Genomic DNA, 141,677 nt, shown 5'->3' with positions numbered 1-141,677 from the left:
CCACCTCCCCCATCCCATTCCAGCTGTAAACCTATTATTTAATTTTATCATGTGTTCCTTACAAGTCTGGGTGTATTCCTTGCCCTCCCCCCGCCCCGTTGGAATACGAGTCCTTAAAGTCAGGAAGTATTATTAGCATTATAAGTATTTGCATCCCCGGCACAAAAGGAACAACACTTAATATGTCCTAAATGTTTTTTTTTTTTTTAAATAAATAAGTGTGTAGTAAAGTTTTTAACTTTGTCCAAAAAGAGGTGTGACCTTTGGCCCCAGCTGCTGGGAGGTCATCTCGGAGTCCTTGGAAGGTCATGCTTGGTGGAGGCAACTTTCCGCGGGGGCCTTGGGCCAGCGGGGTAGAAACACTGTGATGAGGGGTGGGGGCCTGGGGCCACACACGTCAGCTGGCCCCCCAGAGGGGCCGGAGCCTGAGATGGGCCACGCGGACAGCCGCGCCCGTGTCACGAATCTCAGTAAGGACCCTGGACGTCAAGGCTGGGGGGGTCCCCTAGTTGACCATGCCCGGCGGGTGTTGGCACACGTGGGGACCGGGAAAGCCGCCCCATCCTGACCGCGGGGAGAACAAAGGAAGCTTCATACTGACTCCTTTCCCGGAATCTCACCCTCCCTCAACGCATCCCAATCTGTGACCTTCCTCTGGAACAAAACAGAACAATGTCCAGGGAGTTCTCGGGTCCTTCCAGAGATTTATCAAAACCGGGGTGGTCTTGGAGACCCCTGACTTAAAGTTGGGGCCTGACAGGAGGTGGTCTTGTGGGGACCGCCCTGGCGCTCCAAACCCCACCGCTGGCTAACTCCGCAGCAAGCAATGGGAAAGTCTGATTCGGAGCGCTCATGCAGGCTTTACGAAGTCTGCCACCTGGTGAGACAAAAAGGAAACAAAAAAGGAAAAGCAGAGAGGAAAAATCGCGTGAAGTATGTGTGTGGGTTTCAAGCCACGATTCAGTTTTCATTTAAATTTAGGAACAGGTGCGTGAATAAAGCATTCATCGCAAAAACGGGTGAGAACAGAGAAGCTTCCTAAGCAGGAGGAGCATTGAAGAAAGAATAATCGTTGAAGGAAGAAAGAGTTCCTGAGGTTACTGCGATTTCAAGAGATAAATCCCTCAGGGAGAAGCTCAGATATCATAACTTGAAAAGCCAGGAAGAAAAGAACAATTCAGTTTTTTAGAAATAAGGAAGATAAATGTATACTGAGAGGAAGAAGCAGAGGTTTAGATTCGGTTATTTTTAGTTCCTGTATCTAAAAAGGAAAATGGGTAGTTATTAATGTTTGTGTTGCCTATTGAGCTAGACTATCTCTGATTTAGCAAGTTGGGGGTCGAAGCTGAAATCTGCAATTAAGGGGTAGCTTTTAGCGTCTGTCAAAGTTTGTCAAAGTTTTCAGTGTGTGGAGAGAAACACATTCAAGTAGCTTCCATCCCCGAAGACTTAGCCGCCGGCTTTCCTGGGTGTCGCCGTGCGCCGATGGCATCCGTAGAGGGGAGGCACGTGGCCTGTGGGCACCACTGCCCCGGAACGTGTTGGACCACACCCTCCCGTGCTCCCGAGGAGCCACTCCCAGTGAGAAGGCATCGCAGTGGCCATGCCAGTTCTGACTGCGGGGGGGACTCTCCAAATGCACCTGCTTGGGAAACAGGCGGGCGAACCCGCATGAAGCAGAGGGGGGGGGACGCGTGGGCCGGTGGGCCGGCCGGAAAGGAAAACCCTGAGACAATGAAAGCAGCGCCCGACACCTCACAAACAGGCCGCCCATCTCAGCGATGATCATCACGGAGATGTTTCCGGAGGTTTGCAGTCGGGTCTCAGAAGCCAAGGCATCGGGGCAGCCTGGAACGGATGTGTGGGGCAGGAGCGCAGCGCTGGTTGGGAGCGAAAGGCGTTGTGTTGAAAGTCAGCGTCACGTACAGGTGAGCAAGACAAGTGCAGGTGGGTCCAGCGGGCGAGACGCCCCAGGTGCGAAGTGTGCTGCCTGGAACGGCGTCTCAGACACTCGTCACGACCCTGCGCGTAGGGGCCGTCACCGTCACTCCTCAGCGAAGGGGCCCCGTGTTGGTTTGCTTCCCCTGAGCCACACCGCTGCCGACCGGAGAAACCAGAGTTGGAACTGAATATATTCGACTCCAGAGCTCAAACCAGGCTAAACAGAAACGAGGTGAGTGAGGGTCGGCAGTGGGTCAGGACCCAGATCGTGAGGGTCAAAGGAGGGTCGGGACCCAGGTGAGTGAGGGTCGACGGTGGGAGGGTCAACAGTGTGCAGGCCCCCGCTGAATTAGGGTCGAGAATGACCCAGAACAAGTGAAACGTGGTCCACAATGGGGAGGGAGAATTGGACTCATGCGACAGTTGTGGATCGACGCCCGCTTTGCGCAGACACTCTTATCGCTGGCACACAGTGCCTGTCCCCGGGCTCATGCCCCTGACATTCTGGGGGGAATCTGTGCGTCTTGACCAGCCATCGGTGTTATGCGGCTCTCGGGGCCAGTGGAGGCCCATGGGCCCGGACCCTGATCCGGATAGAGCGGGAGGGGAGGGGGGCCCCTCGGCAGAAAATCAAATCCGGAAAGTAAGGGGACAAGCATCAGGGGCCAGCCGTGAAGTGGCCGGGCCTCCGCAGAGCCTCCTCTGTGACGGCCGTGACCCGATCGGACCGCCCGTGTGGGAAACGGAGCGCCGTGCAGAAGGGTCTCGGGAAATGTCCCTTCCGTGGAGGAGGAGAGCTTCCCCGCCAGCGTCCCTCTGACGGCCGAGACGAGAAGCCTGACGGAGCGAGGGCCTTCCGGCTCCTTCCGCGGCCCCCGCCGTTGGAGACCTGTGCTCGCCCAGCTCTTGAGGGCCTCGTGGCTTCAGTGGCGCGCAGATGACGCGAAGCGAAACACAGCTTCTCCTTTTTAGGGCAAAACCAAGCAGAACAAAACCGAAAGGGTGTTTTCCCCTCCCCTCCCCGGTCCCCTTTCCCCAGACACGTTCGAGTTTGCTTTTGACTTCATCCTGTTCAGTGTTTCTTCCTACTGCGAAAATGCAGAACTCCCGTCCCCGCGCGGCAGGGGGAAGCCCGCGTCTCTCCCTCTGCAGGAAGGCGCGTCGCCCGCAGCCCGGGCTCTCGGCCCTTGGCCACCTCACAGGGGACCCCGGCGGCGCGAGCGGGGGGACATGCCGGCCGCCAACTGCTCGCGGCACAGCGACGCGGTGGAGGGGACCGTGGCCGTGCTGCTGGCGCTGGAGTGCGGGCTGGGCCCGCTGGGCAACGTGGTGGCCCTTCGCGTTCCGCCTCAAGGCGTGCCAGCCCGACGCCGTGTACCTGCTCAACCTGGTGGCCGCCGGCCTCCTGCTCGCCGTCCGCCTGCCCCTCCACGCCGTCTTCTACCTACGTCACAAGACGTGGCCCCTGGGACACGCGTCCTGCCGCGGCCTCCTGTTCCTACAGGTGCTGAGCCGCGGGGCGGGCGTCGCCTTCCTCACGGCCGTGGCTGTGGACTGCTACTTCCGAATGGTCCACCCCCGGCTCAGGGCCAACCTGCTGTCCCCGCGGGCGGCCTGGGGGGTCTCGGGCTGCGTCTGGCTCCTGCTGCTCGGCCTCAGCCACCGGAGCCTGCTCGTGTCGGAGGCCGAGTGCCCCGGCCTGGAGCCCCGGGGGCAGCTCTCCCTCAGCGCCCTCCGGCAGGAAGCCCTGTTCTCGGCGCAGTTCGTTCTCCCCTTGGCCTCATCCTGTTCTGCAACGCCAGGATCGTCAGGACCCTCCGGGGGCGACTCCGAGACCCGGACCGGCAGCCCCAGCTGCAGAGGGCCCGGGCGCTGGTGACCGTGGTCGTCGTCCTCTTCACGGCCTGCTTCCTGCCCAGCTTCCTGGCCCGGGTCCCGGTGGCCGTCTCCCGAGGGGCGGACGGCTGCAGGGTCCTGGGAGCGAAGGTGCACGTGTCCGACATGAGCAACGGCCTCACGTACCTGCAGAGCGTGCTGAACCCAGCGGTGTACCTGCTCCTCCAACCCCGCGTTCAGACGCTCCTCCCGCAGGGTCTTCAACACCCTCAGAGGCCGAGGGAGGGAGGGCGAGGCCCCGGGTGACACCAACGACTCCTACTGCTGAGGCCGGCCGGCCACCCGCCCCCGCGGGCTGAGCCGTGACAACCGGCTCCCGGGGCTCCGGAGCGAGGAAATGCCCGGGCTGCGCTACAAAGGTGGGGACCCCGACTCCGGCGCACCTGCAGCGAACGTCTCCTATCCGCGGCCTACCATGTTTCCCGCGGCTATTGTGCGCGATCGGACCTCGGATCGGCGAGCCAGAGGCTCTTTGCGCCCACGACGACGCAGACGGCACGGCCGGCCTGGAAACACACAGCCGCGGGCGGCCCCCACCGGGGGAAGCCGCCCTCGTGGGTTCCCGCGCTGCCCGCTTTCGGTGAGTCACCTGCTGTCTGTCTGCTTCAGCCCCCGAACGCACCAAGTCTGCTTTCTTCCCACTTGCACGGACTCGTAACAGACTCGGGAAAGTGGGGACGTGGGGCTGCTCGGCCAGGCTCTGGGTGTGCACCTTCCCGTGCTCTGTGCTGGGCCCTGCCTGGCGCAGAAGGTTCTCCATTTCATAAAATTCTGCCTCGTCTGCGCAGACGGAGCCTTATGTCCAAGATCACGCGGCTCCCTAGTTTATCCTAAGAAACACGTTCCTACTAAGCGAGTCGAAATTGCCTCTGGAACTTTCTTCTCAAGTCGGAATGTCTACATGCTTCTGAAATTCACTTTGCTTCCCTGCTCTGGGAAGTCACTGTACGTAATGCCTCGTGGGAGAAACGCACAGGGGGAGACCCCAAACCGCGGTCCCCAGCCGACACTGGGGGGTGGAGGGGGTGCCACCCCAGCCCAGCCCTGGCTCCTGCAACAGCTGCATCGTCCCATGTCATACTTCTAAATTATGCCCCAAGCCTGGAGCTGATGATGGTGACAAGCTCCTCCCTAACTGCCTTGTCTCTCACTCTCTGTCCAAAGCTGGTAGTGTGGTCCCCAAAACAGACTCCCCAGGATGCTGAGACACAGGCTCGGCTTCGCAACCAGGCCCACACCTGTCACCCTGCCTGGAGCCACACCTGCACTGCCCATGCAGACAGATGGCCCACGCTTGTCCCCGGGCCACCCCATGGCCTCTGTCATACTTAAGGTGGACACGGGTGACGTCAGGCAGTAGAAAATGGCAGATCGTCCCGGGTCTGTCCTACCAGGGAGGCTCCTTCTCGGAACCGAATTTAACATGTGAGTGTGTTCGTCTCACTGTGCCCAGCTCGTGACGTATGTCAAGACCTGTCTCACAGAGTCCCCGGGGGGGTCACCGTCTCTCAGCGATACTCCCTACTTTCGTGGGTTTTGTGTCCTCCCCGGGGAGGGGATTTCAGGGGCCTGGAACGCAGGTGTGACCCGCTGTGCCCGGCTTCCTGCGCGGACAGTCCTACGTGCTGCTTTTTAAAAATCTAACACTAACCGTAAACATTTCCCGCGTCGTGATAAGCTCTCCACAGGCAGTTCTTCACTCGATTACGCAATAATCCGACCAGATGTCTCTTCACCACGTCCCTGAGCCTGGACGCGATGATCTGCAGTCCTGTCACAGGCAAATCACCCTGTGACATCACGCAGCCCCCATAGACCTCACTGCAGCCGTGCCCTTGGGGGCCCAAACCCCCCAGCACGGCCACGTCCGTCTCCGGGCTCAGCCGGCCACACCTCCCACCAATCCCTGCTCATTGTTAGCCCGGCACGACGCCCGCGTGGCAGGTGGGGGGCCCAGAAAACCCTGATGCCTCGGCCAACCCCAGTGTTCTGACTCAGTCTGTCTGCGGAGTCCCGGGCGCTGGTGTTTTTGAAGCCTCCTCGTTAGTTCTGTTAACGCACAGCCAGAGCTGACGCCAGACACGGGGTTAGTGGCCGAGGTCAGGGCCTTTGGGTCAACATCCCGCCTGTCACTTCCTAGCTCTGTGACCTGGGACATGCCACCCAACTGCCCTGTGAATAACAAACCCCGGGACCATTGCACGGTTTAAGTAAAACAATACATAAAACGTTGAGCACAGAGCCCGGCCCACGATCAGCACTCGGTGGGCGTCCCTTGGCTATTTTCAAGCCATCGGTTTATGATCTTAACTTTGTTTACGTCCCCAGCCAGACTGGGCGTCCTTTAGGGACACAGCTTTTCACCTGCGCGCCCGCAACACAGAGCCCGGAGCGGGATGGCCGGTCTTGACCTGGACGCCTCCAGCAACATTCTGCCAGGTCCAAGGTCTGTTACTGTGCGCTTTCTTTCTGGTAAATCCTCTCCAGATCCTCTGCGAGCATTCTGTCTGACTCGAGTTTTATTTTGCACATCTGTGAAAGGGGATAACTTCTCGGTACGCTGGAAGGTTCCGGATCCTGCCAACACCCACCTCTGGGGATGTTTCTCTGGCCTCCTGTCCTGTCACTCCCATCACAGAAGCCTCACGAGCTGCCCTCAGACGGTTGTCTCCTCCAAAGACATCCGAGGAGGAGCTGTCCTGTTCCAAACTCTCTTCTCCGGGTGAGGAAACGGGTCAGAGGGAACCGTGGGCAGGCAGAAGATGACGGGCCTCAGAACCACAACCACTTCGCTGCCGGCCGCAAGGTTTACTTTCTTTTCTCCTTTGACTCGCTTCTTCTAATATAGCAGGTGCACAGTCCCGTCTGTGAGTCTTGCAAATCTCAGCATTATCTGAACTGTGGCAGATCCAGGAAGGACAGACGGGAGCCCGAATTTCAACTTGAGCGATGAATCTGTTTCCCCAGGCAGATGATGCTATCAGTGTTTGTAAAGTCAGCAAATGTTGTCTTGTCTTTTTCCAAAATCCAGTCGGCCACTGACTCCTCCCCAGCTACATAGACGTCCTCCGGGTGCTGGGCCTCCTTCACGGAACATTCTGATCTCTGTCCTCTAACTTCCTGCCTGCCCTTCCTCATCTGACCCCTGAGACCTGCCTCTTCACAGAGCCCCCAACAACACGACACCTGCACCCCAACACATTCCCCACACCCCACAGGCCACCCTCCGGTGCTCACGCCCACCTTCCCCTCTGCGTCACCTCCCTGAAGCTTGGGAAATGCCCACCTATCTTTGTGTCCCCAGCACTGTGCACAAGGCCTGGCACACGGTGCCCTTGTGGAGTCAATAACAAATCGATGCACGAATTAACCTGATTTAAACGTTATCACGGGCTACCAAAAATGATTTTTTTAATACAGTTTGAAATTCTCAGGCAAGGATCCCAAGGCAAACTTACAATGTATCTTCCAGAATCTTCTAGGAAGACACTAATACAAATGAAAATATGACGATTTTTCGTATTTTTTGGAGAAAGATTTTCCTCTCTATTTTCGTGGTCACTTCTGCCAATAGCCAAGTCAATAATTTTGATTTGCTGAGGGGTCAGGAGAATGAACTGACCGCCTATCTGCCCGTGGGCTGGGTCGGGGGCTGAGAGGTGCGTCAGTGGCTCTCAGAGGCTTCTGGAACATTCCAGCGCTCGTGGAGTGCTCACGGAATCCCCAAACAACGTCCTCCTTGAAATGTCTCCTTTGAAATTGTGGTGAAATGTACATCACAGAAAATGTAGCTTCTTAACCATTTTTAGCGCATAGCCCCGTGGCGGTGAGACAATCTCACTGCTGCGCTTGTGCCCACCATCCGTCTCCAGAACTTTCCATCTTCCCAGACTGAACTCTGCCCCCATCAGACAGCAGTCCCCACTCCCCCGCCCCTGGCGCCCACCCGCCTCCTAGAAATCCGCTCTCTAGGAATGGTGCCCCCGTAGAGACCTCGTGCGAGTGGACTTGAACGGCGTTCGTGGTTTTGTGTCTGGCCTGTTGACCTGGCACGATGCGCTCCTAGATGACCTCTCTTTGGCCTTTCACTGCTTACTTATATCTTGATTTTCCTCCTATCTGGTGGCGTCCCAGTAACTGGTCGTCTGGGAGAAAAGCAGGTTTGCTAGCCCCCCGTGGCCAGCTCGCCGATTCCAGAATGTTCCACAGCTGAGTCGCCAGCACAGCACTGCTGTACCCCGCTTCTGTTCCTTTGCGAGCTGGCATCAGTCCCCGAAAACCCCGCGGGTCTACCCTCCCCTGCTGTCACCGTGCAGACAGGGAGACAGACAGAAGCGAGATGCACAGACGAAGACCGCCCACGGAGACGCCCACGGAGAAATTCAAGAATAACACAAAGGCAGAGCTGGGGAAGGGAAGCCTCCTATGTCCCAGGCCAGTGTCACCCTGTCCCCCCCGCCTGTTGTCAGCAGAGCTCTGTGTATGTCCCGTGGAAACTTCTGGAAACGTCCTGCAGTGGAAGCTCTTCGTAAAGGCTTCTGAGACGCCTTTCGAAGGGACTGAGAGCCACAAGCTCGGGCGGAAGCCAGACGCTCTTGGGACAAAATCCCAGCTCCTCCCCTCGAGGGCTGTCACTTACCGGCCAGAGCAAGGCCACTCCGCTCGCCTCCTGCCTGCAGATCGAGGTCTTTCTGATGGCACCCACGCCCTTTCCCTCCCCACGTGCTCAGCGGCAAAGGGCTCCCAGGTCCAACCTGCCTGGAGACCCCGGATTCCACACCCGCCGGGGGGCAGCCCTCTCCCCCCTTCCGTGAGGAGTGATCGAAACAGCGGCACATCTGTGGTAGGGGATTCAGACGACTTAGAATGAAATGCTATTAAGAATATTAAATGAGGGGCGCCTGGGTGGCGCAGTCGGTTGAGCGTCCGACTTCAGCCAGGTCACGATCTCGCGGTCCGTGAGTTCGAGCCCCGCGTCGGGCTCTGGGCTGATGGCTCAGAGCCTGGAGCCTGTTTCCAGTTCTGTGTATCCCTCTCTCTCTGCCCCTCCCCCGTTCATGCTCTGTCTCTCTCTGTCCCAAAAATAAAATTTAAAAAAAAAAAAAAAAAAAAAAAGAATATTAAATGAAAAGAAAACTTACAAATGCAGGAGGTATTGACGAAAACCGCCACAGGGCTTCCCTTTTGCATACATATTTTATTCGGAAAGTGTACAATAACATGGAACAATTTTTTTTAACGTTCTAATCAGGGATAGCAGCAGGGATATTGGACCCAAACTATATTCTTACTTTCTAAGTTAGACCCTCTGAACACGGCGCAGCAGGAATTGGGGAAAGAGGCTGGGTTCACGGTGTCATTAGCAGGACGGTTACCAATTTCCTTACGGTGCTTCCTTCCGTCCTTCCTTCCTTCGGGCCTTCCTTCCTTCGGGCCTTCCTTCCTTCCGTCCTTCCTTCCTTCGGGTCTTCCTTCCTTCGGGCCTTCCTTCCCGCCCCCCGGGGTCCTGGCCTCTCTCCCACCTGCTGGTGAGACGCAGGGGCGGCATTTCCGAGCCGCACAGGGTCGGACCCCAGCTGCCCGCAGGATCTCCTCCCCGAGAAGCGTTCCCGTCCCCAGGCTGCGGCCTCTGGGAACACCCCGGAATCTTCTCTCCAGTTGGCTGCTGGGAGCACAGAAGGCTTTCCGCATTGTCACTCACTGGGCGGTTTGCCTCATGGGCCACTTTGACTGGAGGGAATGGAGTCACTACTCTGTGACATTTCTTCTGCCGTCTTCCCTCTGCACCTGCAGCAGGTTCAGAGAACAGGGACCCCCAGGGCCAGGCGGCCCCCGCAGACAGGCTCAGGCGGTGGGCAGGCCGCGCGGGGGACCCGGAGGAGAAGCATCAGACCCCCAGGCCTACGGAGCCACAGGAGCAGGGGGGCCGGCGGGGTGTCCCGGTGTGTGTGCGAGTGTAGACGGTTAAATGACTGTCCATCTCAGAATTCTTTCACTGGCTGCCCAAACCAGAAGATTTACAAGCCCTGGACCCCGATTCCTGCACACATCGGCGGGGGGGCGGAGCCCTGCCCCGTGAGGTGGAGCGTGCCTGCCTGTCCCATGTCCACGGATGTGTGTCATTTCCTGGTCCCTGAGGGCGTTTAGCTTGTGGCCCCTCCTGTACAGCCCACCGTGTTCTAAGCATGCTTTTTCACTGTTCCTTAATAAATGTGATGGTTGACTTTGTGTCCATTTGGCCACACGTCGGTGGCCAATGATTCATGAGACGCTAACCCAGGCGAGGTGTGAAGGTGTTTTATGGATGCGGTTAACATCTGCAGCCAGTTGTCTATGAGTAAACAAAATTGTCCCTGCTGGTGTGGTGGGCCTCGTCCAATCAGGTGAAGGTCTGAAAAGCCAAAACTCTGAGTGTGCCTCCAGACTGGGATTAGCCACCCCGCCTGAGCTCGCAGCCTGTCCCCTGAGTTTCAGACTTGCCCGCCCCACAGGCACACGAGCCACGTCCCGTAAGTAAAGCCCTGTGTCTGTGTGCACCCCGGAGGGCTGTTTCTCTGCAACCCTCACAAACTCTCTGCCCTGCTGCCCCCCATTCCCATGTGTCAGAGCAGCGACTTCGGTGACACCTGTCACCTGTCAGTGCGATTTTCAGGTTTACTTTGTCACTCTGTTCCTGTGGCTGTCACCTGCAGCCCCCACTGATGCCTCCTTCACGTTCTTCAGACTTTCACCCAGGCTCTGTCCCTCCCTCGTCCAAGCGCCCTCCTGTCCCTGGAGCCCCTCATTCCTCCCAACACACGCGGCACCTGAGCCCCGACTCTCCTACTCAGTCTTCCTTTGCCGGCTTGAGGACAGTCCAAAGCCCCCAAAGCTCGTCATTTGGTTTTTGTGGCACATCAAAAACCTCACAGTACAGGGGGCCCTGGGTGGCTCGGTCGGTTGAGCGTCTGACTTCCGCACAGGTCGTGATCTTGCGGCTCGTGAGTTCAAGCCCCTCGTCGGGGTCTGTGCTGACAGCTCGGAGCCTGGACCCTGCTTCGGATTCTGTGTCTCCCTCTCTCTCTGACCCTCCCCCACTCATGCTCTGTCTCTCTCTGTCTTTCAAAAATAAATAAACGTAAAAGAAAAATTTTTTTTAAAAATCTCACAGTATGGCCACACCACATGGGTCAGGCCACTGCCCGTCCAGCTACCAAACACAGGTGCATTTTTTACCTCTGCACCAAAGCTCAACCTCAAAGCTCTATGATCAATAAACTTGTATGACAGGTTTTATATTTAGCCACAAGGAAACAGCCTCCCCACAGACCCACCCCATTTCACACCTGCATGAAACAGAATCGCCGATTCTGAGCAGTGTGCTCGTTTCTAGTTAAAACACGAAAAAGGCATATTTAATAATTGGTAATTACTTCTAAGCGTCAAAAACGCAGGCCGAAGAAGCCACTCTAAGCCTGAGCAGTAGCCTGAGAAGCAAACACAGTGCACGTTCTAGAGAAAATAAATACGCTCCCGGGAAGTGATTCCCTGAGGACACGAGAGCGCAGCCCAGATGCGGGACATGAGACACGGGGCTCGGGCTCCTCCCTGCCGTCAGGGAGGGACCCAGACTTTCATGACGCACTGTTTGCATTTTTGCTAGAACTCCGACGTGATCATACCTCTAGGTTTTCAGACTCCAATCGGCTGTGTAATAACAAACCTGTTAGCGTGACTAAATAACTGTGAAACCACTCCCCTGGTTTACTATTTTACCCACAACACGTTACGAGCAATTAGAGCTTTTTGTAAATTCTGAAACAAGGAGTTTCTTTGATTTCAAGCCCCAGCATGAGACCATTTCAGAGCTAGCTGCCTGGAAAAACACATCGCTTATAGCTTCTGCAATTAAAGGTGAACGCTGTGAAAATAAAGGAAAGGAAATATAAAAATGATGTAGCAAGGGGTGCCTGGATGGCTCAGTCGGTTGGGCGTCCGACTTCAGCTCAGGTCATGATCTCGCAGTTCGTGAGTTCGAGCCCCGCATCAGGCTCTGTGCTGACAGCTTGGAGCCTGGAGCCTGCTTGGGATTCTGTGTCTCCCTCTCTCTCTGCCCCTCCCCTGCTCTCTCTCTCTGTCTCTCTCTCTCTCAAAACTAAATAAACATTGGGGCACCTGGGTGGCTCAGTCGGTTGAACGTCCGACTTTGGCTCAGGTCATGATCCTGTGGTCCCTGAGTTTGAGCCCCGCGACGGGCTCTGTGCGGACAGCTCAGAGCCTGGAGCCTGCTTGGGATTCTGTGTCTCCCTCTCTCTCTGCCCCCTCCCCTGCTCCCTCTCTCTCTCTCTCTGTCTCTCTCTCTCTCTCACAAATAAATAAATTTTTTTTTAATTTTTTTAATTTAAAAATGATGTAGTAAATTCACCGGAAGCCATGGTGACTTGGGAGGTCACATCACTTGAAAACCACATTCCCAACCTGACATGTAAGGGGTCTGGGGGGCGATGGAAAGGAACAGGGTCATTAGCAGAGAGGGAGACAGAGCCTGCCAGCCTCAGTGGGGGGAGACGGCAGGGGAGACGCCCACTCCCACCCAGACCGCAGCTCAGCATGGCCCAGGGCATCCCAGGCTCCCCTCCAGGTCCTGCCCACGCCCCCTCCAGACCCCCTGGAGTGGCTGACCGTGGTGACCGTCCACAGCCTGGAGAAGCATCAGGAGCTGGAGCTGCCTGGTGAGCCGCTGGGCTGAGGGTCTCCTTCCGTGTCAGATCCTGACAGAGTCCTCAACACCCCAGGGTGGGCGCGCAGGGCGTGAGTGTCCCCGGGAGAGGGGCCGGAAGCCAAATCCGTCACCTCCCAGCAGGACCCACATCGGACCTACAGAGAGGGCTCCGAGTTTGCTTCTCCGCGACACGTGTCCTTTAATCCACATCTGCCTTCTGCTTGTTATTATTAACCATGGCTCAAAACTCAGGGGTTCGGGCGCGTGCGGGGCCCACGGGGGGCCGTGGCCAGGGGCAGCGATGGGCGCAGGCTGGGGGGGAACAGGGAGAGAGGCACTCAGATCAATGATCAACCCGCTGCAGACGCCTGGGCCATCTTTGCGGAAGGTGACCGGCCTCCCCGTGATGGCATCCCCTCGGGACTCCCCCTCTGCAGGGGGAGGACAGTGTGGAGGAGTGAGTGGGAGGACGGTGAGGCCTGCAGCGGGAAGCATCGTGTGCAGGAGGAGGTCGGCCAGGCCCAGGCCGGGCCCTGCTCGGACGGGCCAGCCCTGTAATGGTAACAGCAAAAGGCAGGTTGGCTCAAACCCGATTTCTTGTTCCCGTGGGAGCACCCGGGAGTGGACCGGCCAGCGGGACCCGGGTCACCCGGTATGACGGGCACACAGGTACCCAGCATCTCCGGCTAGAACAGAGTCACCGGGCGGAAGGCGGTAGGCGTGTCGTGTCCGTGCCACAGTGACGGAAAACCTGGAGCCCACCCGGGAGTCTGAGGGGAAGGGCAGACAGCTGATGGCCTGGCTGTAGAGGTCCCGCGCGTTTCCACAGTGGGGCCCCAGAGCCCCGGCTCCCGGCTCCTGTGGCGGCCGCTGCGTGGCCCTCTCCGGATGACTGAGGCCCGGCTCCGGCTCCGTTGAGAGGCTCTTCCCAAAGGTGAGGCCCGGCTCCTGGCTTTTTCCCCGGTGCCACCGGCGAGGGGTCTGCAGGGGGGACGACCCACCACGCCCCGGGCCATCACGGCACAGACCGGAAGCATAAGGACTCTCCCCGCGTGTTGACTCGCCCACCTGCCACACTCCTGCCCTGTCGTCCTAATAATTCGAGGAAAATGAACCAGGTCGACCCAGAATTTAGAAAGCTAAGGAAATGAGTGTTTAATTTTAGAATCTGAGAATTTGTTTCTGGTGAGGAGGAGACTATATCTCTTCTTTAAAAAAAATTCTATTCTTTATGACTTCAGGAGACCCTAAAAACTGTCCTCAAATATATACTTTAAAGGGTATATAGATACTGTATTTTCTAGATCATTAATAAAATGCATACACATTCATAAACACATATGCATAGACCATGACCTGAAAACCAAACTGTACGTACTCACATGAAAAAAAATTAAAATAATGAGCCAATCTACTGTTATGTGACTACGAAAGGCAACTCAAAAATGAATTGAGCCATGCTGCCATCGATTCAAACTTAATAGTTCCTATAACGATTTTATACCAGTTTCTGGAGGAAATACCTCCAGCTTCTGGAGGTTTCTGGAAATAGCAGTTTCTGGAGGAAATGGTAAAAGATCCCATTCGTTTTGTACGTTTGGTTTCTTTCTGTGAAACCGATTTATTCGTTGCAAATAAATGGTCTCCTACTAAAACTACCAACTCCGAAGGCATCTAGTTTATTTTTGTATCTCTCCCCTCAAAAGGTGGAACTAACAATCTGGAATCTCCTTTTTTATTACATGCCCCTTTCCCGTCAGAGCCAGTATTTTAGTTCCTGGATCCGTCATCGCCCACTCGGTTCGGTTACTTTTCCTTTTGTTTATTTTCCAAATCAGGAAGTATAGCCCCACGTGTTGTGAAAGCTTTGCATTCCGGTAACCTGCTTCCTGCGGCGGAAGCAAGCAAGGGGAGTTGGCACAGAGCCGTGAACGTTCCCTGGAGAGCCTCCTTCCCGGTCCCCACCTTGTTTCCAGCAGCATCCCAGCACAACACAAAACGAAACGATTACTCAGCAAGCACCGAGACGCGTGCTCCGCAGCAGGAGTTAGTAAGGCACGACACAAGATCAAATCCTGGGATGGCGTAACAGAATACAGAGCCCAAGCAGAAAACGCGCCACGCTGAACTCAGAAGCCTCGAAGTGCAAGCAGAGTACACGTTTTCAGGCGGTTCCTTGTTTTCCACTTCGAATATTTGTTTTTGAGCCTAACCCCCCCCCCCCCCCCCCCCCCCGCGAAGAGCCCCGGGGCGCGCCCGCCACATTGCCGGCAACCCCGGCGACCGTGCGGGGGCGCTGAGCGCTGAGCGGACCTGCGCGCGCCGCCTGCGGCCACCAGGGGGCGGCAGCGCCCCGCCGGGGAGCCGGCCGCAGCCCCGCGGGGTCTCCCGGAGCGTTTGCCCGCCGGGCGGGGCAGGGGGCCGGCCTCTGGCCCCTGCGGTGGGGGCGGGGCGGGGCCTCCCCCCGCGGCTGCACCTGCTCCTGCGTCACGTGAGCGGTACCGCTGTCCTTCCTCTCCCTGAAGTTCGGGTTGCCGGCGCCCCTTCTCCCCTCGCACACAGCAGCGGAACCGCTGTGTGTGCCCTGCCTTTACAGGTGTGTGGACGCGACTCGTGGGCCGCCGGCGGGGGACTCCTCCCCGGCTTTTTTCCCCTGCTCGTAACCCCACGGCGAAGGTAAGGCCAAGGAAGAAGCGACTCCCGCAACTTGAAGGGCATCGCGTTAAAGAAAAGGCCGCCTGCTTTCCCCTTTTCCCCTTTCCGGTGGCCGGGATGGAGACGTGACGGAGGGAGCTGGGGCGGCTCCCCTGCACCAAGAGGACCGCCCTACTGGTCATCGTGGATCGGCTCCGTGGACTCAGAAACAACAGAGAAGTCAGCCTAGGGGTCAGCTTGCCTCTAGCTCCCTTATGGATTTGCCGAAATGAAACACGAGACAAATGATTACATCAGCCAATGCAAGCCGGGGAGGAGCGTGAGACTGCGCGCTGGCCGTCGGCTGCGGTGTTGCAGGTGCGCGCACTGAGCCGAGAGATGCGAAAACAAGCCCCGGCGCGCGGTTCCGAGCTGCGCACGCTGCCGCCCCCCGCTGGTGGAAAATCTCTGAGCGCAACCACCGCACGTGCCAGGTTCCCTGTAGGGCAAGGCGCCGAGTGTCGGGCTCCATCACAGGAGCTGGACTCGCTGGGGTATGACAGTCCACAGAGTTCACAGTAGACCTGGGACATCGTGGGACATCGTGGCTCTTCCCAGCGTTGCGAGGGGAGGAGGTGAGGGCTCCCGGAACGGGGCCACGACAGCAGAGGCCACCCGAGCTCGGCCGCGGGAGCGCCCTGCGTGCGCACCGGGGCGGGCGCAACCGGGCCCCCCAGGCACCCCCTTCCGCGGCCACGCTGCGTCCCCCGCCCCCACAAGAGGGCGCTGTCCACCCCAGCACAGAGGAGCTGGAGGGCGGCCTGGGGAGGCTGGGACCCACCCGCCTCTGGAATCCCGGGGCGGAGGCTCTCCGCGCGCTCGCAGAGTGTTGCGGGTGGGTGCGGGCGCTCAGTTACCGCACTGGTTAGGCGGTGGGCGTGGCCTGACCCCAGGCAGCCGCCCCTTCCCACCTTCGTTCCGCGGGGACGTGCGTCTGAAAACCCGAAAAAGGAGCGGGTATTTGCAACACAGCTTGTCAGGAAGGAGGAGACTCCCCGGGAAAGAATTCTCGAGTGTGTGCCGTTAACCAGAGTGTGAAACGTTGCTCCGCCTTCAGAAAACGGGTTGTTGGGAGCTGACTTGTGGCCCCAAATTCACCTGGTGGAGTCCTCGCCTTCGGTTCCTCGGATGGGACCGAATTTGGAGACGGGCGGGGCCTTACAGAGGTGAGTAAGGCAAAGTGAGGGCCCGTGGGTGGGCCCTGACCCAGCGTGACCGGGTCACACACAGGGAGCAGGCGGCTGTCTACACGGCCAGGAGAAAGGCCGCCGGAGAAACCGACCCTGGTGCCCACGCCTGGGTCTCAGCCATCCAGCCTCCGGGACCGTGAGGCAGTAAAGGTCCGCCACGGCGGCTGCGGGGTCGGTGCCATTTGATTCCGGCACCTTCCCAAACTCACGCGCGATTCGCACGCACGCTGTGTTCCTTTCGACCAGGTTCTCTGTTCCTACGCCTCCGCGGTGCCTGGAATTGGCACGCGTTATCAGAAATCTGCAAAGGACTTGAAAATATTGTACTTTTCCGGCCTCCTTTTAAAACTAGCCTATCCGTCCGGAAGCAAATAACGACGCTGTCTGCAAGGTGACGCTTCCCTGCCCACGGTGTCCCCTTTGTCGAGATTTATGGGTAGCGAAGTCTCATTTGTCCGGAAATAAGGGCTCAGGATGGCCTCAACTACTCTGGAACAGGAACCAAGAGAACTTGCCTTCTGGCCAGGACAAGTAGTTGTGCTTGTATATAAATCCGCACGCGTGCGTATGTAATCAATGTAAGCACATGTGTACGACTAACTTACGAACAACACACGGGCAAATCCTAAGTCGTTGCCCCTGGGAAGACCGTTCTTGCAAGAACAGATAGGTGATTCCCCAGCCGTGGTAGAGTCGCGTCGCCAAGGCGCGGAGGGTGGCTTAGTGTGAGACACACTTAAGGTCCAGCCAGGGCCTGCCACGGGAGGGGATGTGGGGAAACCAATGAAAAGAAGACACCGGGACCGTTAAAGAACAAACCAGAGCCACCTAATACGGGAGCGGATCCGTGTAGCTCTGGGTCCCCTGAGGGTGGCAGTGCATTTCGGCACCGAACACTTACGGGTGTGCCCAAGGCAGCAAGAAACAACGATATGTAATGAAATAAAGTATGTGTCATATTTTAGAAACGTTTTTATTCATCATGGCTGAAGTTTTAAACGGGCTAATGCATAAAGAAGTAAGCTTCACTTATCTGAAAAATTACACACAAGAACTTATTCCGGCTGTGCCCAGCAGACACGGTGCTTCTGTGCCAGCCGGGGACACACGCCGAGCTGCGGAGACCCGCTCGGCGCATCGGCCGTCCTGAGAGGGGCATCTGAGTAATGTCCCCGTGCTTTGATTTCTGGCGTCGCACGCTGACAGGTTCGAAGGAGGTGGGACCTCTGAACACCACAGTCTCCCAAGTCAGAACACCGATTCTGGAAGACGAATCCTACTTCCCGTGCAAAACAGTTTTATTTTGCAAAGCCAAAACTATCTGTAAACATGCAGACGCTGGATCCTAAGCTATCACTTCGAATTTCATGGAAAGGTGCGGTTGAAGCTTGCGAGAACAGTAGAAAGTTTCAAATAACACGTGAGTCGGGATTAAACACGTCAGCGTCTTGGTAACACTACCTGCATTTTTGTAATATTCGTCCTTGTTCCACTCGCGTTCATATATTTACAAAGCACTTTCAAAACTTGCGGTCTAGGAACTTTGTCTGCAAAGTTGAGGAGCGCTGTTAAAGTCTGGTTCCATGACTGGGGCGCCTGGGCGGCTCAGTCGGTTACGCGTCCAACTCTTGGTTTCAGCTCAGGTCATGATCTCACGGTTCGCGGGATCGAGCCCCGCATCAGGCTCTGCACTGAGGGTGGAGCCTGGTTAAGATTCTCTCTCTCTCCCTCCCTCCCTCCCTCCCTGTTCGCCACCAGCGTAAAGCGCTTCCTACCCAAATCCCCCCGTGTGTGTGCCGCTTCTGACCCGCTGTGGACGCGCAGCAAAAGTTGTCTGTGTACTGTCTCAGGAAGCTTCCTTGCTCCATTCTAAAACTCACATTTAAACACCTAACACTCCCGACTGTACTCCAACCCCCAATTTCACTACGCTTTGCGTAACAAGTATTTATTAAGCCCCTCCGTGGGCTGAAAGTGTGCCGATGGCATGCGTCCTCGTGGAACTCTGTCGAACAGATTTTTGGAGGGGAACTGTCGTATCTGCAGTGACCGTTTTCCCAGGGAAATAAAGCAAACGTCTGCTCTCCCGACGGCGCGTTGCGACCCGCTCTCTCCCGTCCCCCAGGCCGCTTCTCCAGCCCGGGGAACGCGTTCCGGCGCCTGCCTGCGCTGCCTCGTGTGAGGCTCTCGTGTGACGTTCTCTGCAAACCCTGCACGTGTGTGAAGTGACCAGGAGACACCGTGCTCTAGGGGCGGTTCCGCGCCCGCTTCCGAAAACGTCCACGTCTGCCAAGAGTCCTCTCTGCTTTGGGGAACGCCAGCCGTGGGGAGCCCCGGGGGGCTCGGGGCTGCGGGGAAGAAAAGTGGGGACACGCCACGTGGGGGCCCCGGCAGCCCCATCAGGATGAGACCCCCGCGGCCGGTCCCACAGGGGGACGGGGGTCCCGGTCCAAGTGCACGTTCCCCGAGCCGCCGGGCCGCGGCCCCGGGCCGGTCACATGGTGAAGGACGACGCGTTGTCGTTGTCCGCGGTCTCACTGTTCTGCCTGGAGGTGAAGGCCTCCGAGTGCAGCCTGGAGCAGGAGAAGCCCGACACCTTCTGCTTCCTCCGCACACACCACAGGTCCTTCACGATCTTCAGGAAGTAGCTCCGAAACCTCTGGCCGATGAAGGCGTAGAGCACGGGGTTGAGACAGCAGTGCAGGAAGGCCAGGACCTCGGTGACGTTCTGGCTGTAGCCCAGCAGCCTGGCGCCCTGGCAGGAGCGGTTCATCCTGCCCAGCTGCGCGGCCGTCACCAGGAGCACCATGTTGTGGGGGATCTGGCAAGCCAGGAACGCCAGCACCACCGCGATGATCACGCGGATGGCCTTGTGCCGCTTGGAGTTCTGAGCCTGCACCAGGGTTTTGACGATGAACGTGTAGCAAAACATCATAAACACCAGCGGGATGAAGAAGCCGAAGAGGAGCTGGAGCCCCAGCATCAGCAGCTTCCACCTGATGGGGTCCGAGACCGCCTGGTACCGGGGCTCGCACACGTAGCTGCCGTGCACGTCGTACTTCTGGTTGAACGTGAACGTCCAGCCGGAGATGAGGACGGAAGCCACCCAGACCACGAGGCAGATGGCCCTGCGGTGCGCCAGCGTCCTGGACCGCAGCCTGAAGGACTTGGTGGCCTGGACGATGGCAATGTAGCGGTCCATGCTGACGCAGGTCAGGAGCAGCATCCCGCAGTTGAAGTTGATGGCATAGATGCCCTTCATCAGCTTGCACATGGCGTTGCTGAAGATCCACTCGCCGGTGGCGTGGCTGACGGCCCAGAACGGGAGGGTGAGGACAAAAAGTATGTCGGCGATGGCCATGTTCAAGAGGTACACGTCTGTCATAGACTTGGCTTTCTTGTAGAAGGCAAAGGTGACCACCACCAAAACATTGCCCAGGAGGCCAAAGACGCAGATCAGGGAGTAAGCGATGGGCACAAACAGCCCAGAGAACGTTCTGACCTCCTGCAGGGAGCACAGTAACGTGTTGTCATCAAGTGAGTAATCCGAGCTATTATTACCCGACCCGAAGTAATCCTCACTCAGACCGAAGACGTCGCTGATGTTCATCGGTTCCTGGAAGGCGAACAGAGGTAGAGTTAGCTGCCGTGTGATTTCCGAGGAGCCCCGGCTGACCGAAACGGTACCCCCGCCAAAGGAGACTAGACGCTCACCCCGTTCATCGCGCTCTTGTTTTCGGCAGAAAATACGGGCCTGGTACGGAAGGGGGTGGGCGTCCAGCCCCTCCGGCTCACCAGCGGAGACAGTAGAGAAGTGAGTCTAAGGAGGAAAGAAAGCAAGATACACTGTAGTTGAGACAGAAATGTTCCCAGGGAGCCGGAGAATCGCGTTACCAGCATTCCGTCTCACGAGGACCCAGAGCGTGCGCGGCATGCTGGCTTACGTGAAAATATCCATTCGGGGGGGGGAGCGCCTGGGGGGCTCAGGGAAGCATCAGACTCTGGGCTTCGGCTCAGGTCATGATCTCACGGTCCGCGTGTTCGAGCCCCGTATCGGCTCCGTGCTCACAGTACGGAGCCCGCTTGGGATTCTCTGTCTCCTTCTCTCTCTACCCCTCCCCCGCTCTCTCTCTCCCAAAATAAATACGTCAACTTAAAATTTTTTATTCTAGAGAGAGAGTGTGAGCAGGGTGGGTGCAGAGAGAGGCGGGGGGTGGGGGAGCGGCGGGGACAGAGGATCCGAAGTGGGTTCTGCACTGACAGCAGGGATCCCGATGCGGGGCTTGAACTCACAAACCCTGAGATCGCGACTTGAGCTGAAGTTGGATGCTCAACCAGCCGAGCCACCAAGGCGCCCCCCCCAAAATATTTGTTTCAAAATATTCATTTAGAACAGGGGTCCACAACCTCTTTCTGTAAAGGACCAGATGGTAAATATTTTCCCTCTGCAGGTCATATAGTCTCTGTCCCAACTACTCAGACCTGCCCCGGTGGCGTGAAAGCAACCATAAACAATTTCACAAATGAATGCGCTTGAGTCCATGGGGCATCATTTGTCAATCCCCGATCTATAGCGTAAAGAAGGGTGATAGCAGCAAAACCACAGATTCTGACCTACACAGAAATCTTGGTGCAAAAGTCAATTTAATTACGTTCAATAAGATCCCAGTGAACAACATCCACAGAAGTGTAGGTGCGTCTACAATACTTAGAATTTACAGTCTTTGCCTGCATCTAGTTGACAGAATCATTCGGTGTTTTTCATCCTGCTGGGGATGTGAGAATCTCCCGTAGAATTTTTTTTTAAAGTCTAAACGTGACAGTCATTCTCAACGTACACTAAGATTCCCGGGCTCGAAAGGCAGGAGGGACGTGTATATGCTTCTTAAAAGTCACGGCTGTTGCAGCCTACAACCACTAACCTGCAGGGACAGCGACATCCTAGTCGTCAGAAACCAGACCGCGGGGAGGAAGGTCAAAGCCAAGAGGGGCAGTGCCCGGGGCCCGGCTCAAGAAATTCGCCGGGATACGAGTGAGCGCGGAGCTGGAGTCTCAGAGGGAAGGGCTCTGACCACTGGCGTTTGAAACAAACTCAAACAGGAAAGGACGGAGAATTCTCTTCACATCCAACCATTCCCTGTTATTGAGTGTGACCGTCCTGATATATCATCTGTCCCTCCCCGTCCCCAATAAATTCCCTGGCCCAGGATGCTGATAATCGTGTCAAATGTGTCTTCATCCTCCTCCTCCACCCTACCCCCCCCCCTCCCCTGCCCCAGGTGCACCGGCAGGGAATCTATCACCTACACAGTCAGTACCCATACCTGACATTCTGGGAGGAAGTCGGGATAACACAAAGCTCGCCCTCGCCCTGAAGGATTTGCTGAGCCTACTTGTCATACCGCTGGGTTCTCATTGTGCTGCCTACACAGTCATGGATGGGGCGGCCCCCAGCCCGTTCCTTCCCTGATGCCTGGAGCTGTCACTTGGGGAGTCTTTGCTGCCTCCCAGCCACTGCCCTGGATGTGCCACTAGGGGGAGGCGTGGGTCACCTGTGTACATGTGCAGTCACCTCCAGCATACATTCTCGGGGCTTTAGGGCGTGCAGAAGAACCAGAAAGTAAAGCCTTTGTGTGTGAAAGAATAGGAGAGGGTGGATATAGCAATCAGATCATCAGGTGAACCATATCAATCAAACAGGACTACAAGATTAACGGTTCCAGCCTGGAGGGATTAACAGAAACCAAATGCACCCTACGGCATTCAGCAACCAGAAAACCCTGTAAAGTATGTCCAATAACAGTTTTCAGACATTGGTGTCACAGGGTTATGGTCCCTGACGAGAAGAGGGCAGGCAGAGAGTGCTATGGCCCCGAGCTCTGTGAAGCCCCAACTTACACAGAAGCAGTTTCCAAGTGCAGGGCGTGGGGGCTACCTGACCTGGGCATGGCCACCCCACCGAGGACACAGGGATCGGAGTCCTGGGAGGCCAAGGCAGCTATGCTTTGCAAGACAAAATATGGGGGAGGAGGGAGCCACACACAGAAAAATAAGGACAGCGGCAGAGACGTGTCCTTGAGAGGAAGCAAGGCAAGACTGATCCCAGAAAGGAGAGACAGAGAACTCCTCGGAATCCTCGCGGGCTAGGAATGGTTCTCTCCCGCAGGAAGAGTAGTGGCGCCTTCTAAGTCCCAGATCATGGGACAGCGTCCTCAGAACAATACCGTGTTAGGAGGAATGCCACTCAAATGAACCTACCTTAAATGCTGCTCTGATCCTGCCATAACAAAAGAAAGTCTCGGATGTGATCCATCTGATTCCAGTAACATAACTACATTCCAGAACAAAAACATGTGACAAAATCCAGCCTTCGACCATGTTCATGTCAGGCATCCAAACAAAAATCTCTAGACCACCGTAGGCTGAATGTCTGTGTCTCCCTGAAAGACGCTAAAGCCTAATCCCAAGGTGGTGGCATTTATAGGTGGGGCCTCCCCTCGTGTGGGATTAGTGTTCTCAGAAGAAGAGACATGTGACAGCCTTCTTGCTCTCTGTCTGCTCTCTGCCATGTGAAGGCGACAAGAAGACTGAACCAGGAGGGGGTCCTCCCTAGACATGGGCCTGCTAGCACCTGAATCTTGGACTTCCCAGCCTCCCCGACTGTAGCAATAAATGTATGCTGTTCAAGCCACCCTGAGGTAACCTGTCACAGCCACTAACGGGCTATAATGCGGACATTTGAGGAAACAGGAAAATATGACCCATAATCTATGTGAACAAACAGAAAAATAACAGAGATGATAGAAAAAACTGCTCTGTGGCTAGTACAAATACACTTCAAATGCTCAGAAAGGTAGAGGAAAGCATAAATACAGTGGAGAAAATGACAAAAGATACAAAAAAGACCCAAATCAATGTTCTATAGATGAAATATATAATATGTAAAAAAACAAAACAAAACAAACACTGATGAGGAGTAACATACACAGATCAGTTGTAATTCTCTGCCCTAGCAATATTTGGAACATTTGGCCATTGAAACTGGAAAAAAAATCACAATGACATCAAAAACATGAAATAAAATACTTACGACTACATCTTCGAAATCGACACGAGATTTCCATACTGAAAACTATACGACGTTGCTGACAGAAAGTAATATCTAAACGAAAGGAGAGTTGTATCGGGTTCAGGATTAGACAGCTCAATATTAGGGTGTCAGTTCTCTCCAAACTGATCTACAGATACAACACAATCCAAATCAAAATTGTGGCAGGACTCCTGAAGAAACTGACAAGCCGATTCCAAAATTTATATAGAAATCCAAGGGATTTAGAAGAGCCAAAGCAGTTTTGAAAAAGAGAACAGAATCGTAGGATTCATACTATCTGATTGCAAGACTTCCTATGAAGCTACAGGTGTCGTGCCAGCATCCTGTTGGTAACAGGACGGACACACTAATCAATGGAAGAGAAGGGAGTCCAGAAATAGACTGCATGTCAACGGACGTCCGCACATGAACGGATGACTGATTCAATAGGGAAAACGCAATCTTGGCAATAAATGGTATTGGAACAACTGGATGTTCATGCATAAGAAGTTGATGCTGGGGCACCTAGGTGGCTCAGTCAGTTGAGTGTCCGACTTCAGCTCAGGTCATGATCTCCGGGTTCGTGAGTTCGAGCCCCGCGTCGGGTTCTGTGCTGACAGCTTGGAGCCTGGAGCCTGGTTCGGATTCTGTGTCTCCTGGGGCACCTGAGTGGCTCAGTCGGTGGAGCGTCCGACTTCGACTCAGGTCATAATCTCACGGTCCGTGAGTTCGAGCCCCACGTCAGGCTCTGTGTTGACAGCTCGGAGCCTGGAGCCTGCTTCCGATTCTGTGCCTCCCTCTCTCTCTCTCTGCCCCAACCCACTCACATTCTGTCTCTGTCTCTCTCAAAAGTAAATAAACATTAAAAAAAAAAAAAGGAAGTTGATCCTTACTTTGACCTCCTGCTACAAACAAAAAGATAACTCAGAATGAATTATAGATTTAATGCGAGTGCCCAAACCATGAAACATCTGAGGAAAACAGAAGAGAAAATCTTTGTGCCCTGGGGAGTGGTAGAGATTTCTTATCTAAATTGCAAAAGGCATGAACGGAAAAAAAAAAAAAAAAACAAACACACACACAAACAACTTTTGATAAATTGATCAGAATTTAAAGCTTCTGCGTTTTGAAAAATGCTTCAGAAAATTAAACACAGACCACAGAATGGAGAAAAAATCTGTAACCTTAAATCTGATCATGGATTGTACCCAGAAGATACAAAGAACTCTTACAATTCGGTGTCAGGAGGACACAACTCAACAAGAAACAGCCAAAAAGTCTGAAGTCAGTTCACCAAAGGACATACACGGATGGCAATTACCGCACAAGGAAAGATGTTCGAGGCGATTAATCATCGGGGAAACGCAAATTCCAACTGCGCTGAGACGCCACTCCCCACCGGAAGCGTGGCTGAAAGTAAGAGCAGACAAGACAGAGGGTGCGGGTGACGATGTGCCGTCCAAGCGCTCACGCTCTGGTGGCGGGACGCAAACCCCTACGGCCACGGTGAGAAAAGAGGGTCGTGGTTCCATTCGAAGTAAAACACGCACTTACCGCATGAACCGGCAGCCGACGCTCGCGTGCGGAGCCCAAGAAAATGAAAGGCTAGCGCTTGAAAGGCTACGGCACGTTCACACTCATCGCTAGAAAGTGGAAAGAACCGAAGCTCCCATCAGCCGCTGAACAGAGCAGCGCATCGCGCTGTCCCCGGGTGATAAAGCAGCGCCCGGCAGCAAGAAGGAACGGACCACAGATACAGGCTCCAACACGGGCCAGTCGCAAAAGCCTCCCGCTGGGTGAAGAATCCAGACATGTAATACCAGCTACCACGTTATTCCATTTATGTGAAGCTTTAGGAAAAGCAAAAACAACAGCAACGGGAATCAGATCGGCGACTGTCATGGGTCAGCGTTGGCTGAGGGGGCACAGGGACCCTGTCCTGGTGATGCAAACGTTCCCCATCAGGACGGTGACGTCGGCGTGCCTTGTCACAACGTATCGCATCACATACTTCAAATCGGTGACCTCAATGGTAAGTAAACTCTGCCCTGACGAGGCTAGTGAAATACCTTCGGACAACAGGTGCCATAGGTCAGGGTCCTCACAGAGGACTGAGGGGGTTGTGGCAGGTTCGCAAGGAAGGACCTGGGGAAGAAGGGGTACAGGTGAGCGGGAGGGGGCTGGGGACAGGGCAGCGGGTGAGCCGTAGCACGGGGGCCACAGGGCTACTGCGGGGAACGGCAGGAAACGCTCAGAGGGAACAGAGCCGCGTGGTGACGGAGACGATGGACCACGTGCCAATCCGAGGGGCCCAGGGAGATGGGGTCACGTGGAGGGGGGGTGACACGGTGACATTCAGATCACATGGAGGCTGGGAGGCTGACAAGGGAGCCGCGGAAAGGCCGGGAGGGACGTCCCCACCTGCCGTGTGCTCAGCGCCCAGCCGGACCCCCACACTGTGACATAGCATGTTTCCCGAATTCAAATGTAATTGAGCCCAACAACTGTTCAGGAACCATCTGTTGAGGACGACACTGTAGGTACAGAGACCAGTCACGCACCAGCTCCAGCTCCAGGAAGCTGTCGGGTGAACAGACCGTTGGGAACCTGCGTGGGACCCTGGAAGGTCCAGAAGAACAGGTGACTGGCTCTTGGCGAAGAGAAGGCTGGGGCCAGAGACGCTCCGTGGTGAGGTCAGCCCAGCAGCCGGGGGGCGGGGCGGGGGTGGCGCTCGCACCTGCTCGGAAGGCACAGCCTGCGAATCTGGATGATGGTGAAGGTAACGCGGTTGTGGTTGAGCAGGAATCCGTGTTCTCGATAAAAAGTGTCGTCAAGTTCACGTGGATGCCAGTCACTTGCCGCGCCTGGAAATGATTCAGCCTGCGCCAGGCCACCATTTTCACCACAGAAATCATGTGAGTTGTTTTAAGGAAACCGTGTTGGTGACAGATTGGCATCTGTGCCGCCACATCACGCAGAGAAGGTGTTTTGCTCACGTATCTCGCTCACCTCCAATCTTGAGCAGCAAGATCGCCTCTTGGGAGACACAAGTTCTGCATTTCGTTGTTGTCGTTGCTCAGACCGGGGTGGTAAAGACACGGAGACGTTTTTGAAGACCTGTGTCCCTGAACCAGAGGTGACAGGTACTGTGTGTTGGCCGCCAGTGGTTGACAGGAGCGGCCGGCGTTACCACCAAATCTGATCATTCTTTGCCGAGCCCACGAACCCACAGTTGTGAGACTTCCGGACACGGGAGTCCCGCCCGACCTCGTTTTTAAAGCTCATCTCTCTCTCTCTCTCTCTCTCTCACGTCCTTACCGTCGCCACCATTCCTGCCAGGCCTTCCTTATTTCGAAGTCACTAGATCACATGTAAGTGCATGGGCCCCAACTGATTCCCAAAATGTAATCAGCTTAGCTTTGAAATGGAAGTGTTTCCTAAGTCGCTGCCTCTCAGACTGACGGGAATACAGACACGCCTACAAAAACCAGTTGGTTTTAAGAGAATCTGTGGGACAGACGGTTCTAAATTGCCCTTGGGAGGAAGTTTTGAGGCCTCGGGTGGAAATCGTGATGACGCAGTTAGAAATATTATGCCACTCAATCTGGTTTTGCAGGTAAGACTCTCCTTCCCTGGTGTGCAGCCGCCTCGAGTGAAGCGTTGAGCATTGCTTCCGGGGTGACTCACTGTCACCACCTGCCTGGGTGTCAGCCCTTCAGAGGCTTCGCACCCCGCCGGGCCCGCCGTGGCATCGCACCGAGTGAGACTCGAGAAGCACGGCGTCCTCCTCCGCTGACCGACGCCCGTGGAGTCCCAGCAGAGGACAGACCGTGTAGGAACTCTCAAAACTCATGTGCGGGGAGAGAAGGTAAACGCCTCCTGTGGGGTCAAACGTCTGGCGAGGATGCCCGGCAGGGCGCTGAAGCGTGTTAGCGAGGATGCCTGGGGGGTGGGCGCTCAGAGACACCCGGCTGGCACTCCACGCCTGGCTGTCATGGCCATGAACCTGCAGATCAGGCGTTGCAGACGTCGCAAATCTACGATTAAATCTGAAATTTGCAGGGGCGCCCTGGTGGCTCCGTCAGTTAAGCATCCGACTCTCAATCTCGGCCCAGGTCATGATGTGACCGGCCGTGAGTCCGAGCCCCGCGTCGGGCTGTGGGCTGACGGCGTGGAGCCTGCTTGGGGTTCCGTTCCTCCCTCTCTCTCTGCCTCTTTCTCTCTCTCTCAAAATAAATAAACGTGTAAAGAATCTGAAATTGATAAGTAACAAAGACGTGGGAGTACGATCTGGATGGAGGACAGTTCAGTGGCTCACCAGGTGGGTGACCGCCTGGGCAAAGACCCCAACTGGCCCCATGTTGGGCCCTGTCCTCAACCCTGTGCTGCCCGTCATTTTTATCAATGTCAGGCACAAAAAGAGAGGAGGCAGGCTCATCACGTCTGAGGTGACCAGACGCCTGAAAATATAATCATTATGTTGGGTGAATCAGTGTGAAAAAACTCTGCACAGAATCGAACAATGAGGCAAATCCAATATGGCGAAATTCCGTGGCGAAAGTAAGAGGTGTTGCAACATGGGTTCGAAGGCTGCAACTCGCAGGTGCAATCACACGGAAAGTGTGGCAGCAGGATAAATTTTAAGAGCTTTATATGATATTTCATGGAGAGACGACTAAATCCATGCAGAGGGAACACCACCAGTCAGCCTGCTGGCCAGCCACCTAACATAAGCTTCCTTTCACCCACATCGTATCCCCCTTCCTCGATCACGTATCGCTTGCACACTCACTAACACACACACACACACACACACACACACTGTACTGACAGACAAGGTGGTCAGCAGGACCCACGTCCGCGCCCAAATCCCCGGAAACTGTGCGCGCGTGCCCTCATGCGGCAAAAGGGGCTTTGCGGATGGGACAAGCGTTAGCGCCTTGAGATGGAGAGCGGGAGAGAGAGATTCAAACATGGGGGGGACTCAGTCCGTCGTCGCTTTGAACGCCAAGCAGGTGAGTGGGCTCCACGAGCCGGGCCCGGCCCCCACCGACAGCCAACGTGACAACGGGGACCTCACCCACCCCTGCACCTGCAAAGAGCTGATCCTCCCTTAGAGACTCCAAAAGGAGCACAGCCCCTGCCAACGCGCCCGTTTCAGCCTGCACGACCCGCATCAGACCCCCGACCTCCAGAACTGGGAGGTTCGAAGAGTGTGCGGGTTAGGCGGCTGACGTCGTGAGGACAGCAACAGAAAACCAAAACAGTGCTCGGTCCGTGCGTCCTGTTGAATTCAATGTGTTCGCCCCCTTGGGCCAAAGCAGAACTGCAGGGCCTGCAATGAGGTGGGTGATGGGTCTCCGCCTCCGCTCCGTCGGATTTAGAGGAATTTTGAGTAAGTGGGGGAAAAATGCCGGCGGGACTCAGCTAGAGCCAAACGGCCACGATGAAAGCAAGGAACGACTGTATCAGAACGGAAGCCGCCTCGCCTAAAAACGATCAGGGGTCAGGTGGGAAGGGAGTCACCAGCTCTCCCGCAAGGCTGTCCTGTGAACGAGGGTCCGGCCTCAGCCGCCCACCGACAAGCGGAGGTTCCGCAAACACATCGCCACCCCCAACGTCAGGAAGAGTTTGCAAAACCGGCCCCGGGCTCCCCCAGGAGATGCTTATCTGTCAAGCACAGGGGGGTGAGTCTGTACTGAAAATGACGAGGCGTGAGCAGGATGGGACCTACCGAGTCAGCGTTTCTCGCGCTAGAAGCCTCTGGAAAGGAGGCTGCAAGTGGCCCCTTCCAGCCGGGGCGCCAGGGACCGGGAGCCTTGACCAGCCGTCCTTGGAAGTACATTAATGGCATTTGCCGCAGGAGACAATCCCGGGGGTCCCTACCTAAACATGCTTTTAAGCAGACCGACCCTGTGCCCCTACATTTCTGACTGCAGAGAAACCCGAGTTTAGGGACCGGGAGCATGGTCCGCGGGAGGATGGGAACTAGGCACCCGGGACCTTCCATCTGTGTGACGAGTGGGTGTAGACTGGGGGTGTCTGAAAACCGTGTTTTCACACTCACTCTCCACCCACACCTTATGCTAGTTTGTCACCAAAGCCCGTTTGTAGTGAGCTTGTCTAGTGGTTTGGGGCTCCTCCAGGAGAGGGACGTTTCTCTGTGCCTGGTGGTCGCCTGGGTCTTCTGATTTGTTAGAACAGCTTGATTCAGGTGAGATGTGTGGGTCCCGTGAATGTCTGCTTTGACCACTCGGCGGTTGGAGTCCACACACCCTGCACGTTACCGGCACCCTTATTCCCGTGCGGGAACTGCTCCTTCCCAGGGGGGGTTCCGGCACCAACCGACGCAGTCACTGGAACGGACCAGACTTTAAAAGTGAGTCCCCAGGCGCCCGGGGGGCTCCGTCGGTTGAGCGTCCGGCTTCGGCCCAGGTCACGATCTCGCGGTCCGTGGGTTCGAGCCCCGCGTCGGGCTCTGGGCTGACGGCTCGGAGCCCGGAGCCTGCTTCCGATTCTGTGTCTCCCCCTCTCTCTGACCCTCCCCCGCTCACGCTCTGTCTCTCTCTCCTTCAAAAACAAACATTAACAAATAATAATAAAAATAAAAAAATAAAAGAGACTCCCCAGAAAGGTTCTGGGTAGAAAGAGAAAAGGAAGGAAGGGAAGAAGGCAGAGATTGCTCTGTGGTTAAATAAGTTTGGGAAATGCCACTAACCGCACCCTCCTCTGGGATCCTTACGTGGCAGTGTATTGTCGATGGCTCTCAGCCCTGCTTGAGCCATCACAATCTCCCGAACCTGCCTCACCCACAGACCCTTTGGAGCCAGTGTTCTTTGGAAAACACTTGGGAAACAGCTGACCCAGAGGAGGTATCCATCGGCTGATTCAAAGAGAGGGCCAAGCTCCGGGCACACCTGCCGTCCGCCAATAGATCGGTCCCGCCAGGGCTGACGGTGCCTGATACGGCGAGCGTGCGAGGGACGCCACCGAGGCAAGAGGGTCACCCAGCCTCAGGCACCGCGCGGCGTCCTCGGTCTCTAACCTGGGGCGTATCCCTTCACTCAGAAACCGCACGAAACAAAAACGATGCGGGCCTCACGCTGAGGCCTGACTGACTCTTCTCGCAGCGGCCCCGACTCAGAAATTAGCTTTCGCTGGAAGACGTGCCTGTGCGGGTCTCCCCTTCCTGCTTTAGAGTCACGTGACGACAGGTCAAACGTTGCGTGACTTGCGCGGTCACATTCTGAAACCGTACAGATACATCGCCCTTCTAAGCGAAAAGCAAATGTGCTAAAATCCGAGGACAACACGTAGACGTGCGGTAAGTGATCACGGCGTCTGCTTTTGGGTGTCGACACGTCAAAGGTTTTGTGACCACACGTGAAAAGAAAGCGTTACTTGCAGAAAAATGTAATGTTACCTAAGTGGAGTAACGCTTTTAAAGATAGCGTTTAAAATACTGACTTAAGGTTTTATCGCAATAAACGAGCGTGGTTTTTGTTGGAGACCACAGGCAAGAGAGTCTCGGAAAGTAACCGCTAATTGGTTGACTTGTTCACAGACGAGGAGACCGTCTGATGGTCTGTGACCTAAAAGACCCCGCCCAGGAAGCCCAGGAAAGCGGCCCATCCACTGGCTACAGTTTAGGAGAACGCAGGGGCCGGCCGGCCGGCCGCCCCCAACAGGAGCCTGCTGGCTTCGGCGGACCCCTCCCGCCGCACCTCTGCCCCGGAGCCCTGAGGGCTCTGGGGGGTGTTCGGTCACCTGACCGGGGGCAGGTGGCCACCACCGCGAGTGTCCTAGCTGGGACGGCTAACTGCCACAGCCTCGGGCCGGCCGGCCGCCCGTCGGGACCGGGAGTGGGCGGTGGCCGACACACGGCGGCAAAAGGGAAGTGGGATCCCCTAGAGAAGGGAGGAGGCACTGAAAAAGCAGAAGGGGCGGCCGACAGGCCGGCTTCCACTGCCCATTTGGCCAAGGGCAGACTCTGCCCAAGAACACCGAGTAAGGGGAAAACGTTCCTAGGATTCATCAAAATATCATCAGCAAGGAAAGCTTCACGTCTGAATGAAAACAAATTGTATCGTCGTTTTCACGGTCTGTCATAAGTGGGATTAAAGCAGAGGGCTTTACATCTGTGTTTGCTGTCGTAAATAGCGATGGCCCGCAGGGCACAGAACGAGAACCAACCACGAGCGGGTGTGTGCGTCCCGTGTGCACGTGTACCTGTGTGCCTAAGTGTATGAGTATACGTGGGCTCTGTGTGTATATTTGCACGTGTGGACGTGTTGTGCGTGTGCCTGCATATGTATGTCGTGTGCGTGCGTTTGTACAGGCGTGTCTTAGGTGGGCACGTGTGGGCGTGTGTGCATTTTTGTGCACGTGTGTTTGTGTGCACGCGTGTTGCGCGTGCCTGCGTGTATATGTTGTGTGCATGCGGGCGTGTGTACGTGTATGCGTGCATGGCTGCGTGCACGTGTGTGAGAACACTGTGGGGGTGTACTACACGTTAAGTTGTAAGTGCACACTGGCCGCTGGGGTCACTACTCTATCATCTCGTTTAACCACAGAAACCCTTTAAGGCAGACCCTATACCCATTTTATAGATGGAAGGCTGGAGGGCTGATCACCCTTACCGTCCCGTTCACTCTGTCTCCAGAGGGTTTTACTCAAGCCCCATAAGTCCCCAGAAGATCTTAAACAACCTACTTATTGTACAGCCTCTTAACTGATACCAGAATCTCTCACGCTGCAGTTGTCGGTATTCATAAACGTGTGTTTTCTCAGTCACTTGAACCGTGGGCTCACGGTGTTTTATCCTTTTTTAGATAAAGAGCAGCAGAGCTGAAACTCTAGGCCAGCTTCCTTCTGCTTTCGAATAAGTGGTTAAGAGAGAAGCCAGAAGGTTTTTTCCAATGATTTGTATATAGGTTGGTGATTTTTTTTTTTCTTTTGGTTTCCTTTGCTTCTTTGGAAGCTCGCTTTTACATTTGCTTTCTCGGTTGCAGAAATTAAACTTTTCATCCCTTCAAGAATAGTTTTAATCCGGACCTCGCGTGTACGTCCTCACGGCGCCCGTCTCCACAGTACCTAGTTTTGCTGCTACCCAGGCTTTGGAGGGAGCCAGGGACAGGCTTGAGATCTTGAAGATCTTTATGTATTCTTTTGTGGTCACGAGACACTGACTTCACAATCGTGATGGCATTTGCAGCCCTTATCAGAGCTTCTTCTGTATTTCCCTGACTCTCATAAAAGTTTCCACCCCATCGATTTCTCTTAAATAACACCTGACAAGCTCCTCCCCCCTCAATCTCCAGCCGCGCAAGACGCCCCCTCGCCGTGTTTCTTTGCACAAATCGCTTTCTGCATTGCTGCCAAAACATCTCTTAGCTCAGTTGCTAGCTCTTCAGACTCTGTGTGCTTAGCTACATAAACGGCTGCATTTCACGCGAGACTGCTGCCCCGTGGGGGTTTAGCCCCATAAAGTAGCAAAGCCCGAGTCGTCCGGGCGGTGGAGATGAGATCACCACCCGCACGCTGAGAGGAAAGGCAAGATCCCCGACAGCCCGGCCCTGTTCCTCAACCCAGAAGGACAGCGTCTTGGCGAAGGCCAGACTGAGCTTTATCCGGCGGCCCGGTCACCACGCCAGCCTTCTGGAAATCCCCGGAGGGCCACCGCTCCACGTGTGGCACCCATCAGGCGGGGGGCGTCCAGGACGTGAAGATGCTTTTCAAAGAAGGGAGGGGCTCGGCCGTGCTCACCTGAGAAGCGCTGGGATCCGACGGGAATCGTCCTGCCCGAGGCCCCCGGGGATGCTTCGCGTCAGCACCGGGATGCTGTTGACCCGATGCAGTTTGTACTGGTCGTGCAGAAAAGAAGCAGGGAGAGACCAAAAGTGGCCGAGAGCGAGTTGCTGAACTGCGACCACTTCCTACTGAGGAGTGACGCCTATGTGCCCAGATGCAGAAGGTTAACCGTGTACGTCCCGTAGGTGATCGAGCGATCACATGACCCCGGGAGCAGGCTCACGCCAGCTGCGGAGCCGAGCTGGGTGCTCCTCAGGGTGCCTTTCAGCTGCTTTTCCACGTGTGGCCACGTTTGCCCTCACACCTTCCCCCTCCTGTGCCCGTTTACTTCCCGTGGACCAGGGCGCTTTGCAAACTGCCCGGGGGGCCGTAGAAACGTTTGGGAAAGGGCGCCTGAGACTGTGTTCCGTGAGGCGGCCCCTGGAGCCCCTGTGCCCGCCTTCCCCCCAAACCTGTGCCCCCACAGGTAGACCACCGGCCCTCTCCACACCCCGGTCCCATCCCCGGTCAGGTAGCGGCCTCGGCGTGGCCCCAGAAGCATCGGCGGCCGTCCCCGTGGAGCAGTGGGAACAGTGCCGAAGCAGACGGGGCTCTCGGCGAGTTTGGGTCCAACACGCAGGTCCTCGAGCCCTGGGCCTGGGCCCTTTGTGAGCCGGCAGGTGACAGGTGGGAGCGCCCTGCGGTTCGACGTAGTAACCGAGGACTCGCCCGGGGGGATTCACGTTTAGGTGCGAGCGGCTTCAAAACAGCAACAAGAAAAGGAAATGGAGAAAGAATTCTGGGACCATACCCCAGATCTTCGTAGGGTGTGTTGCTGCAAGTCGAGGCCCAGGAAGTACCAAAGGTCTTAGAGCGACGGGACCCAGAGACCAACGCGACCCGAGGCCAGACCGGCCGGCGCTGTCGGTCCTCCCCTCGCCGAGCTCGCCGGGCGCCCCCGACCGCTGGGCGCCCACCCTGCGCGGTGTCCACGCCCGTCAGTCAGGCTTCAGGCCTCCCGCGCACCCCTGCGCTCTGTCCCCTCGGCGCTCCTCCCGGGACCCGGCTGGCCACGGCGGTCGCTCGTCCTGGCAGGACCGGCCCTTCCCTGTGTCCAGCTTCCCCCCCAAACCGCCTGCTTCTCCTCCTCCTTCCCCTCACCCTGCGGAACAAGAACGTTTTCTGGTTCATTCCGAGCCACTCACAGACCTTATGTCGCAGGGACCCGCTGGCCCTGCCTTACAATAGTCCTTTTGAATAAGGATCTCTCCTCCCTGAGTCCCGAGGTGGTGTCTGTGGCAGAGCTTAAGATTCCCACTGAGGCAGGTGCCCTGTCCCCTGCTGTTCGAGAGGCCCGCCTCCAAGTGACTTCCCTCTGTCCCTGTGACAGGCCGGGGCTGGGTGGAGAGAAAAGGGACCGCCTCCCCGCTCTTCCTCCTGCCCATCCCTCCGCCCTTCGCGCTCCTGCCCCTTGCCGGAGGTGGAAGCTGCTGGAAGGGCCGCCTGCTGGGGGCCCCAGGCCCCCTGGGGAACCGGGTCCCCGTGTGTCCTGCTCTCTGTCTCTGCTAACCTCCCCTGCAATGGCCGTGTGTGACAGGCAGATGGGAAGGTCAGCCCTTCCACCGCGATTACAGCCTGGAGCTGGTCCGCATCTAAAAGGAGGGGCGTTGGGGGCTCAGTCGGGAAGGCGTCCGGCTCTTGATTTCAGGTCAGGTCACCATCTCGCAGTTCGTGGGTTCGAGCCCCGCGTGGGGCTCTGTGCGGACAGCTCGGAGCCTGGAGCCTGCTTCCGATTCTGTGTCTCCCTCTCTCTCTGCCCCTCCCCTGCTTGTGGTTCCTCTCTCAAAATAAGTAAAATAAACATGAAAGAAAGAAAGAAAGAAAGAAAGGGAAATCTGTGCTAAGACCCCAAGTCCAGCAAAGTAGCAAGTGGAGAAAAACTGAACAGTGCGGTCACACAGGGAAGCAGCCACAGAGCAGGGGCTCAGTCACAGCGCCCTACCTGGGGGGCAGGGACACCTGTGGCCGACTCGCGGGCCACCCTTCCGAAGTGGAACGCGAGGAGGCAGAGGTGGCACAAAGCCTCCCCAGGCTCGACCCCCTCCCCTCGCTCTCCTCTCCCGCCCCCCAGGGAGACACGGATGGGCAGAGTCAGCCGCGGGCCTGGCGCCCTTCCATTCCACGGCCCCACGGCTGAGGCCGCTACCCTGGGGCCGCTGGCCCGCACGTGCCTGCTGTGTCCTGTGCCTCCACAGTCCTTCTGTATTCCAAAGCAAATCCATAGCACAGGTCTTCCTGAGGAGGCTTGGCCCACTCTGCCTTGATCTCTCCAGAGACTGCCCGCGTCGAAAACCCTGTGAGGTCTCAGCCTTACGTGATCTCCCCCACATTTAAATCGGGCCGCTCACCTGCACCGACACGGCGAGCCGCGTGAAAGCAAGAAATGCGGCCTGCAGGGATGCATTTTCTATATACGACGCTCCAGTCCGAGAAGTTTGGCGGTGAATGTGAGAAGTCCGCTCGGGACAAATTCCGGGTGTGGTTTGGTGAATGAACATCGCAGCCGTAGGAATCGCTTTAGACTCCGAGGTGAGGCTGTTTGCTCCACGCTAACTGCCGGCCGGCAGCCCTGGGGCCTGAGAGGGCCTCCCCGGACCCTCGACTACAGCACCAAAGTGAGGCCCCGGCCAGGCAGCCACGGCCGAGATCCCACACTGGCTCCCTTAAGGAAGAAGAAGTTCAAAGGGAAACCAGGGACTCGGCAAATGTCAATAATCATGAAGAAACCGCTTCTTAAATCGTAAAACGTACAGAATCGTCAAAATGTCAACGATTTCAAGCCACAGTCGTGCAGAGAATGTTTCTCAGTCCAGTCGCCTTCCTCACAGTTTGTACTGTTTCCTTAGCGGATGACAGAGGGTCTGACGGGCTTTCAGCTTGGAGGTTAGTGTCAGAAGGTGTTTGACACTCAGGTGATCGACGTCTGCTGGTGGGCGCGTGGCCGGAAAAGTCGATGCCCCTTCAACCGCTGGGAATGCCCGTGGCCCTCGCTGACTCAACTCCTGCTGAGCAGTCCCCGAGGCCCAGGGTGCGGGTCACAGCGTAGTCATCTGCAGCGTTTGTGGGGAGCACATCCGGGTCTTGTTTGGGGCGGCGGGGTGCTGGCGTGGTGAGACCCCGCTGACCTGGGCACCTGTGGGTCGGTGCTGTGTTCCCTCCCTGGGATGGCCCTGGAAGAGGCCACTTTCACTTCCTTTCCTCCCCGAATGGGAGTGCCGCTCGTGCATCCAAAGGTACAATCTAATTTCTGTCTTCTTGAACCTGCATTGCACTTGGCCAGCGGCCTGACCGCTAGCATCCAGCGCGGGTAGTGATCGGGGATTTCGGAGGCCGAGTCACAGAAAGGCAGGCCCCCCACGGCCGGGGTGCAGGCCTCCTCTGGGACCCCGGCCGAGACCGTGCGAGGAGGGGCCGGAAGCAGCCTGGCGGGGGGCTCGGCTGGGGTCCCCGACACCAGCCAGCCCCCCGGAGGCTTCGCAGGACTCAGGTACCTGCCGCCCTCTGACTGCACGTGCACCAGAGCCGCTCAGCTGAGCCAAGTCAGCCCCCGGAGCCACAAGAGTTAATAGCAAGTCACTGTTGTGAGCCACGGCTGGCCGTGGTTTGCCAGCAGATAGGTGACCGGAATGCTCTCTACCGTTCATCGTGCATTCTACACCTCTCGTGAAATCATCAAGAGGCATTAAAAATGATGAAACGTGGATGGAACTGGAGGGTGTTAGCCTGAGTGAAATAAGTGAGTCAGAGAAAGACAGACACCATATGTTTTCACTCCTCTGTGGATCGCGAGAAACTTAACAGAAGACCTTGGGGGAGGGGAAGGGGGGAGAAAAGCTACAGAGAGGGAGGGAGGCAAACCATAAGAGACTCTTAACAACTGAGAATAAACTGAGGGGGGGTGGGGGTGGGGGGGAGGGGAAAGTGGGTGAGGGGCACTGAGGATGGCCCTTGTTGGGATGAGTGCTGGGTGTGGTACGGAAGCCAATTTGACAATGAATTATATGGGAGGGAGGGAGGGAGGAGGGAGGGAGGGAGGGAGGGAGGAAGGAAGGAAGGAGGAAAACACATCCTCCCCAAGAAAGGCAGCAGTTGGCACAGGTGCCGGAAGTGGGGGCAGGATGAGGGAAGGAATGAGAAATGGAAAATGGCGGTATTCCGGGAAGGGCAGGAGCAGGTACGTCGGTGATAGGGTATCGAATCCAGCAGCGGTTTAGACCTGTGCCACACCGTTCGGGTCTATCCCTTTTCTTCCGTATACAAATAAGAAAATGCTATTCATCGAGTTATGTCAGCAAATCCCCCAGTTAGGATAAAAGTGCATTTCGTAGGGGACTCACCGGCTTTGCCGACATCTCAAATTTTAAGATTTGCAAAGACGTCAAGATGTACACGCTTCAGGTCCCCTGCCTGCTATGGCTTTGCACCTGCCGAGTTTCGACACGGTTACTCTACGCCCTAAACTCTCTGGCCTGAAAACTGCACTCGTAAAAGGCACTCCACACCGACCTAATTTGCCTGCTATAAGCTCACATTCCAGATGACCTACCGCATGCGTGGTGCCATGAACACAGATGGCTGGCACGGTCTAGTTCCTGCTTTTAACAACCTCATGTGGCGCTGTGCCGTGCGGCAGGGCTGAATGTGACTCATCACCGAGGAGACGCATCGAGAAGGGGGGAGTGGAGAGGAGGAGGGGGTGCGCGCTCTGGCCGCTGCAATGGTCCCAGGGGCCTTGGGGGAGAAGGACGGTGCTCGGCCAGGAAGCGCGAGGGGGACCCAGCCAGGTAGGAAGGGGCAGGGGGGCAAGCAGCGCCCGCGAGGGAAGCACAAACAGGGGCCAGAACAGGAGACCGGCAGCAGGCGAGTCTGGTAGGCCGTGCGGTGACAGGTCACAGAACCCACTGCAGAGGAAGAGACACCGGAATCGTGATGCAGAGAGCGGGGAGCCGGCGGACTAGGGACAAGCTGTCCAAGGACTGGCACCTGGCACTGTGGGTGCATACCTTGGCGCTGCCCTTATTCTGTTTCATTAATCCTCACACAACGCCGTGCTGGCGTTGTCCAAGTGAAACTCGGAGAAATAAAGCAACTTCCTCAAATTCATACGCTTCAGACCTTGAGGAGGCTCAACGTCATGTCATCTGATCCCAAAGTTCAGGCATGTCTGGGAGATGTTTTGAAAAGTTAGTAAGAAACAAGAGAAATGATGCCAAAGTTTTCATCTCAACGGGGTAGAGAGAGATGAGCCCGGGGAAGTTATTTCTAAGTTTCTAATGTGTTCCTATGAGGAGAAATCACAGACACTGATCTGAGGGGGAAGGAAACGAGTTGAATGTAAGGCACACGGGTTGTGAGGAAATGGAGGCTTGTGTCACTGGAGATTCTTGACAAGACTTAGATCCATCTCAGCCGCAGACTGGTTGTTTGTCAAGTTAATCTGGGGGTCTGTCTCCTCCTTGATAAGATAAAGGTTAGAGATTTATAAAGGATTCATGTGAAGATTCATAAAGTGCTTATCACGCACAGTGTTTGGCCCACAAAAATTGATGATGATGATGGTGGCGATGACGGTGGTCACGATGGGAATGATGGGGCTGGGGATGATGGCGATGATGATGGTGGGGATGACGGTGGTCACGATGGGAATGATGGGGCTGGGGATGATGGTGATGATGATGGTGGGGATGACGGTGGTCACGATGGGAATGATGGGGCTGGGGATGATGGTGATGATGATGGTGGGGATGACGGTGGTCATGATGGGAATGATGGGGCTGGGGATGATGGTGATGATGATGGTGGGGATGCTGGTGATGGCGATGGTGGTGTTGGGTCCTAAATGAGCAGCTATAGCGGAGGTGCAGAAAGAGCTCTGTGTGGAGAGGGTGTGGTTGAGCTCAGAGGTGTGGACGGAAGCTCTTGGAGCCTGCACTTACGCTTAGGAGCAGAAGGACAAACTGAAGCGAGGGAAACGGAAAAGAAGTGGCCGGAAGGGCACGCCACACAAGAGTTGCCACGGCGTTACTGAGGCAGACAGGGCAGGACAGGGCCTGAAGGCAGGTGCAGAGGGAGGACTCAAACGCGACCTTCGTGTGCGGTCGCTAGGGTTCACGGTGCTCCCTGAGGACAGACTCTCAGTGGGAACGTCCGGGTGAGGGCTGGTTGCGAGGGTTTAAAGGAGACGACACTGAGGAAACCGAGGCCACAGCTGTAGGAAATGTGTTGCCGAGAGATCAGCAGTGAGACTGGAGGCCACGGAATGGGGCGACGGAGAGCAGCAAACACGAGCGCAGTTTCCAAGACTCAGCGCCTCTGACCCCACACCGGACCCCCGGGACCCTCACCCGGGCACGGACACCGCCCCCTCTGGCTCTCTGACTCGGGTTGTTTCTGCTTAGCCCCCGGGCACAGCCCACGAGTGCAGAGGAGACCCTGGCCCCTGAGAGACCAGGACGGAACCCCCGAGCCCACAGCGACAGGGGTCAGCCCTTCACGCCAGCATTGGCCTCCTCGTCCCCCTCGTGGGGCTGCCGGGATCAGGGCCGACCAGCCGGGTTCGCCAGCGACGGGAGGGCCTCGCGGGATGCGGCAACCTCAGGGCTGAGACCCGGACGGTCCTGGGCCGGTCACTCTGCGTGTGACGGAAGTCACGGCCCCGGGGACTGGGGTGACGGAGCCCGTCCACCCTGCCACAGTCAGGACAGCCGGCTGCCTCGTGGCAGAGCATGACTGGGCCTGAAACCAGGACGGACGAGGGGAGGAGGGAGGTTGGTCGGCCCGGGGCCGGGGGGCCACGGGGAAGGTGGCTGCCTCCCCCGCCCCCGGGACGAGCGCCCGCTGGCCTCCTTCTCCGTTGTACCAGAGGAAAACTTGGGCCAAAGGATACGGAGATGCTTCAGCTGGGAGACAGGAGGAACTGGTGGGGGGGGAGGGGGAGGGGGGACTGGCTCACCGGTCCTGGAGCCGTTCCCTCCCCTCCCCAGATGTGCTGTGCAGCCGAGTCAGGAGACTGGACACGGCGGGTCTGTGGCCTCACGTACCCGGGGAACGGAGGTTAGTCTGACCTGAAGCTAAGGAGCTAGGCGGTCGTGGGAGCAGGGAAAGGCTGGGAGGGCAGCCCGTGGAAGAGGCAGTCTGGGGCCCCGCGAAAGGGTCTGGGATAGCTGGGGAGTCCAGGAGAACGAGGGACGCGAGCAAGGCAGCGTAGGAAAGTGCTCCTGTGGGAGCGAGACAGGTGCGGGCTCCCCCCGTCTTCCAGAGACACGGCACGACAGCGAGGTTTTCAAGGCGTGGGGCTGGCCTCACGCCGATAGCCACCTCTGCAAAATTTTGCTCGAGGTCCCACGTTTAAAGCTCTAACTCTGGGGCGCCTGGGTGCCTCGGTCGGTGGAGTCTCTGACTCTCGATTTCGGCTCAGGTCATGATCCCAGGGTCGTGGGATCCAGCCCCACGTTGGGCTCTGTGCTGAGCGTGGAACCTGCTTAGGATTCTCTTTCTCTTTCTCTCTCCCTCTCCTCTCTCCCCCCCACTCTCAAAAATAAATAAATAAAGTTCTAACTCTGACCACAACATTCTAGACACCGTAAGTGTGAAAAATTATGAGTTGTTATAAGTCAAAGTGAGAAAGGATGAGAAAACTCTGATCAGAATGGAGCGTGGGATGGGAAACATTAAAGTGACAGTGGTGAGGGCTTGGGGGGTTAATATAAGAAGTGTCCCTTTCTTTCCATGCCTCTCAGACACACGGTCAACAACGAGACACGCCGTTCACACAATGAAACAATTTCTAAGAACAGGGAGATGGGGAGGGCAACGACTATGACAGGTACCACTGCTGGAAAATTTGCGCCTTCTAGATGTTTCCCGACCATCTGCGCTGTCTGGGTGTTCCTGTAAGTGCCATTTTTTGTCAGTTTCCAGAACCGTGAGCAGACTAGTTTGCTTCAAGGCAGATCCAGGAAATGTCGGACTGCTGGGCACCAGCCCCGGCTAGGTCTGGGCAGCCAAGGAACACGCCCTCCTCTACCGGACGACATGATCGCGATGAAGAAAACAGCTCTAAGTAGCCCTAAAACGAACTTCCAACGGGACGGGGCTGTCTCAGACTTACTGAAAACTAGCACAAAATGCCTCCAGGCGGGCATGACCAGTTTCGCCACAAGATAGAGCGAGGACGACGGGAGGGTCTGCTCGGCACCTTTCTGCCAGACCGGGAGCCCAGAGGACTCCGGGCCGGGCTCGGACCCCCTGGCCCACGCGAGGCTGGAGACAAGAGACCCCCGTGTCCCTGTGCCAACCGCGGTTTCAGAAGCGCTTGTGGGAGGAACTCCCCGGCTCGGTCCAGCTGACCCTACAGACCCCGAGAAAGCTCAAACTGACCAAGAGAGCAAAGGACCCTGACTTGTCCCATCGTATTTTCACTTAATTGTACGCACAAGACGGGGGACGGTGTTGTGCTCAAATATCTGTTTATCTGCCAGAAAGAAATCTGGAAGCCACACGTCACATGACTTTGATGTCAGATAAAGCCACAAGAAAGGCTCAAGGCTCCTTCCTTGAGCCTGTAAAGACATCGTCGCCTCAGTTCCCCATGGGGCTCGCTCTGCATGGCAGGGGAGAGGTGTCGAGCAAAGGGCCGGAGGCCTCCGCCGATTCATTGCGTTCCCCGGTGACCCAGATTCGGGACCAGATGCATTTTCATTCTGATGGCAAAGGCCAGGCTGATTTATAAAGGTGCTACAGACATGAGAAAGGGGACGTGGGCATAGACGGTCACAGGCTGCTCCCACCCCCCCACACCTCAGAGACGCCGAGCTTATACCCCTGCACCCCCACACCCCACACGCCCACACGCACATGCCTCACACCTCAAATACACCACATACACCACACACACACACACACACAGAGACACACCCCAGACCCCTCCGGGAGTCACAGCAGGCAGCTGCTTCCATGGTTTGGACCAGAAAAGGGGGTTGCTCATCCCTGCAGCAAATTTACAGGGAGAACAAGGCCAGCAGCCCCGGCGGCCTCCTAACCCCGGCCCATCAGTACACTGACCCGTCCCTACACTGGCCTGTCCCTACAGTGACCCGTCCCTACACTGGCCTGTCCCTACAGTGACCCGTCCCTACACTGGCCTGTCTCTACAGTGACCTGTCCCTACACTGGCCCGTCCCTAACCCTGGCCCATCCCTACACTGGCCCATCCCTACACTGACTTGTCCCTACACTGGCCTGTCCCTATAGTGACCTGTCCCTACACTGGCCTGTCCCTAACCCTGGCCCCTCCCTACACTGACCCGTCCCTACAGTGACCTGTCCCTACACTGACCCGTCCCTACACTGACCCGTCCCTAGACCCTGGCCCGTCCCTACACTGGCCCCTCCCTACACTGACCCGTCCCTACGGCTGAGGCTCCATGAGGAGCCCCACCCCTGCAGGCCGGGTGGGGCCTGCGATCCCGCAATCCTAGGGCCACGCTTGAGCAGGAAGGGTCCACACGGCCTCCGCTAAGTGCTCCGAGTTTGCATTCAGGAAGCTCACGGTGTCCTGGCCCCCAGGACTTCAGCCGCGGTACCGCGAGGAGGAGGGTGTGCCCGGGGCTGGGAGAAGCCCAGGGTGCTCCCCACCTGGAAGGACGCCGATGGCGGGAGAAGGGCGCTGAGCGGGGAGGCGCAGAGCCCCCGCTTCCGGGACCCCCACACCCCCGCATGGGCGGGGACCCTCCGCCAGGGAGGCCGCCGGCCCTGCCTCGGTTTCCCCCCCTTGCAGCCTCTGCCTCTCTCCTCCGACTGCTCGCGCTTCCTCCCCGGCCGCCCGTCTTTGCACCTGTGTTCTTTGTTCGGTGCTGCTTTCGACACACCCGCTCCCTCGTTCTTCCTCCAAAACGAAACAAGTTTTGAAAAGGCAAGAAGGAATGTCTGTGTTTCCGAAACAGGCCTCTCCGCCACGGAACCCTTCTCGGGTTTTAAGCCCTGTGTGTGGCCATCTGAGCTCTGACCACGGACCCGAGCACCGAGCCTCCCTCCCTCCGCGACTCGGCGGTGCCCGGCGGTTCCACGTGACTCCAACGAAGGGCGATCGTTGGCAACTTTGCACCGAAAGCCGAGACCTGGTCGTCGAACGCGAACGCGCCGGCTCCAACGGGCCGCCGGCCAGCCCCGCCCCGGTGTCCCCGCGGTCCCCAGCGCGGGGAGCCTGCGCTTCCGCCGCATAGCGCCCGCTGCCGGGCACCGGCTGTTCGCCTCCCGGGGCCCCGCCCATCAGTCGGCCCGACGCGACCCCCGGCGACATGCGTGGCACCGTCCTGTCTGTCCTTCGGGATCCGTCCCCTCCCCTCCCCCCGGGCCCTTGACGGCTGCCGTCGGCCTGCGGCTCCCAGGGTCTGACTCAGGCACTTGACCTTTCCACTTGGGGAAGCCAAACAGCCTCACTTATCAGAACTGCGCCTAAAATGAGAGTCGGCGCATCTGAGTGTGCACCTGAGGGTCTCCCCTGGGAAAAAACTCACAAGGTTGAGGTCCGGGCTCAGCGGGACTTATTTTGCTTTGCGCAGCCTCTCTCTGCGGCTTCATTTCCTCTTTCTGAGTCTGCCTTAGGGACCTGATATTATTAGATGAGAGACCTCCAGGTAAGGGACGGCTCAGAAGGTCTGAGACATTTAATACGGGCAAACACAAGGCAAGAACCAGGCAGATGTCCCCAGCATCGTTGTGTAAATGCAGCAACGGTATTTTTTTATTGGCATCAATACCGTAACCCACAACACGGTGAAACCATTTGTCACCCATTTGTCACTTTCGCCTGGAAGAGATGTTATCACGAGAATATCTTCCCATGAATTAGACCATGGGGAAGCCTCTTGGACCGCACCCAGGAGGACGTGCCCATACGAACGCGTGTTCACGGGTGGCCCCGCGCCCCCAGCCGAGCTCACTCCAGGCTCCCCCGCCCCTCCTCCTGCCATCACCCCTGCTGGCCAGCACCCCTCTCTCTCCCCCTGCCCCCCCACCCCTCCTCCTGCCATCACCCCTGCTGGCCAGCACCCCTCTCTCTCCCCCTGCCCCCCCACCCCTCCTCCTGCCATCACCCCTGCTGGCCAGCACCCCTCTCTCTCCTCCAGGCTCCCCCACCCCTTTCTCCAGTCGTCCATGTCACTCCCTCCCTCACACAGCCTCTCCCCTCCTCTGTACTCCATCCATGCGGACACACAGCAGCACCCCGTGTCGTAACACAGCCCACGGCGTGCGCGGCAAGTCAGGGACACTGTGTGGGGCTTGGGTTCGTAGAGCGTGCCTCTCTCCCTTACAGTGACGGCTCATGCCCATGATTGCTCCTACTTTCCTAGGCTCCTGGCCAATGCCACGGGCCTCTCAGTGGGCAAGCCCCCGGGCATCAGGTCACAGGCAGCTGAGGGTCGTGTCTGACGTCTCTGTGAGACAAAGAGCATCGACCCTGGCATCGGACAAATCTGGACCCAAATCCCTCCACTGCCCCAGACTGACGGGGTGACTTTGTCCGAGTCCCGAATCACACCCGCCTCCAAGGACCGTCATCGGAACTTGAGGATATCAACTTTGCAACTTTTTTTTTTTTTTACCTTCAAGGCATTAAACAGTTATTAAGACAACACAGGTACAACATTTTCTAAATTCCAAAACAAACCAGAAACTTACCAGTGGGAGAAGGGGCTCTTTGTTCCACAAAGAAGCGGCCACACTGCCTTTTCCCCTTCAATCTCAGATTTCTTAAATCTTCAGGGTTCTCTTCACCGGCGTAAACACCCTGGCCTCCTTGCCGCGTAAGACCGCGTGGATGCTGTCCCGCCCAAGGACCCCTGCGCCCTGGGTGTCCTCACGCTCACTGCCGGGCGACCTTCCCGAGCGACGGCTCTCTCATTCTTGGCCCACACGCTGGGCGGTGTGGTGAACTGCCTCACCACAAATTTTCTTCTTCCAGAACATACTTCAGATCACACAGAGGTAACAAATAACGTGGAGGAAGGAAGACGAGTTTATGCAAGTAGGTCACTTGATAATCTCAATTTTAGGTACACATTCTTTTTGTTTCAGAATTATTAGTCTGTGGAATATCTTTTCATTCTTCTTGGAAATTCCAAATTAATGAGAATAATTCTAAAGTTCTCTGAAAAGCTCCACACAATACCTAATGAACTTTATAATCAACTACCCACGTTCCTGTTCTGAAAAGAACAAAAAGCCTGAAAGAAAATATGAGCGATGCTTTTGCAGGTAAAAATACAACGAATAGAGAATCAGTGTGTCGCAAACATTACCGGCCAGTGATCACCTCAGAAAGAAGGCATCACCCAGTTGCAGAGGAGAAATTCCCCTCTGTTGTTTTCCTAGCTGTTTTCTGCAGCATGTGGCCATTATATCACAACTTGACCTATTTAAGGAGAGCAGAAACCTGAGTTTTTGTATCCCCAGAGCAACTGTCAAAATTCAGTTTGGGGACAGCCCTGTAATTTAAGGGGCAATCTGAGTTACCGTCTCTACCTATCTAAAATGGGCATTATTCAAGCTATGGAGGCCCCAGGAAAGGTCCCAGCTCGACCATTGATATAAAACACAGGACTCTGTCGGGCAAAAGTGATAATGCACACCCCTGGTTCGTCTGCTTCCTTTCCTTTTCAGAGGATAATCGGTAGTATTGTTAATGTCAATTAACACTTGTGTAGACACAAATTAGAAGGTATTTTTCATGTTTATCATTTCGTTTCATCCTGACAAACAGCTTCCGTAAAGTGTTTTACGAATAGAAATGTTTTACAGATGGGGGGGCCTGGGTAGCTCAGTGGGTTAAGCGTCTGACTCTTGGTTTGGGCTCAGGTCATGATCTCGTGGTTTCATGAGTTCGAGCCCCGCGTCCAGCTCTATGCCGTCACCGTAAAGCCCGCTTGGGACCCCTACCCCCTCCCCCGCCCTCTGCCCCTCCCTCACTTGCACTGTCTCTGTCTCTCTCAAAGTAAATAAATAAAAGCAAAAGACAAAAAAGGAAATGGTCTACAGATGGAAAGAAATTAGCACGTAGATGTTAATTTATGTTAACATTCCAGGTTAACGGGAAGTGATTTGCCCGAGTCTGTAAATCAGGAACAGGGGCCTCAAAAAGCAAAGCCCCAGGTCTTCCGAGTCTCCTTACACCATATTTGCTGAAGGAAACACTTACTGAGCACCTGCTACGCGTCTGGCACTTTTCTAGGCAAAAGGGTTACTTAGAGCAGTGAATAAAACAGACAAAATCCTCGAGGCCGTGGGATTCACATTCTAGTCATGGGAGCTGGACAATGAACAAACTAAATAAAAAGATATACAGTATGGTGGATGGTGGTAAGCTCCAGGGAGAAAAATCAAGCAGGGGGGTCAGACAGGGACCGTCGAGGCCATTTCAAGTGGAATAACCAGGGAAAGTTTCACTGACAAAGCAGGACTTAAGGGGAGCCCTGGGGGGGGGGGGTGAGTCATACGTTCGTTCGCCTGGGGAAGGAACATTCCGGGATGAAGGAACAGCAAAGACCGCATACATGTTTACGGACTCCAGAGAGCGCGGGGCCGGACGTGGACCGTCTGGGCTCATGGGCTTATGAGGTCACCAAGGGAGTGGGTGTAGATGGACAAGAGAAGACGCCCGGGGTCTGAGAATTGGAGGCCAAGTGCAAATGTGTCTCCAGAAGGGGAGAATAGTCAACCATGTCAGTGCTGCCGGCAAATCAAGCAACACAAAACTGAAAAAATTGACCACCAGACCATTTAGCAACATGCAAATCCCTGCAACCTCAACGCGGGTTCTGTCGAGCGGTGTAGGGGAAAAAAATCTGACTGGAAGAGAGTTAAAAATAGAGAATACAGACGTTGATCTCAGGGAGTTTGCATGAGGGAAAGAGAAATAGGCAGTAGCTAGATATGATACTAGAGTCAAAAATATTTGGTTCAGATGCAAGAAATAAGGGAGAGGTTTGCACATTGGTGGGAATGGCCCAGTAAAGAAGAAAACGTTGACGATGCAAGAGAGGGAGACGTGCTCACTCTCCATCACCGAGGAGACCGAGGTGTCTGGGAGAGAGGGCGAGGAGCGGGGCGGCCCTCCCTCCCCACCCTGCGCGGAGGCAGCACCCGTGGGCACCGAGGCCGGGAGCAGGTGGGGGTGGTCATGCTTCTGCAGGTTCCTTTCCGATTGGTCCTGAGTTCTCGGTGAGACAGGAAACCGGGCCATGCCCTGAGAGGAACGATGGAAAGAGAGGTGTCAGAGCTTTGACCAGAGAGAAAACAGAATGAGGCAGCCACGGGGGGAAAGATAGAGAATTCTCCAGCCGCCAGACAAGAGTCGGCGAGCAACCGTGAATCCACGGTGAGGCCCGCCACCTTCGTTGTTTGCTGTCTTTTTGTAGACGTATCAGTTATGTGGGTGTAAGGGCTGAGTAGGAGGAGAGGTTAATTCAAGCCGGGCCGTGGTTTAGCCAGCTGAGTAAGACAGAGAGCGTGCCAGTTGGCGACAGTGTGCAACAGAAGCATTACGCTACCTTCCACCCACGTCACCCACGATACTCCAGTGACGGCCCACGGACAGACCCCTCCAACCAGGATATCCCGGTGACGGCCCAAAGATAAATAACACCCCCCCCCCCAAAAAAAAAATAACAATCGCCATCTAGCTTCAGACACAGGGTTTAGCCAACCCACAGTTTTGTCTCTGACGCTGCACCTAATACACTCTCGTGTTCTGGTATTTAGCAGGCAAGCCCACGCGTCGTACAGGAACGTCCTCGATAATAACGATCGCTGCATCGGGCTGTTTACGCGGTAGGTATTTTGCAGGCAGGTAAAAGTGCTACTCAAGCGAAAGCTAACTGAAATCGTTTCTGCGTTCTTAGTGAGTGCAATATATAGTATGCGCGGTCTTGGGGTTACCTGCCCGCATTGATACCGAAAGCTTGCTAATAATGGGTGCTCTTAGACATCAAAGGTAGGCCCAGAGACCAACCTGGGCTGGGGTTTGGGAGACATTGCTCTGCTAAAATAACATGAATCTGGGGGCACGGAGATTTCTAACCTTTGGTTTTAGCTTGCCCTGGCCTCGCCTGTGATGTAGCCAGCACTCCACTAACCCTAAACTGGAGGGAACACCCGGCCCCGGACACTGGCCAGACATTAGAGGAGCGTCACAGGCACGGGAATAAAGAAAAGAAAAGGTCTTCGGAATTAGGCACCGAAGGGGCAATTGTGCGGCCAGGGGCCGAGAGCAGCGTCAGAACCCTGGGACCATTGGGAAAGCAGGCGGCGGGACCAGGGTGTGGTGGCCCTGAGAGTCCCCTATAGGTGTCCTGCGATGACCCAGGTCGCACACAGAGCTTCCCACGTGCTAGCAATAAGCAGGAAGTCGTAAGGTAAGTCACCTTCCGAGTGAGTTCTTCTCCACTGAGCTGGCTGGCCTGACTTTTCACCACCCGGAATAATTGAGTCACCTGAGCCCACGGAAACACACAGAGCGAGTCCCAGCTCGAACCCAAGGCCTGTTTCCAGCAAATGCCAAAGAACTCATAAAACTTGTAAACATTGCCCTGAGATAAATGTATGCCTTTATTGGTTTTTTTGTTAATTTTTTTAATGTTTTATTTACTTATTTATTTTCAGAGAGAGACAGAGGGTGTGATCGGAGGAGGGACAGAGAGGGAGACACAGAATCCGAAGCGGGCTCCAGGCTCTGAGCCGTCAGCACTGAGCCCGACGCGGGGTTCAAACTTACGGACCGCGAGATCACGACCTAGGCCGAAGTCGGACGCTCAACCGACTGAGCCCCCCAGGTGCCTTGTTTTGATTGTTTTAACACATACATTCTTTTTCAAAACATGCGAAAGATATCACAGTTAAACGTCTTGTCTTGTTGAAAGACACGAGGATTGCGAGAACACCAAACGGGGCTCTGGCAGGGTGGGCAGGAGACTTCCTTATCGTTTGAGGAGGAAACCAGTGCCAGTCACAAAACTCGTTTATTCTGAAAGAGTAAAATGGACCCGATCTGCCTCCTACTGCCAAATGGAACAACGTTGCAGGACTCGATTGTTTTTAAAGAAGAACCACTAATAACCACGAGTAACACGACCAGGGAGTGTGCTATTGCACGCGGGGAGTTTGAGACTCCGTGCGAGTGTAAGTAATGAAGGCTGTTCACTCTAACCCTCATGGGAATGACTTCCCTTAGCGCATAGTGAGATCTCATTATTTAGAAACATTGCTGGCACCCATCGTTGCGTATTGGGTTGACATGATTATTACCTAAAGGCAGAGCTTCCAGGATTTGAACAAAACGGCTCAACGTTTCCTCGGCCCCCCTGGCCGTCCCACGGCTCCCAAGAAGAGGGGCCGACGTGAGGTCACGGTCAAATTCTGAACATGGTCGTAGAGTCCCACGCGCTGCCTTCCATCTCTCCCAAGACTAAATTTCTAAACATCGGTCGCATTCGGGCATTCGGCTTTCCGGTGATGCTCCCTGTTTATGTTCGTGCTTCGGAACCAACACGTGGTCAGATGAAACGGAAAGTCCATTCGTGAAAATAAGTGCAAAGGGAATTCCGAAATAGAGTGAGCTCCCAAGTGTCTGACGGGAAAAGGGTCACCATGACAAAACTGAAACGCTGACTCCACGGTCTGTACCGTCCGACCGCTGACCATGCTTCTCTGGTGTCTTATGAGGTCTCCATTAAGTCACTTCCTCTGGACCTTCCATTTTTCACACCATCCCGCGTTTCCCGGCTCTAAGTGGGCAGCAAATGTAGAAGAAACTATCTGTGGCCAGGCTGCGGTTCGCCATGTTACGGAGTAGCGGTAAGGATCCCGTGACGACACGGACGCCAGAGCCGATAAACCTTCACCATCAGCACAGACCCGTCGCCAGCATCGCATCCTCAGCTGCCGTCAGGGGTCACCACTTGTCCCATTCAAGCCATTCGGAGCAAAACGGCCTGCCTACAGTCACGGGGCCTGTCCCGTTCTCAAGGTCTTCAGAATCGAGACCAGTCTGTCGCCGGGCTCGAGACCTTGACTCCTGATGACTGCAGAATGTTCCTCAGTTTGGGTTTGTCCCTATGCCTCGAGGCGGGATACCCACTTCTGGCGGAGATATCACAGAGGTGACGCTGTGCGCTTATCCCCGGGTCCTGCCGGCTGGTGCTCGGCCGGGACTTGCCCCCGGGCCTGTGTTAACAGTGACCCCGTGACGGAGGTGGCCCTACCAGGCTTCACCTCTGGCAAATCATTCTCTTCCACCTTGGAATGAATACCCATCATAAGAGGAGCAGCCGGAGAGGCTCTGCACACGTCCCCGCCCCCCGCCAGCCCCCTCACTCCCGGGTATCTCTCGCATTACTCATTACGACTGTCCAGGGGTGACTGTCCATTCCCCCAGCCCCTCGACGTCAAGAGACTGGCCTCCTGCTGAAAGCTTCCTCTTTTCCCCATTCGTCGATGTCAAAACAGACTCATGGATTCCTACTTTATTTGTTGAATAACCCGCTGTTGCTCCACTAATGTTAACATCATTCTTTGTCTTGCTGGGACGTCACTCCAGAGCCGACCAGTGGGAGCCCCTTCAGGCTGGGACCTCCTACATCCTGCGTTCAGCCCGTCCCGTTCTTCTCCAGCCCCCGCCCTGGAATCTGCCATTTCTCCAAGCCTGGCTCCTTTCTGCGGGGAACGGTATATAGAAAGTAATACGTGAGCTCTAGCGGGTGCACTGCTGTGGGGTGTCTGCTCCCAGGCCCTCTGGGTGGAAAAGCTGGGGGATACATTTATGTTTACACACGCACGCTCACCTGCTAGAGCACACACGTGCCCCTGTACTCGTATATGCCCACATGGGCTGAAACCAGGACTCCCCACGAATACCCCCGATTTTAATTCAGCGCCCGATGATTTATTCTAGTCTTCTCTCTTTCCACCTTCGTAATTCCCTTCCCTGACCACGAGAAACGTGGCTTCCACAAGCCTCAGGATATTCATCTCTTGGATCAACCCTCCCTCTAGCCAACCAGGCTCCCATCACCACTGCCGCCGTCCCGAGAAGCTACCGTCTCCACTTGCCTTGGCCCTCACGCCCCACTCTGGGCTGCCACCCACACTCCCACATAAGCCACCTCCTTAACCCTCTCGTGTTCTAGGCTATGTGTCCACCCTGCACCAAGCGTCCACAGCCACAGCTCCCCCGGGCACTTGAACGTTAGCTCACACACGAGTAGCTGTAAGCTGGTCTGCTGCTCACGGTTGCACAGGATGTACACTGAAAAAATCAGAGTCTGTGTACCGTTCAATCATAGTTTGGGGAGTTCTTGACCCTAGTTTCCTTTCCAGGCTCTTCAACTTTCTCCAGATATTTACTAACACATTAGCCCTTATGAAAAGATGACTGCAGGGGCTTCTGGGTGGCTCAGTCGGTTGGGCGTCCGACTTCGGCTCAGGTCATGATCTCACGGTTCGTGGGTTCGAGCCCCGCGTCAGGCTCTGCACTGACAGCTCGGAGTCCGGAGCCCGCTTCGGATTCTGTGTCTCCCTCTGTCTCTGCCTCTCCCCGTTCATGCTCTGTCTCTCTCTGTGTCCCAAAAATAAATAAATGTTAAAAAAAAAAAAAAGAAAAAGAAAAGAAAGAACAGGTGACTGCAAGAGTAAACTCACAAACATTGTTTCTCTCCAACCACCTGAAGAAACTTGTCAACAAAACTTTCCTCAAATAGAGTTCTTTCAGTTACTTGGTCAGTACGTACAGAGAGTCTGATTCATGCTAGAATGTGATCCTTTGGGTTAACGTTTTGTTTTGTTTTTTTTTAATTTTTTTTCAACGTTTATTTATTTTTTTTGGGACAGAGAGAGACAGAGCATGAACGGGGGAGGGGCAGAGAGAGAGGGAGACACAGAATCGGAAACAGGCTCCAGGCTCTGAGCCATCAGCCCAGAGCCTGACGCGGGGCTCGAACTCCCGGACCTCGAGATCGTGACCTGGCTGAAGTCGGACGCTTAACCGACTGCGCCACCCAGGCGCCCCGGGTTAACGTTTATCGGGACCTCAGGATTCGTTAGGACTTTCCGAGTCCACACTTCCACTCCTCGTTTACTCTCGAGAATCCGGGTATCTTCCCGGACCACGACCTTAGTTTGGTTTCTAGGACATTCCCTTGGACATTCGAGAGACAGAAATGACTTCTGTCCGTGACCAGTCATTTCAGCTGTTGCCAGTAAAAGTCACCGGCCATGTACCCTAAGCAGCCCGGAAAGAGCCTATTCCTCTTGTTCACAAAGGCGTTTGTTTCTTATTTTGTCCCCAAGTCCCTCATTCACTTCCTGGAGGGTCACGGCTGTAACCAAACAAACCCTGTGGGGTTGGTTGTCCCGGCGACGGCGGGCCGCCTGCACCACACAGGCTTTCGGTGCCGTCCCCCCCACCCAGGCCGGCTTCCTCTTCTCTCCACGGCCCCGGGGTGACAGGCGCGGAGCACCGAGGCCGTCCCGCCGCCTTTGTGGGGCGCAGCTCTCCGCTAGGGCCCTGCCTCCCGAAGCCACCAGCCTCCGACCACTTACACGCACACTCTCCGATCGTTGAACTGCTTAAAAGTGCATCTTCCGTAGGAAACACAGAGACGACACGGCTCCACGGGGCTCAAGGAAGACCGTCGGAGGAGGGCATCTCACGCGAGCCAGCAAGAGCCTCGGCCCAAGCCGCCGAAACTTCCCGGGGGGTTTGTTCTGTCTTTGGACCAACGTGTGGCCCCGCGGGCGAGTCACAACGGGTGACAGAGGTCCCCGTGATGGTGAGGGAGAGTGCTGTCCTAGAGACTGATTCCCCCCCAGACCGTGGCCCCGTCTCCCACCCTGGTGGGTGTTTTGCCTGCACACGCGGGCCCCTGGGACAGAGGCCTGGGCCTGCACAGCAGCCTGGCAGCATCCGGCGCGGCAACGTCACACGGCCCTGGCTGGGAGGCGTCCGCGGCATTTGACCGTGTGAGCAGAGGGCCCACCCTGGGGAGAGGGGACAGTGGGGGGCAGGGAGCCCCGGGCCACCCGTCTAGGGACAGCTCGTCCACGGTATAGCAGCAAAAGCCAACCACACCTCACTTGAGGCTCGATTTAAGTTTTCTGTGTGTGTTCGGACCGCCCGCGGCTAGCTGATACGGGGACAAAAGATAGCAAAACGCAACCACAGCCTTCCTGGGGGTTCGATCCAGGGCACAGATACCCGGGGACGGTCCTGAGAAGCGGCAGGAAACAGGCTCTCAAGGAGGTGAGGTCGGCGGCCAGACCCCCGCGCTGTCTCCTGAAGGACGCGGGCAGGAGAGTGTGCGCATCGGGACATCGCGGGGAAGGAAGGCTGGGACAAAGGAACAAGGGGAGGACACCCGGGCGTCTGGGGGGTGGGGAGGCGGGATCAGCACGCTTCGTCCTGGAGAGGAGACAGGAATAAAGAGGCTTTGACTCGGCTTTTCCAAGCCCGAATTTGCCGTGTGGGACGTCGCGCTCGCCCGTGTAAGAAAACTCACTTCGGGGTGTAAAAATAGTAAATCCTCAGGATCCTTGGGCAGCAGCAAGGGGGCCTGGGGTCGGGGGGGACGGGGAGGACTAGAGACAGGGGACAGTCCCACCGCATACACCGTCGGGCAACGCTTCAAAGAGGAACGCTCAACGGGTTTTATGCCGCGTCCAAATACCCTCGGGGGGTCGTGGTCCTACGAGAATAATTCTGCACACGTGAGAACAGCCCACACGGTCAGTCACGCCGATGGCCCGTCAGTACCGCTGGGGTCTGCAGGCAGAAGCAAGACCAGGTCGGTCCGAGGCAGTGAGAGCCGCCTGACCATTACAGCCAGAGGCCCTCGGAGCCCCTGAGGGTCATGCACTGGTGAGCAGGTTGAACACTGCTCTACAGTATGGTCCCTGTGCTGGAGGCGGGATGCCCGGTCAGCTGGAGGAAACAGAGGCAGGCGGACGAGTTAAGTAAACCACCGCAGCGGTCTGGACACAGCGAGGGCAAGGGACACGCCACCCCAAAATCTGCCTCTCTGGCGTACAGATTGTTTTGGACGAAAGCCCCCTGAGAACCAGCAGATGTGGGAACAAGTTCTAAAGCTTGGCACACGTTCTCGTGGGGAAAGGGGCACGTCCCCCTGCCCCAGCCCGGGAAGCGGGGGCCTCACCAGTTCCCCCAGCGAAGCAGGCACAGGCTTCAATCCGCACGGCACGCCTGACTCGCGGCCCTCCTCACCCTACTTTCCTGGCCGTCCCCCCACAGCCCGCCTCCCCCCGCCCAGAAGCTCTGGCCCTTCCCCGATGGTGTCCCGGCCCGCGCTCCAACCAGCCTTCGGGGGACTCATCTCCGGGCGCCCCCGCAAGTAAACACAATGCTGTCCGAACCAGCTTCTGTCGACCCGAGTGTGGCCAGCGGTCAGCCCTCCTCGCGGGGCCCCCGCTGGAGAACCCAGGGTGGGGGACGGCACAGGACCCGGGGGGGGACGACAGAGGAAAACCGAAATGTAGGAGAAGGTTTTGGAGGAAGAGTTAGCAGAACTGACAGCTGAATCCGGAACTCGGGGGCCGAGCGTGACACACAGGTGGCAGGCGGGGGTCAGTGCCGGGAGAGCGCTGGGCGCCCTTGGGCCGCGCGCCCAGGACAGGCGTGGCCCTGCCCCGAAGGAGCAGTGGGCTCGCAGGAAAGACGGTAAGAGAAGTGAGCACGTGGTGGATCCAAGGCGTGATGCCGGGTGGGCAGGAAAGCCTCCTGGAGAGCAAGTGGGGGTGGCCGGGGGGGGGCCCGGGCAGCCTCCTGGGGGGTCACACCGAGCGGGGCGTTGGAGGCTGAGAAGATGGGCCACCTTCCAGAGAGAGAGCGTGGGGAGAAAACGTTCCAGGCTTGAGCGAACAGCACGCGCAAAGCCTTGAGGCTGGGGAGTCGTCCTCTGAAAATTTGTCGCTCTGAAAACCGACTTCTCCCTACTCTCCCCGAACCCCCAGCGCTGGCCAAGCACTCTTCTGCTGTCCATACGAGTGCAACTTTCTTGCCTTGGGTTCCACAGACGAGTGACGCCACGCCTCGTTTGTCTTTCTCTGCCTGGCGTGTTTCCCTCCGGGTTCACGCAGGTGGCTGCAAACGACGGGATTTCTTTCTTGCTTCGGGATAAACAATGCTCCATCGTGTATGTGCGCCGTGTTTTCTTTATCTTGAGTCAACACACACTTGGGTTGTTTCTGCATCTCAGCTGTTGTGAAGAATGCTGCAGCAAACACGAGAGGGCAAACATCTCTTCGAGACAATCGCTGCATCTCCTTCGGGCATATACCCAGAAGTGGGATTCCTGGATCACACGGTAGTTCTATCTTCAATGACTTGAGGAACCTCCATACCATCTCCCACCATGGCTGCCTGCACCAGCTGACATTTCCACCAACAGTCCTTTTGCCCCACATGCTCGCCAGTGTTTGTTACCTCTTGTCTTTTTTCTTATGTTTTTATTTATTTTTGAGACAGAGAGAGAGAGAGACAGACAGAGCATGAGCAGGGGAGGGGCAGAGAGAGAGAGGGAGACACGGACTCGGAAGGAGGCTCCAGGCTCTGAGCTGTCAGCACAGAGCCCGACGCGAGGCTCGAACTCACGAACCGTGAGATCATGACCGGAGCCAAAGTCAGACGCTGAATCAACTGAGCCCCCCCCCAGGTGCCCCTAAACTTCTTGTTGGTTTTGACAGCAGCCATCCTAGCATGGTTAAGGGGAACCCCCTGAGGTTTGGATGGGCATTTCCCTGGTGATTCATTAGTGACGTTGAGCATTCACCTGTTGGCCATTTGTATTTTCTTTGGAAAAAATGTCTATTTTGGTTCTTTGCCCATTTTTCAATTGGCTTTATTTTGGGGTGATTTTCTGGCTCTTGAGTTGTAGGAGTTCTTTGTATATGTTAGATATTAACTCCTTCTCGGATATTCGGTTTGCAGATATTTTCTCTGTTCAGCACTTTGCCTTTTCACTTTGCCGCTGGTTCCCCTCACAGTGCAGAAGCGTTTTTGTGAGATACGGTCCCACTTGCTTATTATGGCTTTTGTTGCCTCTGCTTTTTGGTGTCATATCCAAAAACTCCTCACCGAGACTGATGTCAAGGAGCTTATTCTCTGTGTTTTCTTCTAGGAGTTTTATGGTTTCAGGTCTTATGTTTAATCCATTTTGAGTTGATTGTTGTGTATGGGAGTAAGATAGGGGTCCGGTCTCATTCTTTTGCAAGTGGCTGTCCAGTTTTCCCAGTAGTGTTTATTGAAAAGACTGTTCTTTCCCCATTGGAGATTCTTGGCTCCTTAGTGGCAAATTAGTTGACCATATATGCATGCGTTTATTTCTGGGCTCTGTATTCTGCTCCATTGATCTATGTGTCTGTTTTTATGCCACTACCACATTGGTATGATTTCTGTAGCTTTATAATATAGTTTGAAATCAGGAAGTGTGATGTCTTCAGCTTTGTTCTGTCTCAGGACTGCTTTGGTTCCTTGGGGTCTTTTGAGGCTCTACACACATTTTAGGATTGCTTGCTCTATCTCTGTGAAAAATGTCATTGGATTTTGATGGGCATAGCTGAACCTGTAGATGGCTTTGGGTACCGTGGATATTTGAACCGTATTAATTCTTCTAATCTGTGAGCACAAAATAGCTTTCCTCTTATTTATGTCTTCTTCAATTTCTTTCATCAACGTCATACACTTTTCAGGTCACTGATCTTTCACCTCCTTGGTTAAATTTATTCCTAAGAATGTTATTCTTTTGGATGCAATTGTAAATGGGATTGTTTTCTCAATTTCTTTTTCTGATAGTTCATTATTGGTGTATAAAAATGCAACTGATTTTGGTGTATTGATTTTGTATCCTGTACTGCTGAAATAATTTTGGTTCAGTTTTTGGTGCAGTGTTGTGGCTTCTCTCTGTATAATATCATGTCCTCTGCAAATAGAGACAGTTTTACTTCTCTCTTCTGATTGGGATGACTTTCATTTCTTTTTCTTGACTAATTGCTCTGGCTACAGTTTGCAGCACTATCTTGAATAAAAGCAGTGAGAGCGGGCTTACTTGTCTTATGTCTTACCTTTGGGATGAGGCTTTCAGTGTTTCATCCCTGAGTATATTGTTAGCTGTGGGTTCATCATATACGGACTTTATTATGTTGAGGGATGTCCCCTCTATACACACTTCATTGAGAGTTTTTAGCATGAAAGGTTGTTGGATTTGGTCACGTGCTTTTTCTGCATCTATTGAGATGATGATGCGATTTTTATCCTTCTTTTGTTAATGTGGTGGGTCACATTAATTCATTTGCAGATGTGGAGCTGTCCTTCCTGGAATAAATCCCACTTGATCATTGTGTGTGATCCTTTTAATGTACTGTTGAATTCAGTTTGCTAACATTTTGTGGAAGATTTTTGCATCAGTGTTCATCAGGGAATTGACCTGTAATTTTCTTTTCTTGTAATGACTTTGTCTGGCTTTGGCATCAGGGCAATAATGTCAGCCTTATAAAAGGAGTTTGAAAATGTTTCCACATCTTTTGTTTTCTAGAAGAATTTGAGAGGATTGGTATTAATTTTTCTTTAAATGTTTGGTAGAATTCACTAGTGAAGCCATCTGCCCCAGGACTTTTGTTTGTTGGGAGATTTTTGATTCCTGATTCCATCTCCTTACTAGCAATTGGCCTGTTCAGATTTTCTATTTCTTCACAAGTCAGTCTTGGTAGGTCACATGTTTGTAGAAATGTATCCTCTTCTAGGTTGTCAAATTTTTTGTGTGCAATTGTTCACGGCAGTTGTTATGGTCCTTTGTATTTCTGTGGGATCCGTTGTAATGTCTCCTCTTTCATTTCTAATTTTATTTATTTGAGTCATCTCGATTTTTCTTGGGGAGTCTAGCTAAAGGTTCCTATTTTGTTTATTGTTTCAAAAAACAACTTAGTTTCATTGGTCTTTTCTATTGCCTTTTTAGTCTCTATTTTATGTCTGCTCTGCTCTTTATTTCCTTCCTTCTACTAACTTTGGCCTATTTTTTTATGCTTTTTCAAGTTCCTTGAGGTGTAAAGCTCCTTGAAGTGTAAAGGTGGGTTGTTTATTTGAGATCTTTCTTTTTACTAATGTACGTGTTTATTGCTATAAACTTCCCTCTTAGAACTTCTTTTGTTGCACCACATAAGTTCTGATATGTTGTGTTTCCATTTTCATTTGTCTCAAATTTACTTTTTGACTTCTTCTGCGACCCACTGGTTGGTCAGGGACATGTTGTTTTGTTTCTACATTTCTGTAAATTCTTCAGTTTTCTTATTATAATCATTGATGTCTAGTTTCATACCATTGTGGTCAGAAAAGACGCTTGATATGATTTTGACCTTCTGAAATTCATTAAGACTTGTTTTAATAAACCATGTATTTTGGCCTAACATACGATCCATCCTGGGGAACCTTCCATGTGCACAAGAAGAGTGTGTGTCTTGCTGCTGTTGGATGGGATGTTATCTGGTAGGCCTATCTGGTCTAACAGTGGTGCAGTCCGGTGTTTCTTTATTGTTATCTGAATTCTCTACCCGTTGTTGAACGTGGGGTACTGAGGTACCCTATTATTATTGTATTGCTATCTCTCCCTTCGGCTCTGTTAACATTTGCTTTATATATGTAGGTGTTGCTATGTTGGATGCGTAGGCATTTACACTTGTCACGTATCCTTTTCCTGATTTGACCCGTTGGTCATTAGATAATGACCTTCTTTGTCTCTCATTACAGTCTTTGACTTAAAGTATACTTTGTCTGATACAAGTATAGCTACCTCTGCTTTTTTTCCCATTTGCATGGAATATCTTTTTACATCCCTTCACTTTTAGTCTATTTCTGTCTCTTGTAGGCAACATATAGTTAGTTGGGGTTTTTTTAATCCAATAAGTCACTCTATGTCTTTTGATTGAAAAAGTTAGTCCATTTACACTTACACTAATCATTAATAGATAAGAGACTTGTGTTGCCATTTTGTTCACTGTTTTCTGGTGGTTTGTATTCCTTTGTTCCTTTCTCCTGTTCTTGCTCTCTTCCTTTGTGATTCGAGGACTTTCTGGAGTGGTGTGCTCATTCCTTGCTCTTTTTGCTTTGTGTATCTTCTATAGGCTTTTGTTGTATGGTTACCATGAGGCTTACATAAAATATCTTATATTCATAACCACCTATTTTAAGCTGGTAAGACTCTAACTCTGAACATATACCAAAGACCCTCACATATTTTGTATGTCTGGAAAGCTTTTTATTTCTCTTTCGATTCCGAAGGACAACTTTGCCAGGTAGAGTATTCTTGATTGGCAGTATTTTTCTTCCCATGCTCTAAATGCATTATCCCACTCCCTCTGGCTTACAAAGAGTTTCTGTTGAAAAATCTCTTGATGGTCTGATGGGGGTCCCCTCATACATAGCAGGTTGCTTTCCTCTTGATACTTTTAAGATTCTCTCCCCGCCTTTAACTTTTGACAATTTAATGACAGTGAGTCTCAGAGTGGGTCTCTTTAGATTCACCTTTGGAACTGTCTTAGCTTCTTGGATCTGGATGTCTGTGTCTCCCCCCAGCTTAGGCACGTTCTCAGCCATTACTTTCTTGAATAAACTTTCTGCCCCTTTCTCTCTGTTTTCCTTCTGAGACCACTAAAATGCATGTATTAGTCCATTTTGTAAATTAAAAAAATTTTTTTTAATTTATTTTTGAGAGAGAGAGAGAGAGAGACAGAGCATGAGTGGGGAAGGGACAGAGAGAGAGGGAGACACAGAATCTGAAGCACACTCCAGGCTCTGACCTGTCAGCACAGAGCCTGACACAGGGCTTGAACTCACAAACCTCGAGATCATGACCTGAGCCGAAGTCAGACACTTAACCTACTGAGCCCCTATATTAATCTATTTGATAGACTACTATATTTGATATAACCCTACCGGGGCCCCAGGCCCCTATATTAGTCTATTTGATGTTGTCCCATAAGTGCCTTAAGCTGTCTTCACTATTTTCCACTTTTTTTTTCTTTTTTCCCCCTTTGAGTTCCAGTGCTCTGTCTTCAATCTTGCTGATACTTTCTTCTACTTGATCTAGTCTGCTGGTGAACACTTCTACTGAATTTTTCTGTTCAGTTATGATGTTTTGGTTCTGTGATTTCATTTGGTGCTTTTAAATATTTTCTATCTCTTTGTTGAAATTTTCACTTCACTCGTACACTGTTCTCCTGATCCCTGTGAGCATCTTTATAACCATTATATTGAAATCTCTGTCAAGGAAATCACTTATCTCTGTTTAAGATCTTTTTCTGGATATTTATCTTGTCCGTTTCTTTGGAATGTATTTCTCTGTTTCTTTTCTTTTACTCTCTGCGCTGGTTTCTACACATTGGCCAAAGCGGCCACCTCTCCTAGACTTGACAAGAATAGTCTTGTGTAGATGAACATCATCAGTCAGCCTGGCCCATGCTCCTAGTTCCTTGTCTCTCAAACTCTGGTGATTTTTCCAAGCCTCTTTCTTTGTTCTCAGCAGCTTCCCACGCTTGAGGGGTGCTGAGACCCATCATCGACCCAAAGGGGAGGACTGCAGTCAGCACCTAGCTGCAGGCTGATTAGAAGCTGAGAAAATAAATAGGTCCATTCGAGGGAGAAACTTGGAGATGGGCATTTTTACCTGCTCCCTCTGTTCTGGGCCTGAGTGTATAGCCATTGGCAGGGCACGTGGGGCAGATGAGGATATGTTGCTCCTGTGACCATTAAGAGCTGTTTGTTTGGGGTGCCGAAGTGGCTCAGTCAGTGAGGCATCTAACTCTTGATTTTAGCTCAGGTCATGGTCTCACAGTTTGTGAATTCAAGCACCACATCAGGGGCTGTGCAGACAGTGCAGAGCCTGCTTGGGATTCTCTCTCTCTCTCTCTCTCTCTGCCCTCACACTTTCTCTCAAAAATAAAGAAACTTTAAAAAAAATAGAAAGAAATCACTTTGAAAGAAAAAAAGAACTGTTTGTTTGCTACAGCCCTGGGAAGCGTAAGCACAAGCCCCATTGGCCATTGGGGACGGGTGATCTGTGGCTCTGTCCCTTGGTGCAGCCACAAAGCTGAGAAGCCACACGTGTGTGCAAGCACTTTCCAAGGAGACACTGGAGGCTGCGTTTTATGACTGGAGGGCGAGAGGATCAAAGGTATCCACCAGCACCTTGACGCCTTCTAATCTAGAAACGTGGCCTCTGGATACCAACTTTTAAAGTATGCAGATAACCCGCTTTCGGAGAAAGACTGGGACATGGGCAATTTTGCCTGCCTTCTCCGGGCTGACTTTGGGGGGACGGCCAGGTGCCTACCTGCTTGCTCATTGACAATTGCCTCTCCCGTTGCCCTGGTCTTGTGAGTCTCAGGGACACACATCCCAGGGGCTTTTGGAGCGGGCTGTTGCAGGGGCCCTCCCCTCTGGTGGGAGCCTTAAGAGTTGGGTACTGGGTGGGGGATGCCAACCCTTTACCCCTCGGGGGGAAGCTAGGAGTTGGGGTTCCTGCCTGATTGTCTGGTGCTGGGCCAGGGGCAGAGTTTATGGTAAACGTGTGTCTCAGCCTTTCTTAGGCAATTGGACGTGGGTGTTTGTTCACATGTCTCGTGTGTGGAAGTCACTTCACCAGTGTCTGGATCTCTTTCAGAGGGAATTGCTCTGTGTGTGGCTGCAAATTTGGTGTGGCCGTGGGAGGAGGGGGGCTCAGGAGCGTCCTGGGCCATCATCTTGGTTGACTCACGCCTGGTTTCTGTTCTCGTGGTGTCAGTTCACTGGTGCATGCTGGGGAGCACCTCTCACTCTGCAGATCTCCATTTTAACCCCCGTTCTGCAGGTCTGGATTTCCACAAGTGCGTTTTCACTTCGGCAAAGCACTTCACAAAACTGAAAGACGCTGTCACGAACCAGGAGAAACTCGCCGCGCTGCGAGCACAAGCATGCATTGATGGGAAAGGAACCGCTGGCCGAAAGAAGGTGGCTCGTAGAACAGCCACGACAGGTGATAAAAAAATCTTCAGTTCTCCTTCAAGAAGTTAGGGGTAAACGACCTCTCTGGTATTGAAGAAGTGGATATGTTCACAAGCTTCATCAATGAATGAAGCAAACAGAATTGCGTCAACTTCTGAAGAAGATAAAATGTGAAGAAATTACTGGGGGCTGCCATTTTGTTATGACTGCTTTGTCAAAATCGTGTTCATGGAGCTGAGAAACTCTAGATCGCTAATATTTTTAAAGCCCAAGCCCCTCGGACATCACAGCTCTTTTCAGTGTTTGCTTAGACACAATTCTTTCTTTGCAGCTAATGAAGCTGAAGAAGCCTGGGAATCAAGTTCTTTGCCCAGTAAAAAAAAAAAAAAAAAAAAAAAAAGATTTTCTCTCTCCCCCTGCCCCCGTCCCGCACCTGTGCTCTCTCTCTTTCAATAAGCAAATAAATAAAACTATAAACACAGAGGCTGGAAAGGTACTATCTTGAATGGTGTTGTGACACAGGAGTCCCACGTGTAATTTTTAATTTTCCAGTAGAACATTTAAAAAGGTGAAGAGAAACGGAGGAGATTCATCTTTGAAATATTCGTATATCCAACATGTAATCATTTCCACAGGTAATCAATACGAAATTTATCGGTGAGGTACTTTTCCTTATTTTTGTATGAAGGCTTCAACATCAGATGTGCGTTTGGTCAGGTCAACGGAGCGCATTCCAAGTGTGCCCTTGCCGTGCGTGGCTACGGCCACCGTACTGGGTGGCACGGGTCCCACGTGGGTAGACGTCAAAACTGCGAGTCACCACGATAGGTCATCCGGTCCTGGACGGCATGGGTGGCAGGAGGTATCAGTGATCTATGGCCAAAAGGACACTGCGTGAGAAACAGCCCTAGAACCTCAGTGGCGTGCAACGCTGACCCTCGTTATCGCTCGAAAAGTCTACGGGGAAGCTGGGCGGCCCTACGACTGAGCCAGATGGCCAAGGCAGACCCGCGAGCCGGGAAGACGGGTCCGCCTCCTGACAGGAGCCTGTGAAACCACATTGCAAAGGACAGGAGTGCTGGGCCACCACGAGGGGCCCCCGGGGCCACCAGTCCACCTCAGGCGGGGTCTGCGCTGACCACACAAGGGGGTCGTCTCTTCCAGGCCGGGCACCGCATCCTCAGAGTGATGCGGCCTGACGGCTGAGCTCCCGGGACCCTGCCCTTTGTAAGGAGCCACACGAACTGCACCCGTGTGGGCCCCAGATGGGAACGTGGCGGGGGGGATGGCCCGACAGCTGTCCTCAGGTTGGGGCGAGCCGTCCCGGGCAAGAAGCAGCCCTCCTCTCGGTTCCCCTATTTTCTGAGGGTTCGTGTCACACGAGGAAGTGGGCCAGATGAGGAGACCGGCCGAATATGGGAAGTTCCAGCAGATACCGGTTCATTCAAAGGAGAACTTTCTAACAAAAGGACTCCTTCCTATCAAATGATGCACCTGCCACATGAGGTCTGAGACTAGAAGTACTCGGGCAGAGGCGGGGGACCGAGGGACTCCTTCCCGGGGCTGGGTCACGGAGCTGCCGCCCAGGGGGCCTTCCAGCACTTTCCTGTCCGCGCCGGCCTCCCAGCTGCGGCTCTTTGGCGCGTGGGGACACGTCACAGCACCCTTCTGCCTACAGACCCAGCCAGACGTCCAAAGGGCTCCCATCGGAGACACGATGGCCCGTCTTCAAACCAGCCCCAAGTCGCGAGGTGTCTGGGGCACTGTTGTGTGACACAAAATGGGGAGAAAGTGCGGACCGGCCTGGGACTGGGGCTCACGTGGGACGACAGCCGGTGGAGCCGGAAGTAAAACGGAGCCTGGGCTCATCCGTGCGGCGCACCCGGCTCCCGTCACCGTCCAACCACAAACCCGGACGCGGCGCCCGTGAGCCTGAACCCGTGCAGGACCTGCCTTCTCGTGGGGCTCATGGTGGGACTGCTGAGCATTCCTGTCCACAGCGAAGTCATTTAGCTTCCTCCGGGCAAAACCACAGCAAACGGCCAGCAGCACCAGAGCTGGAATTCAGGACAAGGAGAACCGGGGCTTTGGCGTGAAAAGCCAGCACATCACGCCGAATCGCCTGCTTCCTTACGAGTACAAGTTCGAGTCCCGGGAATTCGTGGTGGGGACGGCTGCCGGGGATGCCGAGTCCCACACAGCTGGAGGGGCCGCGGGCTCAAAGCGGACAGCCTCCTGCCAGCCTCCGGAGAAACCCGAAGAGGTTCCGGAACCTTCCTGGTTCTCGGAAGTCATGTAAGCGGAGGACAAGGAGGCCACGGTGGCAGGTGGGAACAAGAACTTCTGTAGCCGGCTCGACGAGAGCCGTTCTCTGACTCAGTTTACGAAACTGTCAGGCTCTGGGGAGAAGGTGCATAAATCTGCACGGGACAGAGGCACCCCTATGAGAAAAGCCATAGGTTTCTTTTGGGGGTTCAGCATTACCAAAACTTCCGGGACGATTAGGGTGGTCTCCACTGAAGTCCACTGGCCAAGAGAACATCACAAGCCCCGGCGGAAACAGGCCATGAAGGAGGGGGGACCAACAGGTGACCAGGACTCATAGGTCTGCCTGTCCCTCCACCAGTGGGCTGAGCACACCGGGGAACAACTGAGTTTGGGCAAACGCAGGCTACACCCTTGACTCGGTGGTGGTGTCCGCTTCCGTGGGGAGACCCCTCCGGCCTGCACAACGTTCTAGACGAACCACCGCGAGGGACCACTAATCTTCCTACCACCACGCGACAGAAGCCACGACAACCGAAGATGTGTCCCCATGCATTCAGGCTGGGGGATGGGCCAGAGTCTCCATTTCTGCCTCAGTGGTGCCTTCGAAGCAGGACAAGCCCCTCGAGGACATCCTCCCAGGATTCCTGGGATATGGGAGGCAGTCAGGAATGAGCAGGGCTGCAAAGACAGAAGCAGCAGCAGGTGCTGGGTTTTCTGCTCCCGTGGCCAGAAGAGCGATGAGGAAATTACTCAGAGCCGTGACGGGCGGTAGGCTCCTCAACATGTATCAGCTGGCTTTGCGGGAGATCAAAAGGCCCAGCTGACGGCACTTTGCCGACTCCTGTGGTGTGAATCTGGGGCGTCAGCCAAGGTCAAGCGGCCCCACAATGCCACCGACCCGGGACCGGGGAGAGATGTGCAGCCGGCCCGGGGCTCCCGCCCACCGATGCACCTGCAGCGTGGAGGGCTCAGAACGGCACGCACAGGAGAGTACCTTCCGTGTGATTCCACGGACAGGAGGTCCAGGGGAAGCCGCTGGCTCACAGTGGCCCCGCACAGGTCAGGGGAGGCTCACAGCAGGGGGAGGGGCAGGGGGTGACGGCAGAGGAGCACAGGGAACTTCAGGGACGGAAGACAGATTTTCTATTTTGATTGTTGAAAGGACTTTGAAAATGAACGCATTTTGTGGCATGTAAGTTGTCTCTCCATAAAGTTGACTTTTAAAACACGTGCCACCCCCCCACCGGGCGAAGACATCCGAGGTGGATTTCTAGAACTGGGCACCGGGCCGAATGATGGCCCGCCTGACACGCGGCTTCGTTCCCGCAGCCGGCAGCTCCCAACTGTTGTTTCCCACGGGGGCTGTTTCTGGATCCCACGGGAACGTTGAAGAGCCTGAGCCCGGTCCTGCTCTGGGGCCCTCGCCTTCTCTGCCCCGGAGGTCAGGGTCCCCTGGGCCCCGCCCCGTCTGGCTCCGTCCAGGCCAACATGCTAAACGCTGTCTGTGCCCTGAGCCCCCACTCCCTTTTCCCACGGAGGTCTTAACAAAGCACCACACACTCGGTGGCTTAAGAGACTTTTTCTCTCACAGGTCGGGAGGCCAGAAGCCCCAAATCGGGGCTGGTTCCTGCCGAGGCTCCGGCAGACAGACCCCGCCACGCCTCCCTCCCAGCTCCCGGGGGGCGCCTGCAGCCCGGGGGCCCTGGCCCTGCAGACACACCCCTCCGTCTCTGCCCCCCTCTCCACACCTCCGTCTGTGCGTCTCTGCGCGTCTCTGCGCGCTCTCCTCTGACAAGGACACGGCTTGAGGCTGTGCCGGGCACCCCACCCTCAAGCCAAGATGATTCCCTCTGAGACCCGGAGCTCATTCCGTCTGCCAAGACTCTCTTTCCAGAGAAGGTCACGTTCTGAGGTTCCAGGTGGACGTGAATTTGGGGGAGACACTATTCCACCACCCACACACACCCCAAATTGTACCCCCAGTCCAGTCCTCTCTGGAACCCCAGATGTCAGGCTGCCGCATCTCTCCTGCCCCTCGACTCCCCCTCCCGGACTCCCCAGATTCCCCAGACTCTGCCCACACAGTCATGCTGGTCCGGGCATCAGACGCCCCGCCCACCCCTCAGGCCACGCCCACCCGACACGAGCCAATCCGCCCAGCTCTCCCTTCCAGGTCCACGCTTATCCTATGTCCTGAATCACGAGGCCTCCCCCCCCCCCCTCGGCTGGTCTCCCGCCCCGCCCTCTGCCCTCTGAGGTCCGTTCTCCACCCAAGGGACAAAGTGGGACTTTGAAATGCATTGGAATCATGTCTGTATTGTGTTCAAAATTCTCCAGGGGCGCCCCAAATACATGAGAATAAACCCCCGCACCCTGACTACGACCCCCAGGGCCATCTCCCTGCACGCTCCAGCCACCTCCCTGCTTTATCCCCCAAGTGCCTCTGTTGTGGACACCGGTCACCCCGACCCTGGCAACCAGGCCCTTCCTGGAGCTGGCGGGGCACATTCCTGATTCAGGGCCTTTGTCCTACGTCCTACGTCACTACCAAGAATGCCTCCCCCAGACGACCTCCCCCCCACGCCCTTAGGGGGCCACAAATGCTCGAGCTTCCCTGACCACCGATTTGCAGTAGCTTCCGGGCCCCAACCCCATTTCTGGCTCCATCGTCCCCTGCCCGAGGCGTTTGCCTGCTTGCGCTCACCAGCGCGCAAGCCCCAGCAGCCGCAGAGCTCTGTTTTGTTCACGGCTGACTCCCACCGTCTGGAACAGGGCGGGCGTTCCAGAAATACCTGCCGCGGGACTGGGGGGACGAAATGGCGACGGGCTCGGGAAATTCGTTAGACAGGGTGGATCCTGTAAAAGCTGAATTCGTTTCTCTAACCATCCCCAGACCTGATCTCTTGAATCAGCCTCTGGTCGATGCACAGATAGGGGGAGATCACCACAATCTGGGGCAAGCCGATTTTGTGATTTGTCATCTCAAAAGGGGAAGAGGTTTTAGGTTGAAAGAAAAAAAGGTAGGCAGCCTTTCTATGGGCCGGTTCCGCGAACCCCGGCAGGGCCGGGCGGCTTCCTTTCTGACTTCTCCTTGCTCGGGACTGCTCGTTCACCGCTTGGCCAGAGACCCCAGAGATGCCGTCAACCTCTGTTAGACAGAGAGTCTCAGTTGGCCAGAAGCCACAGAGGTGCTCTGGCCGTCGGAAAAACACGTCTCGGGGAAGGGAATGGACTCTCACACTTGGGATTTCCTTTGGAAGCTGAAATTCCCTCTCAGTTGAGATACGAAAGGGTACAGGCCTAGGACACGGAAACGAACACCACGTGGGGCACTGGAGCTGGGACTGTGGTGGCCGGGCCACGGGAGCGGGACGCCGGGTCCCAGCTGGCCCAGGACGCGATGGAGAGCAACAGGCCCTGGGGTCACATCGGCGTCTGAATCTTGACCACCTGTCGGCGGCGGGAGAAGGGAGGGCACTGTGAGAGTCGCTTCATCTCTGGGCCGCCATCTCCTCGAGTGTGGAGGAGGGGTGCAGGCCTCACAGGGAGGGGTGCGCCCGACGGGCCTGGGGGTTACACACGGAAGCTCGACGAGGAGCAAGCAGCTCCTACGTCATCCGAGGAGCTCCGCGGCAGGAATCTCACTTTCGGTGGATCCCGCTTGTCGACACCGCGAAGGGCTGCCCGCCAACAACCGACCCACGGCCCCAGGCCACCGCCGCGGGCTTTTGGGAACCAACTCTTCAGAAAGCCGATAGGAAAATTACTCATTTGGGTGTCGTGTTGGCAGAAACACAATGTCAGCCAGCGCTTTACATACGAGAACCCCAATGGAGGAAGTGGGTATGGAAGAAGGGAGAAAACCAGCCACAGAGGTGGGGCGGCCACGCCTCTTCCTGCCACCTGGAGGAAGCACACACCTAAGGAAGGGGTCACCAGGGTTTCTAGATTTGGGGTATTTGGCCGAGTCTCAGCCTCTCCCCCCCTCCCCCACCTTGAGTGGAAGAGAGAAATCCTGTCTCTGCTGTTCCATCGAGGGAAGGACACTAGTCCGGGAAGGAGCCACCCACTGTGGTTTCAGGGCGGCACCGTCCTCCTGCCCACACGCCCCCCCCCCCCAGGCAGCCCAGCCCCCACCCACGGCTTCACGCTAGAATTCCCTTCCCCCGTCTCCCCGTCCATCTTCTGACCCCTGTTGCTGGTGACGCGGCCCAACGCCGGGGGCTCCCTCGCCTCCCGTCTTCACCTCCAGACCACGGCCATGGTCGACTCAGGAGTGCCAGGCAACCTCCTCCACCCAACCCTGGCCCACGGAATACGTCCCACACGTGGCCCCAAGCCAGCGTGGGTCCCCGAGGAGATGGTACTCATCTGTGGCCTCGGCCTGGACGAAAGGGGGCTGTGGGAGCTCGCCGTGGCCCAGTGGCTCCTGTTGTAAACCACACAGCGGCCCCCACGGAGGCTGGTGTGGTTGGCCGCCCGTGGCCCCCTGGTTTCTGGAGGGCAAGGTCCCTAGATTTGTCAGGGACAGCCCCTTGTTCCCGGGGAATCCTATCTCTCCACACCGACCCCCACGGGAACGCAGCTGCTTCTTTTTTAATATTTATTTTGAGAGAGAGAGAGAGAGCATGCGTGAGCACGAGCTGGGAGAGGGGCAGAGAGAGAGGGAGAGAGAGCATCCCAAGCAGGCTCCATGAGGTCAGCACAGAGCCTGATGCGGGGCTTGAACTCACGCACCGTGAGCTCTTACCTGAGCCGAAATCAAGAGTCGGATGCCGCCAGGCACCCCGGGAACAGAGCTTCTTGTTAAAAGGAGGGGTCTCCCTGGGGTTCATCCTGTCTCCAGTCTCCGGGCGGCAGCGAGAGGGGTGGTTCACTGGATGGCCGCCGGCCGGCCCTGAGTCAGCGTGGGGGCCTGCCTGGAGGAAGACCACGTGCACCGCTGGAGGACACGTGTCCCCAGTGGGCACTTGAAGCAGGGGGCGTCACCCAAGACAGGTTCGGGCGTCACACTTCTCACGCACCGCGCCCAGAAAGCTCAGCTTTAACGAACTCCCAAGAGGTTCTGACATTAGCTGGATTTGAGAACGACTAAATTAAATGATAAAAAGGCTTTTTTCTCTCCAATGTGAGTCTCACGCGGACACAGTACTGCTTACACTTCTTCATGTGTAACAGTGTTCGGAGATACAACCGATCTGAAAGTCCCACTTTACGCCTGGAAACAATCGGAAAATCTCAAGATATTATGAGACCTCGGCGGTTCACGCTGACCACGTGATCCTTCCAGCCTCTCCCTCCCATCCTCAAGGTGATTAATTCCAGGTATTCTGCTTCTCCAGATGTTATAAACCCTCGCTATTTTTGCTTTAGTCAACCATCTCTTAAAATGGTTATAAGAGGGGCACCTGGGCGGCTCAGTCGGTTGCGCGAACAGCTCCTGGTTTCCACTCATGTCATGATCTCTCGGTTAGTGAGTTCGAGCCCCATGTTGGGCTCTGCACTTACAGTGTGGAGCCTGCTGGGGATTCTCTCTCTCCCTCTCTCTCTCTGCCCTTCCCTCGATCTCTCTCTCTCTCTCTTTCTCAAGATAAATAAACATTTTTTAAAAAGGAGTCTTCTGCTCAACTGACTGAACAACCAGGCACCCCAAATCCAGCTGATTTTTTTTAAGAGAGCTCCACACCGAATGGGGGCTCAAACTTAAGCACCCTGAGATCAAGAGTTACACAATCTACTGACTGAGCCAGCCAGGTGCCCCTCCCGCTCTGGAAACAATCTATATTTGCTCCTTGTTTTGGGTTTTTAACAGTTTATTACAGTATGTGGAGGTGAGTTTTTATTTTATTTGGGGGGTTTTCTTTGGTTGGTTTTGTTAGGTTTTTTCATTCTATTTTGTTATGTTTTGGTTTGTTTTTTGTATTTATACTGTTGAGGTTCTCTGACCTTGGCTCTGAGGTTTGTTGTCTTGCATTATTTTTGGAAAATGCTTAGCTCTGGTCTTTTTAACTATTTCTTAGGCTGTATTCATTCTCTTTTACTCCGGACTTCAGTTACATGTATGTTAGATCATTTTACGTTGTCCCGTGGCTCTTAGATACCTTGTTTGTAGCTATCACTCTTTTATTCTTTTTGTGTATCACTTTTGTCCATCTCTGTTGGTCTGTCTTCAAGTTCGTCAGTCTTTCTCCGGCTGAGAGTAGTCTACTGATGCTCCCGCCGAAGGAATTCCCGTGTCTTGTATCAGTTTCTACCTGCGGCATTCCTACTGGTCGCTTTCTTACTGTTTCTACCTTTCTGCTGAAATCCTACACCTGTTTTTGCACGCTACTTGCCTCTTCCTCCAGACTAGCATTCCTCACGGTTACGGTAAAATCCCTGCCTTAGAGCACTGACACCAGGTCGTCTCCAGTTCTGGTTCTGGGGCTGGCTGTACCTGTTGGCAGTTAGTTTTTATTTTTGTTTTGTTTAGCTTTCCTTTTTTTTTAGATTTTTTAACATTTATTCATTTTTGAGAGACAAAGAGAGACAGAGCATGCGTGGGGGAGGGGCAGAGAGAGAGGGAGACACAGAATCCGAAGCGGGCTCCGGGCTCCGAGCCGTCAGCACAGAGCTGGACGCGGGGCTCGAACTCCCAAACCGCGAGATCATGACCTGAGCTGAAGTCGGACGCTTAACCGACCGAGCCACCCAGGCGCCCCTAACTTCGCTTTTTTAAGTGTCAACTTTTGATCGACTGCTGAAAGCCATGCGTAAGTAGTAGAGACTGAAGGAAGTGGTTTTTCTGCTCGTAAAAAATAATTTTGCCTGTGGTGTGGGGGCAAGATGGCTGTTGATCACGTTAGATGTTGAACCGGCTTTGAGTTTCGCTTTGTTTTGGATCATTACCTTCAGAGCAGCACAGGCTTCAGAACCCTGCAGGGAAGGGCTGACTGCATACAGGGTTGAGGTGCTGGAGGGTCTCCTGGGTTCCTGCTCCATCCCGACTCGCGGCCGCTTCGCTGTGAGCCTGTGCCCCTCGGGGGTGGGGGTCGCTCTCCTGCTCTGGCCCCTCCCCAGAAATAGACAGCCCTTGCTTGTTAATGGTGCTCAGCTCCTAGTGGTGGCAGGAGGGATTCCTGATGCTGGGTCTTAGGCAAACGGTGCGAATCTGGGCCCCAGGGGGGAGTCCGGTGAGCATTCCTGCTCCTCCTTCCCATGGAAGCCGTTCTCAGCCGTATATTTGTGCTGGTCTCAGGAGGGACAATGTCTCCCGTCCCTTTGCCTGCAGCACTGGGTCTTTGTGTTCGTGCTGGGACGGGAGGCTCGAGGCTTCTGCTCTACCGGCACAAGAGGATAATGGGGAGTTTGTGTCTATTTCGCCAGAGCCACTGACGCCCTCGTACGAGCCGGTGCCACCGAGGGGGCTCTTCCGAGGCCTCCGCCCCATCCCCAATCCCTCGGGCAGGCCCGTGGAAGGAGCCTGGCAGTGACTGCAAGCTTCCCTATGTCCCAGGCCTCCTGATATTCGAACCTGACCCGCTGGCCCAGGTTCGGTCTTTAAAACTGGCTGCTTTGCTCCTACCTATGATTTGGCCGCCGCCTCTTCCTCCTTTCTCTGCCACGTTTGGCACAGTTCGCGTGCCCATCTCCCCTCAGAGGGGCCCGCCTTGATCTGGAGTCCGGCTCCGGCAGCCGTCTTGCACGTGAAGCTCTCTGACGGTCTCAGGGAGAGCTGTCACCTGGTGGGCGACCCGGAGTTCTCTTGGAGCCTCGATCAGAGCGATGGTCCCCTGGGCCTTTCGACGTGGTTACGGGAAGCAGACGTCCGGCAACTGGCAAAACCCGAACGCGTGTGTGATTCTGGAGGCCGTGACCAATACGCCCGTCCCCTCCGCGGAAGAAACGCGCGTCGTAGGAATGAGCCCCCTCTCCTCGTGCTGGGGGCGGGGTGACACCCAGAAGGGGCGTCACCGGGTGGGTCGCCAGGGTCAAAGCTGAGTGCGGCTGGAAGGCGTGTGGAGTCGCCTGCTGAGAGTGAGCCGCCGGGCCGTGTCCCAGGTCGGGCAGAGGCTGGCCCTGGGGCTGTCGCTCAGGAGCAGACCCAAGACGTGAGGAAGGCCACGAAGCTGCGAATCGAGGAAACACACGTCCAGAGCGGAGAGGGAGCCCGAACAGAGGGCGGAGTCCCAGGAAGCGGCCTGCGGACAGCCTGGGCCGGGAGCTGCCTCGCCGGGACCGCGGCTCGCTTCCTAGGGCGCTCCGGGCGCCGGCTGTCCAGCTGAGAGAGCCGGATGAGCAGGACGGAAGGTGCGACAGCCGCGTGTCAGCACCGGGGCCCGGAGAGGACTCAGAGGCTGTCTTCTGCTCCCCTGCTGTGGGCCGGCTTCCCTGCCGTCTGCCTGTTCCCTGAAGACCTCCAGTTGTGGCCGGAGACAAGAGAAGGCCATTTCTCCTCCTGCCAGGAGTTGAAAGTTCAGGGGCCGTGGAGCAGTCTTCAAGGATCGGCTGTGCAACTGTCTGGCTTTAAAGAAGCCCTCCGAGGGGCGCCTGGGTGGCACAGTCGGTTAAGCGTCCGACTTCAGCCAGGTCACGATCTCGCGGTCCGTGAGTTCGAGCCCCGCGTCAGGCTCTGGGCTGATGGCTCAGAGCCTGGAGCCTGTTTCCGATTCTGTGTCTCCCTCTCTCTCTGCCCCTCCCCCGTTCATGCTCTGTCTCTCTCTGTCCCGAAAATAAATAAACGTTGAAAAAAAAAAAAAAAGAAGCCCTCCGAAAAGCACCTGTCTATTCTGGAAGGAATGTGAGTTGTTCTGTGGGCTGGGTGCTTCTCAAACTCCAACGGGCACACGAATCCCCTGACCCGTGGTGAGTCTGCAGCTTCTGACACCCGGGCCCCGGGCCGGGGCCCCAAAGTCTGCCTCTGTAACAAGTTCTGGGCGCTAAGATGCTCATACAGAGCGGGGACCACACTTGGGCAGCAAGGTTCTAGCGCACACACACACACACACACACCAAGAGCTGGATCCAGGACGTGCCGAGCGCTTCTGAAGGATTCCAGTGCTCACAGCCTTGTCACCGCTAACATGCTGTGACAGGCGGTGGCACAATCGGACATTCCACACACAGACTGACAGGTGGCCTTGTCTCGAGGGCCCGAACCTGGGTCCCGCCGGAACCCCGCGCATCCCCCACGTCTCCCAGGCAGGCGGGACACACAGCAGTACCGAGGGCAGCAACATTCAGCAGGGCTGCGAGCAAACGCAAGCATTTATCAGGCGCCAATTCTGAGCCAGACGCTAAGCTAAGCATCTTTAGGTGTGTTGTTCATCGTTTACCCACTTTTCCAAAGGCGCGCACCCGAGATGAACGAACACGGCCCCCCTGGGATTTACCCTGCGGGCCGCGGCACTCACCTTCCTGCTCTCGCCCTGCTGCTTCTGTGTGTGCTGCTCCGTATTGGGACGGGTTTCCGTGGACACAGCTTACACTACAGCCGACCCGGTACCGGTAAGATCTTCCCAAGTCACCGCTTGTTCGGAAATGTGCACACCGGGGATACAGGAGCTCTTGAAAGAAAGATCTGATGCAAGACTCACTCCTCGATCAACGTAGGACTGATCAGGTCTTATTTTTTTTTAGCGTTTATTTAATTTTTGAGAAAGACAGAACATGAGCAGGGGAGGGACAGACAGAGAGGGAGACACAGAATCCGAAGCAGGCTCCAGGCTCCGAGCCGTCGGCGCAGAGCCCGACGCGGGGCTCGAACCCACGAACTGTGAGATCACGACCTGAGCCAAAGTCGGACGCCCAACTGACTGAGCCACCCAGGCGTCCTCATGGGGTCTTATTTAATAACAGATCTATTGACATGAAAGTTGCCACAAAACAAAAGTTTTTGCTGATGCTCTAAATGGAAATACGGGCCATGGGAATCTGCTGTTTCTTCCTTAAAGGTTTTCTTGTCAGCATCTCAGCTGCCCAAATTACGGATTAAACACCACATTGCTATTAGCAATGACTGCATTCAAGTTTTCATTCACAGATAAGGTCACTTCTTCAGTCTCCACGTCTAGATCTGTATTTCATCATCAGTTCTTAGGAAAAGCTGTTCCTCAAAGTCACGTTGAATTCAACTATAAACTGGTAAGTCTTTCTTTTTTTTTTTCATTTCCCCTGGGAAAAAGCACCATCCATTCTGACATCCGTGCCATGCAGGCCCTCCCAGAACATCAGCACCGCTTCATGGGTCAAGCAGAATCGACGGGTTCGCGTGCCTCGCGTTTCTGTGAAGTCGGGGTGCTGGTGATCGGTACTCAGTACTTCAGCTCTCTGCCGCCTGGGTCCACGTGGAGTGGCCTGCTCTCCTCCACCGTCACCCCCGGGCGTCGGCAGCTGCCCCATGACTTGCTTAGGTTAATACAATGAGTCCGGAGGTAAAGGGCGGCACTCGGTGTGACTGTGCCCCGTGCTCTCTCCATTCCGGAGTGCTCCCAACGGTAGAGCCCCGTCAGACTGCCTAGGGTGGAGAGCCACCCTGGAGCGGACGCAGGGCGCGGGTGAGAAGCGGGGCTGTCTGTTACCGCAGCAGAATCCAGCCCGCCCTGACTTGCGTGGCTTGTTTGCCCATCTGAAGGGAAAATTGCAAAGGCACAGATGTCCCCAAAGAGAAATGACCTTAAAAATGTTTTAAGCTCTTAGGACGCTTCCTCAAGGAGTGGGTTTCAACGGCTCCAAAGCTGTGTACGTGCCGGGGCCACTTTACCTCTTTCTTGCCGTTGCCAGGAGAGCGGCTTCCCCTGCCTGCGGTGGAATCACAAAGATCGCGCGCGTCGTTCTGGCTAACACGCGTGCGGCCCTGCTGCGTGCCAAGCGCTCTGCGTGGACCGGCTACCATCTGTCCCGCACGCCTGTGGGGAAATGCCCTGGATCAGGAAAGAGGAAGTGAGAGCGGAGGAGACATGTGCCCGGGGTTACAGAGCCAGGAAGCCACGACACTGAGATGAGATTCCAGGTGTGCACCTGAGGACTAGCATCCAGGCCACACGCTGGCCACCTCCGACGCCCGCATCCTGTATCTGGAAGACCCAGCACGGGGAGACGCTGGCTTCGTGCTGGCGATGGCACACATCGCCGTTCGTGTCGGCACGTGTCGCTTGGGACCAGGAGGCCTTGGCAGGAGCCGGTTCCTCTGGAAATCCGAGACACGTTGGAAGCCACAGAGGTGAGGAGGAAGACCACGAAATTAACAGTGAGGACCTGCTGCATCCCGGGTGTCGCTTTTCTGTGTAAGAGTCACAGACTCGGGGCGCCTGGGTGGCTCAGCCGGTCGAGCGTCCGACTTCGGCTCAGGTGGTGATCTCGCGGCTCGTGGGTTCGAGCCCCGCGTCGGGCTCTGTGCCGACGGCTCGGAGCCTGGAGCTGCTTCGGATTCTGTGTCTCCCTCTCTCTCTGCTCCTCCCCTGCTCGTGCTCTCTCTTTTTTCTCTCAAAGAATAGATAAACGTTACAAAAGAGTCACAAAGTCTACACAAAGTAGGTGCAAACTCCATCTTACAGACGCAGAGACCGAGGCTCGGGTGAGATTAAGTAGTGGGGCCCTGATACGTCCAGCCTGGCACGCATCAAAACTAGATTTCCGTTCGAAATCTGCCCCTTACGTAGCTCATGCTCTTTCGCCCATAACACGGTGAGGGGCTACAGGAAAGGCGGGTCATTCTGGACATCACTAGAAAGATCATGCGCCCAGACAGCTGAGCCTTGCGGATGAGGCCAGGGGACCCTGGAGAAGCGCTCGAGGAAACCCGCCCGGCATCCACCCCGTGGGCCAGGCCCAGACAGCAGTGAAGCTGACCCATTTCCCTCTCGGATCTGCCCCAAACTACCCGAATGTCTAAGTCCTTTAAAGGAGAAATCGAACTTCAACTGCATTTTTTAATCAATGGGTGAGGTTCCATTTTAGAGAGGAAAGACGATGATCCCACCGGCCAGTTTTTCCCACCAAATCCATTCTCTCCTGTCCGGAACACTGTCAGGTGGAGAAAACATTTTCCAAAACGAGAAAATCGACTTGATTTCTAGAATACTTTTTTTAATTTTTTTTTTATGTCTATTCACTTTTGAAAGACAGAGAGAGACAGAGCACAAGCAGGGGTGGGGCGGAGAGGTGGGGAGACACAGAATCCGAACAGGCTCCAGGCTCTGAGCTGTCGGCACAGAGCCCGACATGGGGCTCAAACTCACGAACCGTGAGATCGTGACCTGAGCCGAAGTCGGCCGCTTAACCGACTGAGCCCCCCAGGCGCCCCATAGAATACTTTTCATTTTATTAAATTAATTGATTTAATTTAATTAAGGCCCAAGGAATTATTATTACTGTAGTTTGGACAAAAACTATCCAAAATTTTACGTGAAGAAGTCTATTAACTAGGATTTATAAAATGCATGTCCCAATTATTCCACTTTTGAAAGAGTTAATAGAAAAAAAAAGTGCTCTAGGAAAGGGTCGCCTGTGTGACTCAGTAGGTGAATCGTCCGACTTCGGCTCAGGTCATGATCTCGTGCTCTGTGAGTTCAAGCCCCACGTCGGGCTCTGTGCCGACAGCTCGGAGCCTGGAGCTGCTTCGGATTCCGTGTCTCCCTCTCTCTCTGCCCCTCCTCCACCTTATGCTCTCTCTCAAAAGTAAACATTAAAACAAAAAATTTTTTTAAGTGCTCTAGGTAAATGCCAGGTGACGGAGGGCGGGGAAACAGGTCATTTTGATCATTTTGAGTGATCGACTTTCCCCTTCTCTTCTGCAACTGCCTCAGAAAACTGGAAAAAGTGCTTGCCTGGCCATCCTGGACAAAGTCTAATGGAGGTTGACTGAACTGCACTGAGGCATGTTTCAGAGCACTGAGAGACCAAGTCCATCCAGGTGACCCTGCCGTCCCACTGTCCCTGTAAGGTGCGACATACATCCGTGTCCAATGTCATTTGCTTTGCCTCCAGACCCGTGTTGAAAGTGGGACCATTTCACCGTCTCCATGGCCCAACCCAAACCATGGCGTACTCACCCAGCTCCTGGTATGGCTCACGTGGTTTCAGGAGCGGGCAACAGAGGTGGGCTGCCCAGAGCTGGAGGCTGGATACCGGCCAGGTGACTCCCTCAGAAAGGGGAGGTTTTTTGACCCCTTTACACGGGTCCCACCGTGCAGACGTAGTACAGCAATGTTGCTATCCAAATATAATTCTCTTCTCTCTTTGGGCAAATGTTCAGTTGGGACATTAAAAATCCTTCTCCCTGTGTTAGAAAGAGTGGGAGGAGGGGGGAGGGGAGGGAGGAAGACAGGAAGATTCCTCTCTTTCTCTACTAGAAAGGGACAAGCCAGAATATTTCTAGAAACAAAGAGAATTTTCACAGGAATTTCATAAACACCCTCATCGCATATATACACAACCCACGGGATGTGTCACTTGTCTTCAAGGAAGAAGCACACAGAAATAAAACAGTTTATTCCATTTTTTTCTAAAATTAAAAAATATATATTATGTAATGAAAGCAGAGAATTGTCCAAGAGTCTCCCATGTAAGAAATACAGAGTTTGGGGGCACCTGGGTGGCTCAGTCGGTTGAGCGTCCGACTTCAGCTCAGGTCATGATCTCGCAGTTCATGGGTTCAAGCCCCACACTGGGCTCTGTGCTGACAGCACAGAGTCTGCTTGGGATTCTCTCCCTCTCCCCCTCTCTCTGCCCCTCCCCCACTCTCTATCTCTCAAAAATATACATTAAAAATATTTTTTAAGAAACATAGAGTTTGATATGAGATATGCTATCTCGATTTAATATACGTGAACTGATGAAATAAGTACAATTATCCCCATTTTGGCGATGATCAAACTGAGAGGTTAGATAACCGGGTCAGGGTTCAAGCAGAGAAGTGAAGCCAGTAGAATATGTACATATTGAGTCTATAAGTCCATTTATCTCCACATCTGGTCCTGGCGTTTGAAACCCATAGGACACACAGGAAGGAAACCAGATAACAAATGGGAAAGATCAAGGACAGCCGGACCCTAAGTAATGAGCTGGAACCCATGAGGACAGACTGAAAACTGGGTCAGCTCTTCTGCCTCTGACCGTGGTGCCAAGAGCATCCTGCAGAGGCCAGAGCCCTTTGTCACACTTGGGTGAGGCGCCAGAGAAGGTGGAGGGATCAGCCTGCAGAAAATCCCAAGCCCGAGGATTTTATACGTAAAAAATCATGGAGTCTTGGATAGGGACAATTCTGCGTCTTCTTTCAAATCTGTGTACTTTCTATTTGTTTGTCTTGCTTTATTGCACTGGCTATCACTTCCAATACAAAAACAAACAGGAGTGATGAATGTGGACAGCCCTGGTCTTGTTCCCAGTCTTGGAAGGAAAGCATTCACTCCTTCACCATCATAATGAGCTGTGGGTTTTTGGTTGAGGTCCTCTAGCAGACTGAGAAACTTCCCTTCTCCTTGGTTTGCTGAGAATTTTTTTTTTTTAATCATGAATGGATATTGAATTTTATCAACTGCTTTTTCTGTATCAATTGACACGATCATGTGGTGTTTTTAGAATATTGTCATTTTGGTTTACATGGATCATTCTTCCAATATTGAACCACACTACCATTTCCCTGATAAACCTAATTTAGTCGTCACGTATTATCAATTTTCTCTCTTGCCGAATTGGATCTGCTAATCTTTTGTTAAATATTTTTGTACCTACGTTGATGAGGGACATTTGTGTGTTGTTTTCCTGCATTGTCTTTGTCTGGTTTTGGTCTCCAGGGTAATCCTGGCCTCACAAAATCTGTTTGGAAGTATTCCTTCTTTGATTTTGACAAGACTTTGTAAAGGATTTATATTATTTCTCCTTGGGAGAATTTACTAGCAACACCATCTGGATCTGGAGCTTCCTGTTTTAAAAGGTTTTTAGCTCCAAATTTATTTTCGCTAACAGACTTAGAATCATTCAGGTCACATATTCCTTCTTAAGCGAATCTTGGTGCTTGTGTCTATTTGGGAATTTGTCCATTTATCTAAGTTGCCGATTTTACGTGTATGATGTTGCTAATAGTATTCTTTAAAAAAAAAAATTTTTTTTCTTTACACTTATTTATTTTTGAGAGACAGAGAGAGACAGAGCGTGAGCAGGGGAGGGGCAGAGAGAGAGGGAGACACAGAATCAGAGGCAGGCTCCAGGCTCCGAGCACAGAGCCCGACGCAGGGCTCGAACCCACGAACCGTGAGATCACAACCTGAGCCGAAGTCAGATGCTCAACCGACTGAGCCACCCAGGCGCCCCACTAATAGTATTCTTTTACTATCCTTTTAATGTATGTAGGGTCTAGTGACATCCTATATTTTCTTCATTATGTTAACAATTTGTGTCTTCTTTTTCTTGCTAGAGTTTAATAAACTTTATTGATATTTTCAAAGAACAAACTTTTGGTCTCATTGACTGTATTTTCCTGCGCTCAATTCATTGATTCCGACTTTTACCATCCTTTCATTTATTTTCCCTTTTTTTGATACTCTCTTAAGGTAGAAGTTTGGATTACGGATTTGAGCCCTTTTTTTTTTTTTTTTAATTTTTTTTTTATTTTTGGGACAGAGAGAGACAGAACATGAACGGGCGAGGGGCAGCGAGAGAGGGAGACACAGAATCGGAAACAGGCTCCAGGCTCTGAGCCATCAGCCCAGAGCCCGACGCGGGGCTTGAACTCACGGACCGCGAGATCGTGACCTGGCTGAAGTCGGACGCTTAACCGACTGCGCCACCCAGGCGCCCCGAGCCCTTTTTTAAATATAAGCTCTGAAGGCTAGAAGTCTCCTTTTAAGCACTGCTTTTATGGCTGCTTTCAAAGCACCCATATGTTTCGATATAGTGTATTTTCATTTTCATTCAGCTCAAAATATTTTAGAACATCTGTTGAGATTCCCTCTTTACTCATAGACTAGAGAAATGTACCGTTTAATTTCCAAGAGGTTAGGGTTCCTTGTGAAACCTCAAGAATATTACCCTGTGATATTCTTTTCTTTTATTAAGTTCCAATTTAGTATCATTATGGTCAGAAATGTGTTCATATCATTTCAGTTCTATTTAATTCGTGAAGAGTTTTTTAATAATCTAACATATGGTTTATTTATGTGACTATTCTTTGTGCACTCGAAAAGAATGTTTATTCTACTGTTGTTGGGTGGGGTATTTTACAAATGTCGGATCCAATTGAATGATGATGATGTCTGGTCCTTCTGCATCCTTACTGGTCTTTCTGTCAGTTAATTCTATCAATGAGTGAGACAGGAATGTTGAAATTTCCAACTATTATTGCAGATTTGTCTTTTACTTGCTTCAGCTGTTTTTTTTTTTCAGTTTTTGTTTTGTATGTTGTGAGATTTTTATTTATTTTGAAGTAATCTCTGTATCTAGCATGGGGCTCAAACTCATAACCCTGAGATCAAGAGTCCCATGTTCCACTGACTGAGCCAGTCAGGAGCCCCTGTTTGGTAGGTGTAGAAGCTCTGTTGTTAGTGTCTTCTTGGTGAGCGGACACTCTTTATCTCTGGTAATGATCTCTATTGTGGAGTCTGTTTTGTCTATTACTAAAAGGGCCACACCAGCTTTCTTTGCATTTGTGTTTACAGAGTATATCTTCCCCCGGGCTTTTTCTTTTTTTTTTTAACAGCTTTATTTGAGACAGTAATTCACATACCATTCAATTCATCTACTTAAAGTACATAATTCAGTAGATCCTTAGGACATTTACAAATACATGCACCTATCACCAGTCCATTCATTTTAGAATATTTTCATCACCTTGAAAAGAAACTCCATGCCCCTTAGCATTCAACCCCTATCCCCTACCCCGCCCCCCCGCCACACCACCCCGAAGCAGCAACCACTCATCTACTTCCCCTCCATACAGATTTGCTTGTTCTGGACTTTCATATGAATGGAATCAGAGCATGTGGATTTGGTGAGTGGCTTTTGCACGTAGCATATGTTTTCAAATTTCATCCAAGTTACAAGCGTGTATCAGTATTTCACTCATTTTTGTGGCCAAGTAATATTATATGGATACACCACTTTTTATGTATCCATTCACACATTAATAGCCACTTGGGTCGTTTCCACCTTTGCTTATTATGACTAATGCTGCCATAAACATCCATGTGCCAGTTGTCGTGGAAACAACAACTTCTCTTGGGCATATACCTAGGAGTGGAGTTGCCCGGTCATAGGATAACTCTATGCTTAATCATCTGAATAACTGCCAGATGGTCTTCAAGCAACGGCACCATTTGAGATCCCCACCAGGGGTGCGTGAGGGTTCCCATTTCTCCATATCCTCCCCAACGGTGGTTACTATTTGACTTCTTTATTTCTAGCCAGGCTAGTGGATAAGAAGTGATATCGTTGTGGTTTTGATTTGCATTTCCCTGAGAATCCGTGATGTTGAGCATCTTTTCATGTGCCTGTTGGCCATCTACACATCCTCTTTGGGAAAATGCCTATTCAGATCGTCTGCCCATTTTTTAATTGAACTGTTTCGAGGAATCTTTTTGCTACTGAGTCGTAGGAGTTCTTCTCCACTTTAGATATAACCCTCTATCAGATAATGTGGTGTACAAACATTTTCTCCCGCTCAGTAGGTTGCCTTTTCATTTTGTCGATGATTTCCTTTATTGTGCAGCAGCAAATGTTTTCTTCTCTACACACTTTTTCTCATCTCTTTCTGGTATCCAAATGTGGTATGATCCCAGAGTTCCCCGTTTTTCTCCTCAGTCTCTTTTCTGTTGTTCAAATGATCTCATTTGGTTAATTCGTCTTCAAGTTCACTGACTCGTTCCTTTGTCACCTTTGTTCTGCTCTTGAACCCACTGAGTATTTTATTCATTTAAAAAATTTCTCAGTTCTAATTTCCACTTAGTTCTTGATGTCTTCTCTCCCTTTGCCGGTTATTTCTCTCTCTCCGTGCATCGCAAGGAGCACTACTACAATAGCTACTTTGAGGTCTTAATCTAATAACTCCATCCTGTGTCATCCCAGTATGTGCAACTGCTGACCGTCTTTCCTGTGCAAGTTAAGGGTTTAATGGCTCTTTGTGTGCAGTGCAAGTTTGGACTGTATCCAGGATAGATGAACATCAAAACCTTCCAGGTCTTGGTTCACTGTGTTTTAGAAGGCAATCGGTTGGTTGAATTTCAGTTCCAAGTCCCTATCTGCCTTCCATGGGTTTTGTTTCCAAAGCCAGATCAGTTCTCAAAGCCTTTGCGGGACTATTTAGGTCTATCAAATGCATATGGCGCCCTGTGGCTACTCTCGGGGCCAGGCAGCTCATCCCATAGTTCAGCACTCCATGTGTAGGGATACTGTGCAAGGTCAGATCCACGCATGAACAGCTCAGGGGTGCCCAAGTCATAAACAATGTTATGGGGCCATTTTGGGGGCTGCTCCCTTCTCTGCCACGCTGTCCAAGCATTTTCTGGCTCCTTGGTTTCCCTTAAAGTCCTCCTGCCAGATGGCTCTGGCTTTCATCACCCACAATGCCCCTCACTCCCTCTGACTGTGCTTATACTCGGGGCCAAGAGGCAGAAGCAGAAGTAGAGAAAAAAAAAATCTCATACAGGTTTATTCTGCCCTCCGGGGACCTCACTTCCTCCCGTCAGAGCAGAGGGTCCTTCCTCCCTCAAAGACGAGGCAGCCGTGGGCCTCCAGAGGCTGGAGCGCAAGAGAAACGAAGCGGGACACAGACACCCCTCTGAGCTCTGGGCGCCCCATTTCCCAGTCTTGGAGCCAGAACTCGGTGGTTTTTGCTGACACTCCCTCAGTCCACACCCACAAAGTCATCCCTCTCCTCTGACACCAATCATTCTGTGCAAAACGAACACAGTCTAAGTCCCGAGGATCATTTCATGTTTAGAGAATCTTTTTCCTTTTGAAAAAACAGGAGGACAGTGTAACAACACTAAATCCGTTACTTAAAATCCCCAAGCCCATTCCCCTCTCGCTTCGCACTTCACCTTCCTGCAATGGATACATTTACATCTCTGAATCATCTTATCCAAACACACGGTGCAGCTATGTATTTAGGCATTCCCGTGTCCTTTCCAGCGTGGGCACGTGGGTCCGTGTCTATGCCGTAGGAGCGAGCCTTGCAAATCTATGACGTGGAATCACACACACTTTCATGCAAATAGGGCTTATTGGGCGGAAGGCTTCTCATGCTGTTCTAACGTTGTCCACTTTACCACAGTGTCTGCTGTGACTTCCCGACACATCTCTTTGACCCGGATCATGGAATTAAGAGTGTATTAATTTTTTGGTAAGAAAAGAAAAAGCCCCGCTCAGCTTCTTAACCTGATCACCATTTTTGGTGAACGAGAACTATTCTCAGTGATGGCGGGAGGAGCACGAAAACGTAACCTTTCGTGGATGGTTACTGCCATCCCTTACCCCCCTCCACCTTATTTTTATTATTTTCCACCAGTGTGTTATTTTTACCTCTTCAAGTAATTCAGGAAAACCTGTATTTGATTGACTGTCATGTGTGAGAAATATTCTACTGTAATTCCTTTCTATTCATCACCTTTAGGAGTAAAGCAAATAACAATGAAAAGACCTGCGGGGCACCTGGGGGGCTCAGTCGGTTAAGCGTCTGACTTCGGCTCAGGTCACGATCTCACGGTTCGTGGGTTCGAGCCCCGCATCGGGCTCTGTGCTGACGGCTCAGAGCCTGGAGCCCGTTTCAGATTCTGTGCCTCCCTCTCTCTCTGCCCTTCCCCTGCTCACACTCTGTCTCTCTCTCAAAAATAAGTAAACATAAAAAAAATTTTTTTTTTAAAGAACTTAATAGAGGGATTTACTTTTTATAAAATATCTAGCACAGCACAGGCCTCTCCTAATACTGAAAGTATGAATGACTGAATGAATGAGTAGGATTTTTAAGGAACGGGTTGGTACACACACTTTCTAACTCTTGTAAAATGAAAACATATTGGCTGGGGCGTAAGTTACAACAGCGGCGGGCAGAGTCAGCTTCAAAACCTCTGTGACTTCACACAGGAGAACTTCGTGGGCGGGGCATCTGCCTCACATGGCTATTCGGGGACCCAGGCTGCCCCTTCCTGCGGCCACACCACTGTCTGTGGCCCTTAAGGGTGACTCTGAAGGCCACCAACAAAGCGACAGCTGGAGACGGTCGCACCGGGATGCCGAACGCAGTAACTTCCCTACAAGCCCTGCGGCACCGAGGATTAGGCAGCAACTAACGTTGAGGACGATGAGCCTGAATTAGTGAAAGGTCCTAAGTCACTGAAGAAAGAAGTGAAGAATCTGGACACTCACGAAGCTTACTGATCAGTTAACCTACATTTTAATTACGTTCTCCAACCCTCTGATTTGGAGAGAACACCCGATCGACGTGAGTGCTCCTGGGTGCCGTGCTGGGCACAGGGCTCGCCTCGGGCGAGCGTGGCCGAGTTAAGGACCGAGGGCAGGTACGGCGGGGCTGTTACATAAGAGAACACTCGGCACACACATCACTTCTGAAACCACAGAAGCCAAACCACAGTGGAAAATTCAGCTACTCTGGAAAGAATCAGCAAGATAATTTTCTGCAAAGTTTCCTACTCTGGTATGCCTTCTTCTAAGGTGGCCTATATTTCTAGTGCTTCTTAAAGCCCACATGATTAAAGAGCACCGAGTCTCCGAAAACAATGTACGTATACACATCCTATCACCACGGCTGAGGCTGGGGACAGGTGGCGGACGACACGTGCCGTGGAAAAGCAGCAGGGGTCCCGCCAGCTCGACCCTGGGAAGGAGTCTGCCTCTGGCTCCGGGTTCGAGCTCCCAGATGGGGCTACGTGTGAGATTTCAGGTGTCTCCCAAGACTGAAGATGCTAATCCTTTTCTTCAACACGTATAGAAGCCTCTGAGAATTCTGAAGATCTTCATCAACTCAGGTGCTGAGGATCACCTAGGGCTTAACGCACACGTGGACGCCCCCACCCCTCGGGTCCCAGCGGTCCCAGAAGCGGGCTGGCCCAAACCTGCTGGACTCTGAGTCCCGCCGCGGGTCCCCAGGGCGCTGGCCGTGCACGGGCTGGTCACCTCGCGGCCCAGCACCGGCAGGACACAGGAGGACACGGCAGGGCCCTCTCTCTCGGTGCCCGCGCCCGGGGCTCCCGCCGCGGCCCTCCCCTCCTCACCCCCCTCCCCCCGCCTTCTCTTCTGCACCTGCACCCTGGCCCATCGCTGCTCCCCTCTCTCCGTCCTTACTCGCCCACGACGCATCAACTGAACGTTTCTTTTTGCTTTTGTGAAGTTGGCCAGTAAACACGATTTCCACGTTTTTTGAGCCCTCAATTTATTTCCTCCGTAGGGAAAACATGTAAGGCTCTCTGCTGTTTCTTAGGACACACACAGCCAAGTATGTTTATGCTCCCATGGCGACTGGGTTCTTTTTTTTTTTTTAATAAGAAATGGGAAACGCTGCGCTGCTCCCCTACGGCTCAAACACACGGAACTAGATACATGACATAACTGGACCTGTTGCCATCACTGAGCACACTGTGTAGACGGGGTTATTTAAATACCGAAACGTGAACAGAAGACCAGCAAGTACTTCCAGGCAGTTTTTGGTGGCTGGTGCTCTGACGACACAATTGCAGGAGCCACGCTGGCTTTGAGCACAGCTGTGCCCGTCCCCCCGAGGACGTGCAGCCGTGTCTGCCCGGGCCCAGGGTCCTGCTTGGCCAGCCCGTCCGTATCCCCCACCGGTTTCCCTCGCCAGGCGGTTGGCACCTCGTAGGCACCGCCCCAGCCCAGGCTGGCAGCTTTTTTCCCTGCATGACAGGGACGGTTCTGGAAGTCCTAGAAGGTCGGGGCTGGAGGCACCTGGGGCAGCGGCTTCCCCCGAAGCAGCAGAGGAGAACCCTCAGTTGTAAGTCCCACAGCGCGATCCTGTGTTCCAGGAGGAGCGATCGTGGGCAAAATTTGGCCGCTTATCTTCCCTGAGGCTCACCTCAACACCTGTTTTGACTTAGCACTTAAAGCTCAGAACATTTTGGTCACTGTCCAGGAAATACCTACATTTCGCTATATCATTGTTTGGTTTCCACGGTAAAGGATGGGTCCGTGAAGCCATTCAAACGTTTGCTCGCTAGGATTTATCTCGATTGTAGAACAGACCCCTTCTCCACCAGTACAGACAACAACGTGAGAAAACAGTATCCTCAAGCCCCAGTTTCTGGAAGAATCACATGGCAGACCTTCGCCAGAAAGTCACTGGGTTGGCACTTACTGGTCCTACAGGCGTTAAGTGCGGCCTTGTGACAACGAAGGCGGCCAACCTCAGCAGCCCGGCCCATCCCCCGACCCGCTATCTCACCTCTGCTCCCTGCAGGGCGACGGCGGCTCATTCACCATCGGCCCCGGACTCGTCATCCCGGATGCCCGCTTCACAGTCTCTTCAACGATCACGGGCAGCCGCGAAAGCCTGTTGCCTGAACTTCACCGAAATCCTACCGGAGTCACCCGGTCTGTGCGAGTCCCAGGCAGCGGCACCGCCGAGGAGCTCGTCAGCCGAGTGCAAGGTGAACCCGGGAGCGCTCGGAGTCCCGTCAGAGCCAACCACGGCCCAGGGCTGCACGGGGAGCAGGTGACCCGGGAGAAGAAAGGGATGTCCTCCGGGGCTCGCCGTTGGCAGAGGGGTGAAGCGGGGGTTCACGAATACCCTGGAGAGGAAGCCGCGGCTGTCCCCTCCACGGGAAAGGCAGAGTCCCCTTGAATGGGGTCTTCCTTCCTCCCCTCTCCCTCCACTCCCGCTCCCTTCCCTCACTTCACAGCCTCAAGTTCCTTAAAGGACCTGAATTACTGTGTTGTTTTTACGTTTTTTTAATGTTTATTTTTGAGAGGGAGGGAGGGAGGGAGGGAGGATGAGTGGGGGAGGGGCAGAGACAAAAGTGAGACACAGAAGCCGAAGCAGCTCCAGGCTCTGAGCCGTCAGCACAGAGCCCGACGCGGGGCTCGAACCCACAAACCGCGAGACCGTGACCTCAGCCGAAGTCGGACGCTTCACCGACAGAGCCACCCGGGCGCCCCAAGACCTAAAATTATTTAAGGTGATAATTACAACGGGTAATTCTTGTGCTTGTAAGCTACAGAGAGGTAGTAAGTACAACAACAACAACAGCACAAGGACAAGACCAGAGGGAAGAGAGCTGCCTGGGAGAGGAGTTTCCCTAGGCTGGGGGGAAACGATTCGGTGCAGACCGATGAGAAGTACGCTGGAAACCCCGGGGCGACCGGTAAGAAAACGCCTTAAAAATACAGTGAGGACCCTCAGGAAAACTGTGAAGAGACTAGAACCCAAGAGTTCTCCTCACAGGAAGTTTTTCTTTCCTTTGTGCTTATCTGTGTGAGAGCACAGACGTCAGCTGGACCTGGCGTGGGATCGTTTCACGGCACACAGACACCTAACCGTCGTGCCGCACGCCTGAACTTACACAGCGACGCATGTCAACTCTCCTCAACACAACTGGAAAAATATACAGTGAGAAAATAATTTAAGAAGTTAAAACGTGGCACTAGAAAATACTCACTTACGGGGCGCCTGGGTGGCTCGGTCGGTGAAGCGTCCGACTTCGGCTCAGGTCACGATCTCACGGTCCGTGAGTTCGAGCCCCGCGTCGGGCTCTGGGCTGATGGCTCAGAGCCTGGAGCCTGTTTCCGATTCTGTGTCTCCCTCTCTCTCTGCCCCTCCCCCGTTCATGCTCTGTCTCTCTCTGTCCCAAAAAAATAAATAAACGTTGAAAAAAAAATAAATAAACTGGGAGAAAAAAAAATTAATAATCTAAAAAAAAAAAAATTAAAAAAAAAAAAGAAAATATTCACTTACTGCAAAAGAAAGCAGCAAAGGAACAGAGACAAAAAAAGACACGAGACATTTACTCGACAAATATTAAAACTGCCCACGTAAGTCCAAACTGTATCAATAACAACACGGGATGTGAATGGACCAAGCAATCCAGTCAAAAAGTAGAGGCGACCAGACTGCATTTTTTTTTTACAAAATCCAACTATATGCTATCTCCAGGAGACAAACTTTAGATTCAAAGACACAAACGTCATGCAAACGGCCACCACAAGAGCAAGGCTGGCCACACTGTATCAGGCAAAATGGTTTGCTTTTCTTTTTTAATTTTTTTAATGTTTACTTATTTATTTATTTTTAGTTTTTTTTAATGCTTATTTATTTCTGAGACAGAGAGAAGCAGAGCATGAGCGGGGGAGGGGCAGAGAGAGAGGGAGACACAGAATCCGAAGCGGGCTCCAGGCTCCAGAGCCCGACGCGGGGCTCGAACTCACGGACCGCGAGATCATGACCTGAACTGAAGTCGGCCGCCCAACCGACTGAGCCACCCAGGCGCCCCCAGGCAAAATGGTTTTAAAACAAAACGAAATTGCTAGAGAGAGACATTTTCTGAAGATACAGCAATTACACAGAATGCACCTAACAGCAGAGTTCCAAAAACACCAGAAGCAAAACCCGACAGAACCGAAGGAAGAAACCGGTAAGTCAGCAAAGGCTGGAGATTCTGATGCCCCCGCTTTCAATACAGAATAAAACGGAGGAAGATCAGTAAGGAAACCGAACGCGTGGACCACACTGCTGAGCAGTCAGACACTCTCCCCGACGACAGCACAGAGTCACAAGTGCACGTAAAATCACTCCAGATGCAAATCGAAACCACGGTGTGAAACCCGTTCACACCCATCAGAATGGCGATATTCAAAACGAGAGCTAGTAACAAGTGTCCCGTGAGCCGCGGCTCCCTCTGACGGCCTCGACCGAACCACGGACCGACTCAGCAGGCCTGGGAGCCCGGGGACAGGAACGCTGTCCCCAGGAGGTGGCTGCCCAGCCAGAAGCGTCTCCCAGGCGCCCCGCCGACACCCAATCCCATGAGCGGGCTACCGTATCTGTCCCCCCGCCCCGTCCTTACAGAGCCACACGTACTTACAGAGCCACACGTACTATTCCAGGTGCCAAAGACACACCCAGGTGGCGAAACACGGCGCCCGCTCGGACGACTCGCACACAGCCCACGGGCCCGCGTCAGCGACGAGACGGGAGTGAAATACCCCGGGCACCCACGACAGAGACGGACACGTTCGGGCTGGAACGTCTGAGAACAGGAGGGACAGGAGCCGGCGATTCTTGGGCAAGGGCGGTGCGGACAAGGAGCCGGTGAGCGGCGGGGACAGCGTCGGCGTGCTGACCGCCACACGCGAGATGCAGCAGGCGCAGGGACGCAGATGGGGCAATAAAGGCTTTTTATTCGCTGTGAGCCACCGCCGGCAAAACGACGCGTCGCACGTACCAGTCCCACCGCACAATCCAGGCTTTCCCATACAGATGTGTTCCGTGGGTTAGCATCTCGGAAGGTATCTCCAAACAAAAAGAAACTACTCGTCACACTCACACACTCAACACCTTTCTGCTCCAGGACGACGTGGGGAAATCACACTTTCCAGAGGGATGCAGTGCTAATGACAAATGAGGTTCCAGACGGGGCGTTTCCTGCCCGTCCTCCCAGATACGACCAAAGGTCGGGTTCTCCGCGTAACAGGACAGTGACCGATTTCAGACGGCGCTGTTCCGGTGCTTTCCCCAAATTTCAAAAGCCACCTCCAGCTGTCACTCCCAATCCTGTCACTGAACTCTAGCTCCCATCAGGTAACAAAAAACAAATCACACCCAGGGGCGTCTGGGGGGGTGGGGGGGCTCAGTCGGTTGAGTCAGCTGTGCGGACAGCTCCGAGCCTGGAGCCTGCTGCGGATTCTGTGTCTCCCTCTGTCCCTCCCCTGCTCATGCTGGATCGCTCGCTCACTCTTTCAAAAATAAAGCGTAAGAAGAATTGTTTTGAATAAAAAGTAAGTCACACCTGTGACACAGGTCCTGCCGTGGCTCAGAGAAAGTGTTTCCAGAGACGGCTTCTAGGCAAATGCAGTTTGGAACAAGCACACGGGGGGACTTTCGGCAACAGAGCCCATCCCCACACGGCGCTGTTCACTCGCACAAAACGTGACCCACCGCCAGGACGGAGGCCACAGCCCACGGACCGAGGGCAGGCCGACACTGCGGCTCCCAGGGGGCCCTGGCCCGTCTTCTGTCCTCCTTCCTCTTGGTGTTTATGGCTCAGTTTCACCGAGGGGCTATCCAAGCAGATTGTCAAGTTATACAATCTCGCTCCTCACGCCATCACCTCCCTTTACCTCTGAGGGCCCAGCAGATATTTCTGCCCCCTTTAGGCTAACGTGAAATGAAAAACAGGCACTCCATGAACCACGGAATCTGCTCACTTACTGAGATCAGTCATGTAGGTCTAGTTCACTCTTTATTAATAAAGGTGACTTTTAATAAAAAGCGTAATTTAATTCAAATAAAAAAGTACAGAACGTAACACATCATCACAGCGTCACTTACACAAACAGGAACGGACGTGCCCTCTCTGGGCTGTCTGGAACGGAGACCTCAGAGCCCTCGGTGACCTACGTGGACAGCAGCTCGGCAGGTGCGGGGGAGGGGGGCTGCCCCCAGGCCGGCACTGGCCCGGTGTGCAAAGGGCCTCGGTGGAACGACCTAGAGTGAGTGGGTAAAGCCCGTCAGACCAGATGTGGTCTTAGGCCATCACCACTGTTCCAGTCCAATCTGGATTTGAGTACGACCAGCCTACACATCTGAAATAAAAGCACTGCTTCATGCTTTCCGACACCTTTGGCATTTCGTCTGTTTCCAGGCATCTTTATAAGCAATAAATTATAACTATAAAGAACACAACCTGCCGCTGACGCTCCTTACGTGGACCTGGGCAGCGACCACTAATGTCAGCAACAAGTCCAGGAACTAAAAGTCAGAGCAACCTCTAGATTTCTTCAAATCAAGCAAAACTACGTAGCACACACACAAGTGTTTTCATAGAAGCTTCCTGGTCTAACAACCCTTCCAGACGGAAGGAAATACACAATAAAGCGGACACATCAAATTTAACTTAAAGTAACAGGCTTCAGTGCTGCACATGTACCAGGTCGTTTTGCCAACTATGTGCAGAACCACCTAATATCAAATATGCTTTGATTCTAGATGGCTCAAGCGCCACACACACACACACACACACACACAGTTGTGTGAACCTACAGCTTTATTGACACCTTTCAGGATGCTCTTAATACTCGTATTTTCATGGGTTCACTCCCTGTGAGGAGTCTGAGTTGTAGATAATCAATTTCCACAGAGAAATGTGCAGCCAAACCAAATTAAGAACTTGTATCTTCCACACATGGGCTCAAGTCGGAAGCGTTTGTTTAGTATAACGAAAAGTTAATTTTTAAAAATATCTGCAGTCTTTTTGAAACACAAGGCACCAACAGGGAGCAGACATTCCAGCAAAGAGTGATTGTCTGGGGCGGGTTGGGGGGGGGGGGGATGCAACTGATCAGAGTCCTCTGTCCTTTGTTGATGAGAATACTTCCTCCTTTCGTGTCTATGCAACGTCTTCCAGATAATCCGCGACATCACTGAGCTGGGACACAGTCAGGTCCTGCGTCAGGTCATCAAGCTTCGTGGTTCGAACGGAAAAAGGAGAAAGAGCTGGTGTCAGAAGAGTCATAAATAATCTCTGAAACATACTGCTGTCATTTACATATCACCTCGTACTCCACAAACCACTTCGTGTCCAAAAGTCCCCTAAACCCTCCCCTTCCTCCCCCTATTTCGAAACCTGGGACGATGACCAAAGTCTGAGCTCGCAGCCCAAGGCCTCGCTAACGAACACTGTTACCATAACCCTCCCAGCTGCCCCGGTGGCTGCAGGTACATCGGGTGCGACCAGAGACCAAGTGCCGGGAGCCGTCCTCCCCCAGCCTTCCCGACGCTCCTGTGAGGCACACACCACCGGTCCCACTGTGCCAACGGGCAGGCTGGAGATGACAGATCAAAGCGCGCCCAGGAGACCACAGGACGCAAAAGGACACGCTCCCGGAGCCTGCCGGCTCCGATGCACCGCCTCTCCCAACGGCCTGCCGCGTCCGGTCACCCCGCGATGGTCACGGGCACTTGGGGAACGCCCCTCGTCCACCTCCGGGCCGGGGCCGCCTACAGCCTGAGAGGCGCCCACCTGACCGGCAGCCACCTCTGTGACGCCGACGGGACAGCCTGAGATGCCGCCTCCGTCTCACGTGCAACGTGCGTCCACCCAAGTACACTCTGCCCTCTGCCCGAGAACAAGGCCGAACGTGGATCTCCAGGACGCACTCCTAACCGCCCAGCCCGCCGCACGTCTGCCGCATCGTCCCCTCCGGGCTTCTGCGCCAGCCCTGGCCTGCCTGTTGACACTCCGCTTCACCACCCCCTGCACGGGGCTCCTGTCCCTGCGCCCACTCCCAGTCCTGTCCCGACTTCTCTGGCCTCTGCCGTCTACACCCCTGAGGCGGTCAGTTCGGACTCCAGTCCCGACCCACCGGGCCCACCTACGCTCACGGCAACCGACGCCCCAGCCACAGGGCACAGGTGCCCCAGCGGCACGCACTGACCCCGGGAGCGGCCATCAGGGGCACCCTACAGACGCATAAAAGCCATTGTTTCTCGACTTGGACCCAGTCGCTGTCACGTCACGATTTTCAACTGTTTTTCTCCTAATCTGTGTACATTTTTTGAAGCTTTACAGTAAGTCAAGGCCAACAGGCACAAACAGCGTTCCACAGGAAACGCTAACACCATACTTTGTCACTGGTATTGATGTCGTCCATTTCCACAGAAAGATCTTCCTCGATCTCTTCACCAATACTCAGCTCACTTTTTTCTGAGCGATGGCTGGTACTAGTTTGAGAGAAGGAAACAGAATAAAGGACACTGAATATGAACGTTTAAATGAGATATCAGGTACCATTAACTTCGTCCGTATTACCTCACCTGATCCTTAACATAACTGATCGAGGGCAACAGAAACAGGGGAGTCAACTTAAGACATGAGAAAACCAAGGTCCGTGATGGTGACTCTGGCCACAATGTCAGGAAAAGCACAAACCCAGGTTCTTAAAATTTCATCTACAAGCCATGCCATCTCTCAAAAAAACTGTATGATAAATCATTCTGTTAAGAAATAAAATATAAATTCTCAATTAGAGGGGGGGAGGACCTTGTCAATTACATAAAAATTCTCAGGCTCTAATTTAAAATTTCTCATCACACCCACAACAATTATTTCCAAACCATCAGGCAACTCACATATTACCATTACGTACGTAAAAAGGTATCTGAACAAAACATGACCTGTCATCTGAATGAGGACACTAGCTGGAGACGGCAATGTCTCAAGTTAGGCGTGCGTCCCCACCTTCCACGGGGCTGGGGGAGCGCACGTGGACCACGGCGACCTGACGCCTCCGAGTGGCCGTGTCGTGTTCTTACCAAGTTTCCTGAACATGACGCGTTTGTTCGCATTCTAATGCAAAACCAAAACAGGCTTCGAAGTGCAGGGTGTAACTCTGGAGTGACCAGCGTGCACGAGAGAGTCAAATACGCTAAAATAAGCAGCAACGTAATTCCGTCACGCTTTCCTGTGTCACAAACTCTTTGCGATTTATTTATTGCCCAGCTATTTTTCTTACCTGTTAAAGTCATCAACATAGTCGTCGTCTTCTCCAGTCCCTGTAAGTTTAAGAAAAGACAGGCGACGTTTACATCAGCATGCTTCACGATGTAGCTACAATCGCACACTCACGTTTCCTTCATGAAAAACCCCATTACCGAATGATATTGCATCATTAAAAATGAAGTCTCCAGAGTTAGAAATATCTTTCCGTATAGGACACGAAAGCAAAGGACCAAATAAACTACCTACGAAATAACAGAATGTCATTCATAAAATGTGGTTAATACCCAGTCTTTTATTCCAAGTACCCAAAAGCTAAATCACGTTGTATGTTTATTATTTGTAAAGTCGTCTGATATTAAAAATATCAGGTGCTGGATGTAATGGGAGACCTCAAAACCAGATTATCACAAACTCCCTACTGCTGCCTCATGGGCTGTGAGTTCGAGCCCCGCGTCGGGCTCTGTGCTGACCGCTCGGAGCCTGGAGCCTGCTTCCGATTCTGTGTCTCCCTCTCTCTCTGCCCCTCCCCTGCTCGTGCTTTGTCTCTCTCTGTCAAAAATAAATAACATTAAAAAACTAAAATAATGTCCAGGTGGGGCTCTCAGTTAACGTACCGGCACTTGACAACCAGCGTGACCTCAGGCAACTCACGTAACCTGGCTCTCATCTGCAGAAATGGAGGAAATACTAAAACCAACCTCACAGGGTTACGACTGAGATAAAACCACCTGTTGCCACGGTGCCAAGTGCGTGTCGCCAGCGTCATTATTACCCTAGGCTGGCCCGCTAACATTCGTACGTTACTTCAAATACTGAGAAGTCCACAAATTCACGACGACGACGAAAACAAACAGGAAGCAATACTGTTGCAATACCATCAAACAAAACTAAACAGACGGGGGGGAGGGGGGGAGGGGGGAGGGGGGGGTCTCGCCGGGGCCCAGGGCCCACCCCGCGAGCGCAGATCCGGGGCAGCGGAACGTCGCGTGGGGCACACACCCCTGTCCCGCGGGGACGGAAGAGGGACCGCCGAGCACGCGGACCGAGCCGTTTCTTCCAGCCCCTCCCGGGTGAGGTGTGCCTAGAGGACGCCCATCCGCCTCTGTCCCTCCCCCCGGACCGGACACCGGAGGAGAGCCCCAGGGCCCTGGAGGCGCTCACGTCCGCAGAAACGCATTTCCTCCCTCAGGGTCACAAACCACCACTCCACGTGACACAACGGAACACCAGATCCACAGCCTGTCTCCCGCTCAGGCTGCTCCCCCAGGGCCTGGACGGCACACTCCCAGTGCCCAGAGAAGGGACTCTGCCTTTGCACAGACTGTCCTCGGTCCGCGCTGAAACGTCACCCACCCGGTCTCGGCAGGGAAGTCGCCCCCGGGGCCAGGACGAGCCCACCTCCCGCCCGTTTCCACCCCAGCGCCCACTGGCTCCCCCCACACCGCGGGTGTCTGCAGGGGCCCGTCCCAGGCAGAACCCACCCCCCCCTCCCGAGAAGCCAAGCTCCACAAGCAGGGAGCCTATGGTGGCCGCTGCATCACCCACCCCCGGGGACCGCCAGGCGCCCAGTCAGGAGGCGCCTGCTGCAGGCCAACCCGCTGCATTTAAGGTTTTATTCAGGCCATTAAGACTAAAAACAGGACATCTACTTACCTAACCCAAGAGATCCAACTTTATCATTGACCAACTTCAGATCTTTCAAAACCGTGTTTCCTCTTTTACCTGTGGAGGAAAAACATTCACACGGGATTGACTTTTAGAACCCAACAGTCTCTAAGGCGTATCACTGGGTTTTCCGGTATAGGGTTTATGACTATAACGTCATAACCAAAATCGAAGACAGAATTGCAAACTCTGACGAATGATGCTCACATCATGCATCGCACCCCCTTTTTAACCACACACCATACTGCTCTTTATTGAAATCTGACCAGGAAATAATTTCTGGCCTGACAGATAGCACCGACTCTGAAAAGACTCATTAAGTGTGAATTCAGGCACTACGGTTAATTCTTCTCAATTTTATTTCCTTCAATTTTGCTTTAATTCAACGGCTATTTCATTTACCAAACTGACTGTTTCTTCAGTCCTAAGTGCTCAACATCCTCTCCCAGTCGTCATTCTCTACTCGCCGTTAAGAGCAACTTGACCATGACCCGCTAAGTTCTCACTGCAGGTGACAACGACTGGCGTGGGCCACATGAACAGATAGGTGGCCAGTTTACTACCCGGCTCAAAGAAGCCACACGGCATCTCCTTCACGTATCCTGGGGAATCCCGCAGCTGCACCACGTAACATAAAAAGGTTAGTAGGGGCGCCCGGGAGGCTCAGTCGGTTAAGTGTCCGACTTCGGCTCGGATCATGATCTTGGTTTGTGAGTTCAGGCCCCAGGTCGGGCTCTGTGCTGACAGCTCGGGGCCTGGAGCCTGCTTCGGATTCTGTGTCTCCCCTCTCTCTGCCCCTCCCCCACTTGTGCTCCGTCTCAAAAATAAACATAAAAAAATTAAAAAACAAAGGTTAGTAAATACTGCAAAATTATGCAAAAATCACACAATTTCTTAATAAAGATCTACTTTTTAGAAGGGTCTAAAACAGTGTCCATTAAATCTCTATTTACTGTGATATAGTAAACAAACTTCACCTACACACGTCTTCGTTCAAGGCTACACTTTCAAACCCTCTGTCTTGTCACCACCTGCCATGTGGGAGGGGCGGGAAGGTAAACCGTGCGGCGACACGGCCCTTCCACGTCTGACAACCTGCCTCTCTGGTACGTGGAAAGAGAGAGGTCAGATTCACATTCCGAATAAGGAAATCTTGCCATTTGCAATGACGTGGAGAGAGTCAGAGAGTATAATGCCGAGGGAGATCAGTCAGAGAGAGACAAATATCATACGATTTCACTCACGTGTGAAATTTAAGAATCAAAACAAACGAGCAAAAGGAAAAAAAAGAGAGAAACCAAGAGTCAGACTCTGAACCATAAAGAGCACACGGATGGGTCACCTGAATGGAGGGGCTGGGGGCATGGCTGGAACGGGAGGGCATTAAAGAGTACACGCATCAGTCAGAGAAAGACGGATACCGTATGTTTTCACTCCTGCGTGGATCGCGAGAAACTTAACAGGAGACCACGGGGGGGGGGGGGGGGGGGGGGGGGGGGGGGGGGGGGGGGGGGGGGGGGGGGGGGGGGGGGGGAGTTACAGAGAGGGAGGGAGGCAAACCACAAGAGACTCTTAAATCCAGAGAAGGAACTGAGGGTGGATGGGGGTGGGGGAGAGGGGAAAGTGGGTGATGGGGACTGAGGAGGGCACCTGCTGGGATGAGCACTGGGCCTTGTGCATAAGCGACCAACCACGGGAATCCACCCCCCAAGCCAGGAGTATACACTGTATGTTCGCCAACTTATCAAAAAAAAAAAAAAGAGAACATGCATCATGGTGAACAAACACATAAAATAAATCTAGCAGACCACACACACACACACACACACACACACACACACACACGATGATTTGGAGTTCTGATATCCAAAGGGGAAAAAAGATGGGCCGGCCCCAAATCGCTGAAGGGAGAATATTTTAACATTCCCGGGATGATTATTTGCAATCATAGAACCTACAAAACAAATTCCTCAAAACTGATCGACGCTAAGTCCTGCTTGAGTCCATCTAAATGCCCCACACGGGAGAAACGACGTGACATACTCACGATCTAAGGCAGCTAGGAAGTGGGTTTTGGAAGCGTTTTGATGGCTGGGACAGCGGCGGCACGAGGAAGCGAGGCGACCGCGACCGTGGTAAAGGAAGGTTCGCGAGCCGCCTCGGGAGCACCACGGGCTGAGGACTCGCGCAAAGGAAGCGGCTCACGGGCTACTTAACCAGAGAAAACCCATCGCCAGGCAGGCCTCGGGCCGTGTCTCCACCGCACTCACTTCCGGCCTCTGCGGACGAGGGGGCTCCGGGGGCTCCGGTCAGGGAGCTGCGGCCGCTCTTCACGGGGGGCGCGTCCGAGAGCGAGGCGAGGCTTCCGGCGGGCGGCCCGGGCTCGCTCCTCCTGCCAACAAACAAGCGGGTCGCGTCAGTCGCCTGCGGCCAGGCCAACGACACAGAGGCGACTCCACCGCGGCGGGGGTGCGCGCGGCGCCGGGACCCAACGTGCAGTCGCAGAGTCCGCGGCGAGTGACCGCAGAAGCCCGCTGGCCTCTCCCAAATCGTCTGCGACCTGACAAACTGAACCGTTCGGCACCTTCAGGGTCTGTGATTTTTAGCAGAAGCCGGCGAGGGGCAGCACGGAGGCCACCTCCCCAGCGGTGCCCCGCCCTCGCGTGGGCCTCTGGCGGCCCCACCGCCCTCCTCACCCCTTCCCCGGGCCTCCTCTCCAGCCCCGCCCACGCCCACCCACGCCAGCGGAACCTTCCCGGGCTGCTACCGTCACCCGTCACCCCCCACCCCCCCACCCTGCCCAGTGCACCCGCACGCTCCGCCCTTCGCACAGCAGCACCGAGACCGGCCTCTCCCCCGCACCCCTGCACATCGGTCCCCTCCCTCCTAGCACTGTCCTCAGCAGACAGGCGCACGGCCATTCGCCACTTCCCCACTTTATTGTTCTTCCCCCGCCCCTCACACCCCTGTAAGACACAACTCACCCGGAGAGCGCTCCCCACCTACCATCCGCCCCCATCCTTTGCCCAACCCGCTGTAACCCTCTGCCACCGCAGCCCGCCGCCCCACCATCCGTCACCCCTGCCTCCGTGCTGCTACGCAGTGACTGACTTTCAGGACTCACTCCAGCCTCCTCCTTCCAGGACACCTCTCCCGATCCCCTGGGTCCCTTCCCTCTCCCTCCTCCTCCCCTCGCTGACTTCCAGGTGCCACCTGCCACTTCCCAGGTGACAGCCTCCAGGCTCCTCTACAGGCAGCATCTAACACGGACACCTCCCTCCCCCCTCACTGGGCCTCTAGCCCAGACCTCTCCCCGCATGCCCGTTGGACGCCCTCAGTTACCGGCCCGAGGCCTGACCTCGGCAGCAGCGAGCTTCACAGCCTGAGTTCTAGACCATCACCTGCCCAGCTGTGCAGCCCAGCCCTACTCTCCACCTGTCGGCGGGGTTTCCAACCTTCCAGCCGTTCGGCTGAAAACCCTGGACCCTCCCTCGAGGTCACTTCATTCTCTGACACTGACCAGCAAACCCTTTCGGATCCGGCCTCCAAGCACACTCCCAAACTGCCAATTTCTCACCACTTCGGACATCGTCTCTCACCCGGATAATCCCGACTGCCTCCCAGCTGGACGCCCAGCGGCCAGACCCCGGGACTCCGGTCTCCCTAACGATGAAGTCGTAAGTACTCCTGCCGCAGTGCCCCTCGCCGCTCTCTGCCGTGCCCGCAGGGCTGCGCGAGCTGCCTTCTCTCCCCGGAGTTCCAGAAGCCCCGCCATCTGCCCGGCTGACTCACCAACTCGGTGAGCTCCCCCCCAGCCACCCAGGACGGACGCTCTAACCGAGCACCACCGGTCTCTGCTCGCCCCGTCACTGCTCCCGTCACTGCTCGGCCGTCACTCTGGCTGCGTCCCCCTGGCGGCTCGTCGGGACTGCCTCCTCCTTGGTGCCCTGTCTACAAGACTGCAGGCTTCTGGAGGGAGGTGCCCTGCCTGAGCTCTGGCTGCCCCGTCCTGGCACGGGACGGGCACTCGGTACATGCCCGCCGACGGAAATCAGTGATACCCAGGTTTTCGCCACCTGGGATTGTTTCACAGCACGAAAGGCTTTTGTGACACAAAATCAGACTTACATATCAATAATGACAGAAGCTTTAGTAGCTCGTTTTTAAATTACGAAATACTTGGAAATGATATTTTTAAGCCTCTGGCTTGATAATCCAAAAACACGGTTTACTCACCAACCGTAAGTTTTTTCTGGTTTAGGAATGGGATCATCAAAGAAAGAATCGCCTTCCATATCATCTCCGTCTGGACAAAGACCAGCTTTGTCTTTGACATCTAGACTTTTGTTACTTAGGAAAGATCCAATTTTCGTTTCATGAGTCAGCAAGTGGAGACTGCTTCTGCTCTTTGGTTCTGATGAGGAGAGACTCGTGTCACTCTGACTGGCCTCACTGTTGGCCTTCTAGAAAAACAGAACGGGAAAGAGAAGAGGCCTCCTTGGTGAAACGAAACATTAAGAAGCTATTTGACACAAGAAAACATCACACGGACATACACAAGCCTGTGTGTGTGTGTGTGTGTGTGTGTGTGTGTGTGTGTGTGTGTGAGTGAGTGTGTGAGATCTCACAGCTGCATGGAGGGGAGAGTAACCCCGTGACCTATCAGCGCGTCCCCAATTCACGGCATGGCTAACTTCCGAAGGAGAGAATGTCAAAAGTAATGTGTTCGAACCATTCTTCTACTCCCTCCCTAAATGGAAGTATCTTTCCCTACCCCATTTATAAAGAAGTTTTCCCACTTATAAATAACTTCTACATTTCCTCTCACGTGTCCATCACTGCGTCAAAAGTTATCTTAAATGAGTAAGTCGCCAACTTGCAGAAAGGAGGAGGGCCCACGGGTGAAGAAGGAAGATGAGTTCACATGAACGAACCAGGCAGCAAAACAAAGCATTCATCAGGGAAGACGGCACTTGTCCACCCAGCGCCAAAGAGAACAGGCGTCGAGGCGAGAGGGGCCCTCTCCGCCGCCCCCGCGTCCAAGGCAGATTTGCTGCCGAAAGCACCGGTCTGACTTCAGACACCAGACAACTGCCCGATCCACACTGCCTCACCCGTCCGCGGACAAGTGTCCCGCATCCGCCTCCGCGCACCTTACACGGTACAAGACCCTCAAGCGTCCCTCCCCCCGTCCTGCCCATCTGGTGTTACGGGCGCAAAACCGCACACCGCAGTTTCTTGTTTTCCGTTGGCCTTAATCCGCACAACCTCACTTTCCTCCATCCTTGGTCCCATTTCCTTTTGCCCTTAGACAGGTCTAGGTCAACAGCAACAAAAACAAACCATGCTAGTGGCGATACAAGCAGCTAACCTTTCTGGAGAACCTTCCAATCTTCCTCCAGGCGATCTTCTTTTCATCCTCAAGAGCAGCCTAAAGCACGGGGAGGGGGGGAGGGGCGGGGGCAGGGGCCGTCTTCCCCACTGATTCGGAAAAGGCGGCGTGCAGACGTTTTAGTCACTTGCCAAGGTCCCCAGAAAGCTCAAGGGTCAGGTCAACACTAAGGTCTGATTCCAGAGCTTAGCCCTTAACACTCATGCCATGCCGTTAGGTCGACTCGTACGAAATTGCACTTTTGTGGGTTCACACGGACAACTTCCCCAGGTTCGGCCTTCCGCGCCACAGAGGGCAGTGCCGCGCCCGGGGCCCGCACGTATTGCAGAGGACTCTCCCGTGTCCCCCCACGGACACCTCCCCCGTCCACGCTCCACTGCCGACCACACAAGGAACCGAATTCAACTAGAGTAGTATTCTCCAGCTGGGACTGCTGCTGGGAGTTAAGAGAGGAGGCGTGTGCAGGGGGAGAGGCGAGCGGGCGAGGAAGCCGTGAGGACGGCGCTCCAGGAGGACGCACCTTCGGTACGTGTACGGACAGGGTGGGGCGTGTGTGTTAACACACAGCTCACACTTCTCCATGAGAGGCCGTGATCAGCCGACAGCAGGCAGGACACGTGCCACACAGTGTTTTGGGCCTTGTACAGAGCCACACATTGCAGAAGTTCCTAACGTAGGTAAGTCAATTCTCGTAAAAGAGACGTCCGGGAAAAGAAACACCAACTTGTCCTCCTTTTTTTTTTTTTTTTTTTAATTTTTTTTCAACGTTTATTCATCTTTGGGACAGAGAGAGACAGAGCATGAACGGGGGAGGGGCAGAGAGAGAGGGAGACACAGAATCGGAAACAGGCTCCAGGCTCCGAGCCATCAGCCCAGAGCCCGACGCGGGGCTCGAACTCACGGACCGCGAGATCGTGACCTGGCTGAAGTCGGACGCTCAACCGACTGCGCCACCCAGGCGCCCCATAACTTGTCCTCCTTTAGACGACACGCGGCACTTTCACACGGCAGAAACGTTTTACCGTCTCCCAAGCACTTTCTGGAAGTTCCCCGTGTGATCAACTACGGAGAGGCACCACCCACCTACATGGCCCCCGGATTCATGCCCGATGTCATGTACGATCCATACCCGCTGAGACACGGATTGATCATGTTTTCAAAGACATCTACATGTGGAAATAAATACCCTGACTCGTGACATTTAAACCCATTTACAACTACAGATACCGAGAAACACACTCTCTCCGTCAGAACACTCCTGAGAAAATTCAAAAGGTCGAACCAGTGTGAAGCAAAATGGGACGTAAACGTAAAGCAACTTAACAAAACACAGGATTATTCCAAAAAAGTCTCTCTCGCCCGTGAAGTCACGTAACGGTTTATGTGATGTAACTCCAGTCCCCGTGATGAACTGCAGACGCTTAGTGATCCCTCCCTCTCCATCCCTGGTGATCTCTGACTGGTCCTGGCAGTATCGCCGGTAAAGGCACAAGGACTAGTTTTAGGAAGACAACTTCCACAGACAAGCGCGCTCTGATGTTCGGCACAATGCGCATTTTTAAAAGTAATAATTAGTTTGTTTTAAAACTGCAGTTCTCGGGGCGCCTGGATGGCTCAGTCGGTTAGGCGTCCGACTTCAGTTCAGGTCATGATCTCGCGGTCTGTGAGTTCGAGCCCCGCGTCGGGCTCTGTGCCGACAGCTCAGAGCCTGGAGCCTGTTTCAGATTCTGTGTCTCCCTCTCTCTCTGACCCTCCCCCGTTCATGCTCTGTCTCTCTCTGTCTCAAAAATAAATAAACGTTAGAAAAAAATTTTAAATTATAGTTCTAGTCATCTAGGGGGTAAAATTTAAAAACACTCCATCTGCTTTGGAACTGGGCTCCAAATCCATTTCCAAACTACACAGGAATGTGTCACCCTAACTATGACTAAGTGTTTATCTAAAGAACCCTTACTCAATCGGGTTCCTAATGAATTCACTCAACGTGACTCCAAATCACTTCTCCCGTTGGAAAACAAGCCACACTGACAGAAGGATTTATCAAAACATCGACAGGTTACCACAAAAGCACTACAGAACTTTAAAACCGATTTCCACACGGGAAATCCGAGTCCTCTGAGCAACAAGAAGTCAAGTCACGACGTGTTGCCTAGAATCTGTTTAAATACCCTGCATCGTGGCTTGAGACGAGTCCGTCTTGTGCACACAGATTCAGTGACCGCAGTTTCCATCACGTACATGTGGACAAACTGGAGGAACCAAGGTAGCTAAAATTAAGCACTGTTTACAACAAACAAGTGTGACAACAACAGAAAGTATCCTTAGACGAATTCACTCCCTTCGCATTCACTCCCTGGACGAGCTCAGAGCCCTCAGCGGTTGTGACGGGTTAAACGGTGTCTCCCCAAAAGAGAGAAGACGGAGCCCTAACCCCCGGTGCTCCAGAGCGTGCCCTCACTTGCCAATCGGGTCACAACAGATGGGACAGATCACGAGGGCTCACGGCGCAGGAGGCAGGCCTGGCTCCCCAACGGGGAGGCCGCCCGGGGAGAACCCACGGGGGCATTCCGGCGGGGACGGAGCGACAGATGCACGCTGTCCCCACAGTCCTCAGAGGAACCGGGCGTGTGGACACCCCCCTTTCATACCTGCGGCCTCCAGAACCATGAGACAGCACGGGCTTGCTGTTTAAGCCACCAGGTGGGTGGTGCCTTGTCACAGCAGTCCTGCTCAGGGCTCCAGACAGTAGCCAACAGCCCTCCTGGAGGTCGGTCTTTTCACAGAAGCCACTGAGCAGCACGAAAGCAGTCACTAAGTGCCCGTGCACCGACCTCGAGACTAATAACCGTCGTGGTAAATTACAGTAAAGTTGCAAGAAGGTTTCAGAATGTACCTAATTCTCTACAAGTACACTTACACATTTAGACTTCAGTCATTTCTAGATTAACAGAAAATTGACATCACAGAGAAAGAAGTTTCACGGTGAAAATAACTGCAAATTTTCCAGGAACCAAATAATGAGTTACCACTAGAACATCTCGAGAACCAAAAAAATACCAAAAAATTACCACTAGAACATCTTGACCACCAAAAAAATAATAATCATTCTGCTTTTCCAAATGAAAGGCTTAATGTGCACTGCTCATGCACAGAAACATCACACCTAAAGAAATAACCCACTTTAAAAAAAAAAAAAAAAAAGGGGGGGCGCCTGGGTGGCGCAGTCGGTTAAGCGTCGGACTTCAGCCAGGTCACGATCTCGCGGTCCGTGAGTTCGAGCCCCGCGTCAGGCTCTGGGCTGATGGCTCGGAGCCTGGAGCCTGTTTCCGATTCTGTGTCTCCTTCTCTCTCTGCCCCTCCCCCGTTCATGCTCTGTCTCTCTCGGTCCCAAAAATAAAATAAAAACGTTGAAAAAAAAAAATTTAAAAAAAAAACAAAAAAAAGAGCAAACCCACTCTTGCAAAAGTACTAAAGGAACCTATGGGAACTAATTCCCTTCCTCGCTGGTGTCTCAAGCCCCCAGCTCTGCCCCCCCCCCCCACCCTGCCAGAGGCCTTTTTTGACCCAAGATTTAAAGAATTTTACTACAGCTGTAAAACTACATTTAGAATTCACTCACCTAGAAAATAACACCGTAGGTCTCAAAAGCCACAAAACATTTAAACTCCTCTAAAACCTTTCTCTAGACCACCAGTGCCTTTGATCCACAGACGATCTGCAATCCCTGCAGACGCACCCTACCTCTGGCTCTGAAAACAGACTAGAAAATGACCCTCTGCACCGAGGCTCCGCTCTCCCAGATCCAGCCAGCAGCTCAGGGGCCAGCGGGAGAGGGCCTGGCTGTCCCCTCTCGAACTTGAAGCGGCCCCGCGACGCGCAGCTGGCCGGGCACAAGTGCGAGTGGCCCAGCGCTGGGCCTGCTGCTCACCCACGTGTACCCATCCATTCAGGAAGGGGTGTGAGTGTGTGTGTGTGTGTGTGTGTGTGTGTGTGTGTGTGTGTATGTGAGGGAGTGACGCTGCTCGAGTATCTAGAAAGCCCTGAGCAAAGTGCAAAGACACAGAAGCATGCCCACCCCACCCCCAAACGTACCCGCATGGCGGTCTTCACCCCTGCCCTCAATCAGTATCACGCTGGGCCAATCCCAGAATTTTGAAAACAAGGAATAACAAATTCAGAAGCATCCCTGTTTAAGAACTTGAGAAGCAATACGCTAACTAATTTGGATGTAAATCTAAAAAGATAAAAAATAAAAATTAAGAACAAAACAAAAAAGAAAGAACTTGAGAAGCAAAACATACCTCCACACACACTAGATTTAAAACCCCCTTGGGGCGCCTGGGTGGCTCAGTAGGTTAAGCGGCCGACTTCAGCTCAGGTCACGATCTCGCGGTCCGTGAGTTCGAGCTCCGCGTCGGGCTCTGGGCTGATGGCTCAGAGCCTGGAGCCTGTTTCAGATTCTGTGTCTCCCTCTCTCTGACCCTCCCCCATTCATGCTCTGCCTCTCTCTGTCTCAAAAATAAAGGTTAAAAAAAATAATAAAAAAATAAATAAATAAACCCTGAGAAACTATTACAAAAAGGATGATCTTTCCCATTACATTCAACGCGATGACAGAAAGCCTCTGAGTCTAAACATCGCAAACAAAAACTCCCTCTCGTCTTAAACAACACACCTAAGTCAGTGGATTCCACCAGTCTGTCTGCACCACAACTGGCACCGGGTCGGCAGCACCAAAGGGTTTACGGTGAAACGGACCGGTACAGACTCCGGAAGTCTGGAGTCCAGACCAGTACAGACGACGCTCCGGAAGGAGGGCTCCCGACACACCGGGAACGTTTACCGCCACGCCCGCCCACCCAAGACCCCTCCACCCAGGACTCCAATGCCCCCGGCCACCCTCCACCACCCTTCAGCATCTCACAAAGGAACAAAAACCAGAAATGTAACTTTTATGCAACCAACTTAAATTTGCTCCAAAACCTTGGATTTTGCTCTGCACATTGACAGGTTTATCGTAACAAGTACAAACCAAATATATATACGTATATACGTATATATATACACACGCATACGTATACATATAGACATAAATGATTTTTGAAGCTCATTTCTAGTATGGATATACCTTCTCTGAAAACAGCCAAGGATCTCCAAATAAGCCCTAAGTCCCGAGCCTTCCTGCTTCCTGCCTGCAGAAGAACACGACCCGTCCACACCCCTGCTCCCTGCTCGGCGTGGGGCTCTCCTGCCGCTCCGCCCGCGGTCCCCACACTGGCTCCTGGCAGGCGGGGCCACGCTCACAGCTTTGCACCCTGGGAAAGGCCACTTAGCTACCCTGTGAAGGGCCCAACGTCAACGTCCACAGGCAGCTCGGTATTCGATTATTAAGATGTTAAGAGTGTTAGGATATTAAGGACACTGGAAACCCACCGCACATGCAGGCAAGGCAGAGAGGCATTGGAATGAGAGCTAAGGGCTCACCTATCAGGCTGGAAATAGGGGATGCTGGGTGCGATACAGATTTATAATGGCAATTCAGAAACAAGATCAAGGAGGGGGGGAGCGGGAGAAGGTTTCAAAGTGGCTAAGTATCTTTGGTCAGAAATACAAAAATGAGATAAAAGGGGCCCGACTGATAGCCTACAATTCCGGGGCGTGGGCCTGTCCACATTCTTCAGTCGCCCCCCAAGTCGGGGGACCACGAGGCCTGCCCGCTGTAGACTGAAGGGTAAAGTCTGGGCCCACCATGGCTGCATTTCACTGCAAAGTGAAAATTCATCTTTTGACGTGCTTTGGTGCTATGTATAGACCTCTTCGAAATGTCTGAACCAGGAAGATCGGATGAAAATGTAATACTATGAGATATGCTTTTAACGTTTTTGAAAAGTCCAACAAATTGATTAAATGTATCTTTAAAAAAACTACGCTGTTTTATATCGTTAGCCATCTTTCTTAAGGGGGGGCCTCACCTCTCCAATGAGACTGTCACCTGTTTCGGTGGGGACCACGGTGAAGTGCCCACAGCGCTTAACACAGTGATGTGCACCGCATACGTGTTCAAACGTACCTGCTAAATACCACTCTAAAGGGTCTTCTCACGTAGAAACACACACAGGCGACACGAACAAGTACAAGAGCGGGAATTTACTGGTGAAACCACAAGAATGAAGGCAGCTAACACAACAAATCCAGGGTTTAAAAGCCCTTTAAGGGGCGCCTGGGTGGCGCAGTCGGTTAAGCGTCCGACTTCAGCCAGGTCACGATCTCGCGGTCCGTGAGTTCGAGCCCCGCGTCGGGCTCTGGGCTGATGGTTCAGAGCCTGGAGCCTGTTTCCAATTCTGTGTCTCCTTCTCTCTCTGCCCCTCCCCCGTTCATGCTCTGTCTCTCTCTGTCCCAAAAATAAAATAAACGTTGAAAAAAAAAAAAAAAAATTTAAAAAAATTTAAAAGCCCTTTAAGTTTGAAGGTCTTCGATTATAAGCTAAGGTTCCACAAGAACTGAAGCATCTCACAGAGCTAAAAACTAAATACCTTAAACATCTTATCCTAAACAGGTATGAGAACTGTCCTGATGAGTAGTGTGCTTCCAAGAACTCTAATACTTAAATTTTAAAAGCAGCTAATCTAGGGGCGCCTGGGTGGCGCAGTCGGTTGGGCGTCCGACTTCAGCCAGGTCACGATCTCGCGGTCCGGGAGTTCGAGCCCCGCGTCGGGCTCTGGGCTGATGGCTCGGAGCCTGGAGCCTGTTTCCGATTCTGTGTCTCCCTCTCTCTCTGCCCCTCCCCCGTTCATGCTCTGTCTCTCTCTGTCCCAAAAATAAATAAACGTTGAAAAAAAAAAATTTTTTTTTTTAAATAAATAAATAAAAGCAGCTAATCTACTGGCTGGGTCAATTTTTGTCATCTCTGGGGGAGGAAAAAAACACAGCCAGGCACAGATCCCTGACGACTCAGTGCACCTACCCCGTGCACCCCCACACACCCCCCGCCCCAGGCACCCCCGCGGCCAGGGCTTCGTGGAAGGGCTCGTCATCGACATCGATGTGCAACGGGCAGATGAGTTGCTGAATGCTGAACACCTTTCATTTATCGCCCGGAACTTATCCAAAAAGTAGTCTGATGTTCTATTTACCTCAGATAAAAATCAGAACGTTAAGAATAAGAATAGGACCCCCTCCCCTGCTCATGCTGTCTCTCTCTGTCTCAAAAATAAAAACGTTAAAAATTTTTTTTTTTTTTTTTTTTAAAGGTGAGCCTAGGTGGCTCAGTCGGTTGAGCCTCTGACTTCGGCTCAGGTCATGATCTCACAGTTCGTGAGTTCGAGCCCCGCATCGGGCTGTGTGCCGACAGCTCGGAGCCTGGAGCCTGCTGCGGATTCTGTGTCTCCCCCTCTCTCTGCCCCTCCCCTGCTCATGCTCTGTCTCTCAAAAATACATAAAAACATTAAAAAAAAAATTTGTAAAAACAATATGTATAGGACCATCCAAAGGGAAAATAAATATTTTCGACTTTTTTTTGGACAAAACAAAGAATTCTCCAAGTAAAATTAACAGCACATTTGAAAAATACAACAGTATGATTTTCACCCGGATAAAAGCTGAAAGTCAGATTACTTTTCTCGGCACCGTGACTTTATCACAAGTGACCGCAGTCAAAGGAGCACGGGCCCGGGGCGGGCAGGGACCGTCCGGCAGGGACCCAGCGCCCGGCAGGGACCCAGCGCCCGGCAGGGACCCGCGGCCCCCAGGCTGGCGGTCTGCTGCGGCGCGGGCCGCGCTCCCCCACTGCCCTCGCGCGTGTTACCTTGGCACCAGACTTCCGCCTGCTTGTCTTCTTCTTACCCTGTCCTGTGTACCTTGGTATCTGAGCATGAGAATAAAATGACATTTTACCACAAAGCATAAATCTTCAAAAAGAAATTAATTCATCACCAAACTAACAAAGCTTCCGATTAGCAAAGTTCTTAAAACCGGAAACCTGAATCAATCTGTTCTTTTTAGAGGCCCGCTATTTTTTTTTCTTCTCTTGCCTTAACTCCCTTCCTCAAGTGGTTCAACCCACGGGGAACCGCTGGGCCTCACGGCTACCCGGTCACCCGTCCACACCGCGGCCGCAGCCCGCCCCACGGCAGCTGTGCGGGCAACCGCTTCCCGAAGCTTCCTCGGGAGCACACGGCACGGGCTCCGAAGGTCGGGCTGGCCCCAAGGCCTGACCACGACTTCCCAGGGTCCCCAGGCCCCTCTGTGGGCTCCCGGGCCGGTAAGGCACCTGCTCTAAGACACAGGCTCTCCTCAGAGCCCAAAATGATTCAGAGAGCACCGAGCCGTAAAAGAAAGCAGGCGAGTGAAAGGTGGGCAAAGTGCCAAAACTCCGAATCCACACATCAGCGCTACCGGGAACTGCGTTCCCACCATCAGAAGGCCTCCCGTTGACACCAGTCGGCCGTGGCACCGGGAGCGGCCCCGGCCACCCGGAGCACGGAGGACCGCTCTCTCAATCACCCTGCAAGACGACATCACTGTCCTGTGAGCACGTGGGGCAACGTTCCCCCGCCAGCTAACTTCAACGATCCTCATCAAAACTCCTAGATCTTGAAACTTAAGTCTGTGCACAGAGAGTAAGAACATGCGAGAGGCTTTGCTGTCTTATCCTGAAGACCCACCGCGTGCAGAAGTCGGTGCTGCTAACTGGCTTTAAAAAAATACTGCTACTCTGCTAAAAAGAGAGCGTCCAGAGAGCTCAATGCCGTGGGCACTGATGTTCTGGAATATGCGTTAATTTGAACCCCTTCCCAGCCAGACATTTTCACAGAAAGCAGTGCTGCTCACAAAGGCTCTGACAGCTGACAATTCATTTAAAGGGGCTTCTTAAATTCACTCACAACCTCGTTCTCTCTGTTACGGTGGTCACGGCCTCCCATGAGCATCAAGGGAAAACCTTCCCCACAGAAAAAGCTCACCAGACCTCGGGGAGAGGGGACCGCTATGCACGGGATGACGGCCCCTTCCCGCGGCGGGAAATAAAGCACCAAACGCTTTGGTCTCCAAATCGAAAAAATGAAAAGGAGCAGCCACATCCAAGAACCGGCGACAACACAGCAGGGGCCGCTCTCGGTGTCTGAGCCCGGGCATCTGAGAGAGAGAAACCCCCTCCACCACGTCCGGCCCCTACACGTCGCCTCACCTGGAACCACCCGCACAGCCCCTCCAGCGCGTCACCCTAACCCTGCGGGCTGGAGATCAGAGCGACGGTCCCAACGCCACCCGACCCGACCCCACCCCGGCTAGGACTGGCCCGTTCCACCGGTGCGCGCTGCGCCCGACCGGTCACGGGGCGGCACGCTCCCGAAGCATCCTGCTTCTGCCGCCCTGTTGCCCCCGACTTCCAGTCCCAGGGTCCCGCTCTAGTCCCGTCCAGGGTGCCAAATCCCTGAGACCGGAAGGCCTCGGCTCAACAACCCATAGCCGCCCCCTACGCACGCAGCCAGAGCAAACGTATGTTCGTATGAATCCTCCAAATGGCTCGCTAACATAAAACCCTTGTAATTTACCATCCAAACTGGTCCCCCATCTGCGATATTCAACACAACGATATCCTGGAACCACAGTCTGGAACCTAGTACCCTCAAGCCAGGAATTTATAAGCGAAGAGTAAGTAAATGTCCTGGTCAGCTGAGGAAGAAGATGTTCCAAGGACCAAACTGAGGAAGAAGATGTTCCAAGGACCACATGAGCCCACAGATCCCCCAATTCTGTTATTCAACAGCATATTCCTCCCCAGGACACAAAATTCAACACAGTCCCAACCAAGGGAAATAATCTGTAAAACCACACGCTGCATCAGGGGAAAGACGCGTCTTCGCAAAACTACGCAGCGCTGGCGTCAGTCACGCGACGGGAGAGACAGCAGCAGAGTCCCCGCGGCCGGCTCACCTTGCTGGGACCGCTGTGTGCGCTCGCCTTGCCGTCCGGTGACTTCGGTGGAGAATGCACATCAGAGAGATCTAGCGCACCCTAAAACATTTCACGGTTTAAAATTAAAACAGGTTCAGAGCAAAACATAAATATACTAATCATGCCTCAACGGAATTGTAGCATTTAAAACTACTACGGGACGTTGGTGTTTTTGCAATTAACGTAAATATTCTTATGAGATTTTCCCCAATTTTAGTACAACAGAAACAAAACGAAACACACTTAGATCCCAATCACCTAAGTATTTCGCTCAATGACCTGGACCCAGTCTCCCCGCCTCCCACCCCCGCCCAGCCCGTGCATGTGAACCCAGCCCGTGAGCCACAGGCCTGCTTCCAGACTCGCTTCCCTACCCCACTGTGTCTCCATCGTATCAACGAGCAACTCTCATGAGTCGCCCTCTTCGACGACCACGCCCCTCCCTTCCTCCTCTCTGAGCCCGGTGCCCGTCCAGCCCTGTCACCGCCCACGTCCACATCATACAACCAGCGTCCGCAGGGCACGGCCGGTCAGCTCTCGGCGCTACGCTAAACGCAAAGGAGGAATTCTGCCATGTTTCTTGAACGGAAATCACCTCCTAAAATTCACCCGCTCCATCATCACAAGCTCTGTGCACCGTATGCATATTAAACATCGGTCACTTTGCCATAAGAACCCTTCCAACAACTGCAGCTTTTAAACGCGAAAACACGCTGCACTGCACACCTCCGCTCCTCCGGCGGCCCCGTGACGTCGAGTAACGGCGTCGCCTTCTCCCAGGCTGACCGCCTCACCTCACCTCTGCGAACTTCTCTTCTTCCCGATTACCCTCCAAGGCCCTAGCCCTCTGCCAAGATATTAGCTCACTCGGTCTGGCCGCTTCTTCCTTCACAGGGGATCTTTCTCTGCCCGTTTGTCTCTGTGTTTACAGCCACCGTCCTGGTCGAGATCCGCCTTCCCCCGATCTCACCATCTAACCTTCCCAGACGTGTACAAACGTGTACCTCCCGTGCATGCAAGTCTACAAAAGCTTCCCACTGACCGTGAACGCCCGATCTGTTAAGAATGCCCGTCCCCAACAGAGGCCTGACGTGAGGAGAGAGGGCCGGGCCACAGCAGGCACGGCCACAGGCAGGTGGGGCCAGGGCTCAGCTCCAACGGCAGCCAGCAGGGAGAGAGGACGAGCAAGAGGCAACATCCCAAAAGGCAGAGTGGAAGAGAGGCTGGGAATGAGGAACTCCCCGGCCGGATGCGGGGGTGATGTGCCACTGCAGGGGGACAAGGGATCAGAAGGCGAGAAAGCAAAAGCCACTTTCAAGGACGAGCCATCTGCCTCGAGCTCAAGGTCCCACGTTTCAAAAAAAGACGTAAGGCCAGAAAGAAGAGTCGATGCGTCAAGACTGAGGAATCTGGATGCTGTCTGGTTGCCATCACACGGTGAGTGCAATTTCTAAAGAGGAAAGGAACAGATAAAGAGCTGAGCTTCAACACGGAGTCGGCAAGAGTGAAGGGTGCAGGCCGAGCGCCGAGGGCACCCGCAGGTGCCGCTGAGCTGGACGGGGGCGACCACGAGGCGCTCCCAGGGAGGACAGGGCTCACCAGGGGCAGTGCAGACCGGCGAGTGCAGGACTCCACGCGGGGGCACATCCAACACCCTCTGCCAAGTCAACTCAAATTCCCGGGCGAGGATGCGGGCCTGGCAACCGGATTCTTCAGGTGGTTTAAAATGCAATTTGGGGGGCACCTGGGTGGCGCAGTCGGTTAAGCGTCCGACTTCAGCCAGGTCACGATCTCGCGGTCCGGGAGTTCGAGCCCCGCGTCGGGCTCTGAGCTGATGGCTCAGAGCCTGGAGCCTGCTTCTGGTTCTGTGTCTCTCTCTCTCTCTGTCCCTCCCCCGTTCATGCCCTGTCTCTCTCTGTCTCGAAAATAAATAAACGTTAAAAAAAAAATTTTTTTTTTTTTAAATAAAATAAAATAAAATGCAATTTGGGTAAAGGCATCACTAACTGAGTTCAGTGGGCTTAATCCACAGCTGGTTTTCTTCCCCGGCGTCAGAAGTCAAAGATTAATTTTAAAAAAACCTACCATTTTTTATTTCACCTCTCAAAGTTACGAACACTAGTGAATGACAGAAGAGCCAAAATGGCCACCCGTGAGCTCCCCACTTTAAATATGAACCCGACTCCGGATGTATTTGTGTGCACCCACACGCACACGCACACGCGAAGTACCCACCCCAATATTAAGAGGGGAAAAGTAGCAGAAAGTAGGTGTCTCGCAGCGGTCTCCGACCTCGTGGCGCCACGGAAGCCTCCTCCGGGCCCGTCCGACAGACCGCGGCCGTGAGACGGGCTAGGCTGATCGGGGAGGCGCCGGGGCCTCCGGTCACGACGACGGAAGAAGGCACCGCTGAGTTTCCATTTTCAGACCGAACCCACTGGGAGAGAGAGCTCTGACCGGGTCCCGGCTCGAGGCCGACCCCCCGTCCACAGCACACAGAGCTGGCCGGTGACGGCGGCTTCAGGCGGGACAGGGAGTCCTCCTGAGGGAGGGACCGACCGAGGCCACCAGGGGAGAGGCAGCTCCTCGGAGCGAGACCGAGGAGGCACAGGCACACGACCGACACACACAGAGAAGCGGGGGGGCGAGAGCTGGGGCTGCGCGGTCACACGGGAGGCGGCGGATTTCTGTGTCTCGTGCGGCTTCCGCTCGGTCAGAAGATAAAGCCGGTTTTTTCACACAGGACTCAGACGCCCGAGTGAGCCGACCAGGCGGGGATGTTTGTGAAGGGCTGGAAATCCTGGTTTCGAGCCGGGAGGAGGCGCTGAGCCGGATGTGGGGAGTCCTGCAGACGGGAATGGGGTGCAGACGGGAATGGTAACGACGCGAGACACGGTGGCAACACAGGCCAAACCTTACGAGACCCTACGTGCTCGGACAACCTCGGTCCTCACTACGACCCTCGAGGCTCATTTCTAGTCTCTCCGTCTCATAGGTGAGGACCCAGAGCGCGTGAAGGTTAAGTGACCTCCGGGAGGTGACCCCGGCAGCCCGGCTCCGCGTCCGAGCCAAGGCTGGCGCGTGAGGGAGGGACAGCGAACCAGAGACGGCGACGACACGGGTGGCTGGCACTGCAGGGAGATGGACCGAAGGGCGACCCGGAAGGAAAGAAAAGGGCAGACGGACAGACACGGCTCACCACCACCCACCGGCCCAGGAGAGAGCAGGAAGCGAGGCGGTCTGGAGTTCGTTAAGTTTATGCGACTTCTTCTTCGCCACTAGCTGGTACGACGCCCATCCCATGATAAGCGCCACCAGACACTGGGAAACTACAAACGAGTGAAATTACACCCACAAGCTGAGCGACAACGTGGGCTCTGCGTGGGCTGACTTGCTCACCCACCGGGACTCGGGTCTCACCGGGACGCGCGTCTGCTTCCTGCCGCTCGGAGCACCTTCCCGGTCCCGTCCCCTCCTGTCCTCCCGCAGCAAGATGGGGTTTAACAACTGGAAACGACCGCTGCCCCCGGGGCGCCTGGGTGGCGCAGTCGGTTAAGCGTCCGACTTCAGCCAGGTCACGATCTCGCGGTCCGTGAGGTCGAGCCCCGCGTTGGGCTCTGGGCTGATGGCTCGGAGCCTGGAGCCTGTTTCCGATTCTGTGTCTCCCCCTCTCTCTGCCCCTCCCCTGCTCATGCTCTGTCTCTCTCCCACTCTCTCTCAAAAATAAGTAAACACTGAATTAAAAAAAGAAACCACTGGGGCGCCTGGGTGGCTCAGTCGGTTAAGGGGCCGACTTCGGCTCAGGTCACGATCTCACACTCCGTGAGTTCGAGCCCCACGTCAGGCTCTGTGCTGACCGCTCGGAGCCTGGAGCCTGTTTCAGATTCTGTGTCTCCCTCTCTCTCTGACCCTCCCCCGTTCATGCTCTGTCTCTCTCTGTCTCAAAAATAAATAAACGTTAAAAAAAAAAAAAGAAACCACTGCCCCCTTTAACTAAACTTACTGCTCATAAAATGCTCAGAACCAATCACTTACTGGATACTCCCTCTGGTATCACGAGCGTCACGTCAACGTCTGTTTCCTTATGTGAGCGCATTCCAGCTTGAATAGCTCTCAACTCTTCTAGTCCAAGAAACGTTCTCATATCTTATCTTTTCATTGGAAGTGTCTGTTAGGCCTTACATGTAACAGGTGCTCAGTCAGGCTTTCCTGATGTTCAAAGATCCTAACAGAAGATAAACTCTGAGGCTGTGTACATGGCAGTGCGCAACTCCCACAACCTTACCTATAAACCCGGGACGCGTGGGACTAAAAGCACACCATCAGCCAGGTGTCTGAGACGACCACCATACCATCCACGTCTGTGAGACAGCGTCTTTACGTAAAGCTAACGTTTGCAAATAGAAATCAGACCGTTAACCTCATTAGCGGGATTTCTAAACAAAAGGAATAAGAACACAGAAGCTTGAAAATGTCCAGAAACTAAGCATGACCAACAGCTTAACCGGCTCTACGTCTCTTTTTCAAAAGCCTTTAAGTTCAAAGTGTTGTTAACCAGCCTCTAATGCAGCCCTGTTGTTTGAAATGGTAACCAGACAGCGGCTGACAACAAGCGCAGTGTCCTCCACGCTTCGCGTGCCCTAACTCCTGCATCAGGCTCTGCGATGCCCGTGAGGCGGCCTCTCTCCCCACCCCACACAGGAGCCACCGGGGAGGGACGGCTCACCTAGAGCCAACGGCTAGTGGGTGGACGAGCTGGAGCCCGTTCCAGGCAGCCTGGCCCCTGACCCCAACACCCCCACGTCCGTCCACACAACGAGTGCAGCTCCAGACCAGGAGCTACCACTTCTCTGATTTTCCTCAAACTGTGCCTTTATACAATCTGAGTGTGTTTCGTTTTGCTTTAAGGGAACAGCTTCTTTCCGTTTAAACTCTGATTCACTATGTATGCAAACACGTGCGTGGCTCTGCTGAGCAGCCAATACTTAAAATAGAAAAAGATAACGAAGGCTAGGACTGTACTCACCTCCCCATTGGTTGATCCTTTTTCTTTCTGTTGACAACGTCTGATCACTTCTAATAATAAAGGTCCACCCACAGTACCTTCTGCTTCAATAATACCTAGGTCTCGGGCTAAATTCTCTCGACCTTCAAGACCTTGAAACTAGGGCAGAAATAAGACGTGAGAAGTAAGATATAAACTGCACAAAAGTATGCAAATTATTTTCAGAGATTAAAGGAAAATATTTTTGAAACTGAAAGAGATCTCTAAACTCAGAGAGACCATTTTTCTTTTTAATTTTTTTTTCAACGTTTTTTATTTATTTTGGGGACAGAGAGAGACAGAGCATGAACGGGGGAGGGACAGAGAGAGAAGGAGACACAGAATCGGAAACAGGCTCCAGGCTCTGAGCCATCAGCCCAGAGCCTGACGCGGGGCTCGAACTCCCGGACCGCGGGATCATGACCTGGCTGAAGTCGGACGCTCAACCGACTGCGCCACCCAGGCGCCCCAGAGAGACCATTTTTCTAACAAATAAAATGCTTATTTAAAAAAAACTATCTAGGGGCGCCTGGGTGGCTCAGTCGGCTGAGCATCTGACTTTGGCTCAGGTCATGATCTCACGGTCTGTGAGTTCAAGCCCCACATCGGGCTCTGTGCTGACAGCTTGGAGCCTGGAACCTGCTGCGGATTCTGTGTCTCCCCCTCTCTCTGCTCCTCCCCCACTCACACTCTGTCTCTCTCTCTTTAAATTTAAATAAACTTGGGGCGCCTGGGTGGCTCAGTCGGTTGAGCCTCCGGCTTCGGCTCAGGTCATGATCTCGCAGTTCATGGGTTCAAGCCCCACCTCGGGCTCTGTGCTGACAGCTCAGAGCCTGGAGCCTGCTTCAGACTCTGTGTCTCCCTCTCTCTCTGCCCCTAACCCACTCGCATTCTGTCTCTGTCTCTCTCAAAAATAAACAAACATTTAAAAAAAATTTTTTTTTCATTATCTCTTTCCTTTACCAAGTCCCTACACGCAAAGTCCCCATTAAAGTCCCCATTAATGGGTGTCATCATGCCACAAAAGACTCCTTTCTATGAAGGAGTTCTATGAAGTACTATGAAGCAGCACTGGAACCAAGTAGCTACCGTGCAGACGGCTTTTACGAAAAACAGATAATCAACTACCAAAGAAATCTCTACGCAAGACACTGCAAACTGTCAAATTTCATGAAGTTTCGGCTTAACCGAACCCACTTGTGACGGAGAAAGTTTCAAACGATAGATGCGAAAGTCATTATTCTTACTGTGCTAGTTTCAGGCTGAAAAACGGCCAAGGTGAAGTCAAGGTTGAAAAACTGAAGAAATTCTGCAACAAGACCAGCCACCAGCCGGCCTGCAAAAAAGCGAGAGCTGATGAGCATATGCCTCCCCTCCGGGAACCCCGAAGCCTCCTCGCGGACATCATGAAATAAGCCCAACCCACTGATGGGAAAAACGAGGCTTCTAAACTGTTTCACCGCAAACTGATCTTAGAAGAACACGGTCATGCAATGAAAATCTCAAGTCTCGTTTTTCTCGTAGGTTCATCAGTTTGGAGCCAACGGTTAATCAGACAACTTGACATTTCACAGGTGGGCTCGAGTGTTCCGCTCCTTAGAGCGCTTTTAGCCAACAATTTCCCATGACCGATGATATTTAAACAACTTAACAGCTGTTCAATAAATGGCAACTTTAAAGTGAGGAGTTGTAAGAATCACAGACCTCAAAAAACATCTCAAACCCCTGCTCTCTCCGAAACGGAGCCATCATTTGAAAATCCAGAGAGAGACAAAACAAACAAGAACCAGCTGAACATCTTACCATCTCTCGTGTTCAAGAACTTTCTCAGGCTCTCATTGACTAGAGGAGTTTTGTTCTGTTAAAAAATGAAATACTGTGTCATGTGTTTATCCTAAAAACAACTACGACATGTGGTTTAACATTTAATGTTTTGGCAAAGATATAAATGAGATACAGTCACTCGCAAAATTATGGTCAGGCCCATTCCAAAACTCTTAACTACTATAAAAACTCTTCCGTACTACTTAATGTTTCAAACTTAGTTAAATGAAACTATACGTGAAATGTGTATTTATTTATAGTTGGTGGGGTGCCTGGGTGGCTCAGTGGGTTGAGCATCTGACTTCAGCTCAGGTCATGATCTCGTGGTCTGTGAGTTCAAGCCCCACGTCGGGCTCTGTGCTGACAGCTCGGAGCCTGGAGCCTGCTTCCGATTCTGTGTCTCCCTCTCTCTCTTCCCCTCCCCCGCTCATGCTCTCTCTTTCTGTCAAAAATAAGTAAACATTCAAAAAAAATTTATTTATAACTGGTAAACATTTCATCAACTGCTTATTAAGCTACTTCAGAGCCTAGGTCTTCAAGCGCTCCTGCAAAATGACATTACATTTACGTACAAAAACAACTGTTTACTATTCCAAACACGCGAAGCTGACATCTTGTGGCCAGGCACATCTACCATTTATAGCACGCTTACAGTGAGCAGGACTCAAATTACACACTTGCTACTCCCGCTCGTCGGCAGTATGTGAGATGATTTTCCGCAGCGCACGGGCCAGCTTATTTCTGTCATTAGACGTGTATTCGGATACAGGAAAAATTCCTGTGGGTCACCCCAGCTTCCTTAAGCAGACTGAACTACAGGTATAACGGGAGCCTCACGCTCCACCAACGGGACTGTAAATGGTGCAATCACTTGGGAAAGTAATCTGGCAATGTTTTCAAAAGCTGAAACTACCCCTCCCTCCCCTGGGACCCATCTGTAGGTATTTTCTCGAAGAAAAGCACGGATCCAAGCAAAGATGTGCACGTGAACGTTCCCAGAAGCCCCGTTTGTAAGAAACCTGGCAACAAGTCAAAAGTTCATCCCCAGGTGAGTAAACAGCCACGTGACCACACAGCGGGCACTACGCGGGAGGGGGACGGGACCAGCCAGCAACACAAAGGACATGAAGAATCTCGAAGCATCACACAGAATGAATGCAGCCAAGTCGAGGAAGAAAGGAGCCTACGCTGCAGGATTCCACTTGAATGGCCCTTACAGGCATGGATGCCCAGGGCCGGGAAGGGTGTTACAAAGAGGTCTGAGGAAGTTTTCCAGGGTCAGGACACGGCCACTATCTTGCCTGCCTCATGGTTGCATAAATTTGTTAAAATATAACATGTTGTACATTTAAGTATGTTGAATTTACTGTAGGTCAATTCTACCTGAATAAAGTTGTTTTTAAAAAACCAAAAAGTGGGGCGCCTGGGTGGCGCAGTCGGTTAAGTGTCCGACTTCAGCTCAGGTCATAATCTCACGGTCTGTGAGTTCGAGCCCCACGTTGGGCTTGTGCTGACAGCTGGGAGCCCGGAGCCTGCTTCCAATTCTGTGTCTCCCTCTCTCTCTGCCCCTCCCCCGCTCATGCTCTGTCTCTCTCGGTCTCTCAAAAATGAGTAAACGTTAAAAAAAATAAAAATTGGGGCGCCTGGGTGGCGCAGTCGGTTAAGCGTCCGACTTCAGCCAGGTCACGATCTCGCGGTCCGCGAGTTCGAGCCCCACGTCAGGCTCTGGGCTGATGGCTCAGAGCCTGGAGCCTGTTTCCGATTCTGTGTCTCCCTCTCTCTCTGCCCCTCCCCCGTTCATGCTCTGTCTCTCTCTGTCCCAAAAATAAATAAACGTTGGGAAAAAAAAATTTAAAAAAAAAAAAAAAAAAGATAAGGAAGGGAAAGAAGACAAAGGTCCTTGGGGCGCCTGGGGGGCTCAGTCGGTTGAGCGTCCGACTTCGGCTCAGGTCATGATCTCACAGTTCGTGGGTTCAAGCCCCGCGTCGGGCTCTGTGCTGACGGCTCAGAGCCTGGAGCCTGCTTCGGATTCCGTGTCTCTGGCTCTCTCTACCCCTCCCCCACTCACGCTCTGTCTCTGTCTCTGTTCTCTCAAAAATAAACATTAAAAAAAAAAAAGAAGAACACGGAGGTCCTTAATAGGTTGGTCTAGGGAATTTTAAGACAGTGAGTCGACTGAAATATTTAAAGAAAGTGGAGGGACAAGATCAGATATGGATAAAAACAGCCAATCGAGGAGCACTGTGGAGAAGGACTTCAGGAAGACAGCGAGGGACACGAGCAAAGGGGAGACTAGAGGGAAGGAATGGGCAAGGTGGAAAAGAAGTAGCTAAACACAGGCTAGGAGGGCAGCAGAGAACCTCAGACGTCTCAGGTACAGTATGACACAGCCAGGCAACTCACTGGACGCACAGAAAGAGCAGGGTCCAGGCACCTCTCTGATGTCCCGCTTGGATACAGAGCTGTCCCCGTGAGCCCAATCGGGCTAGCAGGCACTGTGACAGGTCTGAGGCTCACGCTATGGATCAAAGCTGCAGGGCCGAAGTCACTGCTGTGGCCAAGGTCATCGGGGAGAGAACACAGAACGAGAACCACCAGATAACGCGCCAGGGATTTAAGCGGGGTGCACAGGACAAAGATCACGCTAAAGGAACCAAGGAGGGGTCAAAAGGAAAAAAGAAGAAAACAGAAAAAAGTCCCAAAACTCCGGGGAGACTTTCAGGGAGAAAAGGATTAAGAATGCCAAATGCTGCAAAGAACTAAAATAGGTAAGAACTAAAATACGGTCAATAAGGAGATTCTTCTTGACCTCAGCAAAAGGAGTTACTTAGATGTAGCAGATTTAAAACCAATTTAAATGGACTGAAGATGTTAATGGATTAAAGGATGCCCAGAACTTAAGGGAAGGACCTACACACTCTTTCCAAACTTGGCTGTGAGGGGAAGAGCCAGCGGGGTATTAAAAGCAGAACATGAGTCAAGCAAACAGTTAAGGGAGAGATCAAAGACACAGCAAACAGCTAAGGATCTGAGAGTACCTTAGAAGGCAAAACGCAGACAAAGTGACCACTGATGGACGAGACAGAGCCTCCTCCGCCAAAGCAAGAAGGAAAGAGGCACAGATAAATACAGACTCGGGCAAGCTTTTCCTGGGCTGAGCGACAGATGGGGGCGGGGCACACACCAATCGTCAGGACTGGATGCTTCTATTTCCCTGTGAAGCAAGAAGCGAGAGTGGCCGTTGAGAGTGGGGGGAACGGGAGGTGGACGTCGGCGTGGGTCGAGCGGGAGGTGCTGAGTGAGGCGCAGGGCCTGCTCGGACCCGGCCGAGGCCGGCACCCAGCAGCCAGTCACAGCAGCAGGCCACGCTGGGTGACCGCTCTAGCACACACGTGCACAAGCAGGGAGAGGAGCAGTCTGCTGAATTGAAGGACCTTCGCGGCTTTTCCCAGCGCGAGTATGGCTGGAAGGCGAGGCAGCTGCGGTTTCTGAGACACGGGCCACGGGGTCCAGACAAGTCAAGAACAGAGGGCAGCCGAGAGAAGACGGACACCTGGACAAACACAGAAGAGCCAGGAATCGAAGCACTTCAGCAAGTTTGGCGGGGGGGGGGGGGGGGGGGGGGGGGGGGCGCAGGCACCTAAGTCTAAAGAGATAAGGAGATTAGACGGATTTGCCACAGCGGAAGGTGAAGACCCTGATCGCGGAGTGACTGTTCCGACCAGTTCCTGAATACTTATTCAGAGTGGTGGTGAGACTGTGTGCCCCCACCGGGCGGGTGTTCACAATGCACACTGACACAGTAAAGGTCCTGAAGGATCCTGCCGGGAACTCGCAGACCACGGGACCATTTCTTCAAGCAGCTCCTATGACCTGGTTGTCCAGACTTCCCCTACGGGAAGGGATCTACACCACCTAAGATTTACCACCAGCCTCAGACTTACCGTGGGACCTTAACTTTCTTTGTATCACTCCAAACAATCTAAAATAAAGGCAAAAAGAGAGTCATTTTGCCTCCCTTCCAATAGCAAAGAAATGTAATCCTTAGTAACTCAAACTCCTCGCCGGCTACACACTACCGTAAGCAGCATTTTAGAATAATCTCTAAGTAATTAAAAATCAAACATCAACGAACAGGGTAATATTGAAATTTGTAGATTTCATACCTCTACTTTCTCTTGCTCTTCTAGGGCTAAAAACACAGCTGCTCGGAGTTCAGCCTTTTTTTAAAGGGGGTAAAGGAACACAAATGGTTTCAAGGCAATTTTCATGGCAAGAAGCGCACACATACGGCGTACGTTCCACGGGCGCCACCCCCACCGTCTAAAAGCCAAACAACGAAAACCAACGGCGGGCAGGTACCGGCGGGGAGGTCAGGAGGCGCCCCGCGAGCTCTCTCCGCCGCCCCCCGCCTTCCCCCGGGGCCCACCCCCCCCGGGCCCACCCCCCCCGGGCCTGGCCCCGCTTTCGCGTCCGCGACCACGCCAACTAGTTCTGGCGCCGCCCGAGGAGAAAGAAGTCCTCCCGGGGTGACACGCCGCAGCTGGGACCGCGACCACCCGCACCGGGGGCAGGGGGAGGGACCGCCTCGCCCGCGCGCCGCGCGCCACCCGGGGTCTCCCCGCGCGGACGGCCTCGAGCTCGCCCGCCCCGCCCCGCAGGGCCCCGCCCCCCACCCCGCGGCCCAGACGCGGCCCGGGCGGCCGGTCCCAAGCGCCCCGCGACCCGTTGTGACGCCCGCCGCCCGCAGAGGCCCTGCGGCCCGCGGGCGGCCGGCATCCCCGCGTCCAGGCGCGGCCCGGCCCGGCCCACCTTGATGCGGTTCAGGACCCCGCTGTTCTCCAGCGTCTGCACCAGCAGGTCTCGCAGCTCCGTGTCCTCCTCCGGCAGCACCGCGGCCGCCGTCGCCGCCATCTTGCTTCTCCAAGACAACCGCCCAAGCCGCGCCAACGGCCAACGGCCGCCGCCGATTCCGCTCGGCGCGCGGCGACGCGGCCGAGACCACGCCCCCGGCGCCGGCGCGAGCCCGCCCCCACGTCGGGGGCGGGAGCAGGGGCGTTGGTGGGCGGGGCCTGCGGGAGGGGAGGGGCGGGGCCCCGGCTGTCCGCGGGCCGCTGGCCAAGGCGGGGGGGGGGGGGGGGGGGCTTTGAGGGAGGCGGGGGGGGGGGGGCTTTGAGGGAGGCGGGGGGGGGGGGCTTTGAGGGAGGCGGTGCGGGTGGGGACGCGGCGCTGCGGTGCGTCGTCATTGAAATTGTACTACATCGCAGGCATGAATAAATCGTGTGCTTTGAAGGTTGGATGCGTTCCCACCGACCAAAGGGACGCCCAGTCCTGCTCAGCCCCGGGCGCAGCGGGGCGGGTGGAGGGTCGGTGTCCGAGACGCTTGAGACGGTCCCGGTGTCGCGTGCAGGCTGCCCCTGCAGACACACTGCAGCTGGGAAAGTCCTGATGTCTGCCTCGCTTCCGTGGTGGAGCCGAACTGTGTGCACACATGCGTCTGGGTGTGTGTGCACGCGCGCACCGCGATAGAGCCTGCACGCACATGCATGCATGCCTGTATGTAAATGTGCTCTTCAAGAAGAGCTTGTGAAAACATGCGTGTGTGTGCACGCCCTCACCGAGAGATAGCGTGCACAGACACGTACACACGTATATACACGCACTTCCCGACAGCCTCTACTTCCATGCATGTATGTGCGTGCACACGCTCACCGATAGAGCCAGTGCATACATCCCTGTGTGTGTGTGCACATGTCACAGAGAGAGAGCCCGGGAGCATGTACCGGATATACTGAGAGGAGATACTGGGAGACTTACTATTCAGTGTCAATTATAGAAAGAATTGTCAGTTGCAGGTCTCAAGAGAAACGTGGTCAACCGGAAAGAACCATCAATCACAGGCCCCAACAAGGAAAACTGCACTGCATCGTCTAGAAAAAATCAGCCTCTGCTGCAGTTCAGCCAGTGAGAAATCATCACCACCCTGAACTCCTGCTTTTCTCCAGAGGACTTGGGTTCAAAACACCCCCTCCCAATCCCCCCACTTCTCCACAAAATAACGTTCTGTCCTTTGTTTGGAGGACTTACTATGGTTTTGCCGAGGTTTGCATGTCCTAAATTGCAATTCTCTGTTATTCCCAAATAAACCCGTTTCTGCTGGTGAAAATAACTGCCTTCTACTTTGTGTGGGGTTTTTTTTTTTTTTTGGCTTCTAGTTTTTTTAATGTTTTATCTATTTATCGAGAGAGTGAGCACCAGCAGAGGAGGGGCAGAGAGAGAAGGGGACAGAGGATCTGAAGCAGCTTGGACCTAACAGGCTGACAGCAAGAAGCCCAATGCGGGAGCCAGGAGACCTTGACCTGAGCCAAAGTCGGACACTTAAATCGACTGAGCCACCCGGGCGCCCCCTGTGACTTCTGTTTTTGAGGTTAACAATACATGTGTGTATGTGTGAATATGCACATGTGCACAGTGAGAAAGTGCATATTTACACTGGGGTACAATGCAGTTTACGTGAATGTTCAACATGCTGCTGTGCCGTTCCTCACACTCTGCATGTTTCCATAGTTTTGCAATAACGTGTTGGGAAGGTGAGGAAATCCAGAACTATGAGGAAACTGGTAAGAAAAAGTGCAGATTCTAGAACCCCACCCTGGGACCCTTACTGGGTCTCACTGGGTCTCACTGGGTTGCCTCTTCTCCCCACCAGTAGCGTCTTTTAAAATTGTATATAGAGGGGCGCCTGGGTGGCTCAGTCGGCTGAGCATCCGACTTCGGCTCAGGTCACAATCTCGCGGTCCATGAGTTCGAGCCCCACATCGGGCTCTGGGCTGATGGCTCAGAGCCTGGAGCCTGCTTCGGATTCTGTGTCTCCCTCTCTCTCTGCCCCTCCCCTGTTCATGCTCTCTGTCTCAAAAATAAATAAACATTAAAAAAAATTAAAATAAAATTGTATATAGAAATGTTACATACACACATACTTCTCCCCTTTCATAATTTTCATCCTACGCTTACTTTTTAATTTACTGGTTTCACTTAATAAGCCCTGACTATCTTTTGATTTTGTACACATAGGTTCTATGTACACATAGATTCTACCTCATTCTTTAATTCCCACATAGTATTCGGTGTAAGGGTGCTCCAAATACTAGTTTTTGTAATTACGCTAGGATGTGTTTGAATTTGTTCTGGTTACCGTGGAAGTAATGCGTACTGATGATTAAAAATCCGAACAAAATACACTTGTCATGAGCACAAGGTGAGGTAGGGAAGGACTGAATCACTATATCGAGCACCCGAAACTAATATCACACTGTACGTTAACCAACTGGAACTGAAAAAGAAAATCTTTTCTAGCAAAATACAAGTGTCCTAACACTCAGGTAATTCATCATTAAGTATTTATAAAATATTTGTTGAGGAATCTACCCAAAAAAATCCAAACAAAATGGGAAAATATTAAAAGTAAAAGTGTGCACATCTTTCCTGCTCACCTACCCACCACCCAGGACCACACCCTAGACCCAACCACCATAAAGTTTGTTTTCAGTTCCCCTGGTTCTTTTCACATCAGTCTAAACGCTATACACTTACATCTTGACCCAACCGGGAATGGTGTCTTCCAAAGAATAAAACTTTATCTTCCAACTCCTAATTCTTAAAATTGTGTTACTTTTCATTTCACTGGTGGGGACTGTGTGACTTTGAACTGTCTACCTAAATCATCATTTGTCCATCTCACACATGACCTGCTGCCTCCCCGCCCTGGGAGATGTGGAAATTAGCATATCTGCACTCTAGGCTCCCCGCCCCCTCCCTCCCCCACATCACCGGTCCTAATGTTGTCAGTTTGATTCTTGTGTTTATACTGTCAAGAATTTACATTCTTTCCCTAATCACATCTTTCAAACTTTGTAGGTTGACCGGAAAACCATCCACAGCATTCACAATATTAGGGGTGTAACAGGTCTGTTAGGCAAAGCCCACAAGCCTTTGAAATGAACCTTTTCCTGCTCCCTGGACCATCCTCCAACTGCCAGACCCCAAGGGGATCTGCCTGCGGGTTTTCTGGCCACCAGAGCTTGCCCTGCCCGTGTTTGGGGAAGCCCTGCAGTGCCAGGGAAACACCCCCTCCTGAGTGCACCTCAACCCCTGGTGTAAGTGGATAAGGCCCCGCGACTTGCTCCCCAGTGGGGGAAGGGAGGGCACTTCAACACTAGCCTCCATGGTCCCGACCTGAGCGCCAGTTAACTAGAAATCTGCCTTGATAGCACAGCCTCGACGGGATCCCAACCTGCCTTGTCCCATTGCCCCCACGCCCCTGTGCCGTTTGCTGGGGTCCCCTCTCAATTTTATGTCTTAGGGTCTGCTTCCAGGGCACTGGAACCAAGACAGTTACCCCAGGCTCCGTCATGTAAAGCAGGTCCTAGGGATGGGGCCCCGGAGTGGACGGCTCACCAGCCAAATGGCAGGGAGGAGCCGTTGCTGATGGGAGTGGGGTGGTCTCAATGCTGGCGGATGCAGATGCAGCGGCAGGTGGATAGGACAAAGTGGGAGAGGACACGTGGAGGGAGGGGGGCCCGGCTTGGGCCACCTCTCTAGCATTGGAGATGGGGAAAATGGTACTTTTAAAGATTCAGGAGTCAGATTTTTTTTTTTTAATGGTATCAAAGAGCCGAGGGAAGAGGATGACAGGTTCAAGTCGACCAACTATCACCCCAGGGCCTGGTGTAAAAAACAGCCCTCGTGAGCCAGAAACTCCCATGACATCCCATCCGCAGCTCGAAATCCACTGCAGTAGGAAACTCTATGGACATCCGCAACTGCTATAAGGTAGGGCTTCGTATTTAAAGGGAGAGTCAGGGGGCGCCTGGGTGGCGCAGTCGGTTGAGCGTCCGACTTCAGCCAGGTCACGATCTCGCGGTCCGTGAGTTCGAGCCCCGCGTCGGGCTCTGGGCTGATGGCTCGGAGCCTGGAGCCTGTTTCCGATTCTGTGTCTCCCTCTCTCTCTGCCCCTCCCCCATTCATGCTCTGTCTCTCTCTGTCCCAAAAATAAATAAAAACGTTGAAAAAAAAATTTAAAAAAAAAATAAAGGGAGAGTCAGTTGTTAAGCATCTACTAGTACATCTTGGCATTCACTCTGCTTCCGGACCTGAGGGTTTATTCTGTCTGTTCATTCTCAAAGCCTCTGGTCCTAAGTAAGCTTCAGGCCCCTCAGCTGTGAAGTGTTAACCTGTCCTGCCGAGTTTGGCCACGTAAAATAAGACCGCTTGTTGGAAGTCACATCTATTTCCTGATATCGAGAAAGGATCTCTTGAGAAGTTGGTTTCTGAGATGGGCCTTAAGAAGAACAATTCCATCCGAAATAAAGGTCATTCCGAACGTAAAGGTTAACACGAGTAAGAGAGAGGGCTGGGGAGTATGGCCCGTGTTGGCAAACGTGGGATCAGGACACGTGCGAGAAAAGGGGAGCCAGTGGATCTGGATGTGCAGAAAATGGGAGGACATTCCTACCTGTAGACTTCAGGCAGGGGAGAGCCAAGAGCTGTGCGTGGGGAGGAAAGTGGGGCACAGCGGCAAAGTTCCTATCGGTGACAGAAGTAAATGGGGGCGGTTCCAGCAGGTAATGGCGTGTCATTGGGGGAAGGAACCAATGATGGACACCTAGGGTTGGCTCTCCAGGAGGCAGCCGGACACCCATTTGTCGGCACTGGAAGCGGAAACCCTGGCTGTGGAAGCCACCGGGTCACCAGGGCTTCGTCCACCACAACATGGGTTCGACTTTTTTTTTTTATGTTTATTTATTTTTGAGAGAGAACATGTGGGAGCGGGGGAAGGGCAGAGAGAGAGGGAGACACAGAATCCGAAGCGGGCTCCAGGCGCTGAGCTGTCAGCACAGAGCCCGACGTGGGGCCCGAACTCGCGAACCGAACCGCGAGATCATGACCTGAGCCGAAGTCGGACACTCAGCCGACTGAGACACCCAGGCGCCCCAAAAGCTCACTAATTTCTTACGGGATAGCTCAAACTTCCTTAAACATGTTGCCACATGCCGTGTCATAAAAGAACTAATAAAATTAAATTATTGTAATTTTAAAAAGAATATAAGTTTCTAAAAGTCAGCCAGCGATTACGAGAGATTTCATTCAATACAGTAGAAGGAGGTCTGTTCAAAAACACTTCTTTCTTTTGTGAAAGTTGTTACCGGTATAGTAGTATGTATACGAGAGACTTCAATAAAAAGTTGTCATTTACTGTCTACGATGAGCCATTATTAAGCGCTGTAATTAAATCAGTAAACTCTGCACAATAACCACGAACGTCGTATCTTATCAACGTTTATTTATTTTTGGGACAGAGAGAGACAGAGCATGAACGGGGGAGGGGCAGAGAGAGAGGGAGACACAGAATCGGAAACAGGCTCCAGGCTCTGAGCCGTCAGCCCAGAGCCCGACGCGGGGCTCGAACTCCCGGACCGCGAGATCGTGACCTGGCTGAAGTCGGACGCTTAACCGACTGCGCCACCCAGGCGCCCCACGTCATATCTTATCTTTACTATCATTGTTACTATTCCTCTGGCCACCCAGCTGGGACTCGGAATTCGCATCTGAGATCAAATCCACTCAGAAAGCCAAGGAATGAACCGGTGTGGCCCACTTCCTGCAACAAGTTGGCAGGCTGAAATGAGGGAGAGAGGGAGGGGCTTTGCCTAATACCCCGGGGCGGTCAGTAGCTGACGTCACAGGAGCTCTGGGAACATGCTAAGTAAGAAAGGAGCAGGGAAAGCAGCCCAGCAAGAGGACCACGTCCTCAGCATGTGGCCCGGGGCTCAATGAACCCTTCCCGAGGAAACAGCAATAAATGAGGGAGGGAGGGAGGGAAGGATGGGGAAGGGGAGGCACAGAGAGGAAGTTGGGGGGGAGAGAGGGAAGGGCGGGAGGAGGGAAGAGAGGGGAGGGAGGAGTGGAAGAGGGGAGGGAGGGGAGGGAAAGAAGGGGTGGGGAGAGAGGAGAGGAAGGGGTGAAGGAAGAAAAGGGAGGGAGGGGAGGAAGGGGTGGGGGAGAGGGAAGGAAGGGGTGAAGGAAGAGAAGGGAGGGAGGGGAGGAGAGAAAGGGGTGGGGGAAGGGAGAGGGGGAGGGGGGAGGGAGGGGAAGAGAGAAAGGGGTGGGGGAGGGGAGAGAGGGGAAGGGAGGGGAAGAGAGAAAGGGGTGGGAGAGGGGAGGGGGGAGGGAGGAAGTGGAGACCAGAAGCCATGGGGAGGGGGAGGGGAACAGCTCTGACCAGCCCAGTGGACCAGGAGAAGCCAGCTTTTATGTGGCCTTTTCTGGGTCAGCAGCTAGGGTTCCTCTTTCAGCTAAACCACAGTTCTCCATTTTGTTTCTTTTAGCAGCTTTAGAAGAAAACTTTCTAAGTCATGAGGGCATCATTTCAATGGCTTCTTTATCAAAAGAGTAAAGGGACCTCCTCCTCTACTCCCAGAGAGCAGTTGACAAGGAGGGAATTTCCTCTCCAATGGGTGTGATTTTCCTATGGCAAAGACAATCTGCTAGGAGCTCTGTGCAAAGACACTAATGTCCTTGAGCAACCTGAGGCTGAAGACACCACTATCTGTGCATCCGTCAACGTGAGGTTTTCAATGCTGTTGCTTAAAATGTATTTAGTAATTGAAGGGAAACATACCACTGAAGTCGAAGGATGTCCCAAAGAAGCCTCGAGTTGAGGAGGAAGAAATGGAAAATGATTCACTGGTTGTCTTCAAAGGTAAGAGAGCTAATAATTTATTAATTTTCATATCTCACCAAAGCGGATGGATTAAAGGTTAAAAACATTTATTAATTTTTATTTATTTTATTTTTTTAAAATTTTTTTTTCAACGTTTATTTATTTTTGGGACAGAGAGAGGCAGAGCATGAACGGGGGAGGGGCAGAGAGAGAGGGAGACACAGAATCGGAAACAGGCTCCAGGCTCTGAGCCGTCAGCCCAGAGCCTGACGCGGGGCTCGAACTCCCGGACCGCGAGATCGTGACCTGGCTGAGGTCGGACGCTTAACCGACTGTGCCACCCAGGCGCCCCAATTTTTATTTTTTTAACGTTTACTCATTTTTGAGAGACCGAGAGAGACAGAGCATGAGCGGGGGAGGGGCAGAGAGAGAGGGAGACACAGAATTGGAAGCAGGCTCCAGGCTCCCAGCTGTCAGCACAAGCCCAACGTGGGGCTCGAACTCACGGACCGTGAGATTATGACCTGAGCTGAAGTCGGACACTTAACCAACTGAGCCACCCAGGCGCCCCTGGGTTAAAAAACATTTAAAAGGGAACAATGGAAAAGATGCCCTTGAATGTGTTACTGATTATGTGCTTCCCACCTGGCTTCTTGTGCTCTCGAATTTCGTCTCCGTGTTTTGTCGGAGAACACTGCAAATGCACAGCTTGTCGTTTTGTTTTATCCAAGCTGTTCGTTCAAATCGCTCTTTTTTCACAGCTTTATCGAGGGGTAATTCACATTTCATGCATTCATTCATTTAAAGTGTACAAGTCAATGATTTTAGCATATTTACAAAAGTGGGCAACATCACCCTATTCTAGTTTTCGAATTTTTCTGTCCTCCCCACGAGAATTCCCCCACCCGCTAGCAGTCACGGAAGCCCGAGGCAGCCACCGATGGGCTTTAGGTCTCTGTGATTTTGCCTATTCTTATCTATGTCTATAAATGAAATCATATAATATGTGAGTTAATGTGACTGGCCTTTTTCACTTAGCATAATGTTTTCAAGGATCATCAATGTTGTAGTAGGTGTCTGACTTCGTTTCTTAGCAGCGATGAATGAATTACCTTTATTACCGAGTAATACTCCATGGTATGGATACATTTATTTATGTATCCGTTCATAGACTGATGGACACACAGGCTATTCTCCAGTTTGGGTTTTCATGTATAAGGCTGCTTCAACACACAAGTCGAGTTTTTGTGCGAATATATATTTACTCGATGTCGCTCTGATTGACCCCTAAAAATAAAGACAACTTGCTTTAAAAGAAAAGAAGGGTCTGGACTCGGGCTGCAGAAATGAACGGGCACGGAAGATGGTTTGAAAGACAGGAATGAGCCACAAAAGCAAACTCTCTACCTAGATTCTGAGAATGAATTCTGGAGGCTACCATAGGGAAATTCCTTCAGACACCCCACCTGCATGCTCTTGGCATAGAAAGTTCCTGATTCTTTAGCATTACAAAATTCATATGACGTAACTTAATTAGCTAAAATAGGACAGAAGGATTGAACGAAGGCGGTAGGAATCCAAGAACTAGGAAAGTTGCTTCCACTCTCCCAAAGACACAGTCGATGCCACCAGAGGGCAGTGTGGACCAGGACAAACGGCAGCTGTCCCCTTTCTCAGCCTGTTTCGCTAGCTGCTCAAAGGCAGGACCTGGAGGCTGATGGCCACTGGTATCAGTTAATGGACCCTCCCTTTAACCGGTGCCTTTAAACTAGGTATTCTTCAATACCGAGAACAACGCGAAAGTGTTTTCTTCTTTCCGCTACTTCTGAGCATTTATTTAGCTTTGCAATGCATAGCCCTCTTTTTGAGTTTATTTTATTTTTAGATGAAAAAAAAAAATTTTTTTTAAGTGATCTCCACACCCAGCGTGGGGCTCAAACTCACAACCCCGAGATCAAGAGTCACACGCTCCACCGGCCGAGCCAGCCGGGTGCCTCTCCTCTTTACGAATTTACTCATTTTTGTGGCCAAGTGCATATCTCCCCATGGTTGATTGGTCCAGAAGCCAGAGCTTTGGTACCGCATCGGTGTGTGGTGCATTCACACCTTGGAAATACACATTCTCTGGGCTTCAGGAGACGTGTGCAACTCAGACTTGAAGAATCGGGATTTTTAAAAATTATTTTGAATTGCTACTGCTTTTGATTCACTGTTTTCAGCCATTGGTTAAATAGCTTTGACCCTGAAGCTCGCCATTTGAGCAATGCGTTAGGACTAAAACAAATGGATTAAAACCATGAGATGCCAGTACTATTTTAATTCCAAAATGGATGGGCGTTGATTTTCTTTAACGTGAGTGAAATCGAAAAGTGGGCTCATTCAGTTGGCGACTCTACAAAATACTCCAGAACGTTAAATTACACACAACACACAAAGATCAGGATATATCCGTTGAAAGAACCCTCTAGCCTCTTAAAATGTCTTTCGCATGTATTTGTATATGCACATATATGATGGTGAAAGATAGGATAAAATAGGCAGAGGGGAAAGGTTGGGACCTGAGGGACCTGACGTCCCTGGGTGGAGAAAAACACATTTTGGAACAATGCTGGGTGGGTCTGACCACTGCAGACCCCCTCAAGGGTAAGGTTCCTCTCCAGCATGAAACAGACCCCACCTACTCCCCCTCAGGTTCCCCTCAGGAATTTGACAAAAGATCTAACTAAAAATGAGAAATAGGCCATGAAACATATGACCCACAAGGAATGATATGGCCATAGACCAGCCCTCATACAAACGAGATGAGCCAATCGGGAATGGACCTCCCAGCACCCAGAGCTATCAAGCCAATAAGGGTGGGACCTGGGAGAGAACAACAGGGAAGAGAGGGGGGAGGGCCGACCAGAACCTTGGAAAACAAGGACCCTTGACTACAGTCCGAGGGCATTCAATGCCCCGTCTCTGTAGCGAGAGCTTTCCTGATATTCTTCCTTTCTAATAAACCTATGCCTGCTGCTCATTCTGTGTCTACCTGTTCATTCTTCGAAGCAGCGAGACGACGAATCTGGGTGTTGAGGTAAAAAAAAAAATCCTGCAACACATATGACAAACTCCTGTTTGCTTTTGGCCTGTGTTTAAAAATCCTTTTAATGTTTTTTTATTTATTTTTGAGACAGAGAGAGACAGAGCATGAGCAGGGAAGGAGCAGAGAGAGAGGGAGACACAGAATCTGATGCAGGCTCCAGGGCTCCAGGCTCCGAGCTGTCGGCACAGAGCCCCCGCGGGGCTCGAACCCATGAACTGGGAGATCATGACCCCAGCCGAAGTCGGACGCTCAGCCGACTGAGCCACCCAGGCGCCCCCTGCTTTTGGCCTGTGTTTTCAATTTGCACTTCCCCAGTGACTATTGAGGTTCCGTGTCTTCTCATCTGCTTGAGCTACACGCAGCCACTCTTCTGAGATTCTTGGTTGCCCCATTTTCACATAGCTGGTGTTTTGCTGACCGATTTCCAGAAGTTCTTTGTATGTCACGGACACCAACCCTTTGCTGGTAGCGGGCCGTGGCAGATGATGGCTTACCTCTTCCGTTTCTTTGTGTTTGCAGAAAATTTACATGTGAATGTAGTTCTGTTTACCATCGTTTAATGGCTCCTACTTTTGGGGCTTTGTTTTTCAAAAATCCTAATGTAACCCAAGATTAGAAACTTATTATTCAATGTGTTCTTCCAAAAGTTTTAAGGTTTTGCATGTCGTATTTAAGTCCTTAACCAATCTGAAATTGATTTTTGTGGCTGGAGTGCGGGAGGGATCAAATTTCACTTTTCCACATACACAAACAATTATCGCGCTGTTATTTATGTTGAAGATGCCCGTCTTTACCCGCTCACCGGCAACGCGGTCTCTAACATAAATCGCCGTTCCATACATGAGTTCTCCCCTGAAGTCTCTATTCTGTTCCATTTGCATGTCGGCCTGTAACTACCCCGGTAACACAGGTAAGTCACTATAACTGTGTAATAGGGCTTGGTGTGTGACAGGGCGATCTTCCACTTTATTTTTCTTTTTCAGGAATGCTGTGGCTCTTCTTGGCCGGGCCTTTACTCATCCGGGTAAGATGTTAAATTAGCTTCTCAAGTTCCTCGAAAACACTTACGGGAATTTGCCTGGGCCTAAGTGTGAACCTTAAAAAATAAAACTGTCGGGGCGCCTGGGTGGCGCAGTCGGTTGAGCGTCCGACTTCAGCCAGGTCACGATCTCGCGGTCCGGGAGTTCGAGCCCCGCGTCGGGCTCTGGGCTGATGGCTCAGAGCCTGGAGCCTGTTTCCGATTCTGTGTCTCCCTCTCTCTCTGCCCCTCCCCCGTTCATGCTCTGCCTCTCTCTGTCCCAAAAATAAATAAACGTTGAAAAAAAAATTTAAAAAAAAAAATAAAAAAAAAAATAAAACTGTCACTTTACTAGCAAAAAAACAAGTGTATTCAGGAATATAGCAGAGCACTGCAATCCAGGCCAAGCAAGCTACGGCAAAACCACACGCAGGTCCAGAGAACGAAAGAGTCGCACGTTTCATAGACCAAAGGCGAGGAGGAGGGGCTGTTGTAAACCAAAAGCGGATTGGAGTACACTGGGATTTCAAAGGCTTCTCATTGGCTGAACGACGACTGCCTCTCATTGGCTGGACAGTTGCTAGGGGGAGGAGGAAGATTTTCTTCCTCTGCAGGGGAGATAAATTAGTAGCGAAGGGGGGGTATGAACTCGCCAGGTGCTCTCTTCCTATTGGGTCTGCAAATGATGCCAAGTGGTAGGGGCTGAGAGCTCCCCCTACTGGCCTAAGCGAAGTTTCCTTTTACTAATTTTCACTGATGGTGAAGTCAACAGCAGAGGAGAGAGAAAACGATAAAATGAGAAAAACCACCCTAAATAAGTCTTCCCTTCCACGTGTTCAGGAAAACTAGTGTTGCACAAAGACGCCTCACAGAAAAGGATGAAGGTGAAACCCCATACAGAGTCGTTACAAGAAAAAAAAAAGAGGATAAAAAATAATCCTGTAAGTAGTACATCATGCCAGAAAGTCATGCTTCCAAACAGAGGAACGCTGTAATATTTTAAAATAACTTTTACTCCGGGGGCGCCTGGGTGGCTCAGGTCATGATCTCGCTGTCAGTGAGTTCAAGTCCTGCGTCGGGCTCTGTGCTGACGGCTGGAGCCTGGAGCCTGCTTGGGATTCTGTGTCTTCCTCCCTCTCTGCCCCTCCCCTGCTCACGCTGTCTCTCTCTGTCTCTCAAAAATAAATAAATGTAGGGGCGCCTGGGTGGCTTAGTCGGTTGAGCGTCCGACTTCGGCTCAGGTCATGATCTCACGGTCTGTGGGTTTGAACCCTGCGTCGGGCTCTGTGCTGACAGCTGGAGCCTGGAGCCTGCTTGGGAATCTGTGTCTCCCTCTCTCTCTGCCCCTCCCCCCATCTCAAAAATAAACATTAAAAAATTTTTAAATAATGTTAAAGGATAGAAAAGAAATGAATATTTTAAATACTAGACACAAAGTATGCCCCACTTTTATCTCTATATAAATTTTTTTGTCTTTCTTTAAAAATATTTCTTCATTAGGTGAAAACATTGTAACAAGTGAAGTGTTGTTTCAAGTGTTGTTAGTGTCATAGTTAACGCTTTTCAGTTCGCTTCTTGTGTTTACCATATATTGTAATTTTCATGTGGCAAAGCCCCCGGCTCCCAAATGTCATGACACAGAGATTACCAGTACAGTTAATTAACGTATTATTCTGATAGACAATCAGCCATTTCATGCAGCCTGAAAGATTTTAACTTGGGGGTTGGTAACTTTCTCATCTTTAAGATTTAGGGTGTGAGCCAGTATATACTGAATCAAGCTCATATATTCAACATTTATGGTGCAGAGTAATAAGTTACATAATAGCTAAATGGTCAAGAGTCCTACAAATGGTAATTGACCACCTTTTGAATACTAAATGGAGGGAAGGAAGACAACGTTCCCTTAGAATGTTCTCCCATACCGACTGATGAGTGAGGACAATCTTGCCTTGGGATATTTTAATCTTAAGCGGTGAAATTAACTAGAGAGGTCAATCACTAGGTAGAACATATCCTCCTGTGTTTGTATCGCATTCTTTTTTGTCAAGTTTCAAGAAATCATCTAGTTCAGCTTGGAAGCCATGTCGGTCTTCACGAGAGGTGTGCACACACACGCCCATGCGCAATTACATGTCATGACAGCATCCGCATTTCGGTCCATATCTGCTCCTAAAGAAGTCTCTCACTTTGGAGGAGCAGCCTTCCCTAAGCTTCGATGCCTCATTATATTGTTGAATTACCTGAGTAACATCGAATGGATAATAACAATGATCGCAGAAAGCTCGGGGCTCCAGCCCTGTTTGCCGGTCAAGGCGATATCCTAGAGCTGCTCACATGTCTAAGCAGACCAAAACAGGAACAGAAAGGAAGGTGGTCAACACGACAGAGGAAAACCACAGCGAGATGCCACCTCGCACCTGTCAAAAGGGCTGTTACCCAAAGGACCCGAAAGGAGTGTGAGTGTGACGAGTGCCAGTGCGTGGAGAGGAAGCCCTCTGCACTGTGGGTGGGAATGCAAATTGGTCCGGCCACCAGGGAGAACAGTACAGAGACTCCTGGAACCCCTGCCACGCTGGGAGGAGCCGACTGGGCCGAGAGGCCACGGGGAAGCCACGGGGAGGGGCTCTGGTGACAGTGCCAGCTGGGCCTTCCCTCCTCCCAGGGGGCGGGAGGGGGGTGGGGGGCAGGTGGAAAGTGCGTCCTCCAGCTCCAGCCGCCTCAGGGCCCAGTCATGGGAACAGACCGAAAGCGGCTTGAGCCTTCCCGCCCGCGGCCTCAGGTACCAACGGAGCCTCAAACGCCACTCGGGACAGCCGTCCAAATGGGCCTTTCCACCCAGCCCGTGGGCGTGATACAATCGTTGGTCCACGCTGCAGAACGTGGGGTGGTTGCCCACCCAGCAAAGTAGCAAACGCTCAGACCTGGTCCTGAGCCTGGAGGGAAAACAGAACCGAGGGGGCGTGGCTGGCACAGAACGGGCCCTGTGGATGTCAAGGCTGGGCGCAGGTGGTGGTGAGGGGTTAGGCCGGTCAGTAGACTTTGGCCTAGGGAAACGGTGCCTGTTTCTGAGACCACCCTGTTCTTCTCACGTGCATTTACCCAGTCCTTGCCCTCACATGACTTCATGTGCTCATAGCCACAGATCGGCGAGCCCCACAGGGCAGGCTGCAAGCCGGGGGCCGCGCCCCTGGACTTAGGAGGGCCTGAGAGCCCAAGGCCAGCACACAGCGACACTGGGTGCCGAACTTTGACCTCTTCCTCCATCCCACCACGCTCCTCCCTCCCGCGTTTGCAACGATCCTGCAACACACACAGATCTGTATTTAATAGCAGTGAATAATCGCGCACGGTTTCCATGTATGGGTCCCTCCAGCCGGAGGAGCAGGAGCCGGTGCTCAGGGTAGCTCGGATTTCTGCACGTTCCTCACCCCCACCCCCAGAGGCAGCTGCCCTTCCTCCTGCGGGACTCCTTGAGTACAAACACCCAGCTTCCCTCTGCTGCGAGATCCAGATCAGCCTCAGTGTCGAGAGCCACATTCCGTGTCCTTCTTAACGAGCTGCCTCTCGGTTTTTCTCAGGGGCCAGCCTCCAGCAAATGCCATCTCTGAAAAGATAGGAAGCAATCAGTGGTCTTCGGTCCCAAAGCACGCGTCTCCTCACACACGCTTCTCACTTCCTGGGTTAATGTCACCTGCTCTCCGTTATCCGTACTTCAAAGGACTGGGTCACCGCTGCTGGTGCTGGGAACTTGCGTGAACCTCGGCCCAGGCGGCACAACCATTAGAGTGACTGTGGCTTCCTTCGTGACTGCGGACGGAGGCCACTCACAGCCACTCTGCCACCGTGCTAACTCTGAGCCCTCGTGTTCTACCAGACGCCTCTTAATAAAATTAATAAATGACTTAATGCATAAATAATAAAATTTAATAAAATAACGTTAGGGGCGTCTGGGTGGCTCAGACGGTTGAGCGTCCGACTCTTGATCTCGGCTCGGATCACGATCCCGGGGTCGTGGGATCGAGCCCTGTCGTTGGGCTCCACGCTGAGCATAGAGCCTGCTTGAGATTCTCTCTTCCCCTCTGCCCCCCTCCACTGCTCACACCCTCTCCCCCCACCCATATATAACAGACAAAGAAAACACAAAACAGAATGTCGTCAAGGGCGTTCCCCAGGAACCCTCAGTCTATGAAGCAAAGCCTCTGGGCCAGCAGGTCACAGAGAGGATGCTCGAACCCTGGGGGATGCAGGCACACCTTGCAGGGGGTGGCAGAGATTTAAGACCAATTTCCATGTGCCCGTCTTCCAAGGATTCTTCTTCCTAATACTGAGCCTCCCGACAAGGAGTCTTGAGAATAGGAAGCCTTCTCCTGCTCTGGATAACAAAGATGCCCCCTCTCTGCGGGGCGCCGTCTTGGGGTGTCAAACCCTCTAGGGCCACAGAGTGGACAGCCCCTCACCACCCCAGGCAACGTTTCGCTGTCCCCCCACAAAGCACACGGGGGCTGAGCTGCCGGCTGAAATGCATTTTTATTTGAGAGAACAACTTGACAGATAAGACACTGACTCAGACTTCAGTATTTAGAAGCCAGTTTCCCCCCCAAAACGAATGGCATTCAGGCGGTCACTTCAAGCAAAACAACACTCATTGTCAACGGTGACCGCGGAGTTTTCAAATGAAACTTTTGGAAAGCTGGCATCTGCCGTGGGCACCGAAAGCTCCCTAGCGTTTAAAGAGCCGTCTGAGGAGGTCAGTGTGATATTCAGGAAGGTGACTCTCGGATGCTGCACAACGAACACATCCCCATCTCTTGTACGGGGAAACGTGCCCGTATCCCGGTGCACCATTGCGGTCCAAACCTCCGGTGCGTGATGTTACAAATCCACGCGTGCCGTACAAACCTCCCGTCGCTGCCGTGACCGGGGCCGACGCCACGAATGCAGCCTGACGGCGTCCCCCTGGCTGGGACCAAGGTACCGCACCGGACGGAGGTCCTCTCTGGAGGCGCCAGGGAGAACCTGTTGCCTGGACTTTCCGCGTTCCTTGGCTCAGAAGTCCCCTCCCGTCCGCAAAGCTAGCAGCACCGGGGTCAGTCCTTTCCATGCCGTGTCCCCCTGACTCTCTTCCGCCGCGGTATCTCCCCTCGGCGTCCCCAACAAGCACATCAGCAAACGTCCCTTTTGCAAAGTCAGGCAACATATTTCCAGGTTGGGGGAACGGGAGGTAGAGGCCTTCCAGGGCCGTTCTTCCGCCTGCCGCACGTTGACAAGCGATGTGTTCAGAATTCCAGACAGAGCGACGTCTTCCAAGAGGACGGAGCACAAGCAATTCAGAGTCCACACCACAGCTAATCGTTTCTCAGTTTTATCAGTTTTCAATTTTTCAATGTTTATTTCTTTTTTGAGAGAGAAAGACACAGAGAGAGCACGAGCAGGGGAGGGGCAGAGAGAGAAAGAGAGACACAGAATCGAAAGCAGGCTCCAGGCCCCGAGCTGTCAGCACAGAGCCCGACGCGGGGCTCGAACTCACAGACCGCGGGATCATGACCTGAGCCGCTGTTGGATGCTCAACCAACTGAGCCACCCAGGCGCCCCAGTAACATTTCTGAAGTATTTTCCAGAACTTCTGTGGTGCAGGAGAGAAAAGTCTCTGAGGACTCGGGACACCGGGCTCACCCAGCAGGGACCTCTCTCCTGCACCTGCCCAGCTGCTCACGGCCCCAGGTTCCTCCTCTGAGACGTGGACGCGAGCACCCGCTGGGCCGGCCTGTTGGCGTGTGGGAAGACCGAATAAGATAATTGTAGCAAAACGCTCTCTAATCCTGAAATGGCTGCGTAAATGTAAGTTTTCTTGTTTTGTCGGCTCTGGAGGGGCCATCTGTGAACAGAAGGCTTTTGGCTGAATGGATGAAGCAGGGTTGCGTTTATTCCTTCGCAAGTGTGTGTTAATTGTCGGCCTCGGGTACACATTTCTTTTCCTGGGGATGAGAACTTTTAAGATCTACTGTGCCAGCCACTTTCAAATGTGACATAGCGCATTATTAACTGTGGTCGTCACGCCTCACGTTTTGAACGGATAGGATTGGACGCGGAGGGCCTCCGGCAGGCAGGCAAAGAACGATGGGGGGAGAGCAGTGGCTTTGGTTTCAGAGCCCACACACCGGGTGGCCCTTCGAGGCCCCAGACCTGCCGCTGGCCTGGCAGGAGGCAGCCTCCGCGGGTCCCCGGCACCCCGAACTCTTGGCTTCCCCTGCTGCGTTGGATGCTGTATTAACACAGGTAAGGGGATTAATTAATGACGAGCGAAATGACTCCCCCGTGACACAGACCTTTTAAGACAATGATGAAAGCCGAATGATGATGAACCCCTGTTTACTTTAAGCCAGTTAGGACACACTATGAGTCACCGTCTGGATCCGGTCCACGTACACTCTTTGGTGGTTGGGCCGGCTTTGCAGACCGAAATCAGCCCCGAGGCAAAGGGTAGATTGCTTTAATGTATTCCGAAGGACTTAGACTAGAGTCCCCTTTTTAATCTGTGGCCAAATACATACTTGAAAGGGACGAAAGGGAAACACAAAGATATACCAAAAGAGGAAAACAGAGTAACAACATGAGCCCGTCCGTCCTAAATTTGACTCGGAAGTGAACCCATGACGCATTTTCTTTAAAGCTGAAACCAAACAAACGGACAAACGTAAACGCATGTCCTAGATTTGGGCCTCCGCAAGGCCTGGAGACAGTGGCCACCCCGTGGGCAAAAAGTTCCAGGACTAAGATCTCTGAGTGCAGATCTCCGCCCGTGGGCTCGGGAGGCCTTTCGACAAAGAGCAGTAGCAGAAGCAAGGCGCACATTAACGGATGTGGAATCCACGGCAAAGAGCAACAGGGAGACGTGTTTTCATGATACGGGGGAATTTTATAAAGAAAACCTGAAGGCATAACACCAAATGACTCGAAAGCAAGATACACAGAAGTGCAAGACTGGGGCCAGGGCTGTTACCCAGAAGGCACGGCGGGTGTCCTGCCGTGTGGAATCCAGAGGACGTCACATCCCCTTGTCTGTCTCTTCTGATGTTGACATTGAGCATGGCTGCAGGGGTCAGCATACCCATCCGACCCCTGTAAATGCCCCTCTGCTTCTCCTGTACTGGTTTAGCCTCTGCTGACGCTCAGTGCCAGGTGTGTTATTTTATTTTGGGTTCAAAATGGCAATATCGTAGTAGTATTATTCCTTCATTTTTTTTTTTTTTTAGCCGCAACTCTATAAAGAACTTTCCTGATCAATTATTTGACGAATCAGATGTGTGCTTCATCGAGGAAGAGTGAACGAGTGACTTTTGCTCGTTCATCACAGGTGTCCGGGATACTGGACTGGTTTCATCGCGGTCCCCGAAGGACTGAAGCATTCACGGATTTTAACGTATTTAATGTGTATTAACGCACCGCCACTCTGATTTTTTTGATGCTCGGAGAAGTATGATTCTGCCAATGGGAGCCCTCAGGTGCGCTCCTGAGCTGGGCGGTATTCCACAGCGTCCCCTCTCTCTCTCCGGTGTCACCGTGCTCCGGGCTTTCGGTGACCAGTCTTCTCTCCCGGCCTGGAAGCTGGGGTTCTCCAGTCGTGGTGCGGGTTGGTCCCAGCTGGTCACCAC

General features: G+C 53.3%; 3 protein-coding genes and 2 long non-coding RNA genes across 8 annotated transcripts; 3 read left to right on the top strand and 2 right to left on the bottom strand.

Annotated features, from left to right (window-relative positions):
- The first annotated feature begins 3,171 nt into the window (after positions 1-3,171).
- Positions 3,172-4,174, top strand: GPR31 (G protein-coupled receptor 31). The gene is given in 4 exon segments (XM_043593203.1): positions 3,172-3,269; positions 3,271-3,713; positions 3,716-3,993; positions 3,995-4,174. Coding segments are annotated over 4 exon segments (930 nt in total). The 3' UTR covers positions 4,106-4,174.
- Positions 4,175-18,144: 13,970 nt separating this feature from the next.
- On the bottom strand, positions 18,145-33,478 carry CCR6 (C-C motif chemokine receptor 6). Its single transcript, XM_043592746.1, has 3 exons — positions 33,278-33,478; positions 20,137-20,242; positions 18,145-20,038 (listed from the first exon to the last, which is right to left on the bottom strand). Exons 2-3 carry the CDS (start codon positions 20,143-20,145, stop codon positions 18,917-18,919), a joined length of 1,131 nt encoding a protein of 376 aa, XP_043448681.1. The 5' UTR covers positions 20,146-20,242; positions 33,278-33,478; the 3' UTR covers positions 18,145-18,916.
- Positions 33,479-91,047: 57,569 nt separating this feature from the next.
- Positions 91,048-123,237, bottom strand: CEP43 (centrosomal protein 43). 4 transcript variants are annotated; one of them, XM_043592742.1, is made up of 13 exons: positions 123,010-123,207; positions 122,364-122,417; positions 118,177-118,231; positions 117,621-117,709; positions 116,356-116,493; positions 111,309-111,389; positions 109,180-109,239; positions 100,220-100,446; positions 98,254-98,375; positions 95,972-96,040; positions 94,332-94,371; positions 93,444-93,540; positions 91,048-92,281 (listed from the first exon to the last, which is right to left on the bottom strand). In XM_043592742.1, the coding sequence occupies exons 1-13, from the start codon at positions 123,109-123,111 to the stop codon at positions 92,207-92,209; spliced, it is 1,209 nt and encodes a 402-aa protein (XP_043448677.1). In that variant the 5' UTR covers positions 123,112-123,207; the 3' UTR covers positions 91,048-92,206. The 4 variants fall into 4 exon arrangements, with proteins under 4 accessions (XP_043448677.1, XP_043448678.1, XP_043448680.1 ...); XM_043592743.1 differs by lacking the exon at positions 109,180-109,239 and having other exon boundaries at positions 123,010-123,237; XM_043592745.1 differs by lacking the exons at positions 109,180-109,239; positions 111,309-111,389 and having other exon boundaries at positions 91,048-92,123; positions 93,437-93,540; positions 123,010-123,213.
- Positions 122,949-124,366, top strand: LOC122490183. Its single transcript, XR_006299112.1, has 2 exons — positions 122,949-123,057; positions 124,053-124,366. It is a non-coding gene; the product is annotated as an uncharacterized LOC122490183 (long non-coding RNA).
- Positions 124,367-129,463: 5,097 nt separating this feature from the next.
- Positions 129,464-134,102, top strand: LOC122490181. The gene is made up of 2 exons (XR_006299111.1): positions 129,464-129,958; positions 133,988-134,102. It is a non-coding gene; the product is annotated as an uncharacterized LOC122490181 (long non-coding RNA).
- The last annotated feature ends 7,575 nt before the right edge of the window (positions 134,103-141,677 follow it).

This window comes from Prionailurus bengalensis, chromosome B2 (assembly GCF_016509475.1).
Source record: "Prionailurus bengalensis isolate Pbe53 chromosome B2, Fcat_Pben_1.1_paternal_pri, whole genome shotgun sequence".
Taxonomy (NCBI): domain Eukaryota; kingdom Metazoa; phylum Chordata; class Mammalia; order Carnivora; family Felidae; genus Prionailurus; species Prionailurus bengalensis.
The sequence above is the reverse complement of the archived record's forward strand: the minus strand, read 5'-3'. Positions and strand labels throughout refer to the sequence as shown.

What these genes read in the sequence shown, in the direction of transcription:
- CEP43 (XM_043592742.1), bottom strand. Translation starts at nt 123,111, where the DNA reads ATGGCGGCGACGGCGGCCGCGGTGCTGCCGGAGGAGGACACGGAGCTG. An exon ending in AAGAGCAAGAGAAAGTAGAG is followed by an intron (nt 118,232 to 122,363) that starts GTATGAAATCTA and finishes ATTTTTTAACAG; the next exon opens with AACAAAACTCCTCTAGTCAA. An exon ending in CCAGAAAAAACTTACGGTTG is followed by an intron (nt 98,376 to 100,219) that starts GTGAGTAAACCG and finishes GTTTGTTGGCAG; the next exon opens with GAGGAGCGAGCCCGGGCCGC.